This window comes from Mercenaria mercenaria, chromosome 5 (genome assembly GCF_021730395.1).
Source record: "Mercenaria mercenaria strain notata chromosome 5, MADL_Memer_1, whole genome shotgun sequence".
Lineage (NCBI taxonomy): Eukaryota > Metazoa > Mollusca > Bivalvia > Venerida > Veneridae > Mercenaria > Mercenaria mercenaria.
This window is the reverse complement of record NC_069365.1, coordinates 76,346,862-76,468,757: the sequence shown is the minus strand read 5'-3', so window position 1 is coordinate 76,468,757 and position 121,896 is coordinate 76,346,862. Positions and strand designations below refer to the sequence as shown.

The 121,896-nt window shown below is 35.5% G+C and overlaps 5 protein-coding genes and 1 long non-coding RNA gene across 7 annotated transcripts; 3 read left to right on the top strand and 3 right to left on the bottom strand.

The window, feature by feature from the left end:
* Positions 1–677: 677 nt before the first annotated feature.
* Positions 678–21,056, bottom strand: LOC123557667 (protein arginine N-methyltransferase 9-like). The gene is made up of 10 exons (XM_045349283.2): positions 20,654–21,056; positions 17,709–17,945; positions 16,665–16,832; positions 15,045–15,147; positions 14,414–14,490; positions 11,020–11,194; positions 10,375–10,573; positions 7,441–8,596; positions 5,825–5,981; positions 678–2,477 (listed from the first exon to the last, which is right to left on the bottom strand). Exons 1-10 carry the CDS (start codon positions 20,938–20,940, stop codon positions 2,097–2,099), a joined length of 2,940 nt encoding a protein of 979 aa, XP_045205218.2. The 5' UTR covers positions 20,941–21,056; the 3' UTR covers positions 678–2,096.
* Positions 21,057–21,066: 10 nt separating this feature from the next.
* Positions 21,067–24,453, top strand: LOC123557668 (uncharacterized). Its single transcript, XM_045349284.2, has 3 exons — positions 21,067–21,254; positions 22,929–23,075; positions 24,186–24,453. Exons 1-3 carry the CDS (start codon positions 21,107–21,109, stop codon positions 24,233–24,235), a joined length of 345 nt encoding a protein of 114 aa, XP_045205219.2. The 5' UTR covers positions 21,067–21,106; the 3' UTR covers positions 24,236–24,453.
* An 8,427-nt stretch (positions 24,454–32,880) lies between these two features.
* LOC128557155 (uncharacterized) lies at positions 32,881–35,344 on the bottom strand. Its single transcript, XR_008371070.1, has 2 exons — positions 33,664–35,344; positions 32,881–33,629 (listed from the first exon to the last, which is right to left on the bottom strand). It is a non-coding gene; the product is annotated as an uncharacterized LOC128557155 (long non-coding RNA).
* A 92-nt stretch (positions 35,345–35,436) lies between these two features.
* On the bottom strand, positions 35,437–74,459 carry LOC123557665 (uncharacterized). 2 transcript variants are annotated; one of them, XM_053544024.1, is made up of 12 exons: positions 74,338–74,459; positions 68,427–68,506; positions 66,373–66,452; positions 62,972–63,199; positions 59,520–59,778; positions 58,215–58,232; positions 53,859–53,941; positions 47,898–48,137; positions 43,432–43,662; positions 42,080–42,614; positions 37,406–37,663; positions 35,437–36,569 (listed from the first exon to the last, which is right to left on the bottom strand). In XM_053544024.1, exons 1-12 carry the CDS (start codon positions 74,442–74,444, stop codon positions 36,307–36,309), a joined length of 2,382 nt encoding a protein of 793 aa, XP_053399999.1. In that variant the 5' UTR covers positions 74,445–74,459; the 3' UTR covers positions 35,437–36,306. The 2 variants fall into 2 exon arrangements, with proteins under 2 accessions (XP_053399999.1, XP_053400000.1); XM_053544025.1 differs by lacking the exon at positions 58,215–58,232 and having other exon boundaries at positions 35,440–36,569.
* Positions 74,460–80,378: 5,919 nt separating this feature from the next.
* On the top strand, positions 80,379–82,938 carry LOC123559144 (uncharacterized protein PF3D7_1120000-like). Its single transcript, XM_045350964.2, has 2 exons — positions 80,379–80,534; positions 81,111–82,938. The coding sequence occupies exon 2, from the start codon at positions 81,134–81,136 to the stop codon at positions 81,791–81,793; it is 660 nt and encodes a 219-aa protein (XP_045206899.2). The 5' UTR covers positions 80,379–80,534; positions 81,111–81,133; the 3' UTR covers positions 81,794–82,938.
* Positions 82,939–96,128: 13,190 nt separating this feature from the next.
* Positions 96,129–99,328, top strand: LOC128557508 (uncharacterized protein PF3D7_1120000-like). The gene is made up of 2 exons (XM_053544900.1): positions 96,129–96,244; positions 96,765–99,328. Exon 2 carries the CDS (start codon positions 96,788–96,790, stop codon positions 97,445–97,447), a length of 660 nt encoding a protein of 219 aa, XP_053400875.1. The 5' UTR covers positions 96,129–96,244; positions 96,765–96,787; the 3' UTR covers positions 97,448–99,328.
* The last annotated feature ends 22,568 nt before the right edge of the window (positions 99,329–121,896 follow it).

The following is a 121,896-nucleotide window of genomic DNA, read 5'->3' as shown; positions in this document are numbered from 1 at the left end:
TTCATTTTTATATACTAGGAGGGTATATTTTAAAAGACATACTGTTGTTGTCTTATTCACCGAATTTCTGACGCCTGTTTATTAGATATGCGCAATAAAACGGGTATGGACAAAAAAAATTCTGTGCTACTTCAAGACAACCACAGAGAAACTTGTATTCAGATATATTTACATTCTATGTTTATTTGGTTGCCAGTAATGAGTAGGGCAGCTTATGAGTTATAATTAGTAACATTTGATTGTGTAAATTCGACTGTGTATTCTGTGTGACATGAAAAGAGTCATTAAAATCAATACTGTAGAAAAAACTGTATTTGCAAAAATGTTATCAAAATTGTCATATTCCCATTGACGCCCATTATGAAACTTGTGTGAGGTCCAATTTTTTCAAACCAGTCTAGCAAAAAGTGATGCACATGATCCTAACTTTTTTATTCGCCAAATTTTCAAAGTATATTCTGAAATTTTGAAAAATCGAGGTTTAATCAAATTCTACATTCTTGAAAACACTTTGATTTGAACATGCATAACTACGTTGAAGGTTCATGAACAACAATAAGTGGGTTTCAGAAATTTGCTTTCGAGTTGCAAGAATGAATTACTTGCCACAATTGGATTTTGCTTCTTTAACTTACTCTAGCAGTAATAATTTTATTAACAGAATATAACTGCACAGAATATTTAACAAAATAATTTATTATCTCTGGACCATTATAAATACATGCACATGGTTTGCTAGAACACAATGTTTGGCAACAATGAATGTCATTCTGAATTTAAAGTTTTTGTAGAAATTGTTTTTCTATTTTTAGTAACAGTGACCACCTTTATATTCTCACAAGATACCAATATACCATGTTTCGTCTCAATATCCAATTCTTAACGTAACCGGTTGAAAGGAAATAATTTTTCCATTTTCAGCAACAGCAACCTTGACCCCAGCAGCCCAAAATAAAATTACAAGCTCGTTTTTTTTTGTATGCTGGCAATACACAACTTTTGGTGACAATATAAAGTAAAACCCAGAAACTTTTTTTCATATTCTTAATAACAGTGACCTTGACCCAAAAGACCCTATATGCAATCCTATCCCTTCTCTCCTGGTAAGCTAACAACATATCAATTTTCATCCCAATATTGCATTTGCATTTAGAGTTAATACTCTCAGTTACAATTACCTTGACCTTGACCTCAGTTGCCAGAAATACAATCCCAAGCAAGTTCTCCATATAATCTTACACAAAGTCTATACACCACATTTGGTGACAAAACTTAAATTCTAACTTCTGATAGTGACTGAAAACCACCTCATAAGCAATTCAAACTAGTTATTAAGCAAACAGTTTTTTTTCTATTTTTAATAATTGTGACACTGCAATTCTTAAAAAATTGTTTAAAAAAGAATCAAAACCTTGACTAGGATTTTATACTCTACCTGTCTGCTACCCTTCAAAGTTCCTAAACTCAGTGCACAACAGTGGCTTTATTTTGTATATATACAACAGCAAAATTTAGTTATAGTAGCCTTAACCTTGATCATTCTGTCTGAATATGTGATCTGAAACTTTGTTTTTCCATATGCTATTTTTAGGCTATATTCATTTCAACATATCAATCCAAACTAAAGTTACTAAGTGGAAACTGTTTTTCTCTACTTTTAGAAGCAGCGACTTTGACTCTAGCACCCCAAAATACAATTCTAAATCATGTATCCGTGTATACCAAGTCTGGTGACTATATTTCAGTCTAAACTTCAGTTATTGACTGGAAACTGTTTCTTTATCCCCCATCTCCCCGCCTAAGAGAATGCCATACCTATATCATTGAAGAAAATCTAGGAAACAAATCATTTCTAGTTATTGTAAAAATTTATTTGTACAAGCATTTGTGTTGTGTGTAAATGTTTAGAAAAGCAGTTTTCTATGTTAGTCATACAATAAGATTTGATCTAAAATACAAGCATCATAAAAAATTATCTTTTAAGTATTGACTTAATACTGATTTACTAATTTTAATATTTCATTGCCAATGTTACTCTTTTCTAACAAGATGTGCATCAGGAGGACATTACGTTTTAAATGAATTAATTTTCCTGCCTATACATGTCCATTAACACTCTTTGGTTTTATTATCTGAACGTCAAGACAACTGTTTTGCAATGTAACCTTGGTAACAATATGTTGACCGGTTACCATGGAGATATCATCTTTGATTATGATTCCTGCCTGTTTCCAATGGCAACGAGAATCCAAGGTGCTGATTATAATGTCCTTGCTCAACTTCAATTCAAACCAATACACTAAAGCTGTGACCTTTCCAGACGTCAAGACCTCTATTGACCTTTCAACAGTCTGCTCAAGGTCATTTCTAGTTGTTTCCATGGAGATGCCACTTATATCAAGGGAGAGAAGTTCTTGTACTTCTGTAAGTTTGGTGTAGTTCAAGGTTGTCATGTCAATGTTCATGTGATTTTGCATCTACAAAGATAGAAAAGTAGGCTAAAATATGATGAAAAAAGTGCATAGTAAATATCTATGCTCCAATAATGTAAAAACACTAATTATTTTGGATACAAATGTACATCTTTAGTAACTTTGACCACAGTTGTTTTTCATCCCTGTATCGCCCATCTGACCTATTGACCTAAAGATCATCAAGATTAACATTCTGACCAAGTTTCATTAAGATATGATCATAAATGTTGTCTCTAAAGTGTTAACTAGCTTTTCCTTTGATTTGACCCGGTGACCTAGTCTTTGACCCCACATGACCCAGATTCAAACTTGACCTAAAGATCACCAAGATTAACATTCTGACTAGTTTCATGAAGATACAGTCATAAATGTTACCTCTAGAGTGTTAACAAGCTTTTCCTTTGATTTGACCTAGTGACCTAGTTTTTGATCCAACCTGACCCAGATTTAAACTTGACCTGTAGATCATCAAAATCAACATCCTGATTAAGTTTCATTAAAATGTAGTCATAAATGTGGCTTCTACAGTGTTAACTAGCTTTTCCTTTGATTTGACCTGGTGACCCAGTTTTTGATCCTACATGACCCAAATTCAAACTGGACCTTGAGACCATCAAGATTAACATTCTGACCAAGATTCATGAAGATACAGTCATAAATGTGGCCTCTACAGATTAAACAAACTTTTCCTTTGATTTTTACCTGGTGACCTAGTTTTAGACCCCAGATGACCCAATATCTAACCCGTCCAAGATTTTAACTGAGGGTAACATTCTGACCAAGTTTCATTAAGATTTGGCTAAAATTTCGACCTCTCGAGTGTTAACAAGCTTTTCCTTTCATTTGACCTGGTGACCTAGTTTTTGACCCCAGATGACCCAATATCGAACTCTTCCAAGATTTTATTGAGGGTAACATTCTGACCAAGTTTCATTAAGATTGGGCCAAAATTGTGACCTTTAGAGTGTTAACAAGCTTTTCCTTGATTTGACCTAGTGACCTAGTTTTTGGCCCCTGATGACCTAATATCGAACTCATCCAAGATTTTATTGAGAGTAACATTCTGACCAAGTTTCATGAGATTGGGCCAAAATTGTGACCTTTAGAGTGTTAACAGTCAAATTGTTGACGACGGACGGACAACAGACGATGAGGGACACAGAGCGATCACAAAAGCTCACCTTTGAGCACTCTGTGCTCAGGTGAGCTAAAAATATCACTCAAACTGGCTGATATTTAAACTGAAAATACACTCATCAGGATCACTCTGCAGATAACATTCAAAATTGCTTAACACACCTTTTAGTTCTTCTAGAAATATTGATTTATATATCTATGCTATTTTATGTGAAATTTCAAGAGAAGTAAACAACAAGATTGGTCATCTTGGCCCTTAACTGCTCACCAGAATACTACAGCTTATTATGGCAAGGTGAAGGTCACAAAGTCTAAACAGTACACCAGGCTTGAACATGACCTAGTCGAAAAAGAGTTATCATACTGTGTTTTTGTAACTAAATCATAACATAATGATCTGAAAATCTTGCATGTATCATACTATCCTGTTATGGTAACTGTCTGTGCTAGGTTATTTTCATATCTGTGAAATTCAATGCAAAAAGAAAGTTCCAGATAGATTATTCTAAGAAAAGTAACATTGTAAGTAACATCACTGCTCAGCACCTCTGTGACCTAGTGGATAAGGCTGCTGACATCAAATCACTTGCCCTTCACTAATGTGGGTACAAGCCTCACTTGGGACACTGAATTCATGCGAAAAGCCATCCAGCTGGCTCAATGAAGGTTGGTTGTTCTACCCAGGTGCCCATCTGTGATGAAATAATAACCCCGAGTGTTCTTACATCATCAAAGCTGGTGAGTCGCTATATCAGGCCCGTGTGCAGGATTTGTTTGCTGGGGGGCCCAAACTGGGGTGGGTTCGGGAGGGGTATCCACTCCCTTATTGCGAAATTTTTTTAATATGGCACATGAATAGATGTATTTTCCTGCTACCTGAAACACCTTTAAGGATGCATGAATGTATCATATATTTTAGGAAAAGTCTACTTTTTAATCATTTCATCAAGCCTTTTTAATGTATGTATGATTGTACAGTCACAGTGTATGGACTTATTTTTCAGTTTGATACTCAGTTGAAAAAAATGTTGAAGTTTTAAGATGGTTATTAAATAGACTAGCTCCTAGACTATGATAACTTTTTTTTCACATTTTTATGATTTCATGTAGTGAACTGAGCTAGTCTATATACTATGTCCAGTATTACAATTTTAACATCAGTCCTCTTAGAAAATCTCTAGAATAGACTGGCTTTTGTCTCTATGAACATAAAAAAGAAAAAAAAAGCATAGAAATATCGTAATTAACAGTCTAGTGGCTAGTCTAATTATTAAGGGTATCCTATTTGCAAAATGGCCGAATGTTTTTAGATTTCCAACAAAACAAACGAAGTATTATGACAATTACTATTTACATCATAGATTTCAAATGACAATGAACTCTTAACTGTATCAGAGATCTATAAAAATAAATAGATGTGTATTTTATACTTCTTTGACTGTACAAACTATAACATCACAGCACATATTAAACAATATTTTTATGTATAAAACCCCTCATAAGTAACAAGTTTTAGATGCGTTTTGTAAGATTTACCGAGAAACTACTTTTAAAACTATGAGAGTTTTTAAGTAAGGTTATTGGACCCAAAAGAGTAAAATTGATACAGTAGTTTCAAATTCATAATTGTTGTAAAATAAAAGGATAGGATAAATATCTATCAATTTAATAAATTTAGGGAATGTGCCTTAATGTAAAAATGAAATACAACCATCATAATGTTTCAATTTTCAGATTCATTTTAAGATTTACTTAACAAAATTTAAACCAACAATGTTCTGATCATTTTATAACACTTCCAAAGAGTAAAAAACATAATAGTTTCTCCACTACCCAATCAAGTACCGATCAAGCGATCAATGAAGCATGCACAGATCCGTAAACTTTTACCTGTGACATGCCTGGGGCTAATTTCCACTACCGGACACGGTTTTATGGCTCTTTAGCCTGTGTATTGCTGTCAAATCAAGCCAGTTGCGCTGGTGTATAAATTTGTTAATTGAGGGGCCCATAGGAATAAAAATCGTAACTAGCCAGCCAGCTGGGGGGGGGGGGGGGGCCCTGGCCCCCAACCTGGACACGTGCCTTGCTATATGACCTATAATTATGTAACTGCGATGTTAAACCCAACAAAAACAAAACATCATCACAGTGACTGCAATTAATAACTTGTGCTTTTCATTATGTGTCCCTCATTTTCTTCTGTGCCATACCTGGAAAACATTGATAAATTCAGCTATCTGAAATCCTAAAGTTCGGTCATTTCCTGTCACATGACTCAAACTTTCCAGTTCCTCTGATTCTATAAATAGTCCATGAACTTTGACCTCTGCTGGGAGAATCAACCCACCACTTTTCAAACTTGCAACTCTGAAAAAATACAGTCAAATCTGTATTAGGAAGCTGGTCAAGGAATATAATCTGGTTGTTTAATACGTACAGCTTTATGCAAGTGCCTACCCGTGACATGGTGAAATGAGAACAAAAAGTAGATATTTAGGAAGTCAGTCAGGGGTGTAACTGTTTCAAGTGATCTCAGTTTATAACCCATTTGAGTTATTGCTAAATACTTTCATAACTTGTTTCAGTTATCGTAAAATATTACAAAGCCCTCCTGTGCCAATTCCTCATGTTGAATGAGACTAATGCAATTATTTCCTGAATCCTTGAACTTTTATCTTTCCAGCTATGCAGTAAAAATTTTTTACGTAAGACTGATAAAGGTTTACGCAAAAGTTTTAAGGCTATAAAACTATTAACATCCCATAATGCTTCTCAGGTCTTGATCAGAATTAAAGAGAATTTGATTAATCACAGTTTGCTACTAATTTCACTTTAAAGGTCACTTTGTGAGAACAGCAAAAAGTTTTTTTTTTGAATATTAAACTTGCCTGAGTTAAATATCTTTTATAATTAATACAGGTTATAAAATGCTTGAAAAAGTAACTGAATTAAGTTACATAACTTAAAACAGTTACACCCCTGACTGGTAGTTAGCTGACTTGCTGCTTTACACAATTGGTTGCTTATAATAAAGGTGGCTGCTAAGGCAGGTTCAACTGTACTCATGTGTCATGTGACACTTCAAAGACAACAGCTGAGCCCTCTTAATACAGAGTATTCTTTTCCAAAGTAAAAACATGAAATTTTGTGTCTTAAATCTCTTCTTTTTTTTTGACAAGAAATGTTTTCAAGGCTTATCATCTCATTTGACATTCATTTTTATTCTTACAGAAACTGGGAATACATCCAGATTTTTTCTGCTTTCTTAAGTCAGGCAATTGTTGAGAAATTTATAATTTTTTTTGTTATAAATTTAGGAACATGAAAATCAGATTAGATTAACTGATATTATTTAAGAAATAATATATCACGAACAGTGATATGTCATTGAATAAAATCATTGTTTGGAGTTTAGATGTGAAGAAATTATATCATACATATAATAATAGTAAATACGCACCTAAACAACAATGATTTTATTCACGTGAAAATCACTGTTTGAGATAATATATTATTTCGAATCTAACACGTTATCAAGGACTATTATGTACACCCTTGTCGATATCCATCAAATATTTGCCTGATTTATGTTGATTTCTTTTCCAGCGCCCCGCTATGCCATCTAATGCCATGACGCAATAATTGTGACGTCAGAAAAATAAATTGTTAAATAATAACACACAGTTTTCAGCCTTCTCTGTTTAATAGGAAAACAAATCGGGTCGTGTTAGAATGTATTGCAATATTTATTAAAATAATTCTAAGAAGTCATAGTTTTACCATAAAGAACTTGAAGGCTTTAATGAAACTGAGAAAAAAATTAAACCTGTGGTAGACTAGATCTTCCAGCACCTGCTGCCTCAAAGCACCACATGGTTCTACCACATCGCATACAATCACATCCACTTCCATTTCGAGGTCATTCAGGTCAGACAACTCCGTCAGAATGATCTCCCCTGGTTTACAGCCATTCAGTGCTGCCACCTGGTGTAGAGTATTATGATGTTCCTCTGGTGTTGCCATGGTTACCCTATTATAACCCATTTTGGCAGCCTGAATGCCAAGGAAAGATAATCTTGGTGTTATATACAGAATTGATAAATAAGATCCAGGTTTTTGCGAACGGAATGTCTCGAGAATATGGCAGTAATGGCGATTTAGCAGTATGTCATTTACAAACTCAATGTCAACTTGCTCGCCATAGGATGTCAACTTCGGAACAGAATGTGAACAATTCTCGGACATTGTAACACTATCAATATACTCCAGTGGTGGCATCACTTCAAACTTTCCTGCTGATTGAGCATTTCCATCTACAGCACCAGCCATATTTTCTGAATCTGTCACATTCATATCCAAAGAGCATTTTTCCATTTCTATATGCATGTCTACATCCAAACTTGAGGTACCCTTAACATTTTCTACTGTTTCATTATCGGAACTAATCCCACAAACTTTGTCTACACATTTCATGTTTTCAACATTTTTAATGGTTTCCCTGTTAACCATTTCAAATTCACACAGCTCTGAGTTATGGGAAACATTTTCAAGTCCAAGACCTGAACTAGTTGAACCATCAACACTCTGAAACTGGCTTTGAGGTGTGCTTTCAAATGGATCAATTTCTTCAACTAAGCTCTTTAAAGCACCATCAAATAAAGGGTCGCTATCTGGTTTACCGACACCTAAATCTGCTTTGCAACTGCAAGTGTATGCATCTGAATCGGAGCTTTCCACTTTTCTTTTTCGGAATGGTAAACAATTGGCACTGCACTCTTTCACGGACGTTCCACTACTTGTTTGCACAGAATCATTAATTTTAGTAACATCTGTCAGTAAATTCTTTGCTCTCACATTCTGCACTGCAGAAGCTTTGAGCTGTTCATTTCGCACTTCACATTTGGCCAGTCTTAGACAATCGTATTCAAAATGGAATGTTGTTCTCACTTTCTCCTTCCTTTTCACATGACAGTTTTCATGGCCTAAAATGGAAGTACTGCAAATGAACTGTCATTGAAAAAGATTAGAACAAGCAAATGTTAAATCAAAATATTCAGTGGTATCTACACTTACTTACAATACTGCGAAATCATTTAGTTTTGTGAGCATAAAATTTGGCTTTGGCATAAATGGCTGTTTTGTTGGGGGAATGAATTCATGGATTTCAAAATTTAAATTGAAATAATTAGGATTTTTTGGGTTGTTGGGATTTCATGGACTGATCAATCACAAAATCCATGAAAATTAGCCCCCACCACCCCTCCCCAAGAGCATTAATGATTTCACTAATTAAAAATGTACTTACTAAGCATTTCAAAACAAATGTCTGCACAATTCGTATCCGGCAAGCATATTGATATTGGCAATTATGCTTTAATTTAGTTTATACTAATTTATTTTATGTCGATTGTGAAACAAGCTCTACAACTTACGTCAATCACTCTCGACACCTCATTCCTACTGGAATCCATCGCTATGATTATCAGTTATTCTTTTGAGCTGTAATGCTACTTGGTGTTGAATGAAACAGACTTCATTGTTAACTCAAACAAAACTAAGTCTTACAGCTTACATCCTAAAACAATTTTTAAAAGAGAAAGACAGGGGCCTCCCTGGTTAAGGTCATCAGCTTTGAATCACTTAACTCACTTAAATCTGTGGGACTGAAAAATTACTTGGTGTGTAGAAATTATATCAAAAGGGATACCTTGGCAGATGGCCTCCCTTCAACATGTAAAACTGTGAAGTTGTCATATTACAAAACATTGTGTCAATCTGACTTTAAACTTTACAAAATCAAATCAAACACTGAAGGACACATGATCCAGAACCACACAAGCACCTGACTGTGTAAAATCATCAAGCTTCTGCAAACCAAATAAATGGCTTTTCCACTTGCTTGGAGAAGCATGACTGTTTAGTCTTTTTTTAGCTGGGTTTTTAGTTTAATTCATGAGGTGATTTTTCCACTTTAATATTGGTTGTATCTGTTACAGGCATTGTATTTACATGCTTTATGCAATAAACTTTTGAACTGAATATTGCACACGAAACATTCAAGATATTATTTCCGGTACGAGTGGGTACGCATTTTAGACCATAGACCTACACTAAGCAAACAGGATGGCATCTAAAATGACAGCGTAAGCAGAGTTAGAACCTACTGCCGTGAGGGGTAAGTCACTCACTTTAACCACTCAGCAGCAAATGCAAGTGATCCAATTTTAGTCATATTAACTAGAGCTGCTTTCAAGAAAAGCGCATGTCTCCCACAACTGCCTAATCATCTGAAAAGTAAGTCTGTCTTTATAATTATACTGTTTTATGACAGAAAATATACCTTTGATAGTTCTGGAGTAAGTTTTAAAAGAAAATGGTCTTTCATTATGTATCTGCGTCAACCATGCATCAAGACCTGTATTACTGGCATCAGGATTTTCGGTAATTCAAAGGCCATAATTCCGAAGTGCTTGGGCCATTTGGCTAGTTACAGAACTTGGCCGAGGACATTCTGTTCAAGTTTGGTGAATTTCTGATAAGAACTGTTTGACTTAGAGTGCGGACAAGATTTGTGACAGACAGACAGACAGACAGAGACACAGACAGATAGACATACACAGACAGGAGTATATCAATATGTCTCCCACACTACTGTGTGGTGGGAGACATAATTATTCATCCACAGATGTGCTAAGACTAGAAATTTCATCATGGTTGTGTTTTACTTAAATGCATAATTTACAAATATTTCAATAGTTACTGTTTGACTGCTGTCTTTTCATAGAGGTTACAGGATAAATGGCTTGTTCCCAGCAGCTCTTCTTATCTGCCCCTGTTCCTATGGTGATAGTATCATCAAGGTGAAGGTCAAACCAAACAGCAAGGGCATCAAGGCGGCCATGTTGTTTTACATATAAATCACACATCCAGTCCTTTCCTTTGTGTAATGCCTCTAACTCCTGTAATATGAACTAGGTATCAAAGGAACAGTATTCTATCATTTGCTTCATAAACTATTCTCACAATAACAACAATCACTGACAGTCACATCAAATATCCATGTTACAGACAGTCTAGTAAACAACTACACAAGACAAAACAACACCATTAGTAAAACACTTGCTGAATATCTTGCAGGTCAACTGTTCAAACTAATACCTGATGCCCTATGGACAGAGGGCTGTTGACAGGCATGCCATTCATTTAGCGTTTGATTACAAGACATAAGGAATAAATTTTCTCCTTTTAGGTTTTCTTTCACTTACTAGACCTGTAAGTACATACTGAAAACAGACTGGTCTTACAGCACAAACTATAGTCCGGCAATTTGTAAGAGGAGTCATGTTATCATCATATCAAGATTTTAGCACAGATTTCATTGTATTAAGCATGAAATGAAACTTACACAAAGATTACAGAAGCTCACTCTAAGAAGTTCCACAATGTTTGTTAGAATTTTATAACCTCCCCTGATCTTTGCCAAGTTTTCCGTTGTGTATGGTTCCTCTGCAATATGGCCAGTGTTACATAACAAGTTGATATGACTGACATCCAGGTTCTGTAGGACAGGATACAAAAGCCTGAAACATAACAAGTTGATATGACTGACATCTAGATCCTGTAGGACAGGATACAGGAGCCTGAAACATAACAAGTTGATATGACTGACATCCAGATTCTGTAGGACAGGATACAGGAGCCTGAAACATAACAAGTTGATATGACTGACATCCAGATTCTGTAGGACAGGATACAGGAGCCTGAAACATAACAATTGATATGACTGACATCCAGGTTCTGTAGGACAGGATACAGGAGCTTGAAACATAACAAGTTGATATGACTGACATCCAGATTCTGTAGGACAGGATACAGGAGCCTGAAACACAACAATTGATATGACTGACATCCAGGTTCTGTAAGACAGGATACAGGAGCCTGAAACATAACAATTGATATGACTGACATCCAGATTCTGTAGGACAGGATACAGGAGCTTGAAACATAACAAGTTGATATGACTGACATCCAGATTCTGTAGAACAGGATACAGGAGCCTGAAACATAACAAGTTGATATGACTGACATCCAGATTCTGTAGGACAGGATACAGGAGCCTGAAACACAACAATTGATATGACTGACATCCAGGTTCTGTAAGACAGGATACAGGAGCCTGAAACATAACAATTGATATGACTGACATCCAGATTCTGTAGGACAGGATACAGGAGCCTGAAACGAAACAAGTTAATATGACTGGCATCCAGGTTCTGTAGGACAGGATACAGGAGCCTGAAACATAACAAGTTGATATGACTGACATCTAGATTCTGTAAGACAGGATACAGGAGCCTGGAACATAACAAGTTGATATGACTGACATCCAGGTTCTGTAGGACAGGATACAGGAGCCTGGAACATAACAAGTTGATATGACTGACATCCAGGTTCTGTAGGACAGGATACAGGAGCCTGAAACATAACAATTGATATGACTGACATCCAGATTCTGTAGGACAGGATACAGGAGCCTGAAACGAAACGAGTTAATATGACTGGCATCCAGGTTCTGTAGGACAGGATACAGGAGCCTGAAACATAACAAGTTGATATGACTGACATATAGATTCTGTAAGACAGGATACAGGAGCCTGGAACATAACAAGTTGATATGACTGACATCCAGGTTTTGTAGGACATGATACTGGAGCCTGAAACATAACAAGTTGATATGACTGACATCTAGATTCTATAAGACAGGATACAGGAGCCTGAAACATAACAAGTTGATATGACTGACATCCAGGTTCTGTAGGACATGATACAGGAGCCTGAAACATAACAACTGATATGACTGACATCCAGGTTCTGTAGGACAGGATACAGGAGCCTGAAACATAACAAGTTGATATGACTGACATCTAGATTCTGTAAGACAGGATACAGGAGCCTGAAACATAACAAGTTGATATGACTGACATCCAGGTTTTGTAGGACAGGATACAGGAGCCTGAAACATAACAAGTTGATATGACTGACATCTAGATTCTGTAAGACAGGATACAGGAGCCTGAAACATAACAAGTTGATATGACTGACATCCAGGTTCTGTAGGACAGGATACAGGAGCCTGAAACATAACAAGATGATATGACTGACATCCAGGTTTTGTAGGACAGGATACAGGAGCCTGAAACATAACAAGTTGATATGACTGACATCCAGGTTCTGTAGGACAGGATACAGGAGCCTGAAACATAACAAGTTGATATGACTGATTCTCTAGAACTAGATACATGACAATAACATGTTGATATGACTTAAATCCTGATTCTGCAGGACTGGATACAAAGAGCCTGAAACATAACAGGTTGATGACTGGTTCTGTAGGAAAGAATACATGACGCATGACATGTTGATATGACTTAAATCCTGATTCTGCAGGACTGGATTCAAAGAGCCCGAAACATAACAGGTTGATATGACTGGTTCTGTAGGACACGATACATGAAGCATGACATTTTGATATGACTTAAATCCTGGTTCTGTAGGACTAGATACAAAGAGCCTGAAACATAACAGGTTGATGACTGGTTCTGTAGGACTAGATACATGAAGCATGACATGTTGATATGACTTAAATCCTGGTTCTGTAGGACTGGATACAAAGAGCCTGAAACATAACAGGTTGATATGACTGGTTCTGTAGGACTAGATACATGAAGCATAACATGTTGATATGACTTAAATCCTGGTTCTGTAGGACTGGATACAAAGAGCCTGAAACATAACAGGTTGATGACTGGTTCTGTAGGACTAGATACATGAAGCATAACATGTTGATATGACTTAAATCCTGGTTCTGTAGGACTGGATACAAAGAGCCTGAAACATAACAGGTTGATATGACTGGTTCTGTAGGACTAGATACATGAAGCATGACATGTTGATATGACTTAAATCCTGGTTCTGTAGGACTAGATACAAAGAGCCTGAAACATAACAGGTTGATATGACTGGTTCTGTAGGACTAGATACATGAAGCATGACATGTTGATATGACTTAAATCCTGGTTCTGTAGTACTGGATTCAAAGAGCCCGAAACATAACAGGTTGATGACTGGTTTTGTAGGACTAGATACATGAAGCATGGCATGTTGATATGACTTAAATTCTGGTTCTGTAGGACTAGATACAAAGAGCCTGAAACATAACAGGTTGATATGACTGGTTCTGTAGGACTAGATACATGAAGCATGACATGTTGATATGACTTAAATCCTGGTTCTGTTGGACTGGATACAAAGAACCTGAAACATAACATGTTGATGACTGGTTCTGTAGGACTAGATGCATGAAGTATAACATGTTGATATGACTTAAATCCTGGTTCTGTTGGACTAGATACAAAGAGCCTGAAACATAACAGGTTGATATGACTGGTTCTGTAGGACAGGATACATGAAACATAACATGTTGATATGACTTAAATCCTGGTTCTGTTAGACTGGATTCAAGAGCCCAAAACATAACAGAATGATATGACTGGTTCAGTAAGAAACTATTTAATCTGACATTTTTAAAATGAAAATTATATCTTTTAACCTTTAGCCTGTTGACAGTGAGTGATTCTGCCTTTGAGACCAGTACAAACAAAGACCAGCCTGCAAAGATCATGGTCTGCACTGTTTGCTATTCAGTCAGTAAATTTTCAATGAACATTCCTTTGAATAATAAGTGGTGCTGCCCAAATTGAATGATGGACTAGTCCATTTTTAGAAATTGTAAAACATACCTGCTCTGTGTCCTTATGGTTTCACATTCAATGCCGCAGACATACATGGTGGCCCCACATGGTATTACAGTCCCCATCTGACAAATGAACAAGTATAATAGTGTAACTGCATTCATCTGATTTAAACATATTCCAAAATTGTTTATAAACAGTGACAGAATAATGCAATTTTTACAATGATCAAAGGTACAGCTGGAACCTGTTTCTTGGATTTGTTTAACCCTGAAATTCCATACATTCATATGTACTGTACACATTTTAACTTTAACAGTTTTTCTATTTTTAGCTCGAGCACGGACTAAAAGGAGCCAAGTGCCTTGATCGGAACAAACTTGAAAGAGGACCTATAGACCAAGTCCAGTGTAATTCTAACCAACAGTTTCAGAGAAGATGCTTGGTGAAGTGTGGATGACAGACAAGCAATAATAGACTATATTTACAAAAAAATCAATATATATTTTTCTGCAGTGTTTGGAAGCAAGTTTAATAAATATGTCAAAACTAGTGAGGGAGACTGGGAAAGAGAAGTAAATTTCTATCCCCAAAAGTGGCAAAAAAACCCCCAGTTTGTCCTCATCAAGATGATGTATGCTGATATACTGTACTGATATTTTTCTATTGTTACACTCACAGGTGATGTTGATATGAGATTTTTCCAGGCATGGATCAGCGTAGACACGATATGTTCCCCAAACAATCCTGCATCAAATGTTTCTGTGACAACTAACTTCACTCTGTCAGGAAAAACAAAAACAAAATGAAACAACCATTTATAACATACACAGTAAAACACTGATCACTCTAAGTTTTATGGGGATGAGAGAGGTCCAAGCAATCCAAATATAGAAAACGTAACAAGGAAAAATAACTGGGGACTACATAAATTGCATAAGTCAGATTGAGCAGTGTTTCAATGAATATTTACAATTTTATATACATATGTCTCGTATAATAATTTTGGTATAAACGCTATCCTACAGGTACAATAATTAACATGACTAATATGCATTACTCATAAGTTTTATCAATCATACTCTAAAGTCTATGGCACTTATATTTTCCGTTTATTACAGTAACTGTAATAACAGACATTTTCGCATGACTATAATTTCACCAACTTTAAAAACGATAAAAATAGACCAAGTTTATTGTGTATGCTTCAACTTTTTCAAATAAATTTAAGTAAAATCAAAATCTTTCCCAAAGTAATAAAAAATGCAAAAAAAAATCAAACTTAATAACTTATTCCTCTTGTTGCTTTTCCACTGTATCGTGAACAAAGTCAGGGAAATTCTTGTATTAATCCAATACCACTTCAAGTAATACTTTAGCTGTTTATTATTTTCTGAAAGTATCGGCTTTTGAATAAATTCCATGAAGAAATAATCAAACAATGAAGAAGATAAACACTGAGAATGGGTATAGCTTTGGTTCTTCAGCAACAATATCATTAATGAGCCGTGCCATGAGAAAACCAACATAGTGGCTTTGCGACCAGCATAGATCCAGACCAGCCTGCGCATCTGCACAGTCTGGTCAGGATCCATGCTGTTTGCTAACAGATTCTCTAATTGCAATAGGCTTTGAAAGCGAACAGCATGGATCCTGACCAGACTGAGCAAATGCCCATGTTGGTCTGGATCCATGCTTGTCACAAACGCACTATGATGGTTTTCTCATGGCACGGCTCATTTCATGATCTCACTTACACAACTACCAGTATTATGTTTTTGTTGAAGTTCACACTTTGTAGCTTGTTACAGCTGTGGTGTATATGTGATTTTTCAATACTGACCAGTCCTTCGAATTCATAAGTTGTGCCAGATTGTAGCTTGTTATAACTGTGGTGTATATGTGATTTTTCAATACTGACCAGTCCTTCGAATTCTTAAGTTGTGCCGGATGAGTGTGAGTAATAGCAATGATAAAACCACTGCAAAGATGACCCAGTCTGTAGTAACTTGTTTCAGAGGTAACCTTTTAACCAATAGAAAGATTTAACCTTAAGCCTGATAAATTTCTAAAAGGAACTGGTCCATCATTGAAATTAGACAGTACCATTTTTTATTTGAAAGGCTGTTAAACTACTTTAATGAAACTTTATTGGCTAAATAGTGGACAGTGCAAACCTTGATCAGCCTGCAAGGAATCGTGGTCTGCCCTGGTCGCAAAGGCAGAATCACTTGCCACCAGCAGGCTAAATGTTAAGTTGAATTTTTCTAGAAAGTTTCAAAATATAATAAAAAGTTACCTTGAAGAAAGATCTGCTGGAATTTGAATGTCAGAGGAGTGTTTATGAAGTAGTTTGATTTTGTTGTAAACACCATTGGCTAGCAGTACATCACGTGCAACATCCACCATGGCACGAGATCCATCACAAGCTGTCACTTCCAACGCGCCAGAAAACTCGCTCATCATACTATTTAAATCAGATGGCAGGATTAAGTATGTAAATAGATGAGGGGAAAAGTGATATGCATTCAACAAAGTATTGTATATTCCTTGAAAAATGCCCTCCCGTTAAAAACACCCATTTCCTAGTATCTAAATATAGTTCTCTATATATTTTTATATGTTAATTTAGGTCGTAAGTGAACAGCACTACGGTGTTGTTATAATTGTTACAATTCATTCATTATAATTTGGTTTTTAATAGTTCATATTACCTAAATAAATGCTAAAAGAATCTTTTTAAGGCCTTATTAATGAAAACCATCCTTTTGTAAAATGTAATACCCATGGAGGTACTGATCAGAGAATATAGGGTATTTGCAGGAGATGGTGACATTATTATTATTATTATTATTATAGGATACAGTCAATGACAGGTCTAACAAAAATCCTTTACTGAATTGTAGATGTAGATTATACTGGTTACCACTAAAACCATTACCCCGAAAGCTTAACAGTTTCATCCCCAGCTAAAGTCACTTTTTATTGGCTACTGTGGTTCACGGATAACTAATGAAATAAAATAAACAAATGACATTTTTAAGCAAATACTCTGCACTGGTTGCAAAGGCAGAATCCCTTGCCACCAGCAGGCTAAGGGCTAAAAAAATCTTTTCTTTTAATAGTGATTTAGTTCTTTCATATTCATGAATACTTTGAAATCATTCATTTTCATGGATTTCATGGTGTGTCAGTCCATGAACTTAAATGCCAACAAAGAGGGAATTTAGTTCAAAGATCAAAATCCTTGGATTTTATATTCCCACATATCAGCCATTTTCATCAAAAACCAAGAAATCTCTTGCCCCTGAAAAGATGTGTTTCCACTGTATGTAACTGATACCTTAAGATTCCGGTTCCTGTCCCAATGTCCAACACAGTGTTGTAACCTGATTTGATCGCTTTGTCAATAGCAAACTTGAACGCAATGTTGCGTCTTTTATCATTGAGCATTGAAAAATGCCATCTCTCAACCAAGTGGCTACAAACATTTTCCAAATTGTCCCGTGCTGCTAGGTAATTTGGATTGACCAGTAGGGACTTCCTGATATAAGCAGCTGCCTCTTCTACGTAACCTAGCCTAAAATTGGAAGAAAAAATAAATTTATTACATGAATGTCTTTTCATATTGAATCGATTAAACCAGTTTAATAAAATAATAAAATGCGAGGCTCTGCCAACAAATCCATAATATAGGTCAGTAGATGACATTCTTCTGTGTAAAGACATGACATATTGCATATAACACAAAAACAAACACAATAATATTTACATACAGAAATATTTTTCTTTTCGCCAATAAGTCATCTTTATGCTAGCAATCATGTCTGAAAGACTGACGTACCTAAACTACGCCTATTTGAAATTATAGCCATTGCTTGTGACTTTGTAGAAGGACCATCAGGGGAGGTAAGCGGAGTCAATGATTGGAACTAATTTGGACTAGCATTTCTGGTTGTGTTACATTTTTAATTAATATAAACAATATAGAAAACTATGATTTGCTCTCTTTGGAAGCGCAAGGTGACTTGTAAATCTAATAAGTAATCTTCAGCAGGGATCATATTACAGTACAACTGAAGCAAATATCTGAAAAATGTATATGTAATTAAGATGGAAGTGCTTAGCCATCCAGTACCCAACCAGACGTCTAGTAACCGAACGTCTTACATAGTAAGTTGCTAAACTACATCTAGATCAATATTTGTGTTAAAAATGCTGTTGCTTATAGCTACTGACGCTGTTTTAAAAAAAACGTTCCAATTTTGTTGTTGCTGTTGTGCGTGGTAGTAAGTTGTGCTGAGACAAACTTTGACAAACAGAAGTCTGGACCCCTAGAAAACAAAGAAATAGGGCTGTATAGAGGTCCGGTCATCAATATGAATACTTGAATGGTATTTGCCGTAAGGAAACCTTCATTTATCTTGCAAAAACAAGTGATGACTTCAATAACTTGCTCTTGATTTTTATGGTTTTAAATTCATTACAAGTGTTGGGAAACAGAAGTTTTTTTGATCCTTTAAACTCAAGAAACCACAATCATAAATTTGATAAATTATTAAAAGTAACTAGAGCTGCTTTTGAGAAAAGCGCATGTCTCCCACAACTGCCTAATCATCTGAATAGTAAAAAAAGTACACTTCAAGAGTAGGTTTTGGTTCAGAAAAGTACACTTCAGGAGTATTAGTTTTGGTTCAGTAATTCAAAGGGCCACTTGGTTCAGTAAGTTTTGGTTTAGTGATTCAATGTGGTTTGGGTGAGTGGTTCTGGTTTTGTGATTCAAAGTGGTTTGGGTGAGTGGTTCGGATCAGTAATTCAAGGGCCATAATTCCGAAGTGTCTGGGCCGATTTGGCTAGTTATCGAACTTGGCTGAGGACTTATTGGCAAACACATTTTGTTCAAGTTTGGTGAAGATCGGATGAGAACTGTTTGACTTAGAGCGCGGACAAGATTTGTGACAGACGGATGGACACTGGACAGACAAGAGTAAATCAATAATATATTATGTCTCCCGAAGATATAATTAGTCATTTGTGCATAGTAATGGAATCTTTCATCTATTTCGTGTTTTTCCTGGGATTGAAAGATTTAAATGATAAACTTATGCTTTTCTTTAATATTTAAGATTTGGATTGTGCTCATGAACTGCTGAAATTCGTTTTACTGCTAAAGTAAAGAACATTGACTTATGGAAATTGCCAATAAAATTTCATATTTAATGTCTCCAACCCAAGAAAAAAAAAAGAAGATATTTACCAATACTTACAGAAAAACTATGTTTAATTATAATAATTATGGCAACTTTTTGACAACTAATTAAAGCTTATCCCCGGCAATTATCACATAAACTAGTAACACAGTACTTAACAGTACAAGCATATTGATTACTGGATCTCTAGACTCTGAGTCTATAGGCCCGTTTACCACATCCCTAGCCACTTCTATAGTAAAACATTAACTTCAAAATTCTAGTGGCATTTTGAGCATCTTACTGCACACAGAGTGTTTTTGGTGAATGTTCTGTAAAAGCAATTTTCATTGCTGTGCATTTAAATGTGTTAAATAAACGATGATGCCGTATAAGCATTTAAAGTTGATGCTTTATAAATAAAGAAATCAGACTAATAAAATAATAGTTGTTTTCTTCAAACTTCTATGCAGTGATCTCCCTTACCTATAGGTGGAGATTTCTGACATAGAAAGGAAGCAACTCCTGCATGCAGTTTGACTTTCCTTAAAAAAGACTGCCCCAGTCAAAATAAGAAAAGTCATATTTGGAAAGTTATTATTTCGTACTGGTAACAGGAAGAGTTTGGTATATTGGGTTAAAAGCTGTAATTTCCTCCATCCCTTTAACACAGACACATCTATTTCATCAGGAGTTTTACTTGAAAATGGATTTTTACTTGAAAAATGTGCATTATTCCACTTTAAACTTTAAATTGGCAACTTATTTCTTTGTTTAATTCATTTCTCTATATTTCATAACACTTGTCACTTCTGTTTTTACTCACCGACAGTAACGTGATTATAAAGTTTGAATTCATCCTAGGATTTGTTTATCTATTATAGGTAAATATTGCATGCAATCTTGGGCAAACAGAAAATGATCAATTTAATCTATTCGAATCATTACAAGTTATTCCTAGACCAATTGATTACCGGACACCTACAGAACCCCTATAGGACAGGCTAGGCATTCAGTTATTACCAGACGGCTAGAACGAATGCTAGGCATGATGTTACCAGATGGCTAGACACTTCCGATTAATAAGATTTGGTCTTGCCTGAACAACTGCGCCCCAATATTGTTGAGTACAACATCATGATCAGGAAAGAGTTCACATGCTTGATCATAACATTTAAACAGATCTTCCAGTCGGTTTTCTTCCTCCAGCTGCTCACACCATTCCCTCGTAGCCAGAGCAAATTCAGTGTAGACATCTGCTGCGGATTCAGATTTGAGCTTCAAAAACAACAGAAAATTGGCAAAAGCTCTCCCATAATTTCGTGCCTCTAAACAATTTCTGGCATTAAGTAACGATATCTGAGCTATCTTCGCAACATTTGACATTGTTTACATATAAATCAAATAGATGACATTGCTACTGCATTACGCTTTCGGCTTAAAACCCGAAAATATTGAACTTTAGATAAAAATGCAAAAAAAAAAAATAGTCAAACGGTGCATTGTAATTTCTTCTCCTCGTAATTGTCGGTTTCCTGCGAAGGTCACCGCCATGGCAGAGAGCAACAGAGTTACGCCATGGGAGGATTACAATTACATTGCCAGACTTCCTGACTTTTGGGAGGTGACTGGTGTTGTGGGTGGTATCGCGCTATGTAGGACATACCAGGCAGCAAACCTTCGTCCTTTGAATACTAATGGTAAAAACTTGATAGATGTTCGGATAGTCCCCAATCGGAGTCTCAATCATATCAGGTCTAGGAAAGTGGTATATTTACAAATTATCTGTAAATTTACAGATTTTTCAATCTATAAATGTACAGATCATGTGTTTGAAAAGTGCTAAAATCAGTGCCCAAAATCACAGCTTGAAATTAATTGATTTACTTATGGGAGTGTCTAGCCGTCGCGTAACCGGACGCCTATAGCCTAGCTGTGTTCTAGCCGTCCGGTAATAGATTTGCTATTGAATAAGTAATGATACCTGTTATTTACTAAAGATATCGACACTTATCTGCAAACAAAATTTTATGTGAATACATACTCTGGCCTCGACCTTAACTTTTTTCAACAGTTGCCAGCAGGTCAACCAACTGAATAAATCTAGTAGACCTGCTCAGACTTTAGTGACCCTCCAATTCTAGCACATAAATTGTGATGTTGTAGACGTCATAACTTCATATGACTCAAAGAAACAGGACTTATTTCTTAAATTTAATTAAAAATGACAGAACTATAGCAATCTTAATAACCCGAAAAATAATTATTTTGAAGTGTCGCTCCCAAATCATCCACCCGACCCGTGTTGAAAGCGAAAAAAACAACATTAACAATTATGGGTAATTATTCTGCTGATAAACTAATAAGTAATTGGCCTTGTTTTCATCATCAGTCAACACTCCCTCAAAGAGCTAAAAGAAGTGTGTCGGTAATATGGCATTTGAAGTGGAGATCAAAGCGGTATAGTTGCCCGAGGTTGTCATGGCATTACTTCAAGTTTTTGCGCCATGTGACACATCCCTATCTGATCATACTTTCTCGGTTCCTTAAATTGTTGAGAAAAAAAATCAATAAAAAAGTTTTTTCTTTAATTTTTTAAAAGCGAATGTGCAATATCCTGAATAAACTGACATGTATGTAAATGTGTCAAACGATGATAGTGGATAGCCTACCTCTGTGACCTATTTGCCGTCAAGGAATTTACATTATTGTTTGAGAAGAATATCTAAGAAAGTGTCGTGTCAAAAAATACAGTCATGTACAAAGATTCATTTAAAACTTATTAAAAACCGCAATGACATCATACCACTTTATTTTAAAACCGTTCATGAGGTCACATAACCTATTCTGCCGCACTAACAGAAATCTGTTTGCCAAAAATCTTTTTACTTCATGTATTTAAATTGCTGCCGCTTTTTCAGTATTTAAGATTTTTTTTTGGCTTAGTCAGAAATATGTACAAAGTGACGGGAGTATGAGCATAAATGTCCAATGGACACACACCTAGTTTTCATGCATAAATGTGGCAGAAGAAAAGTTTAAAGACTTTTAAGAGGGGAATAGGGGGGAAATTCGGTGAATTTAAACCCCATACAGTCCAGAAACAGAATTAGATTGAAGATACTGTGGAGGTGTAATGGCACTCGTCAATTTCCTTATGATTATATACTCTCATTGTGCACTTTGGAGTTCTTCGGACGTAAACTGTACATTTGAAATAGAAGTGCAAACACAATTTTTGTTAACACTGTAGAATGCCGAAATAGAATACAGGGAATATGTATTTTGTAGCTTATCTTTAAGGTCCATTACCTTAAAACAAATACCTGCATACAAATCAATGTTGGTTTTTTTGTCTTTTTTTTTGTTTACAGCTTCTAGGATGATGTTTGTTGGTTATATAATAGGAGGTTACTTGATAGGTAAAGCGGCTACTGTACTCAGAAACAACTTCCAAACGAGGAGACAACTCTTCCTTGAAGATTACGTGGATAAGCACCCAGAGGACTTCACTTCAGCAGGTACATTTCATTTCATTAGCCTAAATAGGGTGGCTGAGAAATTAAGTGGACCTCTATCATTCATACATACTGACTTTTCTGCTATAATATCATGAAATAGTTGTGCAATGACTGATGGGTAAAAAACAGTTACAAACTACATTCAGATATCTGAGATATGTTGCCGTAGCAACCCATTATCACAGTCACTGTGTACCATGAAAATATATTTTATTCTTCACATAACGGTTGCAAATTTTTGTCCCCACACCCACAATTTTTTTTGAGGTGTGGGGGAGGTTGGGGGAGGAAGTTGGAGTTGCCCTTGTCTGTTCATCTATCCACCTGTCAGAATTTTTGTTGTGCAAAGAGTTTTTGACCCAGAGTCATCAAGCCACACAGGATTGTCAGTCAGCTTGTGAAGTTGTGCACTTGATGTTCGACTTGGATTCCACAGGATCAGACCAAAGTTATGGCCCTTTACTTAGTCAAAAATAGTAAAAAAAAGGCATAAAAGTTTGTGTCCATGATCTCAAAAAGTATTTGACCTAGTCATTAAACATTTGAGGATTGTTTTATAGCATTTGAAGTTGTGCACCTGGTGTTCTGTATGGGCTTTCACTCATCCAGACAAGTTGGGGTCATTAAGTTAGTTCATGTTGCAGTTATCTTAAAAATATTTCACCTAGACTCATGAAGCCATACACATTGACAGGAAGGAGGGCACAAGTGTCCTATGGACACTCTGAGTCTCATCTAATTTCTTGTTGAGTTTAGAGTCTCACTAACAAAATTTAGGTCATACAATGATTTTTCCAGCTTTTGATGGTGGAGGTGCCCCTCCAAGCATTGCTTTAGTCTTGGTCAGGCACCAGGATAAGAACTACTCACCTTTGGTAAGCCAGCTGGATGGTTTACTGACAAGAAGAATTCTATATCACTGGCAAAGATTGAGCCCACAGCTTTTTTTTTGACCTTATCTGTATCTAAAATCTGTTGTTGCAAACTTCTTATCCAGAAATTAAAACAATGCTTAGTAAAAGTATTAGTTTTGTACCAATATTTCTGATTTTACTGTAAATTCATAATATTAATTAATACATTGCTAATATTTCAATTATTTTATTTCAGAACCCAAAAAATTCAAGGAAGTTTTATGGGAATGGAAACCACATCGCTAATAGAAAAGGAAATGGTTATTTTTATAAAAAGACTATAAATAAACACTGTTATTATTTGAATCTATTATGACAAGACCTGTGCAGTGTGTAGCTGATATATTATTGTGGTAGATCAAGTTACGAAGAAAAACATTTTTTTTCTGAAGATGAAACATTGTTGTCTTTGTCTAGTGACATCATGTGTGTTTTGAAAAATAAGAATAAAGGATGGAAATCTGTTTCTTATTTAAGAATAATGTTGTCTTTCTAGATATAGGCTGCTTAAGACAAGTTGAAATTAGAACCAGAGCCGTTTGTTAAAAAACATGCATGCCCCCCTTTGATGACTTGTCTCATTTTCAGTCTAGTGATCACTATGACATTAACCTTTGACCTCCTAACCCCTAAAACAATAGGGGTCATCAACTTCGTAAGTCCAGTCATGATATCAAGTTTGAAGTTACTGTGCCAAGTTGTTCTCAAGTTCTTGAATGGAAACTGTTTCCAAGGGTTAGGTCCCTATGACCTTGACCTTTGACTTACTAATGGGGTCATCTACTTCATAATCCCAAACATGCTTTCAAGTTTGAAGGTTCTGGGTCAAGTGTTCATTGTTCAAATCCCTGTTACCTTGACCTTTGACCTGTTGACCCCCAAACACTGGAGGGATTATCTTCTTCATAACCCAATCATGCTGACAAGTTTGAAGGTTCTGGGGCAAGTGGTTCTCAAGTTAAATTATTAGCAGAAACCGTTTTAAAGGTTCATGTCCCTGTGACCCTGACGTTTGACTTATTGACCCCCAAAACAGTAGGGGTCATCTTCATAAGCTCAGTCATGCTACCAAGTTTGAAGGTTCAGGATCAGGTGGTTTTAAAGTTATGGGCGGAAACTGTTTACTCTACCCTTAGATAGACCGACTCGCATACGGTGCAAAGCAATATACCCCAACTTCTTCAAAGGGGAGCATAAAATGTCAACATGGTCGCTTAAGGCAAATAGTTGCTTAATACATATGGCTGCTATGGCAGGTTAAACTGTAATAAATTGATCCTAAATGAAATAAGAAAGAAGTATAACAGATGTTTTACTTGCTGGACAGGGTCCTTGAAAAAATCTATATGAATTATTAAACCAAATTTATATAGCGCCCTTTTCGTGATAAACATGTTCAAAGGCGCTTTACATATAGCAAACGCAGTCACACAGGGCACGAAATTCATCCTCTACTACTAGTACAGACACAGAGTGATCTGACCAGAATAAATAAATACCAGAATAAATACCTTTTCAGTTATTTTGTATTGAAGAAAATAATGAATTGTGTTTGATAAAAAGTTATGAAACAGGTCTACAGTTGGTAAATTTTCTCTTCATTTTTAGCCAGACTGTTAAAGAGTAAGGGCTATTGCACTCACTTCAGGGCTGGTATTACAGTCAGCCTGGCTTTCAGGTTAATTTTATGTCACAGTGTGAATGTCAGTGATAGTAGAAGTACCCAGTAATGTACCATAATATTATGTCGTCTAACTATTCCACCGGCCACATCAGTGTCCAGATTTATTCTCCAAAAACATTTTGTTGGACTGTTTGGTACAGTCAGCCATACTGTCCCTCCCGCCAGGAGTGTTCAAATTTATTAGTCCCCTACTGGTTGAAAACCAGTTTCGGGGACTATAGGAATGCGCTTTTCCGTCATTCCGTCATTCTGTCATTCCGTCATTCTGTCATTCCGTCCGTCCGCAATTTCGTGTCCGGTCCATAACTGTTTTATCCATGAAGGGATTTTAATATTACTTGGCACAAATGTTCCCCATGATGAGACGACGTGTCATGCGCAAAACCCGGACCCCTAGCTTAAAGGTCAAGGTCACAATTGGAGGTCAAAGGTCAACAGGGCTTTTTTCCTGTCCGGTCCATAACTCTCCCATCCATGAAGGGATTTTAATATCACTTGGCACAATTGTACCTCATAATAAGATGATGTGTCATGCACAACTTTGAGACCCCTAGCTCAAAGGTCAAGGTCACACTTAGCAGTCAAATGTTAACATGGCATGAACAGGGTCTGTTTCGTGTCCGGTCCATAACTCTTTCATCCATGAAGGGATTTTAATATTACTTGGCACAAATGTTCCCCATGATGAGACGACGTGTCATGCGCAAAACCTGCACCCCTAGCTCAAAGGTCAAGGTCACAATTTGAGGTCAAAGGTCAACAGGGCTTTTTTCCTGTCCGGTCCATAATTCTCCCATCTGTGAAGGGATTTTAATATCAGTTGGCACAATTGTACCTCATAATAAGACGATGTGTCTTGCACAACTTTCAGACCCCTAGCTCAAAGGTCAAGGTCACACTTAGCAGTCAAATGTTAACATGGCATTGAACAGGGTCTGTTTCCTGTCCGGTCCATAACTCTGTCATTCATTAAGGGATTTCAATATTACTTAGCACAGATGTTCCCCATGATGAGACAACATGTCCTGCACAAATGCCGGAGCCCTTGCTCAAAGTTCAAGGTCACCATTTGGGGTCAAATGTCAATAGGGCTTTTTTCCTGTCCGGTCCATAACTCTGACATCCATGAAGGGATTTTGATATTACTTAGCACAAATGTGCCTAATGATGAGGCAACATGTCATGCGCAAAATCGGGACCCCAGGCTCAAAGGTCAAGGTCACAATTGGAGGCCAAAGGTCAATAGGGTTTTTTTCCTGTCCGGTCCAGAACTTTGTCATCCATCAAGGGATTACAATATTACTTGGCATAAATGTTCCCCATGATGAGACGACGTGTCATGCGCAACACCTAGAACCCTAGCTTAAAGGTCAAGGTCACACTTTGAGATCAAAGGTCAATAGGATTTTTTTCCTGTCCGGTGTATAACTTTGTCATGCAAAACAGGATTTGAATATCAGTTGGCACAAACATTTCCCTGGATGAGACAAGATGTTGTGCGCAAAGCCCCGGCTTTAGGTCTAAGGTCAAGGTCATACTTAGAGGTTAAAGGTCAAATTCAAGAATGACTTTGTCCGGAGCATTTCTTCTTCATGCATGGAGGGATTTTGATGTAACTTGGCAGAAATGTTCACCACTATGAGGCACACTTTTTTTTAGAATTATGTCCCTTTGTTGTTACTATAAATAGATTATATTGTAACTTTTTTATTACTGGCCATAGGGAAAAATTGAGACCACTTTTCTGTGGTACAACATGCACGGTACATCCAAATTTTAGGTGTATTTTGATCTATCTCTACTGGTAAAGAGTTTCTCGTGGACTTATATTTTATAGATTTTTTTTTTTTTTTTTTTTTTTTTTTTAGGGTTTATTTCACTTTGTTGTTACTATAAATATCTTTTATGATAACTTTTTGTATAATCGGCCAAAAAAAAATTCCAAATGAAAACAACTGAACGTTTTTATATATGCAAATTTTAATCCAAGTGCTTTGTTATATTTTATTGTATATATAGTACAATATTGTTCATACATTATTGACAGGTATCAGTTCATTATGTTATACTGCAGAAGAGAAAATTAGGTGCCTTCCAGTAGGGGACTTTGTATTGCATGGCAATACTTCATTCACTTGTTCGTTTTCTGTAAGAAACTTGGTCTTTGAAGGAACAGTTTTAAGGACAGCTTGATATAAATTTCATGTACAGTTGAACCTGCCTTAACAGCCACCTGTATTAAGCAGAAGTTTGCCTTCAGCAATCATTGACTTTTTTAGCTCGACTATTCGAAGAATAAGTAGAGCTATCCTACTCACCACAGCGTCGGCGTCGGCGTCACACCTTGGGTTAAGTTTTTCGTACCAGTCCACATTTTGACAAAGTCTTTTGAGATAAAGCTTTGAAACTTTCAACACTTGTTTACCATCATCATGGCCAGTTATAGGCAAGAGCACATAACTCCATCTAGGATTTTGGCTGAATTATGGCCCCTTTTGACTTAGAAATCATGGTTAAGTTTTTCGTACCAGTTCATATTTTGACAAAGTCTTTTGAGATAAAGCTTTGAAACTTTCAACACTTGTTTACCATCACCATGTCCAGTTATAGGCAAGAGTACATAACTCCATCAAGGATTTTGGCTGAATTATGGCCCCTTTTGATTTAGAAATCATGGTTAAGTTTTTCGTACCAGTTCATATTTTGACAAAGTCTTTTGAGATAAAGCTTTGAAACTTTCAACACTTGTTTACCATCACCATGTCCAGTTGTAGGCAAGAGCACATAACTCCACCAAGGATTTTGCCTGAATTATGGCCCTTTTTGACTTAGAAATCTGGGTTAATATTTCGTACCAGTTCATATTTTGACAAAGTCTTTTGAGATAAAGCTTTGAAACTTTCAACACCTGTTTACCATCACCATGTCCAGTTATAGGCAAGAGTACATAACTCCATCAAGGATCTTGGCTGAATTATGGCCCCTTTTGACTTAGAAATCATGGTTAAGTTTTTCGTACCAGTTCATATTTTGACAAAGTCTTTTGAGATAAAGCTTTGAAACTTTCAACATTTGTATACCATCACCATGTCCAGTTGTAGGCAAGAGCACATAACTCCATCAAGGATTTTGCCTGAATTATGGCCCTTTTTGACTTAGAAATCTGGGATAATATTTCGTACCAGTTCATATTTTGACAAAGTCTTTTGAGATAAAGCTTTGAAACTTCCAACACCTGTTTACCATCACCATGTCCAGTTATAGGAAAGAGTACATAACTCTATCAAGGATTTTGGCTGAATTATGGCCCCTTTTGACTTAGAAATCTTGGTTAAGGTTTTCGTACCAGTTCTTATTTTTTGTAAAGTGTTTGACATATGGCTTTGAAACTTTTATCACTTGTTTAGTATAATAGTCTCTATCTGCAGGAAAGAGAACATAACTCTGTCATCTATTTTGGCTGAATTATGGTCCTTTTTGGACTTTGGAATTGGTTCTGTTTTCATACAAGTACATGTTTCAGAACTATTTGACATATGGCTTTTAAACTTTGAACATTTGTTTATCATTATGATTTCCATCTGTAGGCAAGAGTACATAACTATTTTGACTGAATTATGGCCCTTTTTGGACTTTGAAATTGGCTCATATATTGCCATTTAGTGCAAGACTTATCGAAATCAAAGTAATACAGGAACATTTTTTGTCTAATCTATTTATTTCTTTTGTCTGAATATCCGTGGAAATATTTTGATCCCATTCTTCAATCAGTTCTTCGAATAGTCGAGCGCGCTGTCATCAGACAGCTCTTGTTTTAGCTCATCTGAACCAAAGGTTCAGGGTGAGCTATTAGTATAGGTGGATGGTCTGTTGTCCACATTTTCACTTAAACATCTTCTCTGAAACTACTGGTCAGAATTACACCAAACTTTGGTCAGTAGCATCCAGGCATGGCCCTCTATCAAGTTTATTCAAATGGTTCACCTTGGCCCCTTTTAGGGGCTGCTAGAGCTAAAAATAGAAAAACCTTTAAAAAACTTCTTCTCATGAACCACTTGATGGATTTTCATCAAACTTGATCTGTAGCATCATTATAAGGTCCAAGTTTGTTCAAATGGGGGCACTTGGCCCCTTGTAGGGGCCGATAAAGCCAAAATTAGAAATACCTTTAAAAGACATCTCATGAACCGCTTGAAGGATTTTCATCAAACTTGGTCTGTAACATCATTATAAGGTCCTCTCCAAAGTTGGTCAAATGGGGGCACTTGGCCTCTTCAGGGGCCGCTAGAGCCAAAATTAGAAATACCTTTAAACAACTTCATCTCATGAACTGCTTAAAGGATGTTCATAAAACTTGGTCTGCAGCATCATTATAAGGTCCTCTCCAAAAGTAGGGGCACTTGGCCCCTTTTAGGGGCCACTAGAACTAAAGATATAAATGCCTTTAAAAGACCTTCTCATATATTGCACATATTTCCACTGCTGAAGACCTATGCATTTGTCTCCCTTTACATACCATCAGGGGAGGTTATTGTTAATGGGAGTTTGCTTGTGCATATTTCTCAATGCAATCAAACAAGTTGTATCGATTTTGTTCAAAACAGTAACAAATATGTTCAGTTATACTTCCTTTATTCATAATTAACAGAGGTTAAATTCTTGACATTATGAAAGTAAAATATATTTATGTTATGTTATAAAAGTAAATTCAACATTCAATAATCAAACAAATATACCTCACTAACAGGAATGAAAACTAGAAGGCCATGATGACCGTAGATCACTTCAGAGTTTCACAGTTAGCTTGAACAGTTTTGGTGAAACTGTTTGAAACTGGGCCAGTGTTTCTGACAGGAAGATTTTAAATGAACTAAGAAACTGTGTTTTTGACAGGAAGATTTTAAATGAACTAAGAAACTAAGAGAAAATACCAAGAAACATGAAATTTGATTGAGGGTCACTCAAGAAACACTGCTTTGAAATTATTTTGAAATTAGGTCAGCAGTTTTAGAGAAAATTTTCAAGTTTCTTTTAGCCATACAGGGAAAACTAGTCCTGTCTCCAGGTGGCCACAATTTTATCAAAACAGAATCATTTGAATGAATTTGGTAGGTCATCCAAGAAACATTTCTGTGAAATTATTTCAGAATGGGGAAAGCAGAGCAACCAGAATTCTGCATGGATGACCTAGATTTGAAGGAATCACCAAAGGAACATTCTTGTGAAGTTTGGTTGAAATTGGCTTGGTGGTTTAACAGATATTCTTTTAAAGAAATTGTGGACAACAGAAATCCAACATCCAAATAGCTCACCATAAGCATTCTGTCCTCAAGTACTGACCAGTCAGTAATGAGCAATAACGTTATTGTTAAATACAGCAAATATGTAGTCACAACATGGTTTTAGAGGACCCATTAACAAATATAGACAAAGAATAAGAATGTAAAATCATGTCACACTGCAAAGAATAAACAGTCTTTAACAGTTACTTAATGTCATAATTAATTCAACAAGAGCTGTCCCATGACAGCGCGCTCTACTAATCGAAGACTTGTCAGTATAATGTATTTTCTGTGAATAGGTATATTGTCCAAATTCAAGTAAGACTTATTTGATGTTGTGATACTGTTGAATTGCACATTTTAACCAAGAATCCGCACCAGTTTTAAGGATTGTAATTTCCATACAAAAACTCTAACCTGCACTTTCCAAGTCATTTTGCCAAAATATTATTCAAAGTTATGGGACATGCACCTTTTAACATGCTTCATCCACATGCACCTTTTAACATGTTTCATCCACTTCAATAGCTTGTATAAAGTTTTAGTACAATATCTGCATTGACTTTGAAGAGAGCAATTTATATGCAAAACTTAACCGAGATTTTTCAAGTCCAAGAAAGGGGATATTTAATTTGTTAAAATCCAATGGCATGTAATAGTTATGGGATTTGATCACCTTGTGTTATTGCCTGAAATACAATTGTGAAGTTTTAAAGTAGTATCTGTAATGGTTAAAACAAAGTATTACACTCTGTAAAAATTTAACCAAAATTTCTAAGTAAACAAATGGGTAATAACTGGAAATCATGCAGGAAGAGTTACACATCTTGTCAAATTAATGCATACTGTACAGCAAGTTTCAATTGAAATATCTTAAGTAATGAAGAAGATATTGGACTCTATAAAAAACTTATGGCCCTTTGATAGATTTGCTATATAGAATATAGAGAAAAAGCTTGTGTGTCCATCTCCTCAAAAGCTACTGAAAGGATATGCTTGAAAGTTTCACAGATGAAGGACCTTGATGTGAAGATTTGGACTTTTTCCTGTGGCTATTTTGCTAGAATTAGACCCCATCTTAATTTCACAAAAATAGGATGTAGTAGTGTGTTCTCCTCATACAATTTATGAAGGAATGGATTGGAAGTTACTCAGATGCACAACCTTATCTGAATACAATTTGCTTCAAACTTTTAGTTGAACATCCTTCATTGGAAGATTGTCTGTATTAAAAACTTTGCTATTTACAGGATGGTGCTTTATGTGGAAGCACCTGTGTCCTATGGACACAATGCTAGTTTTCAAAATAATAGTCGGGTTTTGACAAGCTAAAAATGTATTTGTAAGATCTAATAAAAGAAACATAGAAATACATAATGAGTGAGTGAGTGAGTTGGGTTTTACTGCGAATCGACACAAAACGGTCATATATCGCCGAGAATGAATCAGATACAAAAATATGTAAATGTTTAGTTTTAAACCATATTTTCACCAAACAATTCAGAATTTCCTTTTTAATTTGATACATGCTCCAGTAATGTTTTCATTGTCAAAGGCACACTTAATGTATCACAGAATTGCTTTGATGTGCTACATGGTAGAACATGGCTTTGTTAGTAACTGGATACAGTATATAAGCTCATGTCTAATATGCATTTTTAACCCTTACCCTGCTAAATTTCTATAATGAACTTGTCCTTCTTTCAGTTTGGACATGTACATTAACTGTTAAAAGGGGTGCATACCAAAAATATACCGACTGAATAGCGAACACTGTGCAGATCATGTTCAGGCTGATCATGACCTGCACTGGTCGCAAAGGCAGAATCAGTCGGGTCCAGCATAATAAGGGTTAAAACAGCACCTGTCCCATACCCAGTTACCAATAAACAATGTAGCAGAACATACATCTTGAAATACTTGAGCAAAAAAATGACCGACACAAATTGTTTACATGAAGATTTTTAAGTGCTGCGCACAAAAATTACAAAACATATTTCATTTACACCACTGACTATAAACAACAGATCAAACACTAAGACTGAACACGAAACTGTGAGTTTGACTCTATATAATTCTGCTGGATGAATGTGACATAAATGCACAAAATACGATAATGTCAGCATATCAACAGAAGATTAAAGATTTTACGGTAAAAAAAAATAATACATACTAGTAAGCATTTCAGCAGTAAAAAGGTACAAAAAGCATGGATATTTAGAAGCAATATATATAAAACTGTCACTGTATACTATCTTGTGTTGAATACAATTAATGATTTTCTACTGCACTGAAGTGATACAGAATTTCTGACATATTATATCTTTACCACTAACCTACACATTTCAAAAAATTATAGTCATACAACAGTGTTAAGAATGATCCATATGCTAAGCATTTTGGATTTTAGACACAAAAATAACTCGAGAAATTTTACTTGTTTTGAACAGAATTTTAACCATGGAGCATTGATAAATGCTACACCGACTGATTTCATATTTTACATCTATCTACAGATAAACCTGTTTAAGCAACCACCTGTATTCAGTAACCACCTGTATTCAGCAGCCACCTGTATTCAGCAGCCACCTGTATTCAGTAACCACCTGTATTCAGCAGCCACCTGTATTCAGTAACCACCTGTATTCAGTAACCACCTGTATTCAGCAGCCACCTGTATTCAGTAACCACCTGTATTCAGCAGCTACCTGCCTTAAGCAGCCAGTCATGTACTTCCCAAATTGACATTTTGTTCCAATTTCAACTTGTCTTTAGCAGCTGACTACCATAAGCAGTGAGACTCTCTCGGCTGGCTGCTTAGCACGGGTTTGACTCTATTTATAATTATTCATCAACAATGAAGTTGCAAATAATTTACTTAAGGAGGTAGGTTACCTTGTTACAAGGGTAAATTCAAATTAGTTGAACCACAGCACATTTTTGTATTTCGTGTAATATGAAGTTTTAACTGCTATAATCTCAATTTCGTTTGTCTCTGTCCCTTCAAGTTCAGTTTTTATCCAGGTTTGAAGTGCATGACCCTCCAAAGGTATTTCATATTGAAAGAAGAAGGAAAATATGGATATTTAACACTTTTCAGTGTATTTTAGTTTCATTGATATCCGTAGAAGTCTGCATAATTGATAATTTTACTAGTATGCACGTTATCTTTCTAATAAAAGCTTAAAATGTATATGTCGCGGGGTTCGTGTTTCCATGGTAACGCATTTTCTCTCATTTTTAAACAACTGTGTATAAAAATAGGGGTTTTCGACGGCCTCAGTGCCATTCTGTTAATGACCAACATGGAATATTTGCGTAATATTATTAGCAAAATACCAAGCACTTTACATGGTACCCTATTTTTCTTAAAGTTTAAAGTAACCATGGCAACAGAGATGTTTAAGATAGCTTATATCTTGCTTTTTGTCGTAGTTTCTTATAAAAAATATTGAATAAGATTATCTTTCTTGTTAATGTAGCTATAAAACATATTATTTCTAACGTAAGTTATATTTTCGTGTTATCTGCATTTATTCAAACAAATTTCACAGCTTAGAATACTTACAGCTGTACCCCTCGTCTGGCCTTTTTCATGGAAAAATCGTTCAGTATGCTACTATTATTCTCATGGATATTGTTGAAATGAAAATAAAAAGCCGAAGCTGTGTTTCTTAAATAGACCAGTGTCAACGCTTTTGAATTTTACATTTAGATACATAGGTCACGGGCTTCGTTTCCATGGTAACATCAATTCAATTCAAGAAACCACATTTTTCTACCGAAATTTGAACAATTTTAGATCTTAGTTTTAGTATATAAGTAACAAATTATCAACGGAACCTGAAAAATAGGTATTACAAATCAAACTGCTAGATTTTTATTTGAAAATGGCCGTAACAAGAACCTTTCACCCAACTATATACCAAATAACATTGGTTACCATCATCCATTTTCTTACATTCCGCATAACATTTCAATATAACTACATAAAAGAAGCAAAATATTGATTTTTATTCAGCGCAAAAGACTCATAAAATATTTCAGCAAATAATGGTTATTTGAAAATAGTAAAAAATAAAAAAAAATGCACAGAATTACGTACTTTCAAGACAAAAACTATTAATTTTGCGCGGTAACTGACACGTAACGTCATGACGTCGGTGGCGTCATTTTAAGGCAACATTGTTTTGAAGCGTTTCTGCGGCAATTTATTCATTATTTCTGAATTATTAAACCATAAAGCATCAGAACGAAGACAGGTTCATGATTTGTTTTCAGAAGAATGAATATACAAACACATTTAGTTTGTCGTAAACGTCGTCGTAAATCGTCACGTTAGCTTCCGGTTGGACATGCGCACATACAAATATGAAGGTAACCTACCTCCTTAAGATTGTCTTTGTGGTAATAAATCAACAAATTTCTTGCTTACAATAAACAAAAAATATCTGTATACATATATAACAGTTTTTGTTCCTTATTTAAACAGGTTTGTTATGCAATTAGCTTATATATATATATATATATATATGCCTTTATAACATTAATCAACAGTATAACAATAACAAAAAAATACTTGGACCTTTTAGTATCAAAATGTCCATTTCATTTTTATATTTATAGAATAAAATTAGAGATGTCCTACTTTCATAATGTAATTTCAATATAATGTGCACGAAGGGAAATCGAGTAATATTCGCAACTGGTTTATTTTCGCTAATACGGAATATTGCCACTAACAAATTCAAAATATGTTATATAAATCTGCATCATGTTCTAAATCACATACACTTGTTTCACAAATTCTTAATACTGCAAATGAGGCTGCAAAACATGAAACTGCCAGACCTGGGGTCAAATACTTTAAAATATAATACATAAAATTACAGTCACACTTTGAATTTTTTCTTTAAACTAAAATCATAATTAAATTTATTTTCAGAAAATGTAATTAATTCAATAACAATTACATTGCAAATTGTAATTAATTCAATAACAATAACATTACAAATGTAATTAATTTTACATTACAAATGTAATTAATTACATTACCAAAATTGCTTTATAAAGCCAATGCGAAAATTACCCAATCTATAGTATATCAAATTAACACAGTTTTTTAAAATCACATGTACATAATTATCAAAGATTTATCAAATTACAGGTCTAAAAACTGAAATTCTTTTTAATCTTGTTTTCACTCATTTATGATAATTAGCAAAAAATACTTTTTTTGATTTCTATAAACATAAATATGGAGATATGGCCATCAAAATGGCATATCTTATGCACATCTTACATTCTGATTTAGTTTATATCCAAGTCTGTTTGGTATGTAGCTGACATTTTTACACTCTGTTATATGTTATAACATACTCTGGATAGACTTGGTGGCTATCGTAAACAACAAACTCTCGGAAAATATATTTCTCCTCAGCAACAATACTGTCGTATCTGTTATCGTGATCACATTTGTCGGCCTTCTGGCAGTTCGTTTCGCAACATGGTGGACGTACAAGTTTCTGTACTTCCTTCATCAAACAAATCTTTCCTAGACTTGCTTTAACCAGGAACATCTGAAGTCCTGTCTTCTGCCTACTGTCTCTATCGTCTGTAAGAAAAAGTGAAAATTTCTTTGTTTCAGTGTCTTACCTAACCTTTAGCTTGCTAAATTTCTACAATGGACGGGTCCATCATTCAATCTGGGCAAAACCATTTTTGTATTTGAAGGGGTATTCACTGAAAATTTACTGGCTGAATAGCAAACTGTGCAGACCATGATCCCGCAAAGGCAGAATCACTTGCTGCCAGCAGGCTAAAGGCTAAACATCTGGGTGCAATATTTTCATATGTCATATGTAACATAGAAGTGAAAGATTTCTCTTTTACTTTAAACCTCTTCAATGGTTTTAACATAAAATTTTACCTAAACAATGTTATGATCAGCAACATGATGTAACACTTTGCTTAAAACAAAATATTTTGAAGAAATATATAGAATTGATATTTCTTACTTTCTGATGACATTTACAATGCACTGAACACAATGCTGTAACATAAACGTGTATTCCAACACTTCTAAGATCTTCTTTTTATATAAACAAAGAAGGATTTTACCATGTATTGTCTTGTGGATTACAACACATTTCGCAAAATGACCTACTTTTGGCTATTCCCCACCTTGTGTAAATCAAACGTGTTAGAATGGAAATAGATTTTAGTTTTGCATACTTTGTTGGCAAATAAAACACGTTTTTTCGTTCAAATGCATCATAATTAATGACTCAGGCCTTCGTAATTAGACTACTACGCATCTAAGCTCAAAACCGTGTTTTATTTGCCAACAAAGCATGCAAAACTAAAATCTATTTCCCAATTTACATACCTGAAAAAACTACCCTGTATACTTGTACAAATGTATTTACTTTTAATATGGCAGTAACTTACCTGTGTACTGGTCAGCTTTTGTTGAGCTCTCTGCCATATAAACAGCAGCCCCCAGCACAACCCCACCCTGTGCCATTCTAGGGTCAAGGCCCTGCTTCAACAGGCCTTGAACTCGGTCCGTCTTTGTGCCATGGAAGTAATAGCCCTCATTAATTTCAGGGTACAGATTTTTCTTAAAGCTAGCATCCAGGTAGGTCTCCACTTTCGAGCAGCCATGCTTCACACCAGGAATGCTGGATAACTGTTGGAACATTGGACCTACAAAATAAATTTATTATTGAGCAATTATCTTGCTTTTAGCTAAATTATCTAATCTGTTTACCTGTTAAACAAATAAGGCTGAAATTCACAGTGACATCAGAGTGCTGTTTGCTTTTCCTTGAACTGACACAAAGTTCTTATCACTGCCCTGAAAATGAGTTTGATACAAAAATGGCTTGTCGGACTTAACAGTTATATCATTATATCACTCGGGTATATATTATTTCTCAATTAAAGCTCATTCAAGAGGTTGTTGGTTCTAACTTGGCTGGATAGTCAAAATCACTTTCTCACAAGATATATGAGCCGTGCCATGGGAAAACCAACATAGTGGCTTTGCGACCAGCATGGATCCAGACCAGCCTGCGCATCCGCGCAGTCTGGTCAGGATCCATGCTGTTCACTAACAGTTTCTCCAATTCCAATAGGCTTTAAAAGCGAACAGCGTGGAGCCTGACCAGACTGCGCAGATGCGCAGGCTGGTCTGGATCCATGCTGGTCGCAAACCCACTATGTTGGTTTTCTCATGGTGCGGCTCATATGTATTGGTTTTCCCAGGAAGCTGACTCAGGAGTGATTCAACCTTAAGTTTTCTTCACAATGAAGTTTGTTGATAAACTACACTCAATGATGATGTTTAGTTTTTGAAAACAGTGTCAATAATAAGACGGCAGCAGACCCTAGGTGCTTTTAAAGGCATTTTTTCAAGCACAGACTGCAAACACCAACCTTCATCAAACAAGCGTGATGACTTCCTTACATGGAAAAATTACCTTGTGAGTTGAATGCGCAAATAATCATAACTGAGAACCTAGTGATTCAAGTGAAATCCAATTCAAAGTTAATAATAATTGAGTCGCGCCATGAGAAAACCAACATAGTGGCTTTGCGACCAGCATGGATCCAGACCAGCCTGCGCATCCATGCAGCCTGGTCAGGATCCATGCTGTTTGCTTTCAAAGCCTACTGCAATTAGAGAAACTGTTAGCGAACAGCATGGATCCTGACCAGACTGCACAGGCTGGTCTGGATCCATGCTGGTCGCAAAGCCACTATGTTGGTTTTCTCATGGCGCGGCTCAAATATTTCTTTCAGAACTAAAGTAAGCCAGAAATGTGTTTCTTGGCTGTCCGTAACAGGAAAATCTACACAACACAGGCATTGTTTGAATGAATTCTGCCTAGCCTAATCATACTTTAACCCCTACCCTGCTAAATTTCTATAATGAACTTGTCCATCTTTCAATTTGGACAGTACCATTAACTGTTAAAGGGGGTGCTTACCAAAAAGATACTTACTGAATGGATGGGCAAAAGGCAGAATCAATTGTGTCCAGCAGGGACTTAAAGGGCTAATGATCATTTTCGAGAGTTTCCTACAAATTATCAGACACAAAGTTCACACTTTTCCCTCACACAAAACAATTTTCCATGACAATTTTATGGTGTATTTTACAGTAACTTTTTTTTTTCAACTTAAAAGTAATGCGGTAATGCCTCTTAGACATTCAAAGAATGATAATTTTCCAATTCTTTTATTAAACACCTTTAACAAAGTTTAAAATGTAAACCAAGGCATTATTCTTTCGAAACAAATTTCAGAATGTCGGCTTCAATCAACACTTTCAACTAGCCATTTAGAAAACTAATCACCGATGGCTAGATCAAATAAAATTAGCTGACATTTTCCTTATTTCAAATTTTCCTCGACAATTTTCAGAATTCCCTAACAATTCTCCAAATTTTCCCCACTGCTTTGAAACCCTATTTTCATTCATCAGAGGTTCAGCACAGCCAAGACAACCACTGCTGACCTCTGGTATGCAAGATGGCTGAGCCTTAAAATGAACGATGGTCAGCAAACACGATTTTTTTAAAGCATAGATGGGGGCAAGTCTGACGCATTCCACGGAAAGATAATTTGCATTTTCAGATCTGATGAATGATAAACATAATAAATTACAAACTTACGAAATGGCAGTGATAGACCAGAAGCGTTTATCAGCACGACTAAACCTGTATCTGCATGAGGGCATGGCCAGAGTGCAAATATAGGCTAAGAAGTGTTAATAACAACATAAGGCACACCATGTCTATTTAATGAGTGATTGATCATTTAAATCATTTAATCATATAAAACATTGATGTAAACCATGTAAACTAATAACTAACATTAAAATATGAGAATCAGCGATAAAAAATCACATAAAAAGTTACAGCACACATACATGGCAATCTTAAACTGGTTATTTTGCCTGCTTCATTTTATTGGCCTAGGTTACAGAATTCCATACAGTTTTGTTTCTACATAGGTAAGCTGTAAAATAATATAGATTAATCCTTCCAATTAATCTTGTTTATTCTGGCTAAATTCCAATTTAATTGTTTGTACGTAAGTTTGCACCGGTTGCCATAACACTAAGTCGTTGCTATGGTATGTATCGCGAGATTTCGTAGCAGACGATAATTTAAAAAGAAAAGTCACGTGTTTGCCGTGCTTCCGATTTGCCATTCAGCACGAGGCCGTTTTAAGAACAACCCACCCACCGCACCCCTTTTTTAGCATAATTTAAATACTATTTCGTTTGTTTTATGATACTATAGATTTTCAATCAATAATTATAATGGAAAAATATTAAAAGGGTGTTACACGTTATATGCTATACTTGCCTATTTTTGCAACATTCTTGTTACTTTTTTGCTGCCGAGTTTTTTCCTTTTTCAGAATGCTTTACTTTTTTATGGCATCAGATGTTAAGGCACATGAGTCAAGAAACGTTATAACCAGACAGAAAAGGCACAAAATGCTATTTATGAAGTTCAACATAATAGTAACGTTCAGAAGCCGACGACTATATCATTCAGTCTTATTCTGAAGGATCACAGGATATGATGGAAAGCCAATACGTATCTGTGACACTGTGCTGGATGTGTATTCTGTACTAGTTCAAAGAATCTAATTATATGGACCATTAACATTCACAAGTGTTAACTTTTACTTATGTTTAAACGTGCTTATTTGAAAAACTTGACTCTTTAAGACATTTTTGCCTAATTTATGATTATGATTACTTATACCATTTGTAAATCAGATATACATGGTGACATTTATAAATGATGTGAAGTGCCTGTGTTAAGGAGATACATATATTCCTGTTTGTCATTTTGAAAATGCTTAGCTTGTTATCTTAAGCCGGTGCCATAACTTACAACTTTAAACTCTAAATATTTTCTTTTACTTTCTTCTCTTTTATTGATCTTCTCTCTTCTAATCTTTCTTTTGTCATACCGGCGGAAAATTCTTACGTCTGGGTGCGACTTGGGCATGCCATACTGAGTTGTTAACTGTCAATTACTAAATCTTTTTGCATACTCATGGGTCCCTGACCAGCCGACGCCATTCAACGGGGTTGGTGACACTCGTGGGTTCAAAATTCATTTTTTCTGGTTCATTTTTTCGAGCATATAAGAATTGGCCAGAGAGCGAAAAGGGCTAGGCGTTCTTATAGTTGCTCAACCATTTACATAGGTTACATTTGTTGTTATTAGGTTTATGTTGCGCCAATGGTACCTGGTCCGTATAGGGTACATGGAAGTACCTGGTTACTGTATGGTACCAAAGGGGTACCTGGTTTGTATATGGTACATGGAAGTACCTGGTTCATGTATGGTACCAAAGGGGTACCGGGTTCGTATATGGTACATGGAAGTACCATATGGTACATGGAAGTACCTGGTTCGTGTATGTTACCAAAGGGGTATCTGGTTTGTATATGGTACATGGAAGTACCTGGTTCTTATATGGTACCAAAGGTGGTGCCTGGTTCTACCTGGCTAACCGTACCGAGGGGTACGGGGGATGGCATGGCATAGTGTTTGTACAATATTTTTGGCGCAACGAGGTTCGAATTATCTAAGGCATGCCCGGGTCGCGCCCTTTGTGAGGATTTTCAACTTCAATCGCCATTTAATGTTTGAAGTCTTAAGCCACTATGACCGTCTTTCAATCCACACTTACCCTAAAGGAAAAATAAACTTGTGTTTATAATCGGAAGTGTTTTTATTTTCTTTTAAACATGAAAGCTTAGGTTTTATGATGGTACGTCAACCCAGAAATTTAATCCTAGAATAACACTATTGTAAACACATCATAGTAATACTATGGCATTGCACATTTCAGAGATAAATAAATCCAAGTATCTAGGCTCAAAACCAGTCTAAATTTGAAATAAGGCAAACCTGTATTAAATGACCAAAGATCATGCCTGGGAGACAAACCCTTATTTACAGGTCATCTTTACAACAATGTATCTACAGATAAAAATATACATAAAAAATACTGAAATTGGATATTTCAAAAAGTAACCTTAAAAGCTAACACAACTTTTCTGTACCAGAGGTGTGCCTATATTACCTTCTCCAGCTTTGTGGAAGAGTTGTTGTCTCCTCTGGCAGTATTGCTCGTACAGGGTCAAATTCTCTATCCGTTCAATCTTTGTGACCTTCAACGACTTGAAATTAAGGTCACCAAGTCCTTTGGCATCACGACCATGACCTATTTTGGCTGGTTCCCAAGTGCTCTGAACCAGTCTCTCTATTTTCTGGAAGGTAGACTGGTCTACAGTTTTAAGAGTATAGGCTGGTTTTCCCTTTTGTTCAACTTTCCAATCCTTCACTTTTCTATTCGGAGTGAACACAGACCAGTTAGAAGGCGGAAAAATATCATTCTGATACATGTGTATACAAAATTCTGGTGTACCACGTTCCGGAAAAATCTCCGAAGAAAGTTCTGGGGATTCCGAACTTGTTTCAGGTGTGACAACTTTTCTCCTAGGTCTTGGTATCGGGCGAGATGAAGAGCATCCAAAAGATTTTGGACGGACTGGTTTAGGTGCTACTGGTGGAGGTGGAGGTTTACGCATGCAGGATTCACACTCAGACTTGAATGGCTGAAAGTAATACATATACCCTACAGTAATGGAGTAATATAAAAATTATACAACACAGCAAGAAAATACTAAATCCAGATATCCATTTGACCAATATTTAGATACTTAATATACTGCAGAGGAACATTAAGTTTTTGTTTTATAGTAGGGATGGCAGTGAATATTCCAATATTCAAATATCAAAGATCATCTGTCAACTAATCTTACAATATACTGAGACTAAAATATCTTAAAGGGGCATGTTCCTAGATAAATATCAGAATTCAGAATTTTTAAAACGGAAAGCAAAACACTACTGTAAATCAAGACTTTTCAGGCAATTTCTGAAATATAATGGTGAACACAATTCATATGTACCACAATCAATCAAAATGGCAAAACTGGTATAACGGTTACCACGCAGCTGTTAAAACTGTATACTGTGAAATCATTAATATTCGTGGGGGACTAATTTTCGTGGATTTTGTCGTTGAGTTTATCCATGAAATTAAACCCCAATGAACAAGTAAAATTCCCATTCATTTTATGTTCAAAAGTTGATATCCACGAATCCATATACCCACGAAATTGCCATTCTGAACAATTCTACGAAATTTCATGTCCAAGGAATTTAATGATTTTACAGTAATGCTTTGGATTGGTAAATATTTTACAAGCTAAATGAATTCTTTTAGGAAATTAATACTTCAAAAAACCCATTGAATTACTGTCTGTTTACATTTTACTTACAATTACTATCAAATGATAATACTGAGTTTCAAAAATAATTAACATAAATCTGATAGTGTGCCCCTTTAAAAATCATCATAAAAGTTACCTGAAGATTTTTCTGAATGTTTGAGGATAATGCCAGTAGGACAATGGTGACAGTTTTCACCGTGGAGTTGCTGTTGTTTGTGGAGAAGTCACTGATGGCTTTCAACATGATACTGGCTGACACTTTTGGAGGGTACATGAGAAAGCCCGTCCCCAGGGTCGGGAAACTTATCGATGTCATACCATCGGTGCTAGCTTGTTGTAAGCACTTTGTGACAAGAGTTGTAAGAAGCTGAAATGTAAAAAAAAACCCAATAAACAGGATTGTGTAGAAGAATCTGCACAACAGTATAATTATTCATATATAACTATGATTAAAAGTATAAAAAATTGCTTTTGTAGAAATACTGATTGCAGTGATCCAGTTCTTAAATTTTGTGGTAGAAAAGAAGATAGGTAGGTGAATTTTTTTATTGGGCCAAATAAAAACTATATAGTTATGTGGTTCAGGTCACATAGGCATCAAACTTAGGGTATGTAAGTAGACACATTTTCTTTTATAACCAGAGCTATCACTAAAGGTGATTAATACCCTCAGACACTACATTGATACAGCAGAAGTAAAATGTTGTGATCTCAACAATGACCTGCAAGTGTGACCTTGACCTTGGAGCTAGTGACCTAGACTGTGCACTTTGCAAGTGGTCTTGATGAGGTTAACAATAGATACTAATTAAATGAAATTCATTCTTGTAGTTTAGAAGATAATGGAGTGGACAGGAATTTCAGTTATTTGATCTCTGATCTCTGACCTCTGCAGGGGTGGCAAAATCTGATTTTGACATACCTGTTTGTTTTGCCAAAAGTTTTTTCCTACTTGTCCATATAAGAGTTATATGGTAAAATATTGTGAAATTCTACTTGTTGTAATACTATGGGCTCTGGGACAATCTGGTGAAGTCGGACATTTGATTTTGTCATCCCTTAAGTGTGACTTTCACCTCATGACCTGTGTTGTGTACTGCATGTCATCTTGATGAGCTTAGATGATGTAATTTATGAAATTATTATTAGTGGTTTTGATGTGTAATAGAATTCCGCTTAAGCCGGTCTGCTATTATTCTGCTTGGTTGCATTCTATGCTTCCAAAGGATCTTTATACAGATTTTATTATAGGATATGGAGTGGGTGTAAATTAAAGCCATTTGATATTTGACCACTTTGTGTGACTTTGACCTTGGACTTGGAACAAACACAAAATTAAGCTGTTTGACCTTTGTCCTCAAAATGTGACCTTCGACCTAGTGACCTGAGTTGTGCACTCTGCACATAATCTTGATGAGGCAAATAATTGTTGCTAGTTTTATGAAATTCTTTCCAGCAATTCAGAAGATGTAAAGTGCATACAAAAATTAAGCTATTTGACCTTTGACCTCCATGTGTGATTTTGACCTTCTACCTCATGACCCAGGTTGTTCTCTCTGCATGTTGTCTTGATGAGATTAACAATTGATGCCAGTTTTATGAAAATCTTCCCAGCAGTTAAAACAAGAGCTGTCACTAATGGTGACAAATGCCCCCGCAGCGCCTTGACCTTTGACCTGGTGACCCTGACCTTTGCCTTGCCAAAGTCAGTAGGGGTCGTGTACTCAATAAGTACTATTAGCATGTGAAGTTTGAAGGTCCTGGGTGCAGTGGTTCGCGAGTAAAGTGCCTTCATGCAAAAAGTTAACGTTGTGACGAACGAACTAACGGACGGACAGTTGAAAATAATATGCCTCCCTTCGAGGGCATAAAAATGAATGGAGGCACTCAAAGTTAAGCTATTTGACCTTTGACCTCCAAATATGACCTTTACCTTAGAATATAGTGACCGAGATTGTTTAAAAAAAATCTTCCCAGCAGTTCAGATATAGAGCAGACATAATGGACGGACGGACCTACAGACAGACATGTCTGACTCCAGAATAGCCCCCATTTCATATTGGTGATATAGACCGATTAGCTCAATAGGGAGAGCACCAAACTACAGATTGCGGGGTCGTGAGTTCGATCCCCAGGCGGGGAGTATGTTCTCCCTGGCGGTTTGATAAAAGACACTGTATCTGAAATCATTCATCCTCCACCTCTTATTAAAGTGGAAAAGTTATTTGCGGAGAACAGGTTTGTATTGGTACAGAATCCAGGAACACTGGTTAGGTTAACTGCCCACCTTTACATAACTCAGGCTGTCTAGCATACCCCGACAAAAAATTAGGGCTAATTTTAGGGCAATTTGTACAAAAAAATAGGGCTAAAATTAGGAATTTGGTACAATTTTAAGGAAATTTTAGGGCTAAATTTAGGAATTTTCAAATCAAAATATGGACTTTAAAGACCATGTAATGTGCTTACCTTTATGTGATTGACATAACAGTAACTCAGAAATAGTGCTTTATTTACAAAAAAGACGTCTCCTAGCTTTCCACTGTTTTGAACTGTGCTAAATTGTTTTTTTCTGAATTAGAAGAACTTTTAAACAACATTTAAAACATTTTCTCTTTTTGATCATTGCAAAAAAGTTAAACAAGAGCACCGCCTTGCGGGTGCTGACGCTCATCTGATTTTTTTTGTGTAATAGAAATATTGTCCTACCCATGATTTTCTAAGTCTAAAAAGGGCCATCATTCTTGCAAAAAGCAGGATAGAGTTATGTTTCTTGATGTACAGTGTCCACTTATGATGGTGAAAAACTGTTGCAAGTTTTAAAGCAATAGCTTTGATAGTTTATGAGAAAAGTTGACTTAAACATAATACTCAACCAAGAAAATGATTTTCTAAGTCCAAAAGGGGCAATAATTATTGCAAAAATCAGGATGGAGTTACGCTGCTTGCTGCACAGGGTCAGCTTATGATGGTGAACAAGTGTTGCAAGTTTCAAAGCAATAGCTTTGATAGTTTAAGAGAAAAAGTTGACCTAAACATAAAACTTAACCAAGAAATCTGATATTTTCTAAGTCCAAAAGGGGCCATAAATCTTGCAAAAAGCAGGATGGAGTTATGTTTCTTGCTGTACTGGGTCAACTTATGATGGTGAACAAGTGTTGCAAGTTTTAAAGCAATAGCTTTGATAGTTTAGGATAAAAGCTGACCTAAACATAAAACTTAACCAAGAAAACTGATTTTCTAAGTCCAAAAGGGGCAATAAATCTTGCAAAAAGCAAGATGGAGTTATGTTTCTTGCTGTACAGGGTCAGCTTATGATGGTGAATAAGTATTCCAAGTTTCAAAGCAATAGCTTTGACAGTTTGGGAGAAAAGTTGACCTAAACATAAAACTTAACCAAGAAATCTGATATTTTCTAAGTACAAAAGGGGCCATAAATCTTGCAAAAAGCAAGATGGAGTTATGTTTCTTGCTATACAGGGTCAGCTTATGATGGTGAACAAGTATTCCAAGTTTCAAAGCAATAGCTTTGATAGTTTAGGAGAAAAGCTGACCTAAACATAAAACTTAACCAGGCAACGCCGACGCAGACGCCGACGCCGACGCCGACAACCGCTCAAGTGATGACAATAACTCATCATTTTTTTTCAATAGCTTTGATAGTTTAAGAGAAAAAGTTGACCTAAACATAAAACTTAACCAAGAAATCTGATATTTTCTAAGTCCAAAAGGGGCCATAAATCTTGCAAAAAGCAGGATGGAGTTATGTTTCTTGCTGTACTGGGTCAACTTATGATGGTGAACAAGTGTTGCAAGTTTTAAAGCAATAGCTTTGATAGTTTAGGATAAAAGCTGACCTAAACATAAAACTTAACCAAGAAAACTGATTTTCTAAGTCCAAAAGGGGCAATAAATCTTGCAAAAAGCAAGATGGAGTTATGTTTCTTGCTGTACAGGGTCAGCTTATGATGGTGAATAAGTATTCCAAGTTTCAAAGCAATAGCTTTGACAGTTTGGGAGAAAAGTTGACCTAAACATAAAACTTAACCAAGAAATCTGATATTTTCTAAGTACAAAAGGGGCCATAAATCTTGCAAAAAGCAAGATGGAGTTATGTTTCTTGCTATACAGGGTCAGCTTATGATGGTGAACAAGTATTCCAAGTTTCAAAGCAATAGCTTTGATAGTTTAGGAGAAAAGCTGACCTAAACATAAAACTTAACCAGGCAACGCCGACGCAGACGCCGACAACCGCTCAAGTGATGACAATAACTCATCATTTTTTTTCAAAAAATCAGATGAGCTAAAAATTAGGAATCTTTGTGAAAAAATAGGGCCTTTTTAGGAATTTCCTTTGATTTTTTTAAAAAATTAGGAATTTTAGCCAAATTGAAAAAAAATAGGAAAAAGTAGGAATTTTAGGGACGCTAGACAGCCTGATAACTGAAATACTGTTGAAAAACGGCGTCAAACCCAAAACAAACAAACAAATAGAAAGGTTAAGGACTTTTACAGTGTGTAGCAAAATTTTGAAAGAAATATTTAGGATAAGGGCAAAATTAATGGTAGGTAGGAAAACATGAATCACACATAAGTTTTTACCTGTTTAGGATTAGAACCATCTTGGGGTTTATCATATCTAGGAAGAGCACCACAGTAGATACCTTTACAGCTTATGTTGGCTGGTGCAAGTATGGCTATTTCCCCATGCTGTATACCCTTTGGGTATTTGGACTTGCATTCTACCTGTAAAGCTGGACCTGCAGCTTCAAGTACAGAATTACTCAACGTCCCTCGTTTCAAATCTAGTCCACGTGTGCTGGTGGTCATGACAACTTCAGTCTGTCAATTATTAACTAAGAATCAAAATATGTACATATAGGTGTGTAAAATTATGCCAAAGTTAGGCTTTTAGTCCTTGCAATAATTTTTTTGCTTTGAACTTGAGATCATTATTTTAGTTTTAATGTAACAGCAAACAGAAACAAAATAAATGAATTTTCCTTAAAGTTACCAAAAATCTGGTTCCTGACCTTTCTCTTAAAGTTATAAATATTGAACACACAATGCGTAATACATTGTACTAAACAGACATACAATGTAAATGAACATTTCTTCATTTCATTTTTTGTCAGTTTAACATTAATATTTTATTACTCACAACTTCTATGTTTATATGTTCACTGACTGGTTTCTACGGGCATAATACCAACATGACATAAACTTTTTATAAACAGATCAACATGTTTACAAAAAACAAGAGGGCCAAGATGGCCCTAGGTCGCTCACCTGAGAAACACACCATAACAGTGTAAACATGTTTGACCTAGTGATTTAATGGAAACAAGTATTCTGACCAATTTTCATTAAGATTGGACCAAAAATGTGGTCTCTTAAGTGTAAACAAGTATTTCCTTCAATCTGACCTAGTGACCTAGTTTTTGAGCCAAGATGACCTACATTCAAACTTGACCTAGATTTGATCAAGGAAATCATTCTGACCAAATTTCATCAACCTCATTTAAAAATATAGCCTCTATCGCATACAAAACGTTTTTCTTTGATTTGTCCTAGCGACCTAGTTTTTTACCCCAGATGACCCATATTAAACCTTGACCTTAATTTCATCAAGGCAATCATTCTGATCAAATTTCATGAAGATCAACTGAAAAATACAGTCTCTATTGCATACACAAGGTTTTTCTTTGATTTGACCTAATGACCTAGTATTTGACCAAGATGACCCATATTCTAACTTGGCCTAGTTTTCATCAAGGCAATCATTCTGACTAAATTTTATGAATATCCAGTGTAAAATGCAGCCCCTATTGCGTACACAATGTTTTTCTTTGATTTCAATTTTGACCGGGTGACCTAGTTTCTGATCCTAGATGACCTATATTCAAACTCCTAGATTTCATCCAGACAAACATTCTGATCAAATTTCATGAAGATCTGGTGTAAAATGCAGCCCCTATTGTCAGGGCTCCGGAAATTTTGAGAACTCAACCGGTCCGAAACAAAAATCATGACATCGGCGCTACTCCACCCACCGCATTACCAATATACCATATCTGTAAAACGTGATAGAGTAAAGAAATAAACATGTCATGCATTAAGAATGATTTGACCGGCCACTGCCAGTTACCATACAATGAAGACAGTTATTCAGTGTTATATGTGATCGTTACTTTGTTTTAATTTCGATGCTTTTCCGAGAAAATACTTGAAGGGATAAAATTGCCGAGGCATTGACACCGTGTACCTAACTAGTCTAAAAGCCAACGCACGTGACTTCGGTACTGTATTGTGAGGTTTACTCATTCTTTGACGGAATTTTACAAATTACAATGCATCAAAGTGACAAATTCTCTGCCAAACATCCTCAGTATTTTAAGAATACTCTGTCGTGGACCGAATGTGTACGTTATAAATGTGAACGCTGAGATCGAATTTCCCGCATGTATAGTACCAAAAGGTCACATGGGTCGGCCACAGATATTTCATTTTACTGGCGTTGTACTTCAGTAAGCAACTACATTTTATAAAGTCATATGTTCTCTTCTGATGTAAACAAAATTTCATTCTGAAATGTCTTTTAAAAGACCGATTTGATAAACAGTGCCACTCCGGTTTTCTTTATCATTCGTGTTTGCCAGTCCATTTTTTTCTTTTTTTTTTTTTTTTTTTTTTTTTGGTACAGTCTGGTTGCAAAGACGATTTTCTGTACGCGTTTCAACTGGAGGCCCAACAAATGAATCATGTAATTTTTATAAATCAAGTAATTATGAAAACTATTTATATCGGTTTCCCGTGTGATGTCTCATTAAATGCAGTGACCGTTTGTTTTTTACCCATGATTAATCATAGCCTTTTGAAATAAACCATCCGTCGGATTCTAAATAAAAGAAGTTGATCCCCATCGAAAGCATTTGGATCCAGTCAGAAACATTTGGAAACCAGTCAAAAATGTTTTATACATTGCAGTCGGCTGTCTGAAAACATTAAAGGATGTGCCGCGCGAGCACTGATTGCTTGGCAGGTGACTGTGTATTGAGATTTCAGACCGAAATTTATACTTTTTCTCCATTTTTACCGGACCGATTTTTTTTGTTGTTTTTTTCACTTTACGAATCGGTCTGAAAAGTCAAAAATCCGTCCAAAACCGACAAACCGGCAAATTTCCGGAGCCCTGCCTATTGCATACACAAGGTTTTTCTTTGATCTGACCTAGTGACCTAGTTTTTCACCCAAGATGACCCATATTCAAACTTGACCTAGAATTCATTAAGGCAATCATTCTTATAAAATTTCATGAAGATCAATTGAAAAATACAGCTTCTATCGCATGCACAAGGTTTTTCTTTGATTTGACCTAGTGACTTAGTTTTTGATCCCACATGACCCATTTTCAAACTTGGCCTAGATTTCATCAAGGCAATCATTCTGACAAAATTTCATGAAAATCAGTAGAAAAATACAGCCTCTATTGCATACACAAGGTTTTTCTTTGATCTGACCTAGTGACCTAGTTTTTGACCCAAGATGACCCATTTTTGAACTTAGCCTAGATTTCATCAAGGTAGTCATTCTGATCAAAATTCATGAAGATCAATTGAAAAATACAGCCTCTATTGTATACACAAGGTTTTTCTTTGATTTGACCTAGTGACCTTGTTTTTGACCCCAGATGACCCATTTTCAAACTTGACCTAGATTTCATCAAGGTAATCATTCTTACAAAATTTCACGAAGATCAATTGAAAAATACAGCCTGTATCACATACACAAGCTAAATGTTGACAGACGCCAGACATCGAGCGATAAAAAAAACTCACCTGAGCAATTGAGTTCTCTAAAATGGTAATGAAACCTACTGAAACAATATAACTACATATTAATTTCTGTATCTGAATCAAACCCTTCATGAAAGACCACTCTTTGGAAACAAAAAAGAAGAGGGTCATTGACCCTAAAGTGCTCACCTGTGTACAAGGCTTCAAGTGTGTTTTTATAAGTACATAATTAGGTTTCTTCTATGTTAGCCTATATACATGTCACACACACTTTTGAACCTAGGGCAATTATTTGAACAATTATGGTAGACATTACAATTCTGATATCACATGCCAAATATCAAGGCTCTAGCTATTATTGATTCAGAGAAAAAAAGTGACAACGCCCTCTGACCGCCATGTTTTTTGATGAATCGGAATAATTTGAACAATCTTGGTAGAGGGTCACACAAGAACCATTTGTGTAGAATTATTTTAAAATCGGGCTTGCAGTTTCAAATAAGAAGATTTTTAAAGTTTCAATATATACATATAGGGAAAAGTGACCACGCCCTCTGGCGGCCATATTTTTTGATGAATGAAAATAATTTGAACAATCTTGGTAGAGGGTCACACAAGGACCATTTGTGTAAAATTATTTTAAAATCGGGCTTGCAGTTTCACACAAGAAGATATCTAAAGTTTCCACTATATACATATAGGGAAAAGTGACAACACCCTCTAGCGGCCATGTTTTTTGACGAATCGGTATAATTTGAACAACCTTGGTAGAGGGTGACATAAGGACCATTTGAGTGAAATTATTTTAAAATCGGACCATCGGTTAAGGAGGAGATGTCGTTTGAAGTTTTTTCTATTTTTAGCTCTGGCAGCCCCTATGTGCAACCAAGCAGAACTGTTTGAACAATTTTGGTAGAGGACCACCTAAGGAACATCATGGCCAAGTTTCATCAAAATCCATTCTTTTGTTTTGGAGGAGATGTCATTTAAACCCAAATGTTGACGACGGACAGACGACTTGACGGACGGACTGACGCACGCGTGACGGACACAGCGTGATCACAATAGCTAACAAGAGCTGTCTGTAACAGCGTGCTCAACTATTCGAAGCATTGACAGTAGTAGAGTCAAAATATTACCGAGAGATTTTCAAACAAAAGAAAAAGAATAGATAAGACAAACAATGTACTTGTATTTGTGGATTTGGATAAGTCTTGCACTATATGGCAATGTGTGACCATGATGGTAAGCAAGTGTTCAAAGTTTCAAAGCCATATATCAAACAGTTAAAAGACAAAATATCAAATGGTATGCAAAACTTAACTAATTTCTATGTCAAAAAGGGCCATATCTGAGCTAAAGTCCTTGTTCTAGGTAGACTATGATGGTAAACAAGTTTCAAAGCCATATGACAAACAGGTAAGGCAAAATATGAATTGGCATGAAAAACTTATAACTGATTTCCAAGTCCAAAAAGGGCCACAATTCAGCCAAAATAGTTGACATAGTAATGTACTCTTGCCTACAGATGGGAATCATGATGATAAACAAGTGTTAAAAGTTTCAAAGCCACATGTAAAATAGTTTAACAAAATGTTGACTGTTATGAAAACTGAACCAATTTCCAAGTCCAAAAAGGGACATAATTCAGCCAAAATAGTCGACAGAGTTATGTACTCTTGCCTACTGACGGGAATCATGATGATGAACAAGTGTTAAAAGTCATGTCAAATAGTTTTAACAAAATGTTGACTTGTATGAAAACTAAATCAATTTCCAGTCCAAAAAGGGCCATAATTCAGCCAAAAGCCTTATCAGAGTTATGTACTCTTGCCTACAGATAGAAATCATGACGATAAACAATTGTTCAAACTTTCAAAGCCACATGTCAAATAATTTTGACAAAGCATGGACTTGCACAAAAATTGTATCAATTTCCATAAAGGGCCATAATTCAGCCAAAATAGTTGACAGAGTTATGTACTCTTGCCTACAAATAGAGACTGATATAATAAACAAGTGATAAAAGTTTCAAAGCTATATGTCAAACACTTAACACAAAATGTGAACTGGTACAAAAAACTTTACCAAGATTCCCAAGTTAAATGGGGCCATAACTCAGCCAAAATCCTTTGTGGAGTTATGTACTCTTGCCTAAAACTGGACATGGTGATGGTACATAAGTATTGAAAGTCTCAAAGCTTTATCTCAAAAGACTTTGTCAAAATGTGGACTGGTACGAAAAACTTAACCAAGGTGTGACACCGGCGCTGACGCCGAGGTGAGTAGGATAGCTCTACTTATTCTTCGAATAGTCGAGCTAAAAATGGCCTCTGTGGCCAGACAAGTTGCCTCTCAAAATAGGCACGCACTGCTGCTTATGGCTAAATGGGAAACAAAATGGTGGCTTTTCAAAAACATATTGTTTCAAAGTTGTGGTCTTAATTCAATTTTCATTGGTTAAACTGACACACTGACACAATTATAGGCCATATGGATACCTTCCAGCTTTTGACAATGGAGGAAAACTGCAGATGCCCTGTCCAGCAATATTTCATCATGGGCGGGCACCTGGGTAGACCCAATGAGCTTCCATCAGCAAGCTATACTGCTCCCATAAAAGAATTCTACACCTTTTGCAGCAGAGAGGTCTTGATCCCACAGCAGTGAGGGGCTAGTGATTCAAAGTCAGGGACCTTAGCCACCCTGAAACATTGCCCCCATTCTTTATTCAAAAATGATCTTTTAAAGAAAATCTGTTTCTAACCTGTTGCTCATGTAGCTGTCCCACAGTGAGGTTCACTGTCAAATTCTTCACTTTCACACTACATTCAGTCCTGGAGGAGGTATCTGTAAAAGCAGTGACTCCTTAATGAATCATGCATAGCTTATAAATAAATCATTTGGACTGAAATGTGATACTGTGAAATCATTAATATTCGTGGGGGACTAATTTTCGTGGATTTCGTGGTTGAGCCAATCAACGAAATTTAATGCCAACGAACAAGTAAAATTCCCATTCATTTTATGTTCAAAAGTTGAAATCCACGAATTCATGTCCCAACGAAATTGCCGTTTTGGCCAAAACCACGAAATTTCATGCCCACGAAATTAAATGATTTTACAGTAGATTTAGCTTAAAATTTATGTGATTAACAAGAGTGCAAGAATGTCACAATATACGCCCGTCACAGCAAATTTCTTTACTCTAGCACCTGTATTTGCAAATAGTAACTTAAAGTTTCAAAGTCACTATAAGAAATAAAGCAATAATTTCCTAATATATTAAAATCTGGAGGTCACTCCCTTTAAAGCTCAGAATCAAAACTTTCAGCAAACAGTAAAAGTAACTAATAATAATTTTTTACTTGTAAAACAAGAATGAGAATCATTCAAACTGCTTCTCAAAAGAATAATGACAATAAGAATTTGTAAGAAGAAAAGGAAAAAAGGTGTAGATCTATTTTGGCTGCGGAAAAAGGAGCAGTGTTTACATTTTAATGGGTTGTCTGACTGTAAATCTTATATAAATAAATTATATCAGCTATCAAATATCAACAATAAATTAATTTGTACACTAAACTGTCATGCAACATTTATGGCAGTAAGAGATAGAGCCATCCACATGTTAATTTCTAGATAACTTCTTGAAATCTGAGAACATTCTGCACGAAAAGCAAGCACTGTGAGTGTAAGTGATTTTAAAATTCAAGTTTCCTTTCCTCCTCAATATTCAAGAGAAATCATTTTTCATGCTCTGTGCATTTTTGTTCTTAAATTTTTGGGGTGCTTTTATTTTATTAGGTATCGATATTCCAAAATTCTGTATTGATATATGATTTAAGTGACCATATTGTCAATACATTGATAAAGCAAATTAATAATCTTAACAGCTAAACAATTAAAGCTTCTCCTCTATATACATTTCCTTAACCTTTACCCTGCTAAATTTCTAAAATGAACTGTTCCATCATTCAATTTGGGCAATACCATTTATTATTTGAAGGGGTGTTTGCTGAAAATTTACTGACTGAACAGCGAACAGTGCAGATCATGATCAGCTTGCACGGATGTGCAGGCTGATCTTGGTCTGCACTGGTCGCAAAGGCAGAAATATTCGTCGCCAGCAGGCTAAAAGTTAAAACCCGTCTCAGCTAGTGTATAGAGTCAGTAAAGGGGTAGCACTTTGAACAGCCATCAAAGCTAATGTATTCAGGTAAGAGTTAGTATTTTGTAAGTAATTAATGTAATGTAATATAACGTTATTCAATGTATTTTGTAATTAATTATTGTAATGTATCAATATATTCAAACCTTTTTGTGAATTATGTTTCTACTCATTAAAATTCGAACATGACGACATTTCAAGTTATTATATATTATATATAAGTTTCATAACTGTGTTGTAGAGAAATATATTGCAAATCTGAAAAGTACAGTTTGCAGACTTAACTGCAAAAGCGGCAGAGGATGAAACAAGCTTAGAACACATAAAACTTTTAATACTGATTTTATCATTCGGCATTACTGTAAGCTTATCCTCTCCTCTTCTGAAAGAACAGAATTTAGTAAATTTCAATGTTATGTCGCTCCTATTAAAATTGAGACAGGTAAATATGAAAATCTGCAAGTTTGTGATCATACACGCCAATTCTGTTATGCAGTAGAAAACGAGAGTCAGTTGTTTTGTTGGATTGTAACAGGTATGAATATTTACATATTATTCAACAATTTTTTAAAACAATTTGAAAATGTTGAAATTTTTTTTTATCTATTAACATTCTAATTTTACCCTTGTTGAGAGAGTGTAGGGATAAAGCATGTTCTTTTTTCATGTTATAACATCTGTAGGGTCCCAAGTTATTATGGCCGGGCCCTTTAGGGCGAGGAAACCATCTTACACACAGGATTCTGCTGATGTTATAACATGTATAATTAATGTTATTCTAGCGTTAAAAGTGTATAAAGCTTAAATGAATAAAGTGTCCATGAAAATCATTAAATGAGCCACGCCATGAGAAAACCAACATTGTGGCTTTGTGACCAGCATGGATCCAGACCAGCCTGCGCATCCGCACAGTCTGGTCAGAATCCATGCTGTTCGCTTAATTGAATGGTTTCTCTAACTGACCAGCAAAGCCACTATGTTGGTTTTCTCAAGGCGTGGCTCATTAATGTGCAAATGAAAGAGGCAGAAATGTCTGCATTATCTGTTCACATATACTTAACTTCCTTTTGAATTATCTGTTAAAAGGGCATAATACCTTTTTGCTTTGTATAGAATGCACATATATACAAGAGGGCCATGATGGCCCTATATCGCTCACCTGAGTTTAATTGCTTTCTTGAAAAAAATTCTTTGCTAAAGCTAAACAAATAACCCCATGGGGTGGGGTCAATTTGACCCCGGAGGTAATGATTTGAACAAATTTTGTAGAAGTCTACTAGGCAATGCTACATGTCAAATATCTAAGATCTAAGCCTTCTGGTTTATTTTTAGAAATTTTTTGAAGATTTTCCTATGTACAATCAAGTGACCCCTGGGGTGGGGTCAATTTTAACCCCGGGGGTCATGATTTGAACAAATTTTGTAGAGGTCCACTAGGCAATGCTACATATGAAATATCTAAGCTCTAGGCCTTCTGGTTTATTTTGAAGATTTTTCTATGTACAATCAAGTTATCCCATGGGGCGGGGTCAATTTGACCCCGGGGTCATGATTTGAATAAATTTTGTAGAAGTCTACTAGGCAATGCTACATGTCAAATATCTAAGATCTAGGCCTTCTGGTTTATTTTTAGAAAATTTTTGAAGATTTTCCTATGTAAAATCAAGTGACCCCTGGGGTGGGGTCAATTTTGCCCCGGGGGTCATGATTTGAACAAATTTTGTAGAGGTCCACTAGGCAATGCTACATGTCAAATATTTAAGCTCTAAGCCTTCTGGTTTATTTTTAGAAATTTTTTGAAGATTTTCCTATGTAAAATCAAGTGACCCCTGGGGCGAGGTCAATTTTGACCCCGGGGTCATGATTTGAACAATTTTAGTAGAGGTCCACAAGGCAATGCTACAAGTCAAATATCTAAGCTGTAGGGCTTCTGGTTTTTGAGAAGAAGATTTTTTAAGATTTTCCTATGTAAAATCAAGTGACCCCCGGGGCGGGGTCAATTTTGACCCTGGGGTCATGATTTGAACAAAATTGGTAGAGGTCCACTAGGCAATGCTTCACACCAAATATCTAAGCTCTAGGGCTTCTGGTTTTTGAGAAGAAGATTTTTAAAGTTTTTACTTTTGGTTGCCATGGCAACCAGAATTCTGTATGGAATTCAATTCTTTGAACAATTTTTAAAGAAGACCATCCAAGGAACAACCCTGTGAAGTTTCATCAAAATTGGCCTGTTGGTTTAGGAGGAGATGTTGTTTAAAGGAAAGTGTGGACGGACGGACGACGGACGGACGGACACCGGACGGTGAGTGATCACAATACCTCACCCTGAGCACTTTGTGCTCAGGTGAGCTAATAAAAATGTGTTTTTAATAGTGAGTGCAAAAATCTCTCTTTTCTCACACATTTACTCTTCTGTTAAAAGTTAAAACACCGCCAAAAAGGGACAAGGCTAGAATTTTTAAGAATTTTAATTCTGTCTATATATGTGCAGTAGAATTTGTTCAGGAATATAATTGTAGGTCAGGATAATTTGTTTGATCCCTTGTAAAAGCGCAATATCAAACTATCTTTCACCGAATGAACAAATGATGCATAATTTTGATGAGCCGCAGCTGTGACTAAAAATGTAAGATCTGAAGTTCATGTGTGAACAATATTTAATGGTAAAATGTAAAATAAACGATTGTTTTTTATTTCATGTTTTTTCATGTGGTTTTATTATTTTGTTTTATGATTTTACCCACTTTGCAGTTCTCTTACAGTGAAAAATGTATTTAATATTGAAAAATACCAAATATATTTCATTATATGAATTATCAAAAGTTTCCCACCGATGAAAATATATCAAATATAATTTAAAAATTACCAGATATATTTCATTCTAATATCAAAGTAATTCCCAGAAAAACATGTCATAAAATGCAAGATATGTAGGAGATAAAGGAAGAAATTTACCTCCTTCTTTTGCCTTTACTATGGAAACAAAAGAATCATTTATGCTGAGGTTTTGGGTCAAACAATAAATCAAATCATTTAAAGTGTGAATCTAGCTAGGTATAATCACAGAATTTTTACTGTTGCATCTAATTTTCTTCATCATTGGATATTCATACAAATTGCCCTCTATCTCTCCTACAGAAATATCAAACTACTACGCAGTGATCTCCCTTGCCGCTATGCTCTCAAGGGCGATCACTGCATAGGAGTTTGCAGAAATATGTGGAATTAGACAATCATGGATATCCAACGACCATGTCTCATACTGTGATAATGTTTACTTTTGATAGCATAAAATGTCTCTACTACTGGGAAATCGTTAATATTCGTGGGGAATTAATTTTCGTGGATTTCGTGGTTGAGTCAATCCACCAAATTTAATCCCAACAAACAAGTAAAATTCCCATTCATTTTATGTTCAAAAGTTGAAATCCACAAATTCAATTATCCCCATAAAATTGCCGTTTTGACCAAAACCACAAAATTTCATGCCCACGAAATTAAATGATTTTAGAGTATTTCTTGAGGACATGAATTTGTTGCATTTACATTTTAAAGACACTGTATGGCAAATAGTAATTGAGTTTTGAGATTATTTTGTAGATTGCCTAACCTTGAAATCAATGTAAATTAGTCCCAACATATGAAAAGGATTTCACAGTATAAGAAGATAAACTTTTCATAAAAGATAAGACAGAATCTAAAAATACTTTCTTAGCAGTATAATTATATAAATACTGGAGTTTGGATAATATTCGTGTTTTGCTTTTTTTCGCTATTTGATTGACGTTAGACATATTTGTGATGACAAGAATTCGCCAATCATAGTTAGTAATACTTCTGGATATTATGCAACTAATTATTCACGAGTGTTTTAATTTCACGTGTCACTCTATTTGCGATTACTAGCATGACTAGTAAAAATAATTTTTTTTGCAGATTTTACATACTGTAAGAGCAGAAATTTTCGCGATAGTAATTTTTGTAAAATTCGCAAGGCCCTGCATCTTGCAAAAATTAATCCTCGTGTAAATATTCACCATTAGTATAATTCATATTCAAGTAGGATACCATTTTTACAATTTCGCAAATATTAAACCTCACCAACATACTCAAAATTTCAAATTTGCGAAATTTTGACCCAGCGAAAATATGCACTTTTACAGTAGTTTACAGTACACAGCATCATTTGATGAATATTTCTTTTTTTTTTACACTCAAAAGATCAAATTACAATAAGAAAAAATTGTAGAAAATCTCTACCTGTATCTTTCTTTTTGTTAACTGCCACTTTGAATGCCTGTAAGGTTGCATAATCGGATGGGAATATCACAAATTTGACATCTGTCACCGAGGAGCTGGGATTATTCAAACTGAATTTCTCAACTCCAGCAAACATCGTCTTGGCGACATAGTCTTTATCATAGTTGAGATTTCCTGTTCCGAGAGCCGGAAAAGCTAATGACGTGTGACCAGAGTTCGCAGCTTCTTGTAAACATTTGAGCACCAATTTTTGTGCCGCCTTTAATGAAGAAAACACTATTTTAATAGGATTCTGAGTACCAACCAGTAATAATTCAATTTTTTAATAATTACAAGCCATACATAAATAACACCTGGCAATCAAGTGTTTCCAAAACTTATATTCTGTCAGTGACTAAGTATAAAAGCCTTCAGCTTTCTTAAGAAATATAGCAATAATTTCCCGACATATTAAAATGTCCTTTTTTCTTTGTTGTTGTTGTAAGCCACTCCCTAAAAGTCTAAACAAATTTTGTTCCATTCTGTCTTGTTGTTTCATAAAATTGTGTCTTAAAATGACTTCAGTGTTGTTTGAAAATTAACCTTTAGCCTGCGGCAAGTGATTCTACCTATGCAGCCAGTGCAGATTAAGATCAGCCTGCACATCCATGCAGGCTGATCATGGTCTGTACTGCTCGCTATTCAGTGAAATTTAGCAGGGTAAAGGTTAAGGTAGTGGATTCATAAAGACACTCGACAATGTACATGTGATAAGATATTCTTGACATACTCTTAATAGGCAAATTCACATTCTTGGAAGTAAAGTGTCTCAACGCACAAAACGATTTCCATAAACAAGAGGGTCATTGACCCTAAAGCGCTTACCTGTGTACAAGGTTTCAAGTGTGCTTGTATAAGTACAGAGTTAGGTTTCTTCTATGTTAACCTATATTACATACATTTCACACATACTTTTGAACCTAGGGCAATAATTTGAACAATTACGGTAGATATTACAAATCTAATACCACATGCCAAATATCAAGGCTCTAGCTATTACTGATTCAGGGAAGATTTTCAAAGTTTCTAATATAAAAGCCTATAGTAAGTACATGTCAGACACAGGGGTGTGGCCATCTTTTGACCTTAGGGCAATAATTTGGACAAGTATGGTATACACTAGATGCCCATGGGCAACATGTCGAGCCCGCCAGCTGTCAAAAGGACTAGGAGTTGCACATGACACCCTGTCTCATTGAGGCAAACATTTATGCCAAATAAAAAATGATTGCAAAAAGTTACAATATAAGTTATTTATAGTAACAACAAAGGGAAGTAAATCTTTAAAAAAATCTAAGTCCACAAAAAAAAATCCTTACCAGTAGAGATAGGTCAAAATACACCTCATAATTGGCTGTAACATGCATATTGTGCTACAGAAAAGTGGTCTTGATTTTTCCCTACGACCAGTAATTAAAAAGTTACAATATAAGCTATTTATAGTAACAACAAAGGGAAGTAATTCTAGGTTCTTGCACATGACACTCCGTCTCAAGATGGTGAACAATTGTGCCAAGTTACATCAAAATCCCTCCATGCATGAAATAGAAATGCTCTTGACAAAGTCATTCTTGTATCTGACCTTTGACCTCTAAGTGTGACCTTGACCTTATACCTAGGGTCCTGGTTCTTGCATGTGAACATTTGTGCCAAGTTACATCAAAATCCCTCCATGCATGAAGAAAAAATGCTCCAGACAAAGTCATTATTGAATTTAACCTTTGACTTCCAAGTGTAACCTTGACCTTTGGGATAGGAACCAGCAGTTTGCGCATGACACTCCGTCTCACTGAGGTTAACATTCATGCCAAATATAAACGAGATTGCTCCAGGCATGTCAAAGTTATGGTCTGGACAAACAAATCTGGTCGGACGCACTCACGCACGCACGGACATACACCGAACAGCCATTTGGACAACTATGTCTTCGCTTCCGCAAGTGGGCTCGACAATAAAGGGAAAAGTGACCACGCCCCCTGGCAGCCATGTTTTTTGACGAATCAGAATAATTTTTAACAATCTTGGTAGAGGGTCACACAAGAACCATTTGTGTAACATTATTTCAAAATCGGGCTAGCAGTTTCACACAAAAAGATTTTTAAAGTTTCCACTATATACATATAGGGAAAAGTGACCACGCCCTCTGGCGGCCATTCTTTTGACAAATCAGAATAATCTGAACAATCTTGATAGAGGGTCACACAAGGACTATTTGTGTAAAATTATTCTAAAATCGGGCCAGCAGTTTCACACAAGAAGAGTTTTAAAGTTTCCACTATATACATATAGGGAAAAGTGACCACGCCATCTGGCGGCCATGTTTTTTGACAAATCAAAATAATTTGAACACTCTTGGTAGAGGGTGACACAAGGACTATTTGTGTAAAATTATTCTAAAATCAGGCCAGCAGTTTCACACAAGAAGATTTTTGAAGTTTCCACTATATCCATACAAGGAAAAGTGACCACGCCCTCTCAGGCGGCCATGTTTTTTGACAAATCAAAATAATTTGAACAATCTTGGTAGAGGGTGACACAAGGACTATTTGTGTAAAATTATTCTAAAATCGGGCCAGCAGATTCACACAAGAAGATTTTTAAAGTTTCCACTATATCCATACAGGGAAAAGTGACCACGCCCTCAGGTGGCCATGTTTTTTGATGAATCAAAATAATTTGAACAATCTTGGTGGAGGGTCACACAAGGACCATTTGTGTAAAATTATTCTAAAATCGGGCCAGCAGTTTCACACAAGAAGATTTTTAAAATTTCCACTATATACATGTAGGGAAAAGTGACCACGCCCTCTGGCGGCCATGTTTTTTGACGAATCAAAATAATTTGTAAAATCTTGGTAGAGGGTGACATAAGGACCATTTGTATTAAACTATTTCAAAATTGGACCATCAGTTTAGAAGGAGATGTTGTTTGAAGATTTTTCTGTTTTTAGCTCTGGCGGCCCCTATGTGCAACCAAGCAGAACCGTTTGAACAATTTTGGTAGAGAACCATCTAAGGAACATCCATGCCAAGTTTCATTAAAATCCATTCAATGGTTATTGAGGAGATGTCTTTTAAAAACAACTGTTGACGACGGACGGACACACGCTGGACACAGCGTGATCACAATAGCTCACCAAGAGCATTGCTCAGGTGAGCTAAAAACAGAAAATGACAAAATTACAGGTTCTTCTGGAGTAGAACAATTTTGTAGAATGTCAATAAAGGTTCACTGCATGATTAGCAAACAGTGCCTGCATGGATGTGCAGGCTGATCTTGGTCTGCACTAGTCGCAATGGCAGAATCACTTGCTGTCAGCGGGCTAATGGTTAAAGGTATCAAACATGTTAAACCTGTATGTCAAAAGATTTTTACAGAAAAGTATTGCATTTCAAATTCATTTTTTCCTTACCATTTTATTTTTCCCGCCATTCCAGGGAGGTAAACAGGTATGATATATCTGCTGGCACTGCAGATTACCCGCTGTGGTGATGGCAATTTCACCTTCGGTGATACCGTTACTATATTTAGACTGACATTCTTGCTGTATAGAATTGCCTCCCTTTTTTAGAAGAGATCTGGAGGCAGCACCTTCTTTAAGGTCAAGGTTCTTTGCTGTACTGTTTATGATCACATCTACCTGTAACATTGACAAATTGTATACACTCGTAACAGTATAACTTCAGTGTTGTTGTTTTTTCCAGTTTTTGAGGAATGGTGGCAGGCCTGGCCCTAAAAATGACTAAAATTGGGGAAAGATTGATTGCATTGTAAACAAGAGCACCGCCTACGGGTACCATCTCTTGTCTGCAAGTGCTGGAAAATATATATGAAAAGAGTTATAGTTCAGATTTTCTAAGTACAAAAAGGGCCATAATTCTGACAAAATGCAGGTTAGAGTTATGGTTCTTGATTTACATTGTTCCCTAATGATGATAAACAAGTGTGCAAAGTTTCAAAGCTGTAGTTCTTACTCGTTTTGAGAAAAGGAGGCCTCAAACAACAAGAGCTGTCCGTAAGACAGCCAAGCTCGACTATTCGAAATATTGTCCCAGAAGCAGGAAAATATTACCCAAAAAGGTTAAATATCAAAAGAGTTTTAAGTTCAAAAGGGGGAAAATTTGACCAAAATGCATATCAGTTATGGGACTTGCTGCTATCAACTAGTTTTATAACCCCGAAGACACATGTAAAGTTTCAATTCAATATCTGCATTAGTTTTGGAGATGGAAACTTGCATGTAAAATTTTAACCAGAATTTTCAAAGTCCAAAAGGGGGCATAATTTGCCCAAAATACATGCCAGAGTTATGGGACTTGATCCAGTGAGGTTGGTAATTGATCTAGAAAAAGAAAAAATAAGTTTCAAATCTATATGCCTTTTAGTAATAGCTGTATGTACTTGCACGCAAAACTTTAACCAGAATTTTCTAAGTCCAAAAGGGGACATAATTTGGCCAAAATGAAGGTCAGAGTTATGGGACTTGCTGCTATCAACTAGTTTTATAACCCCGAAGACACATGTGAAGTTTCAATTCAATATCTGCATTAGTTTTGGAGATAATAACTTGCATGTAAAACTTAACCAAAATTTTCTAAGTCTAAAAGGGGGCATAATTTGCTCAAAAAACATGTCAGAGTTATGGGACTTTACCCAGTGAGGTTGGTAATTGATCTAGAAAAAGAAAAAATAAGTTTCAAATCCATATGCCTTTTAGAAATAGCTGTATGTACTTGCACGCAAAACTTTAACCAGAATTTTCTAAGTCCAAAAGGGGGCATAATTTGGCCAAAATGAAGGTCAGAGTTATGGGAGTTGCTGCTATCAACTAGATTTATAACCCCGAAGACACATGTGAAGTTTCAAATCAATATCTGCATTAGTTTTGGAGATAGTAACTTGCATGTAAAACTTTAACCAAAATTTTCTAAGTCTAAAAGGGGGCATAATTTGCTCAAAATACATGTCAGAGTTATGGGTCTTGACCCAGTGAGGTTGGTAATTGATCTAGAAAAAGAAAAAATAAGTTTCAAATCTATATGCCTTTTAGAAATAGCTGTATGTACTTGCACGCAAAACTTTAACCAGAATTTTCTAAGTCCAAAAGGGGGCATAATTTGGCCAAAATGAAAGTCAGAGTTATGGGACTTGCTGCTATCAACTAGTTTTATAACCCCGAAGACACATGTGAAGTTTCAAATCAATATCTGCATTAGTTTTGGAGATAGTAACTTGCATGTAAAACTTTAACCAAAATTTTCTAAGTCCAAAAGTGGGCATAATTTGCTCAAAATACATGTCAGAGTTATGGGACTTGACCCAGAGAGGTTGGTAATTGACCTAGAAAAAGAAAAAATAAGTTTCAAAGCTATATGCCTTTAATTGATGGCTGTATGTACTTGCATGCAAAAACTTAACCAAGGTGTGACGCCGACGCCGACGCCGACGCCGACGCCGACGCCGACGCCGACGCCAGGGTGAGTAGAATAGCTAGACTATTCTTCGAATAGTCGAGCTAAAAATTTTAACCAATAAACACAAATTTTCTAAGTGCAAAAAGGGCCATAATTCTGACAAAATGCATATCAGAGTTATTGTTCTTGCCCTGCATATATTACACTAAAGATGCAAATGACTTAAATGCAGACTAGCTATATGTATGATGATACTTAAAAATATTATAAGAGTTTTGTAATTTGTAATTTAACAAGAGCTGTCGGAGGACAGCAACGCTCGACTATTCAACAGCCTTGTCAATTGAATGAATACAAGTCAAAAAAGGGGCATAATTTTGTAAAAATGGGAAAAAGGGTTATGGAACCTTCACAGTGCTTATCAGCTCATAAAGTGAACAAGTGCGTAAAGTTTCAATCCCTCCCCCATAAGTGAAGGCATAATTAAAAAAAAAAGCAAAGTAGAGTTATGGGACCTACACAGTGCATGTCAGATCATGACAGTGAACAAGTGTGTGAAGTTTCAATCCATTCCCATTTGTGGGTACTGAGATACCAGCTTATATACAAAACCTCAACCAAGAATTTCTAAGTTGAAAGAGGGGCATAATTTTGTAAAAAAAAAAAGCAAAACAGAGTTATGGAACTTGTGCAATGTAGGTCAGTTTATCACAGTGAATAAGTGTGTGAAGTATCAATCAATTCCCACAAGTGGTTACTGAGATACCAGCTTACATACAAAACCTTAACCAAGAATTTCTAAGTCGAAAAAGGGGCATAATTTTGTAAAAAAGCAAAATAGAGTTATGGAACCTGTGCAACCTAGGTCAGTTTATCACAGTGAATAAGTGTGTGAAGTTTCAATCCATTCCCACAAGTGGTTACTGAGAAACCAGCTTACATACAAAACCTTAACCAAATCGGGACGCGGACGTGGACGCGGACGCCGGCGCATGGGTGAGTTCAATAGCTCTACTATTCTTTGAATAGTCGAGCTAAAAATAATTTATGGGGGATTTTTTTCTCTTTTGAAAGGCTGTTACAACTAAAATTAGGAGAAAATCACATTATAATAAAAGAAAAATCTATCATAGAAATGATACATTTAAAAGAAAATGACTTACAAGTTACATGCACATATACTTTATTTGTGTTTGTAATGTTGTGGTTTACATAAATATGTAGGTTTACTTAAAGACTATGCCAAAAAATGAGGGGAACGCTTGTCAAAAATGTCATAAAAACCCATTTTTTTATAACAAGAATGGGGCCAAATTTTGACCCAAAAACACTGTTAAGAGATTAGCCCACTTGTTTTCAATGAAAAAGAGAGTCATCTGAAATGTACGTTATATTTTACCTGTTGATTGGCTATTTCATCCTTCACAACTGTAACTGTAATATTCCCAAAAGTTCTAGAACATTCTGTAGAACTGTCGTCTGTAACAAAAACTTATTTTTATTAAACCGATCAATTTATTGTGTATATATACTGCATATATATACAGATATTGCCATGCAATGTTTTTTCCATCAAATATTGCATATAAATGTAAGAAATATGTACTACTAAAATATTGCTGAAATGTCTAGTTGCAGGGAACCCCATTCATACAAAGTTTCCCTTCTTTTACCATAAACTTGTTAATGTCACATTGATCAAACAAAAATCTGACATTTTTAAGCTTAGAATCAAAATTTCAATTCTGAAAACTGATAAATACCTCCCTTAAGTATGAAATTTAGACTTTTTAAAGATATAAATACACAATTTTTTTTTCAACTATCACAATGATGCACAGTAGTATATTCTATTAACAGTTAAGTTTGTAGAACTATTTTGTATTTATACCTTATGGTAGCATATCAGAACAAGAGGGCCATGATGGCCCTATATCGCTCACCTGAGTTAAATTGCTTGCTTGAACAAATTTCTTTGTTAATGCTTTAAAAACAAGAAAGTAGTTCAGTAGGTCATAACCATGGTCACTGAAAGTCAGTTTTAAGATTGGTTTGCAAAACTGTACATGTCATCCAAATTTCAAGGCTGTATCTTAAAAAAACAAGAAAGTAGGTCAGTTGGTCAAGGTCACAGTAGGGTGACACCTTATCACTTGGGGTCATCCGGTAAATATAATCAAACAGTTCAGGAAATATAATCTGATATTTTTTTTTAAGTATTTTTCCTATATAACTCATATATCAAGTGACCCCTGGGGCGGGGCCTCTTTTCACCCCAGGGGCATTATTCGAACAATCCTGTTAGAGATCAACTAGGCAATGATACATACAAAATATCAAAGGCATAGGCCTTGAACTTTCAGACAAGAAGATTTTTAAAGTTTTTCTATGTAAGTCTACGTAAAACATGGCAGGGCCTCATTTCACCCCAGAGTAATAATTTGAACAATCTTTGTAGAGAACCACAAGGCAATGCTACATACCAAATTTCAAAAGCCTAGGTCTTGTAGTCTCAGACCAGAAGATTTTTAAAGTTTTTTCCTATACAAGTCTATAAAAACCATGAGACCCCCTGGGTGGGGCCATATTTCACCCTAGGGGGATCATTTGAAGTATCTTGGTAGAGGCCCACTATATGATGCTACACACCAAATATCAAAGCCCTATGCCTTTTTGTTTTTGACAAGAAGATTTTCCAAGTTTTTCCCTATATAAGTCTATAGAAACAATGTGACCCCCAGGGCGGGGCCATATTATATCCTAGGGGGATAATTTGAACAATCTTGGTAGAGGCCCACTAGATGATGTTACAGACTAAATATCAAAGTACTAGGCCTTATGGCTTTGGACAAGAAGATTTTCAAAGTTTTACCTTATATAAGTCTATATAAACTATGTGACCCCTGGGGTGGGGCCATATATGACCCTAGGGGGATAATTTGTATATTCTTGGTAGAGGCCCACTAGATGATGCTACATATCAAATATCAAAGCCCTAGGCCTTGTGGTTTTGGACAAGAAGATTTTTGAAGTTTTACCTTTCGGTTGCCATGGCAACCAGAATTCTGTATGGAATTCAATTCTTTGAACAATTTTTAAAGAAGACCATCCAAGGATCATCCCTGTGAAGTTGCATCAAAATTGGCTAGGTGGTTAGGAGGAGATGTTGTTTAAAGGAAAGTGTGGGCGGACGGAAGCCGGACAGATGGCCGGACGGTGAGCGATCACAATAGCTCACCCTGAGCCTTTGGCTCAGGTGAGCTAACAAAACTGGAGAAAATAGAAAAGTTTTCATATCATAATCAAAGTCTAAATTTCATACTTAATAAATGTTGATGAACATTTAGGCACAACAGCAGTTTATGCACCATTTGAATCCGTGCATACAGTTTTCCACAGCTTTAAACTCGCGCCATACCTTGATTAAAATTTTAACAGTTTCAGTTAGCTTACCATTAGCGGCACTACCGAAGTCTATACCAGTGGCTTCCCCACTGTCGCTGCTGTCTGCGCTGTCATCAGAGCTGGAGGAACTAATAATAAAACCAAAGTATCAATAATACTATCCAAATCAAAAACTAGTTCACTTTCACTGTCACTGTCAGACATCATGCCCACTTTGCTTTCCAATTCAAGTCTCACGATGACTGTCTCATAATGTTAAAATTCTAAATCCTATATTTAGCTTTGATCACAGCCTAAATATCTCTATTTTGGAGAAATCTGATGGTATCCTTGGTCATCCAAATAAGAGGTATGGATGTCTATGGTTTCTGTTTCCTATGGTACAACAGTTACTAAGCAGAGATCTGTAATAAAATAGAACAAGGAGCTGCATTCAATAAACGCTTGATGCCGCCGGTGGCAGCCTTGTCGATACAAAGCAACCTAAGTCCAAAACGAGGTCAAGTTCAAGGTCAAACTGAGGTCAGATGATGTCTGAAGATGAGGAATGGTCACAGGGTACATCTGCATTAGCATCAAGTCATTCTAGTAAGGGGTAATGTTGCTAGACGAAACAGTCCCATTTGCTTAACCAAGAGATGGCCCATACAAAGCAACCTAAGTCCAAAACGAGGTCAAGGTCAAGGTCAAACTGAGGTCAGGTGATGTTTGAAGATGAGGAATGGTCACAGGTTACATCTGCATTAGTATCAAGTCATTCTAGTGAGGGGTATTGATGCTAGACGAAACAGTCCCATTTGGTTAACCAAGAGATGGCCTATACAAAGCAACCTAAGTCCAAAACGAGATCAAGGTCAAACTGAGGTCAGGTGATGTTTGAAGATGAGGAATGGTCACTGGTTACATCTGCATTTAGTATCAAGTCATTCTAGTAAGGGGTATTGATGCTAGACGAAATGGTCCCATTTGGTTAACCTCGTACGGATGGACGGACGAACGAACGGACGGATGAACGAACAAATTAACGGACAGGACAATCACTATACCATACTTTGGGATATTTTTGGGTCGTCAAATTTTCGCCCTTTTAACCCAAAATGTAGTGGTTTTATTTTGGCATGTGTATTTTTCGCCATCTTACATAGGTGGCGAAAATTTGCTCGAAAATTTAATCAAAATCCAACAACATTACTGGCATTTTTGAAGAGTATCCAAGGGAGGTTACTTTTCTGCGACTATCCAACAACACAAACTGCGTACATGTGACTTTATTATATCTGGTATATACATACTGAATTTTATTGCAAATTGTATTAAAATATAAAAGCAATAAAATTCATTAAAATGTTCACGAATATCTGGGGATAAAATGTTGTACTTCCCATGTTTGCGGCCACAGGTGGCAGTAACGTACCTAGGATACAGTATGGGTCCATGAGCCATATGCACTTAAATTTACTACAATTATAATGTTTTCTTAGGAAAAAAATGACAAAAAGCCATTTTGAAAAAAAAACTGCTCCTGTGACAATGAGCCATGAGACCTGAGAAAAAAATCTGAGAATAGACATGTTTGTTTTCACACTGTGACAACCATGTACAGTAAGTGTATCAAAATTCTAACTGCCAATTATCAACTACACATATTCAATAGATTTAATAAAAATTGGTCAAGGTGAGGTCGGGTTTCACGTTTTTGTCACAATACAAAAGCAATTATCATTTCATACCCGATGTCAAGTATTCTAGTGATAACATTTATATGGTTTCAAATTTTGGACAAAGGTATATTTTCGAGCGTTATATTTTCGCCACTTCATATGGGTGGCAAAATAGGTGAAAAATTAACCATGACTAAAATATCCCAAAGTACAGTATGCCTCCCGCATCAGTAGATGCCGGGGGCATAAAAAGTGGAAACTTCATAGTCACTCAATATGACAAAAAATGAAAATCTTGCTGGCTTTATTTGATTGAACCTGTTCATGTACCTGTCCCTGGAAATCTCACAAAAACGTAAATATAAGTCTGACTAAACCTCCTGATAAGGAAATGAGATCTTGCTTACTCATACAGACACTTTACTAAACATGCTTAATAAGTGGCTTGGCATTTGATAAACTGATCTGGGCAATGCAAGCTTTCATGAGGAAACAGCCAGTTACTGGTGTGTATTACTATTACTAACCCTTATCATGCTGGGCATGATTGATTCTGCCTTTGCAACCAGTGTAGATCTTGATCAGCCTGCACATTTATGCAGTCTGATCAAGATCTGCACTGTTTACCATTCAAGTCAGTATCTTTTTGGTATTAAAGCATCCCTTTTAATAGTCAATGTTACTGTCCAAATTGAAAGATGGACAAGTTCACTATAGAAAAGCTGGGTAAGGGCTAATGATGATGAAGTGCTTTTTACTCAATATCTGGACTGACATATATATAAACGTGTTATGCAGACACACATTACGAATACAATGATGAACCACTACTAAAAGTATTGCACTGTCAGTCTGACTATAGAAAAGAACAGAAAAAAAGTATTGTGATTCCAAATATAACAGAAAACAAGGGCTCGTAGAATACAAAATGCCCCCCCCCCACCCCCCTTGATGTATTCAGTAACTGCACAAGGAACAGAAATTATTCAGTCACTGTGCACTGGAAGTATGATGTACTGACCTCACAAATCAATAATTATGGGTCATTTACCAGTTGTAAGTGACTTCCGTATCAAATGTGATCTTAGACCAAAGCACTCTCTAGTTATTTGGAAAAATAAGTTCTACTGTTCTGGGTCAATGTGACCTTGACCTTTGACATACTGATCTCAAAATCAACAGGGGTCATCTGTTGGTCATCAGTGTTCCAGCCAGGATTTGAAAAGGGCAGGGTGCTACTGGATGAAAGGGCACTTGTGAGTCGCGAAGCGTCAAGCAGGGAGAGAGTGTTGGGGGAGGGTATCCTCATGATCAATCTCCCAATTAAGTTTCGTGATCCTAGGCCCAAGCATTCTCAAGTTATCATCCAGAAACATTTTAACTGGTCCCAGTCACCGTGACCTTGACATTCTTATCTCAAAATCAGTAGAGATCATCTGCTTGTCATGATCAACCTCCCTATAAAGTTCGTGATCTTAGGCCCAAGCGTTCTCAAGTTATCGTCTGGAAACGGTTTAACTGTTAATCTGGGTCACTGTGACCTTGATCTTTGACCTACTGATCTCAAAATCAATAGAGGTCATCTGCTGGTCATGATAAACCTCCCTATTAAGTTTCGTGATCTTAGGCCCAAGCGTTCTTAAGTTATCATCCTGAAATGGTTTAACTGTTCCGGGTCACTGTACATAACCTTGACTTCTGACCTAATGATCTCAAAATCAATAGGGGTCATCTGCTGGTCATGACCAACCTCCCTATTAACTTTCATGACCTTAGGCCCAAGCTTTCTCGAGTCATCATCCGGAAACTGATTGGTCTATGGACCGACCGACCAACCGACTGACAGACCGACCGATATCAGCAAAACAATACCTCTCCCTTCAAAGTGAGTCATAAAAAGTGTTGTGATTCAGAAAACCCCACTGTATTATTAATGATCATGACTTTTGTTTAATTTTCTAAAATTTATTTTTGATTTAACTTTTTTACTTCTAATATTATAGGTAAGATGACCAGTAGAACTGATACTGATGATCATACAAAATGCGTAGTAGTTTGACACATGAATGCTTGTCAATTAAAATTTAAGGGGACGCATATTGCTACATTCACAGTTCATATAGCAATGCGGAAGGGGTGCATATTCAAGAAATCGATGGTGGGAAAATAAAAAACATATTCCTAAACTGATATAATACTGATGGACACCTGTAATATTCAGTATTTTGTGGATAAGGATGTGGTACTATGAATGTAATAGGAAAACAGAGGTCTTTGTGAAAGTACATTCAACACAAAATATTAAGCTTTTGTATAAGGAAAAAACAGGTTTTTTACAATAACAGTGTTCCAAATAATGTTGAAGGGATAAGATTTTCTTTCTAACACACCAGGTTTGCTTAAACATGTAAAAATTTAACGCCACGTCTGTTCATCTCGGGATGGACGCCATATTTGTCATTGATAAAAAAATGTAAACAAAAAAATCAGAGTGGGATTAGCATTGCAAGGGCATAACATGACATTCTACACAATGAACACCTTAGAACAGATATCTAAGATGCTACACAGGTCAGGCGGGTTAAATGCATAATGTCGATCACTTGAAATTCATCTTGAAAAGGTGGTTAATTTTAGTTTGTTTACATGGTTTTTAATTTTCCCACGACTTCTCGGCGATTCACTGCAAATGTATTACTGCGCCGGACGAAAGGTAACTCTAATAAACAACGGGAGACAACTTAGGTGTCAGCACGTGTACGATTTTTAAAAAAACATGTCGATGATTATAATTTCTTATCAAATAATGAATCCTATTCAGATATTTGTCTTTAATATTAGAAAATTATTAATTATGTGGACATTTGTCAAATAATATTACTTACAGTGGACTACTTTGCGCATCAAACTGGTTTCCGCTTCAGTTGTGAGGCACTTCCGTTATACTTTTTGACAACAATAACAAAACACAAAATGAATCAATAAAGTCACTTATAAACCGACTGCTACTTAAATCAGTGTAAGTAAAGTTGTTGTTACAACATTATACATGTTCGTTACGTTATGAGATAAAGTTTATCTTGAACTGCATAATCCATTAATTACGTTTAGATGATATTGCATTTACAACTTATTTGACCCCGTTTTTTTACGTGAATGACAGCATTCTCGTGCAACTCGTGCAAACAGAATTATGAAAAGTATGGTGGAGAATTCAAAGACAAATTATAAATGACATTAAAGTGAGGATAACTGTATATTCGTCCAGTTTTTATCATTGACATTCCTGCTGTTTATTAGTAACTTTTGTGAACAAGATTAGAATGTTGCTTTTGCACATATACACATTGATTGGACCTCTCAACCAAATTTCATACCTTATTTTTGGGATTTTTAAGACAATACAATTCAAAAGTTTGTTGAATGTGTTTTGATATTTAAGTGCATTGTAGTTCATGAATACCAAGTTAAAAATTAATAATGGCAACATTTCTAGGCCTTTATTGTAAGCCACTAGACTTCTGTAACAATAAATGTTTAATGTATTAAGGGGAATATACTCTTTTAGTTTTGTAATGTGGCATTCCTTGACCACCGTATCTTTTCTTATGCACTACTTTGTAAACAAACTAAATAATGTGTTTTAGCTCACATATGCGAAATGAAAAGCAAGACAGTGAACTTATTTCACATTCTTTCTTTAAATTAGAATCTGTAGGACATTGATAAATGTTTGGACAAAGTGAAGCACTATTATTTTCGCACCAAAAAGTCTTAATTGTTGACTTTGAATGTACACAAGAAGTCTTATGTAATTCAACAATAACTTTCTTGTTTCAGTTTTTCTCATTTTTATTTTAGTGAGCAATCCTTTGTGTACTTATAACAGTTGAAACAGTATTCATTTCATTTACCAAAACCTTGTACTTTTTTGCAGGTAAATTTTATAATACCCCACCCACTTTTTTCTAATTTCAAAGTATGCGTCCCCTTAAATGCACTTCCAAACCACTGGCACCATGGCAGACAAGAAAGAATATGTCACTGTTATACCCCTAGGTATACTACAAGAACCATGGCCATGAGCCGGAAAATGCATCTACCCATTGATTAGCTGGGTACATTTAGCATTGTTTCAACAACAATTCCTTTCGCTACTGCATTTTTCAAAACGAAAGTAGAAATCATTATTTCGATGGAAATCGAAAGTTAAAATAGGTAGCAACATAAAATTTTAGATCTATGACAAAACTAAGAGTCAGAATCACTAAAACAATATTAGTTTTAAGTTTTGTTACCTGCACCAATAATATTGAACTGTTTCGTGACTGCTAAAAGTAGTTTGATTTAATGCCACCGGCGGGAATTCCAGATTGACAATACTTCGCGCATGTGCCAGGTCCATAGGTTAAAGGTTTAACACCACTAAATACGACTCTTCTTTAGGTCAAAGAGAACTAACAGTTTTCCCATAGACTTACATTGTAATGTTTTGGGTTATAGCCCTTTCCTAACATTTAAACTTTTGATGCCACCTACCCAGGGTGAAAGAACTACTCAAGACCTAAAAGAAAACAGCCAGAAATATACATGTTGACCATCATTTTTGTGCACTTTTTTCGCCCGCAAGTCAGTAACCCCCAGTCCGGCAGTTAATTTTTGTTTACATTTCATGAAAATACTATATCACCAAAACAAGCAAAATTTTCTAACAAAATACACCTTCAAATATTTTTTTTTTTCCATTAATCATGGCTTAGAACTTCAATTTAAGAAATAAAACAGTTTTCAAACATATTCAACAGATATTTCACCAGTGAGAGACCACTTTACATCTTAAATATTTGTCTCGGAATACCATATTCTTTTTCAACCAATCAAAGGCCCTGTTAGTTATTTCCATTTGACCTTATTTAATATAAAATCCATTTATCAAATAACATTTTTTCAACACTTTTTTCAGATACTTATAGATCCATAAAGAACTATATCGCTATATTGAAAAAGATAAAGAAAATAGTGTGTTTACTGATATAAACGAAAGCTTCACTTCATTAAATAAACCACTTCAAACTGAATTCAACTCCTTATTATTTTAATTATTCAATTTAATGTCTCTCTTCGCAACACACAGTTCTTACGCCACAATTTTTATCTTGCATATTTAATCAAAACCAAACATATTACACAGTACGTATGTATGGAATAAAGAGTGTCTTATATTTTTAGTTTTATGCTTTGATTTTTTTAAGTTAAGAATTTATGTGTTTAATGTTTGATATGCATAATTATAGGCAAACGTTTTACAAATGTCACCTAACAATAAGGCTAAAACTTGCCTTTGAACGAAGGTGGCTTGCATTTGAAAGTATCCTTGCTCTATTATCTCAATGTAGGTTTCTTACAGGCTTAAATTACTTTTATAGCAATATCAGAACAATGATCTTTCTTGAGAGGTGGCTGATTGCACAACCGGCATTGACTGCTTGTCCTTCCAAAATACCAGTTGATCAGTATATGACTATATATTGTGGTAATGGTGTTTATAGTAGTGAACTGTTTAGTCAATATTCATGTGCACTGCGTATACAGATCGAAGCTGTTCTCCAAAGGAGGAGGTGAGGAAAACAACAACAATACTCTCTAAGTAAATACACCAACGTAATCCTCAACATAAAACACTTGGATTATGATTTTCTTGTTCCTTTTGAAATGTTACCTTCACGCGCCTGGGCGGGATAAAATGGTGTTTGTTGTGTTTCATTCATTGTACATGTATCTTAGCCGATCCTTCTTCATCAGTAACTTGAAAGTATCAAGTAGAGCCAACATTCCTGATTATAAACATTAAATTTTATCAGAATAATGGTCGTTATAACATCTGAGCTAAGTTTGAAACTCAGTCATTTCGGATGAACAACTACGTAAGGCTAAATTTAAGCACAACCTTAATTGTGTATGCAATACATTTAATTCCATGTACCGAAACTTAGAGGCAAATTCAGCATATGGGTCATGACTAAATACAACAATAAAAATCCTGCTCACACTACAAAAGCAATGTTTTTTCTCCAACATTCATGAAACCCCATCAGACTGTCTGCTTGCCTAGTGTCTACAACAAAGACACCAGTATCGTTATATCATCTCCTGTTCTATCAGTACTACGTACACTGCTTTGTTCGGCGCAGAGTTTCATTTTGCTGCATCTTGCAGCAACTTTCGTACTTATCAACTTTCCGGTTAGATCAAAATGGTATTGCTCCTGCTAATGTGTTCAAAAGTGTTGTTTACGGTGTTCCGTTTGGACAATCGTGACTTTTTGTTTAATACTTAACCACGATGCACGATGGTACGATGACGAAAACGCGATGGCGCGATGGCACGATGATGAAACAACGATGGTACGATGGTGAAAACGCGATGGCACGATGATGAAATCGCGATGGTGCGATGGTATGATGGTGAAATGTTGATGTAATATCGCGTTTTCATCATCGTACCATCGCATTTTCACCATCGCACCATCAAGCCATCGCGTTTTCATCATCGTACCATCGCGTTTTCACCATCGTACAATCGCGTTTTCACCATCGTGCCATCGCGTTATCATCATCGTACCATCGTGGTTTCACCATCGTACCATCGCGTTTTCACCATCGTACCATCATGTTTTCACCATCGTGCCATCGCGTTATCATCATCGTACCATCGTGGTTTCACCATCGTACCATCGCGTTTTCACCATCGTACCATCGCCTTCCGGTTAGAAATGCGTAGTCCCGAACACTTGTATTTTTGTCAACAATAGATGAATATATCTCAATATATTTTGTGAGAAGAAATTTACCATTTAGATTCTGCTGTTTTGCAAAATGTTTTACAAAATGTTCAGTGCTCAGTTCATTAAAACTGTAAAATTTTCAAGGCCACGTCCTTTGTATTTTATGTATGCATGGAAGTAAATAAAAAGCTTGGTGTAACAGTCACATGGTATTATTGAAACTCAGCTTATTCTTGTTAGGATGTAGAAGGTACATAGTACAATGTGAAAATGAGATTGTATCAAGCCTGACACATATGCTGTACGACTGCGCATGACCACCGGAAGGCGATGGTACGATGGTGAAAATGCGATGGTACGATGGTGATGACGCGATGGTACGATGGTGAAAATGCAATGGTACGATGATGAAAACGCGATGACACGATGGTGAAAACGCGATGGTACGATGATGAAAACGCAATGGTACGATGATACGATGGTGAAAACGCGATGGTACGATGATGAAAACGCAATATTACATCGACATTTCACCATCGTACCATCGCGATTTCATCATCGTACCTTCGCGTTTTCACCATCGTACCATCGTTGTTTCACCATCGTGTCATCGTGCCATCGCGTTTTCGTCATCGTACCATCATGCATCGCGGTTTAGTATTAAATAAAAAGTCACGATTGTCCAAACGGAACACCGTAGTTGTTATATCTCGTCTTCGTGATCAGTTTATTCAAAACTGGTTCAGTACAGTAGATCGTATTAGTAAATGCCTGAATTATCGCGTGTATAAAAAAGAATTTGTACTTGAAAATTATTTTAATGTTTTATCTCCTGATCTTGCTAATGTTTTATGTAAATTTAGATGTGTCAATCATAAATTCGTTGCTTATTGAAAATGGCAGATTTTTTAACACTGAAAAGACTCTAAGAGCACTCGTTGCTCTGTTAATGTTTTAGGAGATGAAATATTTTTCTAATGCATGAAAGAAATATGTTGATCAGTATTATTATACAAATCTTAATACTATTAAATATTGTCAGTTAAATGAACAGTGGTGATAAATCGGCCTTGTTGAAATTAGCAATAATCTGTAAAAACATAATGTCCACATTTAAATAATTACAGTAAAATATATTTATTATGTCTCATTCTCCATTAAATAGAATCATCTTATTGTCGATCATCAATATTTTGTATTATTATGTTATGTTATTTATGTTGCATTTCTTTGTTACGTCAAATGCTCTAAATGAGCCTCGAAAAACAACTAAACTAAACTAAACTAAACATATATCTAGTGTCTTCCCTTATAAATATCGATTTTTCTGTCATATCGGTCTAGTCTAGTCGGCAGTTCTTTCTCTTGTTTCATGTCGGACAGACATCGCAACGTTGTCGGACCTATATCTGCCGATATTCGACCTGTTACGGATGTCTTTCCGATATGGGTATGCTTGGTAAACATATGCTGTACAAATATGTATAACGCTTATCGCATTTGAGTGCTGGTTTACGTGTCTGAGAGCTTTTCAATCCGACAGCGACACTTTGAAAACACTCTTAGGGGATGTTTCACATATAGCGGCTGAATCATTAATTTGAAAAATGAAACAAAGTACCTTAAATTGCTTAGTTACAACAAGTTATAAAGAAACTTCGTAACGACATAAACCCTTGTGTAAAAACAATATTTATGGTACCATCAACGTTTGCCGTCAACTTGTGCACAATTGAACCTTTGATCATTGTATACATACTTTTCGTATCTGACTTAATTATTGCCATAAACGCAAGTCTTGCTGGCCTTGGAACATTCAAAAAGACTTTATATGAACACTTTTTCAAGTTTGAAATAAGGCATTTAGCCATTTACGTTCGAAGAATAAGGTTACGAAAAAAGTTTGAAAACAAAAATGGTCAGTATTTATAAGTACACAAGACTATCCTCTATCCCGAAGGTCAAAATTTCAAGACAAGGCCAGAGACTTTTATGAATGGGAAGGCCTACTTTTTCCGTTAATTATTTTTACAGTTGGACAAAGAGAAATAAACTTTTGTAAAAGGTCGATGTTTAGACCGCGTTTAACTGAGGTCAAAGACTTCTTGCACTTTTCTAGTGACAATTACCATTCCCATTCTTAAAAATTTATAGTCGTCACAATATATTTTAAACAAGGAATTTTACACAAAAAAAAGAAGATATTTATCAAGCTTTCTTTTAATCGTCTTCTTAGTTCTTCGTTCTGATATGACACGAAGTATGTACCGCTTTGCTGTAATACTCTCATTCTCTAGCATTGCAGGAGTATCAAAATAATAATATACATATATAAACTGAACTACTATAGCTAACTGAATTAAGAATCATATGGGCCAATCATTTGAAAGTAAACATTTTATTGTATTTGATGCAATGGCATTCACTTTTGAACGTGTTATATATACATGAGTGTTGTGTACATATAATAATAATAATAATAATAATATTAATAATAATAATAATAATTATAACAACAACAAGAGCAATAAACGAACAAGAAAATAAAAAAAAATCTAAGTCGACTAGGCCACGAGTTCTAACATCAGCAAACAGTTCGCTCCGAAATGACATGCCAGTTGTTCGAAGTCAACATGTCTGAATCTTAGATACGTTTAGGCGTTGGAACATGGTGTTGAGGTTAAATTGCAGTCACTACCAGGACAATAATTATCAACGAAACGTTCTGAACAGTCAGTTCACAGATTCAAGATTGAAGATTAATTTCTTAACGCAATATCCATCGCCATAGTACAGTTAGTACAGGCATGAGAAAAGCAAAAGTTGTAAGTATAAGTCGAATGTACATATACAACAGTGTTACATTGTAACCAGTTGATGCATTTAATACCATATAATTACAATATCACATAAAACCTGTGTAACCTACTACAAGAATGTATGCTGGACACAATTGGACACAACTGATTTTGTCTTTGCGACCAGTGTTTTATCAACACACTGTTCGTCTTTCCGTCAGTATCATTTTGGTAAGCACCCATTTTAACAGTTAATGGTACTGCCCAAAGATAAACAAGTTCTTCATAGAAATTAAGCAGGGTAAGGTTTAAAGAATTATGCTGTGTTGATCTATAATTTGCATGTGAATGTCGTGCATACATCAGTAGAATATACAGCGTAGTCTGTTTATATGTAAAATATGTAACAGCATTTAACGTAATGTTTATCGCAGACAAAAGAAAATTAATATTATATTTTAATTCAGCACTGATTTTTATCACATATATTGTGCTGCACGTCACGCGTGCCTCGTGTTACATTTGATTTATTTTTTTTGGTAACGCACCAATCATAATACATCTATAAGTCGCACAATTCGCACTTCCTGATCGATGAAACAATCTTTATCAATAGTTCTCTGTAATCAGGGCTATATCCTGGCCAATGAAGCAATTTGATCAATATTTCTCTGTACCCCTATTTTGGTATTTCTATTCACTAAGGTAAGTAATATAAATTGCTCTATTCAATTTGTGACAATGACAATCCTGTCAATTTAATTCGTGTCAAGCTGTTTAGATAATGTAATCATCTATAAGAAAGCATTTCTATCTGTTTAGATTTCTAGAATAACAAAAAAATATTATCAATGTTAAATTATCGCATTTTCATAGGATCGCTGTCTAGGAGATAAACAGGATTGTTCCCACAGTACGCATCAAAGTAGACAAAATACAACTTTTATTTATTTATTTAAATATCAAAGTAGACAAAATACAACTTTTATTTATTTATTTATTTATTTATTTTAAAACTAAGAACCTATGACATTTTTTTTTAATTTGAAACTAAAAAGATATTTAATGCGTCACATGAAACAGGATTATTTTTGCTTTAAGTTTAATGTTTATTGAATATCATAAATTAAATCCGTAAGAAATTTTTATGGAAGTGACAAAGTGCAACAAAAACAAAATGATAGCAGACTCAGTTTGACCGAGCCTGGTCATAAGTTTAAAACACTCAATGACACCCCTAGCAAAGGCAATGTGTCAAAATATGGAGAGAGCAAGTAAAACGATTCACATTTTTTATGCATTTTGCGAGGATGAAGGATTTTAAAGCCTATACCAGTATCAAAACTTATGCAATGTATTTTCTTTTCTAACACACTGTATTGAAAACATACTTCAGGTTTTATTCAGAATTTCTACCGGCGAATGATAAATTATCAATGTATGTTATTTCAAAATTTGAATTTCATTCATACTACATCTATATTTGTAGGAAACGTAAAATAATTACTCGTTATGGCATCTGCTGAGAGTGAGACTGAAGAAAAAGTTACAAGTGTATCTGCAGAAGGAAACGATGATGAAACTGACGATAATTTATCTGATGTTGATTATCTTCATAATGAACTTGCAAACGTTAACAGAAAACTCGAAGTCATGCATCTGGCATTGGAAAAAGCTCGACAAGATCATAAGCATACTATAGAGTCCAAAGACAAAGATATCCATAATCTACAAGAGCAAATTAACGATATGCAGGGAAACGTCGACCGATTAAAGTTTGAAAAGGAAAGACTGTTGTCGAAAGGAAACCTTCGTGAGATTGACATGGCTGGTTTGAAGAGGGAAATAGACAATTTAAAGTTACAACTACACGAGACTGAAGCAAAAGCCAAAAAGCGCGAAGACGTTAATGCGGTTCTTATGGCACAAGAACAAACGATAAAGGAAGAACTGAAAGAAGAACTCAAAGAAGAGATGGATAGAAACACACAAGCATTGCATGATGATATGTTAGCTATATTGAGAGAAGTACAAGCGGAGAAAAAAGATGTTGCTGCAATTCTTCAAGAGGTTCAGACAGAAAAGAAAAACGTGGCTGAGGTAAAAAGAGGAATGCACAAACTAACAAACAAAGGGAAATATCATAAGCATTGCATGGAAAATAAATACTAACATTTTTACATTTACTGGATGCATTGCTTTGGGTGTTAATTTCATATTTTGATATGATACCTTCATTTTTAGTGTGGAAACCATTGCCATAATATGTCATTCATGTTAGTTTGTATCATTGGTGTTTTTATTTTCTTTGTCACTGCAATGAACACTACCTAGTTTATATTAAGTAACCACATTTCCGTCATAAAATCATGTGTTGTTAAAGCCTCTTGTCCAACTTGTTTATTGTTGGTAACTTTATATGTTTGAACATGTAGTTTTTTTACTACGTCATCTATATAACAGGGCCTTAAAATGGCTGCATGGTTAAGGTCGCCGGCCTCAAATCTCCTCAGATATTTGAGAGACGATTTTCAGAGCATGTATCATTTGAAAGTATGATTCAGTATCTGCTATCTGCTTAGCATATGTCACTTCTAGAACAAGTGAAAGCATATTTGTGCTGTCTTTAGTTGCATTTATTGCAATTCAGCTTATCATATACAGCACAAAACAAGAACAAAGATAAAAAAAACTAAAATGAAGCCGCCATTAAACGGACTTAACCATACAGCGGTTTATGTATGATTGTGAATATCTTTTAATCTAATCAAACACTCTCTAAGTAATTTAAAGACGGAGTTAACGTCATTTTCATAAGTCTTCAGGAGACATTCATTTTCAAACTTTTTCTCAGCATACATAACCTTGTTACTGTATCTAATTACCTCATTTATACCTAAAGTTTTATAATGGGATCTTCCAGCTTTCAATTTGGACAAGTATATTACTTTAAATAGGGGTGTTTTGCAGGATTCTGTTGCAAAAAGCTATGAATTTAAATCCGGAGCAGACGAATTTGTTCTTGTCGTCTAGTTTGGAGTGTAGATGCTTGAAAATGAATATATATTTAATGAACTCTAGGCACGAATGGGTTTTAATTAAGTTAAAAGAGATAACAAAAACGAAACTGCATAACGTAAACATTCCAAATCCATCAATCCTAAATGCATTATAACACCTGTGTTGCTATGTTCAGGAGTTTTTATTGTAAAGGAAGAGTTTATCTGTTGTTCAGCAAGAAATTCCTTTTTTGATAAATAAAACGAAACTTCATTTCAATTGATCTGACAAAGATTACGATATGAGCCGCGCCATGAGAAAACCAACATAGTGGCTTTGCGACCAGCATGGATCCAGATCAGCCTGCGCATTCGCGCAGTCTGGTCAGGATCCATGCTGTTCGCTTTTAAAGCCTATTGCAATTAGAGAAACTGTTAGCGAACAGCATGGATCCTGACCAGGCTGCGCGGATGCGCAGGCTGGTCTGGATCCATGCTGGTCGCAAAGCCACTATGTTGGGTTTCTCATGGCGCGGCTCATATGTCAATTTATGCAAAAGAAACGCATTAATCAACGTTACAATATAAACTTGAAGAATGTAGGGATTATATTAATTCGACAGTGTCGTTTTCACTGTCTTTACATTTACTTGTGATCTTTTCATTAAAAGGAAGCATGAACAAATAAATAAATATGTATATTTGACATTGTGTGAATCTTGTAAAAAGACTACATTATCAAGTTGCGTAATTATAAGTGGTCTCCATTGTCGAAGGAAGCGGTGGTGCAACTTGAGATCCTCTGAGTTCATCCCATGAGGCCCCGGCAACAAACCTTGTTTCTCCTGCTCAATCTGGGTTCGTTCCCAATAATACTTTGTAAACTTATCTTTATATTACCGTGTCACCTTCCCTATATTAAACATGTACTCTCACCAATGTTGGTTCGAGACTTACTTAGGATTTAGAATTCTTCATGTGAGGAAGCTATCCAGCGGGCTTATGGAAGGGGTGGTTCTACCCAGTTGCCGCCGTGATGACAAAAGGCCCGGAGGAGCACCGGGGGTCTTCCCCCACCATGAAAAAGCTGGAAAGTTGCCATATGAACTAAAATTTGTTCGCTGTGACTTAAACCTAACAAGACTGACAAAAAAAAAAAAAATAAAAAAGATAAAAAAAAAATAAATGTAAAGCTGAACTAAAGGTGGGGTCCATTGGACACGGGTGCCGCTACTTGCTGTCACTTTATCATCATATTTCCTAGTTCTAATCAAGAGTAAATAAACTTTCATATTAAATTGGTGCATGCAAAGACACTTCAAAACATCAAGAACACAGTAATTAATAAAACAAATGAAAGAGAAGAAAAAATATTCTTTGTGGTGGGGTGGGAAAAAAAGATGGTGGAGAGTGGTAGTGGTATGGAAGGCGTGTAAACTATATAATAAACATTTATGTACAACTCCTCAAGCTTCATCATATTCCTATGAAGTTGAAATACTTTTTGATATACGTGCGAAAACACTTTCATACCCTTTATACATAGTCTTGAAAAAGTAAAGGGGCCATGATTCTTGAGATATGTGCGACATAAACATTTAAGCTTTCTTTTAACTAAGTCAAGGGACATTACTCTGGTCTGGCTAAACAACAAAACAACGGTTGTACATCTTACCATGCTAAATAACATTCCTATGATGTTTCTAGCTACGTTTCAAGATATGTGCAACACAAAATTCTATCTCCTTTATGTAAGTTCTGACTAAATCAGGGGTCATAACCCTCTTACTGAGTTTAATTCCACATAAAACCCAAAGTTTACAACTTCACATACTGAATAACAATCCTGTAATGTGCAAGAAGACTCTAGGTCAAATACCTTTTGAAGTATACACGACATAAATTCGAACGGACAAGGGTAAATCTTAGTGACTGCCCACTAAAACAAGGGGCACAAAAACATTTGTTGAAGGTACTTAGAAGTTATTCGAATTAAATATGGCGTAAAGCTACTCGCCAAAAGTTTGGGTGAAATTTTTCAGCATGTTCATTTTCATCAAGTTTGACACAAAATGGATATATCACACTGAAAAAAATGAAATGAGTGAATATAAGTGTGAATATTGGTGAAAAGAAAGAAATGTTTTCCCTCTTTATCTCAAAAGCGTCACTTTGTATCTGTTTACTCCCTTCTGCACAATATTTTTTGCTTGTTTATTAGGATCCCTTGAAAAAAATTATACCATTTCAGCAAGTTTGTATCACTGGTCACTTTTACAGTACTCACATTTGGGAGAGAAACGGAAACGAGGTGCAATGAATTTTTTGGCCCTTTGGTTTCTTAACCAGTGAGTATTGAAAAGTGTTCTTTTTCATCATTTTCAGAAATATAATTTTACAAACCTTTAGTCATACTATCTAATAAAATTTGGGAAACGATTATGACCCCAAACATGTATTTTTAAACATATTCCCAAACTGCCGATAAATCACAACAAAATAAACACTTTTCATTGTGCCCAGGGCCCCCCATGTACGTGGATAAGTGGTAAAAAACCAATCCCATCAACTCTCTTAAACAATTTCAAGTCTCTTTTGAGAGTTTAATAACTTATCAACGCGTTTACAAGTTCATTTTGCTTTAATCATTTTCAAGAGTATGACGCTAAGAATGATATTCCTATTTTGTTCTTCTCTCTGTTTGTGCATAACAAAAAAAATAAATAAAATAACGATTCGCTTACGCCGCGCTGTTGCTTGTGTAGGAGAAGCTCTAAAATTGACTAGTTACGGATTCCATAATTCTATGAAATTATTAGCTAGAAATTATGCCACTATTTTTAGTAAGAAAAAAACCCCATCAATGAAGAACAACAAGACCGCGTCATTTGAATACGGCTAAACAATAATAACGAGTATGTAATTTTTCTAAACCCATTTCAATATCTTATGCAGCATTTATTTACAGACAGGAATGCATGTGATTACAACGCATTCTCAAGCAGAGTAAATTTGAACAAAATATACAAAGGATATGTTTGCCGTTTTTACGAATGGAAATTATGGACGTTTCTTACAGATTGCTACAACAATAAAGGGTATCCCTATTTCCTTAAAAGTCTGTAGAAAGATCCTTTGGAAGCAATGAATGCCATCAAGCAGAGTAATAGCAGACTTGGTTTATTTGAGTCTGTTTACGTGAGGTAATTAACCCTAGCAACAACCCTAACGCCCCCCTTGCACCGGCTTAAGCGGAACTCTATTACGCATCTATTGAATGGATTCCATGATCTCAAAGGACCAGAAAAATAACACTGAATCCAAGTACGGGGAGACATTTTACAGTCGCCACACGGCACTTAAAGATTGCTGTTGAGATAGTTAATAAAATCTGTAGAAAGATCCTTTAAAAGCACAGAATGTCATCAAGCAGAGTAATAGCAGTCTCGGTTTGATTGAGTCTGTTCATGAGAGGTAATGAAATATGCAACACCTCTCATGCCCCCTTGCACCGACTTAAGCGGAACTCTATTACGCATCTATTGAATGGACTCAATGATCCCAAAGGACCAGAAAATATAACAACACTGAATCGTTTATAGCTCATAGTGGATCAAGTGAGAACCAAATCAAACTTCCCATCTTAAAAGAGTTTGGCTTCAGAGGTTTGTATACTTCTTAATTATGGAATGACAGAAAAAAGTATTGCTGATGACTACCTACCTGTGAAAGTTTTGCCCTGAATGCGTCAATAACGTTGACAATATTTGTTAGCTCGTCGTTTGTTCAGGTCAAGGAATTAAACCAATGATTCGTTTTTTGGCCTTAAATGTATTTTAATCGCAATTCATATTTTTCTTATCTTCAGTATTTTTTATGGCATACATTGGATTTGTAACCTGACCTAGTTTGGCACTTTTATCTAACTATCCAGACAGTTGTATATTACAACTGCTTCATAAAACATGCTGCACTTAAAGGTGATGTTTATCTAGGGCAAGGTTGGTCAAGCACCTCGGTATGACAAGACTTTTAGCAAATATAACCAGACACTGTATATTAAGATGGTCTCTGAACAATGCAGATCGTACAAGATTATTTTGAACATGTTTTATGTTATAAGCTGACGTTATTTTTATCGATGGAGATGTCTGCAAAAGAACTATAAGTAAGGGTCAGTAAATGAACTTTATTTTCGAAGAAAATATATTCTTTGTCAAAAGCAGTCATTTGACACCAATTCCTTTGGAAAGTGTGATGCTTGACGGATAGGATATGGGACTACTGCATGAGAAAGTTGATGATGCCTGATTTTCCAAAACAGACAGTTGATGTTCAGATAGTTGATGGTTTACTTACGTTTACTTGACAACTGGATATGCAACACTTCAGGTATTTAAACAGGGGCAATTATTAAAAAGACGAAGTTGCAATGTTTATGGATCAAGATCTACAAGTACAAGAAAAATGTTGTCACAATAAATACAGCTTTGTGATATAAAGGTGCTACATTCTTGAAAGAAATTGTCATTGCTATGTCTAGACGTCATTTCTTTCTAAATTGATGGCAGAAAATGACGTTGACGTCCAATAAATGTTGTTCAAATGATAATGAATCCAAGGGGGAAACTCACCAGAAATTACAAGAGAAGTTTGAAAACAGTGAAAATGAGAATGCTGATGGTGTAACTTTTACACGGGAAAACAGATTCAATGAATGTCGAAAAATTGGCGTAACCTCTAAACATGATAAATTGCCGTGTGATATAACCGGATCTTGTTTTGATAAAAATGGATATTTGGTCATAGCCGACAATGCGAATACATCGGTAAAGTTACTGAATGTGTCAGATTGCCTTTTGGTTTCTGTTGTTCTGCTAAAAGATGGACCGTGGGATCTAACGTATGTTGAAGATGAGGGTCAAATGGCTATCACAATCCCGAGTGCAGGGAAAATCCAGTTTCTGTCAACTTCCAAGTCAGGTGATCTTGGCCAAGAAAATGAAATAAGCGCTGGCGCGCAATGTCGAGGGATTGTTCATAGTCGCGGATGTCTTATCGTGTCTTATGGACACAATTCAAAAAGCGGCGGGAAGATCCGGATCATGCATACAAATGGAGTTCTGCTGCATACTTTCTCAAAAGACAGATTCGGAAACGACTTGTTCCAATATCCCTCTCATCTTACTTTGAGTAAAGATCAAAATACCATCTTTGTGACAGATTTTGTAAAGGGTTCAGTTACAAGTTTACATATTGACGGAACTGCGAACGCTGTTTTTAAAGATGATCAGATAAAAGATCCACGTGGACTTGTAGTCGGAGCAGACGACACTCTCTATGTATGCGATTTCTTCTTAAACTGTGTGTATGAACTGTCAAAAGATCTGAAGAAATATAGACTTCTTTTAGACAAACGTGATGGCTTGACTTCCCCTCGCAGTCTTGCTTTTAAACAAGATGACAACACACTTTTTGTGACTATGTTCTATAAACGATTTATTGCAGCATTTGATGTCTGCACTTAATATTACAATATTTTCCATTTTCAGATTACCGGGACATTTTACTGGAATATCAGAATTTCAAATACTTCCCCTTTGATATATAAAGAAACGTTTTGAAATTTCAGCTTATGTACAGTAAAAATGCCTGTACAATTTAACGTTGTTCTATCAAAACTAGATATTTGCTAAAGGAACTTTATTATTTAAGTCTTCAATGATTACAAATTTATTTTGATTTAAATAGTTATAGCTGTGAAAATTTTCAATATATCAATAATGCATTAGTACATTAATCGTCTAAAACTTTCTGTAATGCCTCGGTCACAAAACCGTACGATGTCCGTACGGTTTTGAAAAATCGTACGAGTCCACCAATTTTAGAATTCTTACGGTCTCTGTACAATCGTAGCTTCTGGTCACATTACATACGGGTCCCGTGCTGCAAACGTAGGATACTCGTAGGTGTTCGTAGGTACTGTGTTTTTATACCACCTTGAATCACCAAGGAAGTCGTACGGAGCCCGTAACGCCTTGCGAGCCCCGTGCGGACATCGCACATTCTCCTAAATATCGTACAAACATCGCACTTTGACCGTGTGAGTCCCCTGCGATAGTCCTGCGAGCATAGGCAAGCCTCGCAGTTTTCCAAATCCAAACGGACATCGTGCTATACCCGTTCGAGCTCTTCCGGTTCCCGTACGGGGCTCTTGCAAGCTGCCACCGACTTTGAAATCTCTACGAGCTCATAGAGAACTCGGGAGGTCGGTGAAACGTTTTTCCCGAGTTCCCGAGTCCTCTACGAGTTAAAAAAATCCGTGCGACGCTCGTACGAGCATACGATTACCGTACTTTGTGCTATTTGGGATACATCCACATGTTGTATGCGAATGAGATGGCTATATTCTGACGTCTGTAATTTTGGTAAATAAGATATCACATATAAGGAAATCAACCTTTTAGAAATATGTATTTGCCATGTGCAATGAGATTAATTTGATATGTTTGACACCTATTTAAATAGTTTCTTAAACGTGATGCGACCGGTTGAAAATAGTGCTCAGTGAATGTTGAAAAAAATCTATTAATAAGAAAAGAAATTAAATTTCTACATTTATGCAATGGCAAATGAATCAGTCAATAAATTTGTCCATTTTGTAAAAGCCAATCATATATTTTCATTATATTAAATAAAAATCATCAGTTTCACAAGAGAATAAAATCAGTTCTGACTGCGAAACCGAACTGCACTTTCGTCAATTCAAATGTTTGTATTTTAGGTGTCAGTAAATAAATGGTCGTTAATGTTCCTTGCGATCTGATATTTAGCCTTAGACTTGTAAAAATCCATTGCTTTAAAAATGAGCCGCCCTGGAAAAAAAACATAGTGGGTTTGCGACCAGCATGGATCCAGACCAGCCTGCACATCCGATAGTTTTGGTCAGGATCCATGCTGTTCGCTAACAGTTTCTCTAATTCCAATAGGTTTTTGAAAGCGAACAGCATGGATCCTGACCAGACTGCGCGGGTGCGCAGGCTGGACTCGATCCATGCTGGTCGCAAAGCCACCATGTTGGGATTCTCATGGCAGGCTCAAATGTATTTTAACTTCAGTAAATTTATAGTAAAGGTTTGCGTTATTTTTGTCCCGAATCAATCTGACCTTTGAGTTTCATTTATTTATATATTTTCATTTATATATTTTCTATGCTTTGAAATAGTTAATAATTTGATATTTCAGTTTCTATTCAATGTAATTTTGATCCAAGGTTTATAATTCCTTCTATCAAACTTTCAATATATTTTATTACTTATCATGCTTTCGAATGTTGAAGCAATTGAGTAACTATTGAAACTTATTTGAATAAGAATGGCTACTTGTGAACAGATATGTCTCTTAAGATCTCTAGTGTCACTTGCAGTTTAAACTTGTACTAACTTTATTGTAATTCACCCTGCTGCTGTATACCCAATGTAGCTATCACTTAACAAATTTTCTAAGGTCCTCTCGATGTATCCAAGCTTAGACAAATATGCTATAAATAACATACTTAAATTGTAACAAAATTGAGAGATACAATGGTATCATTTTATCCCCCCCACTGGTTTTCAATTCGGGGACTGTAGGATTGCACTTTCCCGTCCGTACGTCATTCCTTCATTTCGTCCGTCGGTCTGGCCGTCCGTAACTCCGCAGTTTCGCTTCCAATCCATAACTCATTCATCAAGGGATTTTTATATAACTTGGCACAAATGTATACCATGATGAGACGACTGTCATGCTCAAAACCCAGACCCTAGCTCAAAGGCCACACTTGCAGGTCAACAGGGCTTTTTTCCTTTCCGGTTTTTAACTCGACAATCCATGAATTTTAATATTATTGGCACAAGTGTACCCTATAATAAGAAAATGTGTCATGAACAACTTGCAGTCCCCTAGCTATGAGGCCATGGTCACACTTGGCGGTTAAATGTTAACATGGCATGAACAGGGTCTGTTTCGTGCCCGGTCCGGAACTTTGTCATCTATCAAGAGATTACAATATTGCTTGGCATAAATATTCCCCATAATCTTGCGCAAAACCCATAACCCTAGCTCAAAGGTCAAGGTTACACTTGGAGATCAAAAGTCAATAGGGTTTTTGCCCTGTCCGGTCCATAACTTAGTCATTCATCAAGGAATTTTAAAATAACTTGGCACAAATATTTCCCATGATGAGACAACTTGTCATACGCAAAACCCAGACGGCCTGAGTCACACTTGCAGGTCAAAGGTCAACAGGGCTTTTTTCCTGTCCGGTCTGTAACTCAACAATCCATGAAGGGATTTTAATTACATGACCATATATATTAGTGAAAAGTCATTATCCCCATGTCCTAACATCAAATGCTTGTATTTTTATATTTTTGTGACATTTTAAAAATGGATAGAGATTGTAAAATAGACTTAAATAATGTCTTTACAATATTTGATTTTGTTGAAATTTTGATATTTTATCATAAACATATTTTGTTAAATAAGTAAAAGAGCTAATAAATATACTTTAGAATTATGGCGTTAAAAGTTTCGATTAATATATAGAGTTGTATTCGTATTATCACTGTATTCTTTCGCAAATAACAAGCAGATATTTATTACAATTGTTAAATACTAATGCGGGAAAACCTTAATCAGTTAATCGTATGTTTTCACTTTTTTTATTTTCATTTTAAAACTCAACACTTAGCACTTGTTTTATTGTTGTGTCTATCCATGGCGTCATGTCCGATTACCCTTTATTTAATATCAAATTGGCATCATGTCCGATCTCCCTTCAGTCATTGTAGCCTTTGCATTATGATCGCGTCTAAAAATGTGGTCATTTCTGATATTCCTTTTTATAAGACAGAGCTTGCTTTAAGAGCTCGTCTCTCGATGTTGATGACAAGATATGATGTAACACTTGCTTTATGAGTCGTCATGTCCAATACCCCCTTATTTAATGGAGCACTCGCTTTATTTAATGAAGCACTCGCCTAATGGCTTCCCCTGTCTATGGCGACATGTCTAATTCCTTTATGTATAGTAGCACTTGATTTATGATCTCGTCTATAATTGGCGTCCTACTCAATCTCCCTTTATTTAACAAAACGTGAAACATTACAAAAAAATAAATTATTAGCATTGTTTCAGTGTGTGCTGAGACAGACGGCAGCCATATAAGGTCGATAACAGTAAAGAAGCATTTTATTTACCGTCGCTTTGTGAAAAGGCACTGCCCAAGTGTACACCTCAATTTGGAGAGGCCTGGTGTGTGTGTGTAATTTGAGATTAATGAAGCTCCTTTCAGCCACAGTGAAACCGAGCTACGTAAAGTGCCTAGATTTGAACCTAGGACCTTTATCTCCGTTGGAAAGCGCCTCGGCCAATGCGTCCACTAAGATACCAGGAAGAATTACCAAGCAGTACACTTGATGGGACTATGCTGAATGAGACGAACTCAAATAGAACTACAGGTTTAAAATGAAAGTATAATGCTTCTGAAACAATTCATATACTATTAGTTCGATGTACATATATATAATTTATTCAAGTCTTTTAAGCAACCATTCGTCCGTAATCATAAAGCTAAGAAGCTTAAAGAACATACTATCATAAGGTTCGAAACAACCACTGGCCATAGTTTTATAAGAACAAGTGGTTTCAGCTTTTTTTGAAGCGGTGAATTTTAAGCACTGTGATGCTGGAAATGAGTATGACGTTTTGAAACCACTTGAATGGTACTATACCTGGAAATTGAAATTCAAAAGGAAATACAATTTTTGTCGCATGGTGTTTGATTGTAATTACTCACGAAAAACATTTTTGGGGCGTTCTAAATCCTTTAAAATTTAACATAAATTGTAACACAGATTTTAGGACATTTTGGCCGCAGTATTCAAGAGTAAATGTTGTCATGTGACCTCAAATCCTGAGTTTTTATATTCTGCTAAAAAAAATGCGTGATAAGTTTTGCAAAAAATAGAACACTTTCTATCGGTTCACAAAAAACTACCACTGTTATGTCTTAAATTTGGACACACATCTTGATTCGAATTAAGTACACGTGAAATCAATACACCGCCTTCACATTGTCTAGCAGAAGTTCAAGTTTTCAATAAAATCTTATATAATTTATTAACGCGTCGTACAAGTAACTTTCGGTTTTTATCAAAGCCAAATCATTTTGCTATTTTATGTCGTCTGCAAGACATATTCTGTGATTCGTCATAACATTGTATGACTGCTAGTAATAAGAAGTGCACTTTAATAACAATTAGGCTTCACTTGTAAAAGCACATATTATGATATACTGTTTGATTTTATACGTTGACCTATACAAAAAAGTGCACCTGTATTTTTGGACGTTAACCTTTGTTTAAATACGGAGGTGTAACTAAAGGAACCGTTTGACCGAAAACATACACTATTATAGATCTAAGCCTAATAAAACTTAAAGATAAATGGGTGGCGTTAATTTTTTTTTTAAAACGGTGTGTAATAATGTTCTACATTTGCGTTATAGAACAAAGATTCCCTGAATTACATATAGAATGACTAGTTTTATCTTTCGTTAAAAGCACCGCCTTGAAACTTAAATGCATAAATAAGCCGTGTATTGCTTTGTAACCGTTTAATATTGCCGTTTGCTTTGCATGTTTTAAAACTTTTTTGAAAAAAAAAACAAACAAAAAATTGTTCAGAAAGCAAAGTCGTAAATTTGACAAAAGTGCAGCATTTTGTCCACTGATGTTATTCAGAAAAAATCTTAGTGTTTCGAAAATCCTTACATTTTTAGTTGCTGTTTTGAACTGAAATAGGTGAAAACAGAAGAGTTAGGAACAATTTTTTACAGAACCAAGGTCTTCTTAAGTAAATCGGCAGAAACATTTTTATGTTGCTCTTTGAGGTTCTTATCTGAGATAATCATGGAATTGTGATAAATTACACCCATCATTTCCCAGAGTTCTTCTTCCATACTTCTGGTTGATCAACTGGTGGAGAAATCAAACTTCTTTGTTACGAAATCGTCAATGTGAAACACCGCGAACATGACGCTAACATATCTCACAGAGTATCACGGGGTTTTTCGCCGCTACCCGCGAACATGCGGTTATGATTTGATACTAGTTCGGGGGGATATCCGCGGAAGACCAATGATCACCGATTATTGTATCTATTGTATCAAACGTTCCTGATATTTGCGCATGATCGCAATAAATGTGCATGGCAAACTATAATATTTCTGTAAGGGCTGTAATATTGAAAGTGTTTTGTTTCAAAACGTCAAATTAAATAACGGGGGAATCATAATGCTGTAAAATTGGTTCGAACATTTATATTTATCTTAGCTGAAATATTTCGGAGTTTTAGTGACAATAATCTGCCGTATACAACTTTGTTCGTTTAAAAAAAAGCCATGAAAGGGGTAAAAACACATGCAAAACACGGATGAGCTTATCAATGGTTCGGTATTTAAAACAAATTCATGATTTATTTTGGCCCCCAATATGTATTTTAACGGCAATATATTTTTCAGTTTTATGTCATGAATCAGATGTCGTTAACTGAAGTGAACCTGGCCCCGTTTGACATATTATCAGGCGACATGGTACATTTTAAACATTTTAAAATTTGCTACTGAAAAAGTGAACTATTAATCAAAGGTTTGTGTAAAAAAGCACCTTTCATGTGATGGATTTGATATATTTACGTTATGCAGTTTCATTTGTATGTTATCTATTCTGAAATGCAACAACTGAGTTATGTTTTTGGCAAATATATCATGAATTTATGACCCATTTCGTGAGTACGGTTACCTTTTGAGTTCTTCAGTCTGCACCATAAATTGCTAAACATTGTAGGCTATTTTGGTATATAAAATGTGACCTCATACCCTGATTTAGTACATATTGTTAAACTGTTTTTATGAAAATGGGCACAAAGTTCATGAAATGTGGAACACTTGCCATCAGTCGCAATTGCAGTTTATCACTGTTATGTACTACATTTGGATATAATATATTTTTATTCGGATTAAGAATTTAAGTGCAAGTGGGTTATGAATCAATACATCACATAAACATGTCCTAAAGAAATTCAAGACTTTAATAAAAACATAAAATTTATTATGTAACTATCGGTTTATATCAAAACTTAATAAAAAGTCGCCCCGACTTCATCTCAGTGTTGTTATATTTTCTGGTCCTTCGGGATCATTGATTTCAACTCATTTAGATTTGAAGATTGAATACTGCTTAAGCCGGTGCTAGGGGGCGTGGGCAGTGTTGCATTTTCCATTACTGCTCATGAACAGACCCAATCAAACCGAGTCTGCAATCTTCACTGTTTGCCTTGTTTTCGGTGCTCCCGAGGGATCTACTTTTCAGATTTTATTTAAGGATGTAGGAGCGAATTTTTTCTAACGTAAAGAATTTTTTCATACTCTGTGAGCTTAAAGAACATTGGTTTCCAAGACAAACAAGAGAAGAAAAAACATAGGTCACCGAACTAGTTTTAATTTTATAGGGCATTTTCTTCACCCACTGCTTAAGCATTTCTGAAATTTTGTAAAATAAGAAAAATGGTGGTGCTTTATGAAACATATAATATCCCGATAAATGCTATATGGATTTCATGTGTTACAGGTTAATATGAATACAAAGTGATGCCAGTATTATATAAGCATAAATGTCACTAACAATTCTCTTTCATTTTCACATATTGACATAATTACCCCACCCACTTTATTGTCAATGGAAAAAACGTATTTAGATCTACAAAAAAAATTCTGACGTTAAGATTTTCAAAATATTTTGCAGCTTTAATGACCCACAAAATTGAGCGTGGGATTATAAATTTGATATAAAGAGGTTTCGTGTCAATAAACAAAGCTTATTTGAAAAAAAATAGAACGAATTATTTATCTGAATAATTATTTTATTTAGCATTCTTTCTTGTTTTTGACTGACAAAAAATAGGTTTTTATACAAAAAATCAGGAGTTGCGCATTGTTGTGGAGTGTTGATCTATAATTTGCATGTGAATGCGTGCATACATCAGTGAATCTCAGCGTTAGTCTGTTATATGTTTTAAAAATTAACAGCTTTAACGTAATTTTTTATCGCAGACAAAGAAAATTAATATTTTAAAATTTTTAATTTCAGCACTGATTTTTATATCGCATATATTGTGCTGCACGTCACGCGTGCCTCGTGTTACATTTGATTTTTGTTTGGTAACGCACCAATCATAACACATCTATAAGTCGCACAATTCGCACTTCCTGATCGATGAAACAATCTTTATCAATAGTTCTCTGTAATCAGGACTATTTCCTGGTCGATGAAGCGGTTTGATCAATATTTCTCTGTACTGGCCCCTATTTCGGTATTTCTATTCACCAGGTAAGTTATACAAATCGCTCTATTCAATTTGTGACAATGACAATCCCGTCAATTTAATTTAGATAATGTAATCATCTATAAGAAAGCATTTCTATCTGTTTAGATTTCTCGAATAAAAAAAATATATTATCAATGTTAAAAGATCTCATTTTCATTGGATCGCTGTCTCGGAGATAAATAGGATCGTTCCCGCAGTACGTATCAAAGTAGATAAAATACAAATTTTATTTATTTATTTTAAAATAAGAACCTAACTTTTTATTGAAATTTTAAACTAAAAAACATTTAATGCTTCACCTGAAACAGGACTTTTTTTGATATTAGTTTAATATTTATTGAATATTTTTAATAAAATCTGTAAGAAATTTTTATGGCAGAGCGCAACAAAAACAAAATGATAGCGGACCCTGTCCATGAGAGGTAATTTAAAACACACAATGACGGCCCCTAGCGAAGGCAATGTGTCAAAATATAGAGAGAGCAAGTAAAACGATTTACTTGTTTGTGCATTTTGCGAGGATGAAGGATTTTAAAGCTTATACCAGGATAAAACCTAATGCAATGTCTTTTTTTTCTTTTCTAACACATTGTATTGAAATAAGATTTCATGTTTTATTCAGAATTTGTACCGTGCATACACCCTTAAACGAATGAAAATTTTTCAGTGTATGTTATTTCAAAATTTGAATTTCAATCATACGTCTATATTTGTAGGAAACGTAAAATAATTAGTCGTTATGGCATCTGCTGAGAGTGAGACTGAAGAAAAAGTTACAAGTGTTCCTGTAGAAGGAAACGATGATGAAACTGATGATAATTTATCTGATGTTGATTTTCTTCATAATGAACTTGCAAACGTTAACAGAAAACTCGAAGTCATGCATCTGGCATTGGAAAAAGCTCGACAAGATCATAAGCATACCATAGAGTCCAAAGACAAAGATTTCCATAACCTACAAGAGCAAATTAACGATATGCAGGAAAACGTCGACCGATTAAAGTTTGAAAAGGAAAGACTGTTGTCGAAAGGAAACCTTCGTGAGATTGACATGGCAGGTTTGAAGAGGGAAATAGACAATTTAAAGTTGCAGCTACATGAGACTGAAGCAAAAGCCAAAAAGCGCGAAGACGTCAATGCGGTTCTTATGGCACAAGAACAAACGATAAAAGAAGAACTCAAAGAAGAACTCAAAGAAGAGATGGATAGAAATACACACGCATTGCATGATGATATGCTAGCTATATTGAGAGAAGTACAAGCGGAGAAAAAAGATGTTGCTGCAATTCTTCAAGAGGTTCAGACAGAAAAGAAAGATGTAGCTGAGGTAAAAAGAGGAATGCATAAAATTACAAACAAGGGGAAATATCATAAGCATTGCATGGAAAATAAATACTAACATTTTTTACATTTACTTGATGCGTTGCTTTGCGTGTTAAATTCAGACTTTGTGTTAAATGATAACGTTTGTTTCGTACCGATATATTTTGATTATAATACCTTTAAGAGTCATTTTCAGTGTGGAAACCATTGCCATAATATGTTATTCATTTTTGTTTGTATCATTGGTGCTTGTGTTTGCAATGAACACTGCCTTAATGGTCCATAATGCTTTAAATTTTTATCTTAAAAACAGATGAAACAGCTTTCCAAATAGATGTTATGCGTACTTTAATGGTTAGAAAAGCATTACTTTTAATGTTTCACGTGAACTGTTATAGTTAGAGCAATAAAGGGAGGTAATACATTGTTTGTAAAAAAACCCAATAGATTCAATAAAACATTGTAGTATATTCAGCAATATTCAAACCTTTGACAAATGTTAAAAGAAAGTAATTATCAGAAATAGGATTTAACAAGAAATTGATTTATTTTATGTTCATAACGGAAAATTTGACAGCCACATTTTAAACATAGGCATTATGAGCCTTTAAATCAAGTAACCACCTTTCCGTCATAAAATCACGTGTTGTTAAAGCCTCTTGTCCAACTTGTTTATTGTTAGTAACTTTATATATTTGAACATGTAGTTTTTTACTACGTCATCTATATAGCAGGGACTTATAAAAATGGCTGCATGGTTAAGGTCGCTGGCTTCAAATTTCCTCAAATATTAGGAAGACGATTTTCAGAACATGTATCTTTTGAATATATGCCTGTCTTCTTAGCCTATGTCACTTCTAGAATCAGTGAAATAATATTTGTGCTATTATGTTCGCATTTATTGTAATTCAGATTATTATATACAGCACAAAACAAGATCAAAGATAAAATAGGAATAGCTACGTCCCAAAACAAAAATGAAGCCGCCCTTAAACGGACTAAACCATACAGCGGTTTATGTATGGTTGTGAATATCTTTGGCATTTAATTAAACACTCTCAAAGTAATTTAAAGACGGAGTTAACTTCATTTTCATAAGTCTGAGATATTCATTTTGAATATTTTTCTCAGCCTACATAACTTAGTTACTGTATTTAAAAGAGATAACATAAAAACGAAACTGCATAACGTAAACATACCAAATCCATCACATGAAAGGTGCAAACTTAAATGCATTATAATACCTGTGTTGCTATGTTCAGGAGCTTTTATTGTAAAGGAAGAGTTTATTTGTTGTTCAGCAAGAAATTCTTTTTTGATAAATAAAACGAAATTTCATTTCAGTTGATCTGACAAAGATTACGATATGTCAATTTATGCAAAAGAAACGCATTAATCAACGTTACAATATAAACTTTAAGAATGTAGGGATTATATTTATTCGACAGTGCCGTTTTCACTGTCTTTATATTTACTTGTGATCTTTTCATTAATAGAAAGCATGAACAAATAAATATGTATATTTGACATTGTGTGAATCTTGCAAAAAGACTACATTATCAAGTTGCGAAATTATAAGTGGTCTCCATTGTCGAAGGAAGCGGTGGTGCAACTTGAGTTCCTCCGATTTCATCCCAAGAGGCCCCGGCATCAAACCTTGTTTCTCCTGCTCAATCTGGGTTCGTTCCCAATAAATACTTTGTGAACTAGCTTATCTTTACATTACCGTGTCACCTTCCCCATATTAAACATGTACTCTCACCAATGTTGGTTCTAGACTCACTCGGGGTGTAGAATTCTTCATGTGAGGAAGCCATCCAGCGGGCTTATGGAAGGCCGGTGGTTCTACCCAGTTGCCCGCCCGTGATGACATAAGGCCCGGAGGAGCACCTGGGGTCTTCCGCCACCATGAAAAAGCTGGAAAGTTGCCATATGAACTATAATTGTTCGATGCGACTTAAACCTAACAAGAACTGACAAAAAAAAAATAAATAAAAAAATAAAAAAGATAAAAAAAAAAAAATAAAATAAACGTAAAGCTGAACTAAATGTGTGTCCATTGAACACTGGTGCCGCTACTTGCTGTCACTTTATCATCATATTTCCTAGTTTCTAAATCAAGAGTAAATAAACTTTCATATTAAATTGGTGCATGCAAAGACACTTCAAAACATCAAGAAACACAAGATAATTAATGAAACAAATGAAAGAGAAGAAAAATATTCTTTGTGGTGGGGTGGGAAAAAAAGATGGTGGAGAGTGGTAGTGGTATGGAAGGCGTGTAAACTATATAAACATTTATGTACAACTCCTCAAGCTTCATCACATCCCTATGAAGTTTCATAACTCTAAATGAAATACTTTTTGATATACGTGCGAAAACACTTTCATACCCTTTATACATATTCTTGAAAAAGTAAAGGGTCCATGATTCTTGAGATATGTGCGACATAAACATTTAAGCTTTCTTTTAACTAAGTCAAGGGACATTACTCTGGTCTGGCTAAACAACAAAACAACGGTTGTACATCTTATCATGCTAAATAGCATTCCTATAATGTTTCTTGATACTAGATTAGCTACATTTCAAGATACGTGCAACACAAAATTCTATGTCTTTTATGTAAGTTCTGACTAAATCAGGGGTCGTAACCCTCTTACTGAGTTTAATTCCAAATAAAACCCAAAGTTTACAACTTCACACGCTGAATAACAATCCTGTAATGTGCAAGAAGACTCTAGGTCAAATACCTTTTGAAGTATACACGACACAAATTCGAACGGACAATGGTAAATCTTAGTGACCGCCCACTAAAACAAGTGATACAAAAACATTTGTTGTAGTTACTTAGAAGTTATTCGAATTAAATATGGCGTAAAGCTACTCGCCAAAAGTTTGGGTGAAATTTTTCAGCATGTTCATTTTCACCAAGTTTGGCACAAAATGGATATATCACACTGAAAAAAAATGAAATGAGTGAATATAAGTGTGAGATATTGGTGAAAAAGAAAGAAATGTTTTTCCCTCATTATCTCAAAAGCGTCACATTGTATCTGTTTACTGCCTTCTGCACAATATGTTTGCTTGTTTATTAGGATACCTTGAAAATATTATACCAGTCAGCAAGTTTGTATCACTGGTCACTTTTACAGTACTCACATTTGGGAGAGAAACTGGAAACGAGGTGCAATGAAGTTTTGGCCTTGGTTCTTAACCTGTGAGTATTGAAAAGTGTTGCTTTATTTTCATAAAAGTAGAAATATATTTTACACCTTTAGGTCATACTATTCTAGATATAAATTGGGAAACGATATATGACCCCATACGATGTATTTTTAAACAGTACTTACCAAACTGCCTGATAAGATCACAACAAATAGAACACTTTTCATTGATCGCCCATACGGCCATGTACGTGGGATTAAGTGGTATAAAACAATACATCAATCTCTCTTAAACAAGTTCAAGTCTCTTTTGAGAGATAATAATTTATCAACGCGTTTACAAGTGGCATTTGCTTTAATCATTTTCAAGAGTATGACGCTAGAATGCTATTCCTATTTTGTTCTTCTCTCTGTTTTTGTGCATAACAAAAAAAAAAAAAAAAATAACGATTCGCTTACGCTGCGCTGTTGCTTGTGTAGGAGAAGCTCTAAAATTGACTAGTTACGGATTCCATAATTCTATGAAATTATTAGCTAGAAATTATGCCACTATTTTTAGTAAGGAAAAACCCCCATCAATGAAGAACAACAAGACCGCGTCATTTGAATACGGCTAAACAATAATAACGAGTATGTAAGTTTTCTCAACATTTCAATATCTTATGCAGCATTTATTTACAGACAGGAATGCATGTGATTACAACGCATTCTCAAGCAAAGTAAATTTGAACAAAATATGCAAAGGATATGTTTGCCGTTTTTACGAATGGAAATTATGGACGTTTCTTACCACAGATTGCTACAACAATAAAGGGTCGCCCTATTTCCTTAATAAATTTGTAGAAAGATCCCTTGGAAGCACAGAATGCCATGAAACAGAGTAATAGCAGACTAGGTTTAACTGAGTCTGTTCATGAGAGGTAAAGAAATATGCAACAACCTAACGCCACCAGCGGAACTCTATAACGCATCTATTGAATGGATTCCATGATCCCAAAGGACCAGAAAATATAACACTGCATCCAAATACGGGGAGACATTTTACAGCCGCCACACGGCAATTAAAGATTGCAGTTGAGATAGTTAATAAAATATGTAGAAAGATCCTTTGGAAGCACAGAATGCAATAAAGCAGAGTAATAGCAGACTCGGTTTGATAGAATCTGATCATGAGAGGTAATGAAATATGCAACACCTCTCACGACCTCTTACACCGACTTAAGCGGAACTCTATTACGCATCTATTGAATGGACTCCATGATCCCAAAAGACCAGAAAATATAACAACACTAAATCGTTTATAGCTCATAGTGGATCAAGTGAGAACCAAATCAAATTTCCCATCTTAAAAGAGTTTGGCTTCAGAGGTTTGTATACTTCTTATGGAATGACAGAAAAAAGTATTGCTGATGACTACCTACCTGTGAAAGTTTTGCCCTGAATGCGTCAATAACGTTGACAATATTTGTTAGCTCGTCGTTTGTTCAGGTCAAGGAATTAAACCAATGATTCGTTTTTTGGCCTTAAATGTATTTTAATCGCAATTCATATTTTTCTTATCTTCAGTACTTTTTTATGGCATACATTGGATTTGTAACCTGACCTAGTTTGGCACTTTTATCTAACTATCCAGACAGTTGTATTTTAAAACTGCTTCATAAAACCTGCTGCACTTAAAGGTGATGTTTATCTAGGGCAAGGTTGATCAAGCACCTCGGTATGACAAGACATTTAGCAAATATAACCAGACATTGTATATTAAGATGGTCTCTGAACAATGCAGATCGTACAAGATTATTTTGAAAATGTTTTATGTTATAAGCTGACGTTATTTTTATCGATGGAGATGATGAGTAAGGGTCAGTAAATGAACTTTTTTTTCGAAGAAAATATATTCTTTGCCGAAAGCAGTCATTTGACACCAATTCCTTTGGAAAGTGTGATGCGTGACGGATTGGATATGGGACTACTGCATGAGAAAGTTGATGGTTTACTTACGTTTACTTGACAACTGGATATGCAACACTTCAGGTATTTAAACAGGGGCAATTATTAAAAAGACGAAGTTGCAATGTTTATGGATCAAGATCTACAAGTACAAGAAAAATGTTGTCACAGTAAATACAGCCTTTGTGAGAAAAAAGGGCTACATTCTTGAAAGAAATTGTCATTACTATGTCTAGACGTCATTTCTTTCTAAATTAATAGCAGAAAATGACGTTGACGTCCAATAAATGTTGTTCAAATGATGATGAATCCAATGAGAATGCTGATGGTGCCACTTTTACACCGGAAAACAGATTCAATGAATGTCGAAAAATTGGCGTAACCTCTAAACATGATAAATTGCCATGTGATATAACCGGAGCCTGTTTTGACACAAATGGATACCGGTATTTGGTCATAGCTGACAATGCGAATACATCGGTAAAGTTATTAAATGTGTCAGATTGCCTTTTGATGTCTGTTGTTCTGCTAGAAGACGGACCGTGGGATCTAACGTATGTTGAAGACGAGGGCCAAGTGGCTACCACAATACCGAGTGCAGGAAAGATCCAGTTCCTGTCAATTTCCCAAACAGGTGATCTTGGCAAAGAAAATGAAATAAGCGCTGGCGCACAATGTCGAGGTATTGTTTATAGCCACGGGTGTTTTATCGTGTCGTATGGAAACAGTCGTTCAAAAACTGGTAGAAAGATTCGGATCCTGCATACAAATGGAGTTCTTTTACATACATTCTCCAAAGACAGATTCGGAAACGACTTGTTCCAATATCCCTCTCATCTTACTTTGAGTAAAGATCAAAATACCATCTTTGTGACAGATTTTGTAAAGGGTTCAGTTACAAGCTTACATATTGACGGAACTGTGAACGCTGTTTTCAAAGATGATCAGATAAAAGATCCACGTGGACTTGTAGTCGGAGCAGACGACACTCTCTATGTATGCGATTTCTTCTCAAACTGTGTGTATGAACTGTCAAAAGATCTGAAGAAATATAGACTTCTTTTAGACAAACGTGATGGCTTGACTTCCCCTCGCAGTCTTGCTTTTAAACAAGATGACAACACACTTTTTGTGACTATGTTCTATAAACGATTTATTGCAGCATTTAATGTCTGCACTTAATATTAATATACTTTTCAATTTTAGATTACCGGGACATATTCAATGACTGCAATATCAGATTTTCAACTAAACCACATTTGACATGAAGATACGTTTGAAATTTCTGCTTATTTAATACAGTCAAAATGGTTGGAAAATGTAACGTTTTTTTTCTATCAAAACTAGATATTTGCTAAAGGAACTTATCATTTAATTATTTAATGATTATAAAATTATTTTGATTTAAATAATTATATCTTGGAAATTTTCAATAGGAAGTAATGCATTCGTACATTAATCGTCTAAAACATCCTAAAACAGAAACAGGATGAATCTGCTTTTCTCAACAAACTCGCATGTTTCGAAGTCTTAAATTGAAACATTACGATTTGGAATACATCCACATGTTGCATGCACATTTCTGCACTGATTTAATGGCAAATGGATCAGTCAATAGATTTGTCCATTTTGTAAAAGCCAATCATATATTTTCATTATATTAAATAAAAATCATCAGTTTCACAAGAGAATAAAATCAGTTCTCACTGCGAAACCGAACTGCACTTTCGTCAATTCAAATGTTTAGTATTTTAGGTGTTCAGTAAATAAATGGTCGTTAATGTTCCTTGCGATCTGATATTTAGCCTTAGACTTGTAAAACTCCATTGCTAACAAATGAGCCGCGCCCTGAGAAAACCAACATAGTGGGTTTGCGACCAGCATGGATCCAGACCAGCCTGCACATCCGCGTAGTCTGGTCAGGATCCATGCTGTTCGCTAACAGTTTCTCTAATTCCAATAGGTTTTGAAAGCGAACAGCATGGATCCTGACCAGACTGCGCGGATGCGCAGGCTGGACTGGATCCATGCTGGTCGCAAAGCCACTATGTTGGTTTTCTCATGGCACGGCTCAAATGTATTTTAACGTCAGTAAATTTATAGTAAAAGGTTTGCGTTATTTTGTCCCGAATCAATCTGACCTTTGTGTTTCATTATATTTATATATTTTCTATGCTTTGAAATAGTTAATAATTTGATATTTCAGTTTCTATTCAATGTAATTTTGATCCAAGGTTTATAATTCCTTCTATATCAATATATTTTATTACTTATCATGCTTTCGAATGTTGAAGCAATTGAGTGACTATTGAAACTTATTTGAATAAGAATGGCTACTTGTGAACAGATATGTCTCTTAAGATCTCTAGTGTCACTTGCAGTTTAAACTTTTACTAACTTTATTGTAATTCACCCTGCTGCTGTATACCCAATGTAGCTATCACTTAACAAAATTTCTAAGGTCCTCTCGATGTATTTGACAATAGTATTTATATGACTATTGTACATTTTTGAAACACATCCAAGTTTAGACAAATATGTTATAAATAACATATTTTAAATTGCAACAAAATCGAGAGATACTATGGTATCATTTTATTTTTCCCCTACTGGTTTTCAATTCTGGGACTGTAGGATTGCGCTTTTCCGTCCGTACGTCATTCCTTCATTTCGATCGTCGGTCTGGCCGTCCGTCCGTCCGCACTTTCGCTTCCAGTCCATAACTCATTCATCAAGGGATTCTTATATAACTTGGCACAAATGTTTTCCATGATGAGACGACTGTCATGCTCAAAACGCAGACCCTAGCTCAAAGGCCAAGGTCACACTTGCAGATCAACAGGGCTTTTTTCCTGTTCGGTCTTTAACTCAGCAATCCATGAATTTTGATACTACTTGGCACAAGTGTACCCCATAATAAGAAAATGTGTCATGCACAACTTGCAGTCCCCTAGCTATGAGGTCATGGTCACACTTGGTGGTTAAATGTTAACATGGCACGAACAGGGTCTGTTTCGCGTCCGGTCCAGAACTTTTAGGCTACACTTGGAGATCAACAGTCAATAGGGTTTTTGCCCTATCCTACCCATAACTTAGTGTGACATTTTAAAAATGGATAGAGATTGTAAAATAGATTAAATAATGTCTTTACAATATTTGATTTTGTTGAAATTTTGATATTTTATCAAAAACATATTTTGTTAAATAAGTAAAAGAGCTAATAAATATACTGTAAGAATTATGACAACGTTTATCTAGGGGACGTTAGAAGTTTCGATTAATATATAAAGTTGTATTCGTATTATCACTGTATTCTTTCGCAAATAAAAAGCAGATATATATTATAATTTTTATTGTTATATACATATGCGGGAAAATTCTTAATCAGTTAATCGTATGTTTTCACATTTTTTCATTTTCATTTTAAAACTCAACACTTAGCACTTGTTTTATTGTTGTGTCTATCCATGGCGTCATGTCCGATTATCCTTTATTTAATATCAATGATCTCATCTGTCAGTGGCATCATGTCCGATCTCCTTTCAGTTAATGTAGAACTTGCATAATGATCGCGTCTACAAATGTTGTCATTTCTGATTACCTTTTATATAGACAGAGCTTGCTTTAAGAGCTCGTCTCTCGATGTTGACAAGATATGATGTAACTCTTGCTTTATGAGTTGTCATGTCCAATATCGCTTTATTTAATGAAGCACTCGCTTAATGGCTTCCCCTGTCAATGTCGGCATGTCTCTTCACTTCGTGTATAGTAGCACTTGATTTATGATCTCGTTTATAATTGGCGTCCTACTAAATCTCCCTTTATTTATCAAAACGTGAAAAAACATGACAATAGAATAATTATTAGAATAGTTTCAATGAGACAGACAGCAGCCATATAAGGTTAATGACAGTAAAGAAGCATCTTATTTACCGTCGCTTTGTGAAAAGGCACTGCCCAAGTGTACAACTCAATTTGGAGAGGCCTGTGTGTGTGTGTAATTTTAGCTTAATGAAGCTCCATCGGTCCTTTCAGCTACAGTGAAACCGAGCTACGTAGAGTACCTAGATTCAAACCCAGGACCTTTATCTCCGTTGGAAAGCGCCTCGGCCAATACGTCCACTAAGATACCAGGAAGAATTACCAAGCAGTACACTTGATGGGACTAAGTTGAATGAAACAAACTCAAATAGAACTACAGGTTCAAAGAGAAAGTATAATGCTTCTGAAACAATTCATATACTATTAGTTCGATGTACATGTATATAATTTATTAAAGTCTTTTAAGCAACCATTCGTTCGTAATCATAAAGCTAAGAAGCTTAAAGAACATACTATCATAAAGTTCGAAACAATCACTGGCCATAGTTTTATAAGAACAGGTGGTTTCAGCTTTTTTTTGAAGCGGTGAATTTTAAGCACTGTGATGCTAGAAATGAGTATGACGTTTTAAAACCACTTGAATGGTACTAACTTGAAATTGAAATACAAGGCAAATACAAATATTGTCGCATGGTGTTTGATTGTAATTACTCACGAATAACATTTTGGACGTTCTAAATCCTTAAGGATTCAACATAAATTGTAACACAGATTTTAGGCCATTTTGGCCGCAGTATTCAAGACGTAAATGTTGTCATGTGACCTCAAATCCTGAGTTTTATATTCTGCTAACAAAAAGTGCGTGATAAGTTCGCAATAAATAGAACACTTTCTATCGGTTGCACAAAAAGCTTATCACTGTTATGTCTTAAATTTGGACACACATCTTGATTTCGGATTAAGTACACCACCTTCACATTGTCTAGCAGAAGTTCAAGTTTTCAATAAAATCTTATATAATTTATTAACGCGTCGTACAAGTAACTTTCGGTTTTTATCAAAGCCAAATCATTTTGCTTTTTTATGTCGTCTGCAAGACATATTCTGTGATTCGTCTTAACATTGTATGACTGCTAGTAATAAGAAGTGCACTTTAATAACAATTAGGCTTCACTTGTAAAAACACATATGAGCCGTGCCATGGGAAAACCAACATAGTGGCTTTGCGACCAGCATGGATCCAGACCAGCCTGCGCATCCGCGCAGTCTGGTCAGGATCCATGCTGTTCGCTAACGGTTTCTGTAATTACAATAGGCTTTAAAAGCGAACAGCATGGATCCTGACCAGACTGCGCGAATGCGCATGCTGGTCTGGATCCATGCTGGTCGCAAAGCCACTATGTTGGTTTTCTCATGGCGCGGCTCATATTATGATATAAAGTTTGATTTTATACGTTGACCTATACAAAAAAGTGCACCTGTATTTTTGGAAGTAAACCTTTGTTTAAATATGGAGGTGTAACTAAAGGAACCGTTTGACCGAAAACATACACTATTATAGATCTAAGCCTAATAAAACTTAAAGATAAATGGGTGGCGTTATTTTTTTTTTAAAACGGTGTGTAATAATGTTCTACATTTGCTTTATAGAACAAAGATTCCCTGAATTACATATAGAATGACTAGTTTTATCTTTCGTTAAAGACGACATCTTAAAAGCACCGCCTTGAAACTTAAATGCATAAATAAGCCGTGTATTGCTTTGTAACCGTTTAATATTGCCGTTTGCTTTGCATGTTTTAAAACTTTTTGAAAAAAAAAAAAAAAAAAAAAAAAAAGAAAAAAAAAAAAAAAAAAAAACCTGTTCAGAAAGCAAAGTCGTAAATTTGACAAAAGTGCAGCATTTTGTCCACTGATGTTATTTCAGAAAAAAATCTTAGTGTTTCGAAAATCCTTACATTTTTAGTTGCTGTTTTGAATTGAAATAGGTGAAAACAGAAGAGTTAGGAACAATTTCTTACAGATACAAGGTCTTCTTAAGTAAAATCGGCAGAAACATTTTTATGTTGCTCTTTAGATGTTTCCTATCTTGAGATAATCATGGAATTGTGATAAATGTACACCCGATCATTCCGAGAGTTCTTCTTCCATACTCCTGGTTGATCAACTGGTGGAGAAATCAAACTTCTTTGTTACGAAATAGTCAATGTGAACATGCCGCGAACATGACGCTAACATATCTCACAGAGTATTCGCGGGATATTCGCCGCTACCCGCGAACATGCGGTTATGATTTGATACTAGTTCGCGGGGTATTCGCGGGAAGACCAATGATCACCGATTATTGTATCTATTGTATCAAACGTGTCCTGATATTTGCGGCATGATCGCAATAAATGTGCACGGCAAACTATAATCTTGCTGTAAGGGCTGTAATATTGAAAGTGTTTTGTTTCAAACGTCAAATTAAATAACGGGGAATCATAATGCTGGTAAAATTGGTTCGAACATTTATATTTATCTTAGCTGAAGTATTTCGGAGTTTAGTGACAATAATCTGCCGTATACAACTTGGTTTTGTTCGTTTAAACAAGCCATGAAAGCGTAAAAACACATGCAAAACACGGATGAGCTTATCAATGGTTCGGGTATTTAAAACAAACCCATGATTTATTTTGGCCCACAATATGTATTTTAACGGCAATATATATTCAGTTTTATGTCATGAATCAGATGTCGTTAACTGAAGTGAACCTGGCCCAGTTTGACATATTTATCAGGCGACATGCTACATTTTAAAATTTGCTACTGAAAAAGTGAACTATTAATCAAAGGCTTGTGTAAAAAGCACCTTTCATGTGATGGATTTGGTATATTTACGTTATGCAGTTTCATTTGTATGTTATCTATTCTGAAATGCAGCAATTGAGTTATGTTTTTGGCAAATATATCATGAATTTATGGCCCATTTCGTGAGTACGGTTACCTTTTGAGTTCTTCAGTCTACACCATAATTTGCTAAACATTGTAGGCTAATTTGGTTTATAAAATGTGACCTCATACCCTGATTTAGTACATATTGTTAAACTGTTTTTATGAAAATGGGCACAAAGTTCACGAAATGTGGAACACTTTTCATCAGTCGCAAATGCAGTTTATCACTGTTATGTACTACATTTGTAAATAATATATTTTTATTCGGATTAAGAATTTAAGTGCAAATGGGTTATGAATCAATACATCACATAAACATGTCCTAAAGAAGTTCAAGACTTTAATAAAAACATATATAATTTATCATGTAACTATCGGTTTATATCAAAGCTTATTTAAGCTTAACAAAATTAAAATATTAATGGAATGGGGCGTAAAAAGATTTGCTAAATATATAAAAATTACATAATTTATTGGAATGATTGGCTTTATCTTTCGTTAGAAGAAAACATCTAGTAAACAAATATCTAACAGCACCTCCTGGAGCTTAAATACATAAATCAACAGGGAACTGCTTTGACAAAATTGCGCAATAAGGTATGCGTGCTTTGTCAGCTTTACAAATTGTCTTAAAACACTTTGTAAAACTGTTCAAAATGCAATCTATCAAGTCATAAATTTGACACAGGGGTAGCATCTTGTCCACATTTGTTATTGAGAAACAGTTTTCGAAAATCCTACAGATAAAATCTTCCGTTTTTTAATTGCTGTTCTAAATTGAAAACAATGTGAAAACAGAAGAGGTAGGAACAATTTTTACATATACACGGCATTCTTTAGCAAAACTGGCAGAAAGATTTTTCTGTTGTTTTGTAGCCTTTTCTTTTCACGTTGTAATCCTAGAACTCTGGCTGGGGGACGCTCGATCACATCGAGAGTTCGTCTTTCATACTCCCGGTCGATTAACTGACTGAGAAATCAAACTTCTGTTACTTTGTAGAGTTTGGTTTTTCAAACTACAAATTTAAAGTTCCACAATGCTTTAAATTTTATGTTAAAACAGATAAAGCAGCTATCCAAATAGATATTAGGTATAATTACATGGTTAGAAAATCATTGCTTTCAATAGTACACATGAATTTATCAAGTTAGCAGTAAAGGGAGGTAAACATACACAATTGATTCAGTAATATTTCCTACCGTGTTAACCAAGACCTTTGGAAAATAAAAGATAAAATAATTATAGGGAATCGATCCCTCTACGATGGCCTTACTCATTTGGCTTATCGGGATGACTTATTTTATGATCTGATATTTTTTAGTTGTCATCCCTCTAAGCCTTACCCGTATCTGCATTTTACTGTTAGGAAAACGAAGACATTAAAAATGCCCCCCCCCCCCCCCCCCCCCCCTACCAAAAAAAAAAAAAAAAAAAAAAAAATCATAATATACTGGTCAGACTTGCTTGCTCTCATAAATTAAACATTAGTATTCATATAGAAACTTAAAATGGGTTGAATATAACTCATAATTTGAAATAAGAGAATTAAATCTTGAAAATATGTAGTGACAGGTGCGAGGAAATATCTAACCTCAGAATATACGTTAATAAAATGCCAGCAAGGTAAGTTTAGGCTTTAATATAATGTCAACATAAATTCAATATCAGAGATGTTTTCATTACAAATACTGTGTACATATACCAGAAAATGTTCCCAACGGATTTCATTGGGGATTTCCTAACAGAAATATGCAGAATAAATTTGGACGTGACGGGACAGCGACAGTCAAAAGTTATCACGCTGTCCCGAAACGTCCTATTATTTGGTCTACCTCTATGGTAACATGCGATATTCCGAATGATATATATGGCCCCAAAGTACAATCAATTTCCCATAGGGTTACATACAAATATATCAATGCAAGGCTTTGACACAATGTTCTGAAGACAAGTGCAAATACCTTTTCTTTAGAAATCTATCCAAGAGAAACACAAAAATCACTTTGAAGTGACCTGTTGACCTGCTACTTTTCTCCTCACATCTGTCAGAATGAATACTGTATTGCATTTTTACAAAGTGAAGCGGTCCAGCCTACTTTTTGTACGAATCCGCAGACAGTCATTTGCACAAGAAACCATGATTTTCCAGATTTTTTTACCCCTTTCTCTTCATTTACATCAGATCTATAAAATTTGGCTACTTTCAGAAGCTCAGAATATCTATTTACAATCAAATCTATCATGAAATGAGGGACCTCTTTTCTCTCGGATACACTTCCTTTAGTAACGAAGGGCAGGTAACTGTACCTTGTTACCATATACTATCGAATTAAAAAATGTGTACTTCCGGCACGTGCACAGAGCGTCTGACTTCGGATTTTTTGAAGAATCGCTTTTTCCTTATAAGCGTCCACATAACTTGTCGGAACCGCAACGTCTTGCACATCAGTACAAATATGGATATATGGTATATATATATACACGTAGTGTGCACTTGTAAATAAAAGCACCCAGTGAGCACAGTTCATATAAATAAATATACCTCTCCGGAGGGTGCGCCTATGCAAGAGGCGGAAAATTACCTGTAATACAATACAATACCGGCAGTGTTGTTTTATTCCAAAACCTACCTTTAAATTGGTAGGGAATCGATCATACGCGTAGCAATGAAAATCAGGATCGATCCCTCTGCGGTAACATGCGATATGCCGAATGAGATAGTTAAAGTTTAAACATATTTTGTTGCTCATTCAACATTTAATTAAAAGAATATATAACAATTTTACAAACACAAACAAATAAACTAATGGGTGGAGCCACAATTTTAAGTTCTTACAACATCAGATGACGGCCCTTCCCAACAGAAATAATGCGAAACAAATTGGCGGGAAAAATCGAAGCTTTTGTAAGTTTGAAAATGAAATAAAACAATATATTTTTTATGAGAGTGAGAAGGGGGGGGGGGGGGGGGGGAAGAAAGGGGAGGGTCCAGCTCTTTGGGAAGTCAATCTTCAATATGTGATATTTACTATCGAATTAAAAAATGTGTTTTTCCATGTTGTCATTACACAGTTCTTTTCAAATGTTATAGGATGAGCTGAAGTCGGATCGATTCCCGATTGAGGCAGTGCCTCATTTCATATTAAAAAAAAAAATGAATTGGTATCCCCCGCCGAAAGGGCTTGTGGTGAGGAATGGCAAAAAAATATATCCCTCAAAAAGTTAAGGATGTTACTAAGAAGCAAATAATTCCATTAGTCAAAATCATTTTAACAGAAAATGAATGTTTTTTTTTGTGTTTTAGCTCACCTGTCACATAGTGACAAGGTGAGCTTTTGTGATCGCCCTTCGTCCGTCGTCCGTCGTCAGTTCGTGCGTCCGTCCGTGCGTGCGTCAACAATTTCTTGTCTGCACGATAGTGGTTTCATTTATGATTTTATTTTAACCAAACTTGCACACAACTTGTATCACCATAAGATCACGGTTCCAGAGTTATGGCCCCTGAAAGGGCCAAAATTAGCTATTTTGATCTTGTCTGCACAATAACAGCTTCATTTATGATTTGAATTTTACCAAACTGGCACACAACTTGTATCACCATAAGATCTTGGTTCCTTTCTTGATTTGGCCAGATTCCATTATGGGTTCCATAGTTATGGCCCCTGAAAGGGCCAAAATTAGCTATTTCGACCTTGTCTGCACAATAGCAGCTTCATTTATGATTTGAATTTAATCAAACTTGCAAAAAACTTGTGTCACCATAAGATCTCGGTTCCTTTTTTTGAACTGGCCAGATCCCATAATGGGTTCCAGAGTTATGGCACCTGAAAGGGCCAAAATTAGCTATTTTGACCTTGTCTGCACAATAGCAGCTTCTTTTATGATTTGATTTTAACCAAACTTACACACAACTTGTATCATCACAAGATCTTGCTTCATTTTTTCCACTGGCCAGATTCCGTCTTGGGTTCTAGAGTTATGGCCCCTTAAAGGTCCAAAATTGGCTATTTTGGCTTTTGCAGCCATATAGAGACTTCATTTATGGTTTTATTTGATACAAACTTCCAAAATATCTTCAACAACAATAAATCTTGGATTCCATGACAAATCAGATCCAATCATATGTTCCAGAGTTATTTTATAACTGATATTACCTCCCCTGATTGTAATCAAAATGGATTTATATCAGTAAGTACTTACAGGACTTATTTGAAATTTCATTATTGTTATTAGCTGGACTGAGACAATCAGGGTAGATAACTATGGACTGATTTTATATCAAATTACCTCCCTTTATTTTAAGTTAAAATTGTTATATCTATTTTTTTTAATTACTTCCCTTTTACGTTACTATAAATAGCTTATTTTAGTAACTTTTTTATTATTGACCGTAGTGAAAACACGAGACCAGTTTTCTGTGGTACAACATGGATGGTATCTCCAATTTTTAGGTGTATTTTAACATATCTATACCTTGTAAGATTTTTTTTCTTTTTGTTGTTCCTGTCCTTTGGACTTAGATATTTTTTCTGAGGACCTTCTTGTCCTCAAATGCAATGATAACAGGTGAGCGATGTAGGGCCATCATGGCCCCCTTTTTTTTTATAGGGGGAGCGAGGGTACAAAATTTGACATGTTGAGTATAATATGAATATTGATGGAAAATTAAAAATGATGAAAGAAAATTGGGTTGGAAATGGGGATGCATGATCGGGGTGGTGGGCAAGACTGAGTGGAGAGTGAGGTGGGGGAACGGTACAACTTTGCATGCTGATAAATATTCATGGAAGGTTTGAAAAGAAATAATAATAAAAAGGAATGAATTTGTTTTTTGTTTCTTTTTTGGTGGGAGGCGGGGTGGGGGTGGGGGGGGGGGGGGTAGGGGGGGGGGGAGGTGGTGACCAGGTGTGGGTACAAAACTTCAAATGTTTATAATAAATTTTCATGGAAAAGATTGAAAGAAGTTTAATGAAATTCTACCAATTGGTTGATTTGTTATGTACAAATCTGTAGATTTGTAAACAATTAAAGGGCAATAACTCAATAACTCTAAGGAAAATTGACCAATTGAAAAAAAATGTCAGGCATCATCGAAGTATGTTGGTTCATATTTATGTCAAGTTTCATGGAATTCTACCAGCTTAGTATACTGAGAAATGGCTGCAGACATGGATATTTTATTAAATCAATGGCAATAACTCTAAGGGAAATTGACCAATCCAAAAAAAACAAAAAAAACTTGACGGACATCATCGCAGTATGTTGGTGCATGTTTATTTCAAGTTTTATGAAATTCTACCTGATAGTTACCGAGAAATAGCTGCAGACGGACATTTTTTTATTAAATCAAGGGCAATAACTCTAAGAGAAATTGACCAATCCAAAATAACCTTGACGAGCATTATCGAAGTATGTTGGTTCATGTTTATTTCAAGTTTCATGAAATTCTACCAGCTAGTTACTGAGAAATGGCTGCGGACGGACGGACGGACGGACTGACGGACGGACAACGCCATTTCAATATCCCCCTCCCGATTTCATCGGCGGAGGATAATAAACACGATATTATAAGAAAGAGACATATTTTATGTTCATAACAAAAATACGGCAGTCACATTCTAAGCAAAAGCATATGAGCCTTTAATAACAGGGCAACATAATACTGGTAAAACTGATCGAACCGTCATATTTATCCTAAGTCTTGCGAAAGTTTAGTGACAATAATATGCCGTATACAGTTTGGTTTTGGGTCATTTAACCAGCTCATAAAACGTAAAAGACACTCAAAACATTTATAAACCTATCAATTGTTTAGATATTAGAAATAAACCCATGATTTATTTCAGCCTACAATTTGTTTTTAAAGGCAATATATATTTCTCTTATCTTTAATATTTTTGTAAGATACTTCAGATGTCATTTAGTGATGTGGATCTGACCCAGTTTGACACATGCTACCATGATTTTAATCAAAGCGCTGAAAGCACTGAAGGACGGTTGTCCTGGATAGTGGCAAACCAAACCGAGCAAAACTGAACATTTGCGTTATACATGTAAATGTTCAAAAGTCACACTAGAGCTCACTTTAACAATTAGATAAATAACAGTAGGAGGCCTAGGTTTCTATTGTTCCTAGTGGGGCAAAAGTGACAGATACAGGCTTCATCACTAGACACCATTTTCACAAAGAAGGTTAAGGGAAAGACTGTACAGTTGTACTCTGTAATAAAGGTTTCACTAGGAGGCTTGTATATATAATATATATATATATATATATATATATATATATATATATATATATATATATATATATATATATATATATATATATTCTTTATATAGGCTAAATTAACCACTTCTACAGCAAACTCGTTTCAAACGTGGTTATAAGAGAAAAGAAACGACATTGTACATTTTATAAACTTTAATTTAGTAATAAAACAATGTTAGACTAGTTTAAAGTGTTCTAAAATAAAATAGGATTTTCAGTATGAAATCATTTACAAAAAATAGTTTTATGCACTACACATCTGGGCTAACATTCTTAAAGCATCATTTTTAATTAATTGTTTTCCTAACTTTGTTTCCCTTCAACTGATAGAAACTTTATTCACCTGACACCTGTTTAGTAGAGTAATATACATGTTTTACATGCTGTTCAATTTTTAGTTGAAACAACTCTTTCTTCCTATGATTTTTTTGTTTGGTGTTGTTTTCAAACAAAGTCGTGTTCATTTTTATTTTTTGGAGCACTGATTCGTTGCATTTCATACCAAAATAGTGTCCGAATATTTAAGCACTCTGAAGGTCGATTTTGACAGCTTTTACTGGCCCACTTCGGATGACCTTTTTATGATGAAATCAGCAATATACGATTTTCTTGTTTTGCATAGAGATTTATAAAGAACCTAAAATTATACATTTGAAATGTGATGCACGTGCGGTTTCGGAATGCAAAGTTATGGTCATAAAACCACAAAAAGTGTCCGGATTTAGGCACTCGACCAGTAAGGAACGGAGAGAAACTATCAAGGTACCTTTTTCATATTTTTACATAAACAATGTATTATCAGTGCATGAACCACTAGTTGTCATTAACAGCACGAGAGTCATCTGGCATGGGGGTGCCAGCCTGACGGGTTTTGCCGGCATGGGTAAAATCGCCGGAAACGTCAGTCCGGTGTGCAAGAAATACGTATATGGCACGCCAATTGTCCAATAATAACGTGAACCAGGTTCATGGTCGAAAAACTAGGATTAACAATCGATAAACTAGGTTTTTCGAACATAAAACCAGGTTTTTCGAATACTAACTTATATTTTAGAGGTATTTTAGAGATAGAGGTAATGAAAAGTGCAACACCTCTCACGCCCCCTGGCACCGGCTTAAGCGGAACTCTATTACACATATGTTGAATGGACTCCATGATCCCAAAGGACCAGAAAATATAACAACACTGAATTCAAGTACGGGGAGACTTTTTACAGCCGCCACACGGCACTTAAAGACTGCTGTTGTGATAGTTAATAAAATCTGTAAAAATTCACTAGCTGTAACGACAGATATATATTAGACCTTCCTGCTCATAGTAAGGGGGCAGTAAGACTCCTCTGACAAAATAGACTGGATCCGCGCATGTCTAAAGCGTAACATATATTTTTTCATAAAAGGGCCGGACAACAAGTAAAGCCTACGGCGGAAATGACGTCAGTATCATTAAGTGTACAAAACAACAACTATTTACATTTCGTAAAATCTTCTTTTAAGGAATAAAATACTAAATTAACCTCTGGCAGTCTTAGGGTTAATGTCACCGATGTTTAAGTATACAATAACATCTCTGATAGACGGAGGATTGGAGATTAGCACTGGTCTTTCCCATGTATGATTTTTCGGTAAATCGTCTGTCTGTGAAAATAGCCGAAATACTGTTGAAATCTAAAAGTAATCCAAAAGGACAAAATAAAACTAGAAAATATGTTGCAGGCTATCGTTGATTAATCTGGTGAACATGATAGATCCATCATCGATCTCGTGTAAAGTCGTGAAAATTCCAAATGTAATAGTATTTAGTGCATTTTAAGTTTAATACAGATAAAATGTAGCTGAAATTTGGACCAAAAACTTGCGCAATATTCAAGGTGATGTATTTTTTGTGTAAGTTTGCTGTTATATAACCTGTATAATGCGCACCTTTTTGTTTTGTACTTGCACTGGGATAGCGCAGATCTACGGAGTGACCGATCCTCGGGCGGGACGTATGTTCTCCATGACGATTTGAAGAAAGATATTGCATCTGAAATCATTCGTCCTCCACCTCTTATTCATGTAGGGAAGTTGACAGAGAACAGTTTCTACTGATACAGAATCCATCAACACTGGTTTATTCTTAGGTTAGGTTAACTATCCGCCGATACATAACTGAAATACGGTTAAAAAACGGCGTTAAACCCAAGACAAAAAAAAACAACACTTTTTTAAACATACAGTGCAAGAACACTGATATAATTTCAGCTTTAGAGAGTTTATGTACGGATACAGATCTCGACAAAGTTATCAGACAATAGAAATAACGCCTGACCAACTAGATACTCCTGTGAAGAAAATCAAAATTCTCTCTGAAAAGAAATTCAAAACAAGAACTTTTTGAAAAGTTATTAATCAGAGATTTACACAGAGAAAAACACTGAACATAGAAATTCTCGAAACCCTATGTTTAATTTTCAAAACTGCTAACAGTCTAGATCTGGGGCTTTTTAAAGGTATAGACTTATCATCTCTTTAGAGTAGGGCTGGAATATAAGTTCTCGTTTGTACAGCAACATTTTCTTTCCTAAATGTAGATCTAAAACACTGACACTGGTCAGTGTTTTCCAGTAATTTGTGGATGCAATATATGTGAATGGACAGCGTAGCAACAAGTGCTTTTCAAACATTTCACGCCTGATAATTTGGAACCTCTCTTTTTATAGTTTGACGAAGATTCTATTCAGACTTCTGTATGTATGAAGTTGATCCATATTGAAATCGGACACCAAAACACAACCGTTTTCGAAACAAGATTATTGTGACAATATTTGCAAAATTCATGTTAAATTCATTAGAAAGAAATATAACTGGTGAAATTAAAAAAAATATAATAAATTATGTTTTCAGTCGGGTTCGATCTTCAAACCTTTGGCGTGTAAAGCGAGCGCAGTAAAGCGAGCGCGCTACCACCAATCTACAGCCCTGCACGATTATAACAGTGAATATATATATATATATATATATATATATATATATATATATATATATATATATATATATATAACTGATTTCAGTTCCGGCAGCATACGTTAAAAAAACAAGATAAATCAAAGACATATAAAATGAATTATTTTATAGCTCTCTGTGTAAGTATATCGGGCACTGTTTTTTATTTATCAAACACTCATTTACATTGTTATTCACAATTCAAAAGAATAAGCGGGTCGCTATAATCATCCGTAATTGGGGTAAACTGCAAGCGTCTATTGACTCCGATTCAAACAAACATAATACTGTTAAAGTATAGAACTAGTTTATTTCAACGGGTTTTCGAAATCACAGGAGTAATAAAAAAATATAAAGATTTTCCCGGGATATGTACTTTACTGGAGGGAAAGAAGCATTTGTACAGGCCGGTATGTTTTCGGCAACCATATGGCGTCTTCCTCGGCAATAAAGCGAAGAAAGGGAGTCATGTGACCCGTCATGTGGTCAGTTTTGGCGCGATCTTTTTGCATTAGAGCAATACTGGGCTATTGGCCTTTGGAAATTTTGTATAGATACACCACTTCGACATCTAACGTTTTCTCGGAGAATACGGAAATGCATCACAATGCATATGGTCCGAGAGCTCACAAACAATATTTCATATCCTCCATGATAACCCATTTCTTAAGTGTCAAAGCCGTGCCTATCTATATTTTGTTCACTTATGATTGTAATAGGGGAGGTAAAACTCACTTGTTAAAATTTAGGGGGTATGGTAAAGTTTACGTCTACCAGTTTTTTCACTGTTTAATTACAGTAACTATCTGATTGTCAGTAAATGTATATATGTCAACCAATGTCAGCAAAAAGAAATGAAGGGCAAACGTGTTATTTAAGGTCAAAGGTCAAATTTATATACAAATCACAAGAATTGGCATATTTGAAATTTATTTTTATTCTTAAAAATTAATTTGTTATCAAAAGACACTCAGTTTTACTCATGTAATGTTTATATATCAGCCAATGTCAGAAATGCAAATCTTATTGCAAAACGTCAAGGTCAACCTTGATAATTGAAGGTCAAAGTTCATTTTCATGCAAAAATGTGAAAAATGTTACCTTTACATTTTTAATCTGTTTAATATGTATTCACATTATTAGTCACTGAAGTTAATTCGTTTTAATGTCTGTATGTCAGGCAAAGTCAGCAGTGCAGATGTAACCCCAAAACTGCCAAGAGTAAAGCTTATATCAAAGGTCAAAGGTCAATTTTGTGTGAACAATTGCATGCATAGCTTCCTGTTTGAAATATAACAGCTATTTCTAATCATTATTTGTAATTATTCGTGATTTATTTTAATGTTTATATGTTCCACAATGTCAGTAATAAAGAAATCGTCTGAAATCAGACAAGTTCAAATGTGATATTAAGGGTCAAAGGTCATTCTCATGTAAAAGAATGAAAAAATAGCTCTTTAACTTTTCTTCTTGTTAATAATGTCTTGTCGATATTAGTCAACGATATCAGTTCATTTTAATGTATAAATGTTAGGTGATGTCTGGTATGCGCATATAATTTCAAAACATTCAATGTCAACCATCTTAAAGATCAAAAGTGAGTAAAATGTTGCAATAATATCACCTATTTGTAATAATTTTTATTGTTTAAACGCATTTGTTTTGTCATTTTAGTAACTGATCGTTGTTCATTTTACTGTATATATGTCAGACAAGATCACCAAAATAGCATTTACAATACAAATGTACTTCTCATTGTTTAAAGGTATTTTGTCATTATTAGTATCTTATGGTTATTCCTTGAAGTTTCATACATATATATACATGGGTCAGTGTCAACAAGAAGATATCATAAGACATGAGTCTAGATCAGCCCTGATGTTAAAAAAATAAAATTCATTTTCGGGTAATAAATTCAAAAGATAGCTCTGTTATTTTATTTCTTTGTTCAAACATATCTTGTCGTTATAACTTGATGTTAATTCCTTTTAATGTTAACCTTTATTTACTTACTTCCTTACTGCGTTCCATCTTCTTATGGTCGTTTTATATCTTATGATTAGATGCGGCAATGAACTGCATCGTATTCTGCATGTCGCTGGCATCTCTCCACAGCTTGGTCTCAAATGGGATGTCTGTTGGCCAAACTTTCTGCCGTGCTACTTCCAGATAGGAACAGCTCTGCAGAATGTGAACCGGTGTTTGTTCCCCTGATCCGCACTGGCAATTAGCTGTCACTGCAACACCCAGCTTCTTCATATGTTTTCTCAGGCCACAGTCCAGTGCGCAGACGGAAGACAGTTAATTGGCTGTGCCTGTTTAGCTTGTGTAGACTGTCCTGATTTGGCAGGTAGCCTCCATTTATGTTCTTCCAGTCTGACGCAAAGCTGTTCTTTCACAGAGTCTGAGCTTCTCAGTATGAAGTTGGAGGTTGGGGTAGTATTTGCCTGGTTGCTTCCTTCGCAAGTTTGTGCGCAGCTTCATTTCCAGCTATGCCCACATGTGCAAGAATCTCTCGAAATGCTACATTGTTGTTTTCAGACAGAAGATTGATGTTTTTCAACAGCTGTCTGGTTAAGTTGTCTGATGGACCTGCTGAGAGAGCCTGAAGAGCTGACTTGGAGTCTGTTAGGAATATATTGTCCCTTTTCTCCTCGCACATACAGTTCGAGTGTCGCCGGTGTGAGGGCTTGCATCTGGATCTGTAGTTGGAGCATCTCTTGCCGGCTAGATGAGAGAGTGTGAGAGAGGAGTTGTCTGAAAATTTGATGTAGGCACCACTGCCAGCATTCTGAACTGCATTTTCCACTGATCAATCGGTATATGCGTGGATCCAAGAGAGTGCTGGATAGCGGTTATTGATCATTTCTAGCGTAAGAGATTGTTGGTAAGCCTAATGTTGCTTTCCCTTTTCTTTTACTCAGTCTGTTCTTTGCTCTGCTCTCGAGTTTTGAGTGGAGTGGGTGGGATAGTAGCCTCTTTGCCTTCTCTGTATGCACAAAAGCTTTGTACTCTTGCCTTCATAGACTTTCAGTATGATCTTTGCATTTGCTCTCCAACTTGTTCCAGCCATTGTTCCAGTTTTTTCATAATGGCGAGTTTTTTGAAGGCCCTCTCCTTTGATCTTTAATGTCAGATTTGACCTTGACTAATTTTTCATTATTATTTCAAGAATGATATCATCTGTTATATATACTTTTAAATGAATAATAATTAGTTACTAGTTTTGAAATACCCTAAAACAAATAAAGAAAAATCGTTGCAAAAATACTGTTTTTTTTTTTTTTTTTTTTTTGCTAATTTTCAAGCAAATTTGACCTTTGACCTTTGATAATAGGTTTGGCTTTGCATTATTTGAATAAGACCTACATTCCTGACCTTGCTTGACATGTATACATTA

Coding starts and splice junctions, on each gene's coding strand:
- LOC123557667 (XM_045349283.2), bottom strand. CDS start 20,940: ATGTCAAATGTTGCGAAGATAGCTCAGATATCGTTACTTAATGCCAGA. Junction 15,148..16,664: donor CCAGCAGATCTTTCTTCAAG/GTAACTTTTTAT, acceptor TTTTCCTGACAG/AGTGAAGTTAGTTGTCACAG. Junction 8,597..10,374: donor GAAAAGACAGCAGTCAAACA/GTAACTATTGAA, acceptor CTTCCATTTTAG/GCCATGAAAACTGTCATGTG.
- LOC123557665 (XM_053544024.1), bottom strand. CDS start 74,444: ATGGACCTGGCACATGCGCGAAGTATTGTCAATCTGGAATTCCCGCCG. Junction 66,453..68,426: donor CTTCGGTAGTGCCGCTAATG/GTAAGCTAACTG, acceptor TTTTTGTTACAG/ACGACAGTTCTACAGAATGT. Junction 63,200..66,372: donor ATGAAATAGCCAATCAACAG/GTAAAATATAAC, acceptor TCAATGTTACAG/GTAGATGTGATCATAAACAG.
- LOC123557668 (XM_045349284.2), top strand. CDS start 21,107: ATGGCAGAGAGCAACAGAGTTACGCCATGGGAGGATTACAATTACATT. Junction 21,255..22,928: donor TCGTCCTTTGAATACTAATG/GTAAAAACTTGA, acceptor TTTTGTTTACAG/CTTCTAGGATGATGTTTGTT. Junction 23,076..24,185: donor AGAGGACTTCACTTCAGCAG/GTACATTTCATT, acceptor ATTTTATTTCAG/AACCCAAAAAATTCAAGGAA.
- LOC123559144 (XM_045350964.2), top strand. CDS start 81,134: ATGGCATCTGCTGAGAGTGAGACTGAAGAAAAAGTTACAAGTGTATCT.
- LOC128557508 (XM_053544900.1), top strand. CDS start 96,788: ATGGCATCTGCTGAGAGTGAGACTGAAGAAAAAGTTACAAGTGTTCCT.